We start from the raw sequence: 121896 nt of genomic DNA on the forward strand, positions 1-121896 counted from the left end.
TTTCATCTCTTCCTCATCTTCATGCCTTGGAAAAAATTCCTGATTTCTCATTGCCAAATCACTTTCTGTTCCAGGCCTCTTGTCAACCAGTTGTTGCATTCTACCACCAAGTTAAACATGAGCAGGGAGAGCAGAGAAGATGACACATGAGTGGTTTGCATTAGAATGCTAAAAGCTAAAATTCAGACCGACACATCTTCTTTTGCTAGATAGCAATAACTGCACCTAATTCAGCATTTACAGTTGAACAATCACCAAATGCTGCTACCAGAAATTCAAAGTCCTTACTTAATGTTTGTCTTATTGATATTGTCAGATCTTTTGGTTAGCCATGAACTTGAGTTTAGGATTGCTGACCAGAAGTAGCTTGCCTGTAATGTTTATAAATATGTAAAGGGCAAGTGTCATGAGGATGGAGCCAGGCTCTTCTCAGTGACATCCCTTGACAGGACAAGGGGCAATGGGTGCAAGCTGGAACACAGGAGGTTCCACATAAATATGAGGAAAAACCTTTACGGTGAGGGTGACCGAACACTGGAACAGGCTGCCCAGAGAGGTTGTGGAGTCTCCTTCTCTGGAGACATTCAAAACCCGCCTGGACGCGTTCCTGTGTGATATGGTCTAGGCAGTCCTGCTCCGGCAGGGGGATTGGACTAGATGATCTTTCGAGGTCCCTTCCAATCCCTAACATTCTGTGATTCTGTGATTCTGTACTGGGCAGCAGCTCCTGTGTGAACTCACAGGAGCTAGGGATTACTGCTGTATGTTGGGGCAAACTGCTGCTGCTACTGCCTAGCTTTTTAGAGTATCTTACCTCTGTGCAAACCCCTGGCTCTCCATTCCAGCTAGATTCTTGCTGGTGGAGGAATCGCTGTCTCATACAGTATTGATATTTTGCCTCCGAGTATGTCAGTGACATATTTCTTGGGTCACTGCAGGTGCTGTGCAGCAGGTTCCCCCAAAGTCTGGAACTTCCTTGGAGGTACCGGCTTGCACAGAGACTACGTACTAACCTGTCCCTGCAGGAGGCAGCTCTCCATAGCATCTCTGGACTGGGTCGCTTTACACCTCGCTTGATATTCCCCTGTGCTCATCAAGTGAAGATTGCTGCTTCTAGGACTTGAAAGCTAGTATGAAACAATCTTCTCTCTCTTATTCTTCTCACAACTCTCCTAAGTTGGATATAGCTCTGTTACAGCCTGATCAATTTATAAGCTTTTGAAATTCTCTGCAAGCATTTAGCTAAGACTTGCTAAAATAAGAGCTAAAATCCCTGCAAACATTCCTACTGAGCATACTCAAACATCACCAGGTGGTTCCCCCGCAGGGATACTGGGCATGTACAACTAGCATGTTGCTACAACAGCATTGCCCATCATGCATCATCCCTACAGAATGATTGCTTGTGCTTGAACTCAGAGCAACCACAAAACCCACAGACATACCAGGTCTGAACAAAGAATGCATTTTTAAGCCTTACAGGAAACAAGCTGAGAGCTGCTGAGAAAAAGGTGAAAAGCTGGAAATGGGTTGTCTGTGAAAAGACCTCTGAGATGAGACGAAAAGGAGTGGGAAAATTAGTTCCTAGTCCAAGTGAAGGGAAAGAGGAAAAAAGATGTGGGGCAGAGGTAGAATTGAGATTGGCTGGCAAAGAAACAGATCAGTGTGTGGAAGAGCATTGTACTAGATCTCAATTATTGTTGTAGTTTCACATTACAAATTGTGTAATCAGGTCTAAAGTGCCTTAAACTGAAGCACTTACAGGTCAATGCTTTTGCCAGCAAGCTCTTTGCTCCCCGTGAAATGGAATAATAGGATCTCATCACATCTTGCTGATATAATAAATGAATAATTTCAAAAAGCACCACAGAAATGGTGAAAAATATAGAAAATTCAATAAAGTTAATAATTCAGTACTTTCATTAGATAAAACTTTAATAGTGTGCATCAGATAAAGCGATGGCCCACATCTCTTGAAGTGGGTAAATGATTTTACTGCAGTCCTTTATCCAGTGATTTGTGTTGTGCACTGAACTAAGTAGAGACTCTTTCAGAAAAGTGGCAGGTTGTTATTGTATCATAGCACCTATACAGACCTGGCTCAAATTGATATCAGGGAACCAAACTTAATTCCTTTATTTCAGATAAGCAAGGAAGTATTTTTTTTTTTTTAAATTCTCTTTAAGTCAAAGTCGATACACATTTTGGTAGAAAGCTATTCTGCGCGTATTTCAGCTGTTGATGTGTCAGAATAGAGAAACAAAAAGAAAGTAGATTTCTGTGTAGTCGAGTGAAAAACCTTGTTTTACTTAGTGGCTAATGCCACCAGGTGGCTAGTTGGTGTAATTGACTGAAAGCCGTAAAATGCATTTTGCTTTTACCTCTAGGTAAACAAATGTTTTTGTATAAATATGTTTCCAAATGTGAATTTTTATGTGACATAAAAAAATTAAAAATAGTGAAATTATAAAGGACTGATTAGTAGAGAAGAATAAAGACCAAAGAGAAGCATACATAAAAAGGATGTTTCTGGAGGTCAGTGGAATACATTTATCTAGTTTGTAGGTTAACAGTTAAGTCAGTTGTTAAACAGATAAGTACGAAACAGTGCCAAAGCTCAAGAGAAAAGCATAAATTAATTATGGAGAAAAATATGTCATGCTACATTGTGACTTTTATCATAATTTATTTCCTTTTAGATGGTCAGGATTGTTTCAATGACTCAACATTCCCCTCACTTGGGGGGAAAAAAGGCATATGCAAATTGCTTTGGTAGGAAAAATTCTTCCTAGCTAAGATAATATTATTGTTATTATTTCGCTAATACATATTTAGCTAAGACGATAATGCTAAAAAGCTTGAAAAATGCTGGTCTAGTCTTTTAAGTGTAAGATACACAAGAGGGAGGTGAATAAATAGAGGTGTCAGGACTATTATCTTCATAGTAAGACCAGTCTCCTGCATGTATTTGGCCAAATCTAAATGCACTTTTTCAAACATATGTCAATATATCAAAATAGAAAACAGTAGTTACAAAAACTTCGTACATCCAAGTTACCCATCATCAAAACAATCTAATAGGGATGCAGCCTTTTTGCACATCACTTGATATGAACTCAAGTGATGTTTTATCGTGATGATCTTGCCAGTAATGGAAAGAAAACATTTGCCTAGTGCACACATATATGAAACTTGAGCAAGGGTTAACCTTATAAAATACCACAGTTTTGCTGTATAATTAGCTAAATACCTAAGAGGAAGATTGATTACAAGGAACCACATAGTAACACAGGTTCTCTTCAGACCCAGCTTCAATGGCTTATTGTTTTCCATGTTACTTTGGGCTTAAAAACCAGCATAGCTATCAGTATATGCCTTGGACTGCACAATATTTAATTTCCAAAATTATATATATTTTACTTGTTTCCTCAGTTCTTAAGCAACAGCAATTCCCCTTTATATACTCAGCATGCAGTCTCCTTTATGAATTGCTGTTGCTTTCAAAATTATAAGCTTTCACTTACTTCCTTGAGGTCCTGTAACAAAAAAAATTCATCAGCTTCGTTTCATGTTAGATGTTGTGTTGTTCATTTGCCATTTAACATTGTCATCCTCTGACATAGTTGAATAGTAGATTACAACTTTATCTCTCTTCAGGCTTGCAGTAAGATTAAAAACCAACCCCCAGCCCTCTATGTCTCTAACTGATCATTTGATTAAGCTAGAAACTTCTGCTTTGCAATAAACACAGAATCATTATGAACACACTACAAGAACTGTAACTGCAGTACACTGCAGTACAAAAAAGTACTACTGCAGTACAAAAAAGATGCATCTGCAGGCTTTTTATCCTTCATATATCCTAATGCATTTTATTTCCTTGATACAACTTGGATATTGAAACTTAACGAATTAGCATGTAGTACTCTTTCATAGAAATATTTTCATTAAGGCTGTAGAACTGTCGGTTATTAATTTGTTTCTAAGGAGACTATGTTTGAAAAGAGTCCTTCCAGACAGATTGACGATTGCCTGTGCAGAAGGAGTACGGATACTTGTACTCAGTAGTTAGAGAGTAATTGTATTTTCCTGGTTTTGTTTTTTTCCTGTTTTTTTTTTTTTCCTGGTTTTCCTGCTTTATAGCTCTTTGGCAATAGCTAACACTTTCTGAAGTAAGCGAAGCTATAAAATGAGAGGCAAAACAGTATTCCCTCCCTTACCCACTTTACCTTTCACAGATAAGTGAATTTTTTTCTTAAACTCTGATTACAGTTTCCAACAGGATTGTAGCTTGTATTTTCATCCCTCCTTGTGGGTCTTAATGAGGAAATTACTTGTATATATTCTTATAACAATGTTTCAGAAGTATAGACTTCATTCTGTCAATGAGCCAAGACCCTAAAATAAGATGTTAAAAATATTTGGATATTAATTCCACTATAATCTCTGTAAGTTATGAACCTAAATATTGTCAAGAATATTGGTCACTGTGGTCAGAGTTTTCAGACTGTAAATGTATTTATGTTAGTATTTGTCATACTAATAATGTATCTGCAAGGAAGACTGTTTTTAATCAGCATAAAATTAATTAGAAACACACAAGCACTCAATAAGGCATGTATGTACTTGGGCTTACAATTTTATCAAACTTTTGTATTTTGGGGACTTTATTAATGGCTGTTGTAAACTGAAATTTCTTTTCCCCCCAGCTAGGGGAAAACATCCATTTTTAAGCTATTGATTATGCGTTATGTTTCTTCAGTTGCTGTATACTTAGTGAGATCTCAGCTTCACAGGGACTTCCATGAGCAAGATAATACAAGTGTAACAGTCAAATCATTTGTCTGATGAGGCAAAGTAGTTCATTATTGTTTTTCACATTAAATATATAATATGCTATTACAGAGTACCTCTAAGGTTAATGCTGTTTTTATAGAAACTGAGAAAACAGAACAGTAACAGAGCATTTGCAAGTCTGCTGTATTTTAGTAGATAGTACTTTTTAAGAAAATATGACTAAATCAGTAGTATTGAGATCACTAGAACTGCTCAGATGTGCTGATAAGCAACTGAATTACCAAAGCCCTCCAGTCAAGGTGTTTGTTGACACAAACACAATATTTCTATTCTGTAGGAGGGTAAAATTCCCTTTGGATTTGTATTAAATAATTGTCTTTTTGTGTTGCTTGGATTTGTAAGCAATTGAAGACTTGGAATAAACCAAAGAAAAACAGAACTGGGAGAAGCCTGTGTAAGTAACCGCAGTTTCTGCCAGCTAAACCAGAGTTACAGCCAGTGCTTATTTGCTTTCTTGATAAGAAAAGCCTGATTTTGCAAGCCTGTATATGCGAACGCCTTTAGGCAGCCGAATAGCACCGCAAATGAGCTCTGCAAGCTTTTACAAAGACAATCTCTCAGTAAAACCCATAAGGGAAGACTCTAGTTGCAAAACCGGGACGTTCACCAACACCTCCAACGTTTGGAGACTGCCAAGAAACTACGTGCCCCTCACACACCTCACAGGAACCCAGCTCTCCTGGCGATTCGCACTGGGCAGCCACTTACGCGAGAGCACGGAGGCTTCTAACGTGCCGTTTCACGTCTCTGCAGGCGCGGCCGCCGGCAGGGCAGGGCAGGGCCGGGCCCGGGCCCGGCAGCGGGCGAGCCCCGCTCCCGGCGGCGGCCTCTTGCCGGCCAGCTCCGCTCGCCGCCTGCCCCGCCCTTCTCCTGCGCCTCCTCCGCCGCCCGGCCGGAGGCGCTGCCGAGGCCGGCCCCGCGGCAGCAGTCGCTTTCTGGCCGCGGGGAGAGGCTGAAGCAGAGACAGGGGGCGGGCCAGCCCGGCTGCCGCCTTCCCGGTGCTGGAGAGGAGAGCGCGGGGCGGCCCGGGGCGAGGGCGGTGCGCGGCGGGCACCGGCGGGCTTACAGAGGCTGCTGTAGCTGCAGGGCGCTTTGGTTGAACTGACCCCAGTGAGTACTCAAAGGGTGGATCCTGCAGGCTTTTTGAAAACTGTGTTTGCTTAATAGAATATCTGCAGCAGCTGTGAAGCAAATTAAAATCTGGTGAAGCTTTTAAAGCGCCTTGTAGCTGCTTTCACGCAAGCACTTCTGAATTGCTTTAGAGAAAACTCTTAAGCCTGCTTGCCTTTATGAGTAAAGGTATGCTATGTCTTATTTTATCTGGAAGCCACACTAACCATGTTCCTGTTGCATCTTGTTTGCTTCTTAATGTTATGTGAATATAACTTTCTTATTTTGTTTTTTCATTAATGTGCACAGGAGATGGCTGTATGGTACCTGTTACAATAAATGTGCTGATCCTGTAGTTGGATTCGCTTGTTGGGCTAACAGACTATGTAATTTTTAGGTTATTCTGCAACTTTGGGTTCTTCATATAGATAAAAGTTTGCAAGGCTGGGGCCTTAAAATTATATGCAGAGTAGCTGCCCAACAGAAAGTTAAATAATCAGAGTAAATAATGGAACAGGGCAAAATCCTTGCCTCTTGTTCATTCTTGGTGGGATATATGGAAAAAAGACAAACTTATCCTATTCCTTTGTGAGATTGCTTATCCTTCTTCTAAAAGAAAGTGTCTCTTTGATAGGGAGTAAATGCATAACAAGCTTTAAAATCATACTGCGAATTTGTACCAACTTGTGCTTTGAGGAAGAAGGTATCAAAAGCTGTGGTTGGTTTGCTTGGATTTTTTTTCCCCTTAACTGCACCAGAAGATAATTAAAATAATTGCTTAATATGAAACACCCTGAGGTCTGTGTCTGATAAAGCAAAAGAAGCTGCATGGCCAGTGCTTCATTACAACTTCATGCATTTCAGCTGAAGTGTAGGGTCTTATGGGCTTAGTTTGGGGAGGAGTATAAAATGTGTGCCTAAAGTAAAGAACACTCTTAGAAATGTTTCCTTTTTTGTATGTACTATTTCTTCTTTCAGACAAGCTTCCTCTGATCCTGGGCATGATAAAGGTTGATACTGTTAGATGCAAGTCAAATAGAAGAGATTACAATGTAATATAAGTTGTCTTACTATAAGTAGAAAGCCAATGGCAGTTTTACTCAGACTTAGTCACTGTAACAGAAGGACTGTCTGTAAGGTAAGGACCTACACTTAAACTGTTATAAAAATTCATTTTGAAACACACAAGCCTTGAAGTGCTCTTTTAATGTTTCCTGAGTAGAAAGAGGCTGAAATGTGTATGTTTTGCCATCTTGTGGGCATGGGGGAGTGTGTGTGTTTGTATTTTAAAAGTAACGAGTGATTGTGAATGTGAACACTACTTGTTTTCTGCCTTTGCTTAATGCAGCTATTGTGATATGACCACATTTAAATGAGCAGGAGAAGTTAACCCAAACTCTTTTTCTGAACTCGGAGGGAAGGTGGTTCTTGGACAGCAAGGCTGTGTCCGCTTTTACTTTGTAAGAGTATGTTTCTGAAGAGATGTGGCACAAATACCTTCTGTTAATATAGCTGCTTCTCCTTTTTATGTTTTTTTTTCCTTTTCTGCTTTCCCTCTTGTCTGATGGTACTCAGGAGAAAAGTTCTGGTTGTGATAGTTTTCGTACCCCTGAATTGTCAATGTTTGCCTTGCCCCTTCTCTCATCTCCTTTTCCTTTCTGAAACTAGTTTTAGATTTCATACTCTGTAGATAGTGAAGTTCTGTTAGCTGAAAGAAGATAACTTCTGTGAAGAGAACCTGAGTTTGTGTGTGAACATTGTGCTCTTGAGGAATTAGGCTACTAGGGCTTCCTCAGCTGTTGATACCTGCAGGGACTGTTGGAGTTTTTTTAACACAGGAGGAAGTAACTTACTGTTCTTCATTTATCCAAATCCAGTTCCTGTAAGATCATGAGATATAATCAGGAGAATAAATTCCCATGTATACTAAACATAATGAAAAGATTCCCTCTAAATTTTGGTATGGTTGGTTCAGGCTTTTAAAGATTCTGTTCCTGAAATTATAGCGCTCATTTTTTCCCAACTATTTCTTATTCTTTCCTCTTCCCTCCTTAGGATGGAACTCCTGAATGAATGGAATGATAAATTCTAAATTCTAAATGTTCAGCCAAGTGTAGTTGTATTGCATTGAAACTTTGTGGAAGCTGGTAGCTATTATTATAAGCAAACCCATATTTCTCTTTGCAATCTGCCTTGCCAGCCAGAATCTCTTGAGGTTAAGCCACAGATAATTACTTTGGCCTTTAACCATTAATGTTTGAATTATCACAGAGGTGTTCTTGTCTTGTCATGGTTAATCATAAGTATGAAAAATGCTAGCTACTTCATTTCCATTCATACTAATGGAAATGGTTGTTTCTAGTTCACTTTTTCAGGAATATCTGTTGTAGGTTCTCGGTGAGCTTTTATTGGATGCCTCTTATTTAAAATAACCTTTCTGCATCCCACTACTGTTGGAATAACTGGCCACACATGGAGTGCCTTTGGGACCCCTGTTCTGATTTTTCTACGTGACTTTCCTCCGAATTTGTGGTGCGTTGTATGCAATGTAAGTTTCCAAAAAAGGGTGCTCTAACAAAAAGCTCTGTTTCTGTCTTGAGTTCTGATCCGCCCAGCAAACACATAAAATAACTTGGTGGTATTGCTCAAGAAATGCTTGACTGAAACTTCAGATTATATATATTAATAAATATTAAAATAAATATTAATTGGCATTCCAATTACTCAGCTTCCTTGGAAGAACTTAACTTCTTTCTAAAGCATTTTGCTCTAGTTAGGCAAGGGTGATGAGATGATGACTGTCACTCTGTATTTTTTGGCTTTCTATTAATTAGAGGGCTGTATTATAAATGGCTTAAAGTACACAATTCCCTCCCTCCCTCCACCCCAACAGTGACATAATATTTGAAATGCTGTTAGAATAACAAGTAATGATGAAGTTTCTTCGAACAAACTTGTTCTGAAGCTTTCTTTCCTGCCGGGGGTGCGAGTTAGTATCATACTGAAGATTTAAGTAGGGAGGATGAGGGAGGGAGTAACAAATTTGCAGTCATGCTTCAAACTAATGAGTGTTGAAGTATTTTTCCATTCTAAATAGAAGTATGAAACATAGTGGTTTGAGTAACTGTCTTATACTGTAATGGTGTGGTATGTGCTAGTATCTGTAGAAAAAGGACTCCTGGATCTTATGCTATCTTTGGTCATATATAACATATTGAAAAATCTGTGTATAGTACAAATTACAAGTAAAATCAATGATCAATGCTATGTGATTGTGTTTTGACTATGGAACTACTATGTTCTGTAGCACATCCTTGTAACCTTGACTGGGGCATTTACTATGTGTGCTACCACATGGTGTGCAGCTGGCATGCAGGCAGGGTAGAGGAAGGAGATTATCTATACTCTCAGGGCCTTGCTTAACACAAGCATTTCAGTGTAATGCATTTATCTTGGAAAAACAAGACACTGGATAGTGCAGAAACCTTTAAACTCCCTGTTGTTCTTCCAGGCGTTTCAAATGATAGTAAGTTAACAAAAACACTGGAGAATTGCCAGTTGAAAAGTGCTGCAGGAATTAGCTTTTATGTTTTTTAACATCATTATGCTTCAGTCCTGAAGCCAATTATTCCTGTTCCTTTTTAGTATAGGGAACTTGACTGTCTGCTAATTCATAGGCTGTCACCAATGAGTTCTTGTATTTCAAAGGGTTATAAATAAGCCACTATGGCCAAAGCTTCTTAATACACTTGCAAGCAAGATCTGTCAAGAAGGACAATTCTACAATTTATGAAAAGCTATACGGGAAACTGAGAGTATTTTCAAATGCTATAGGTAATAGCAGGCTATTCCACAGCTTGCACACCTCAAAAGTTGAGTTAACATAGATTCTCATTTTGAATCTAGCTTTAGGGGTAATACTTAGTGATTTAAGGTTTTGATGCAGTTTGTTACGTTTTTCTTATCTAGAAAAAATGATCTTGGAGAGATCTGCTGATTCATCTTTATTAGAACGCAACTTAACACTTTTTTTTTTAATTCAACCATGTTTCTGGGAGGATTAGAATAATAGAGTGAGTAACAGTTCTGTAAGATGTGGTAGCTTTGATTAGTCTCTCGAGTCCTTTTTAAAAGAGGTGGAAAACTCGTGTGTGGTGGTTTGTTTTTTTTTTTTTACTTTATTCTTTAAGGTACATTTATTCTTTTGTGCTGAGGTTAAGCATGATTCACATGTCGCACTTCAGCTTTCCTGAACCTAACCTCTCTGTAACAAATCCTTTCCATGCCATTAATCCTAACACTTTTTGTTTGGGGTTGTATTTATGTATGTAGTTGTGAGATTTAGTTGTCTTCCTCTGTTTTTCCTGCAAAGGAGACTATCAGAAAAAAGTAGCATATTCTACAGTCTATTGTAAGTTCACTTATTACAAACCTTGATTCCTTTACCTCTGCATGTGATTAGTTAAAATTTTAAAGCTAGTTGCTCCTCTAATTCTAAATAATTGTTATGCATTGTGGTGTATATATAACATGCTAAATGTCTAAAAATGCAGTCATTTCTGACAACATCAGCTGGAGGGAAATAATGCTATCGTGGCTGTAGAACTCTAATCAGAGAAAAGAGGAAACCATGTAATCTTACAGAAGAAGAGGTGACTGTTTTACATAGGAGTGACTTGTTGCTTGCCAGTGGCTTTTTTGTTTGGTTGTTTGTTTTTTGTTTTTTTTTTTGTTTAGCAAAGAAGATAATCTATTGTACAAACACTTGGCTGAGGATGAATGTAATTGCTTATTGATGTTCAGCCTGAGTATAAAGATACCTTTTCTTGTCCCTTCTCAGAATTGCTTATTGCCAGTTCATTAGTTTAACTAGGTATCTTCCTTAGGTGTCTTTTTTAATATTGTTCACTTTTGAGCTACTAATGGTATGTGCTCAGCTTTCCAGACTAACTCACTTTTTCCTTCTCTTGGCCAGACTATCATATTCACAAGGGCATGACACTGTTTTGTGCTCTTGTAACACATACTTTTTTAGAGCTAAAGGAGACATCTTAACCTGCTTAAAGGAGGAAGTTCAGGGCATCTCTTGGATTTCCCCTCTTCCTTCCTGTATATTCAGATTTTGTGTACTTGTCTTTCTTGCCCATTATGATTGGTATGAGGCTTGTTTTGAACAGGTCTTGGCTGAAGGTGGAGGGTGTGTGTACGTGTTGCAAAAGGGGGTAGGGAGGCACAGTGAGATCCTAGCTGAATTAGGGACAGCAGATAAGTGATTGTTAACTTCTATTTTTGACTATTCCAAACTACAATTTGAAATTTAAAGGTCTACACTGTTATAAAAAGGTTTTTACTATGGTATTTGAGTTAAAGTCCAGAGTTCTTTAATCTGAAATTAAGGAATAATTTCTTAAAGTTTGACTTCTCTAGAATGTTAACCTATTGTACTGTTTCTTCTACAATAACACTTTAGGAGATATTTTCCTAAAAATACAGAAGTTAATCTTTAATCACAGAATGACTGGTGTTAAGTGTGCTTCCCATTTTCCCCGTGTCTCTTTTGCTATGTAAGTGAAGAACATAGAGTACCACAACGTATTTCCAGATTAAAGGAGGAAAGGGACTTCTCAAGGCAACTGAATAAGTGTTTGAGGAAGGCTAAATTTTAATATGGAAATTACTATTCTTTATAGGATCTAGCCCTCATCATTGAATGTGCATAGAGAAGATTGCTCTTCTACAGTTAACTGTGTTTAAAAAATAAAAAAAAATGTTTTAAAAAATTGCACTTCAATACAGTACTTTCAGATTTTGGCCTTTTTCATTCTTTTCATCTCTGCTTCTTCCTCTTTCTCTTCTGCTGGCTTTTGAGTCAGTTGAGTCTGACAAGGAATATTTCTTGTTTCGTTTTAAATCCCTACCACATCCTCTGCCACTTAAACTAGAATACTAACCTACTCTTTTTCTTGTCTCTGCGGTATGCAGCCTTATCTCTTCTGGTAGCAACTTGTTTTGAAGATTTCACTGGTACATATAAAACCTGCTTTAATGCCACCATTGTACTGAAGCTTATTTTTTAGCTTCCTATAGGCTTCCTTAATTTATGAATAAAATCCTGTTGATGTAGACTTGTGACAGTTTGGAGAAGTATTAGAACTTGAAGGAAAGGCTTACTTTAGCTAGAAGTTAAAGATATTATCATAATGTTATCTTGAATATTTGGGAGGAGGAGTTGAGTGTTGTCTTTTTTTTTTTTTCTAGTTCCTGAAATGTAACTGTTCAACGCCCTCTCCCCGCTGATTTTCTTCTGTTTAGTGGTGTAAAGTTGCTGAGGAGCTCTTATGATGAACAACAAATGTAGCATTGCCCTGGATATTGTTGATTTTTTGCACTGAATGTATGAGAACTTTGGAAAAGTTAATATGGATGACTCTTAGAGAGCGTGTAAGACTAATGACATGTCTTGTCTTCATTTGGCTGCTTTTTAGGTATCAGAGTTCAGTCTGAAACAGTTCTGTGCCTGCCTTATCTTCGTGTCCATGCGTGCTGTCAGGGAACTTCGCAACCTGATACTTCTTATCACTTGGTGCAAAATGGGCATGGCTCTTCCAGAAGGCAGACCTACTTGCCTAGTATATGTTCCGCTAGAGCTGATAACCTGCTTCTTGTGCCTAAGGACTGAAAGGAAGTTTATCTCTGTTCTCCTGGCCTTTTAGACATGCTAATGCGTTCTGTAAAAATCGATACAACTGTAAACCATGCATGCTGCTAAGTAACAAAACAATTACCACAGTTTTTTTGAAAACAGTATTGTGGCTGAGCAAAATATTGTGATGAATGCTGAGATTAGGGGTTCATATAACTTTTTTAGGCTCTTTGGTCCTATTACCCCATGTTTTTCATGCATACTGTTCTCTTAACGAGAGTGTGACAAGCGATGATATTGTTTGACTAATTGTCTGGAGGTCTGATATCCAAAAGGAAGAGTTCAAAGGAAAAGTCTTGTGCTTGTATGCAGTGAACATGTGTTTCTTTGTCTAAATCTTTATACCAAATTCCCACTTTTTTGCATGTATAAAATCTATTTCTGACATTGGGCAACTTTAGTTTCCTTGCAGAAAGAAGAACTTGTTACCTGGGAATTATTTGTCATATGTGAAGAAATGGACATGAGTTGTGGAAACAAAAGGCAGTCTGTAATGATGCACAGTTTGGAGCTATGATTAATAGAAGAGCGGGTTTGATACTAGCTGTGTAGTTCCTCAGTACTGTGGACCTTTATACGTCAATGAAACGTGTTTTAAGATCCATCTATACTGTGCAGATGTTTAAGGGACTTGGATTTTTTTTTTTTTTTGAGAGAGAGAATGGGAAGAGGCATAAGCAAAAGAAATTTAGAAAGTGATGTCAAAATGCACTGAGAGAAATAATCCACCTGGTGGATGGAGGCATCCACCTACTATCTGTACTCTTGATGGCCTGGAACATGATATCTGTGAACATTATTGCAAAATCTGGCAGTTATCAGAAGCACATGTTACTTTTTAGCTTCTGCAGCTGAGAGTGGTGTCTTCTCATGCATGCTTTTGTTTTAAACATGTTTTTGAGTTTTAGTATTCAACTGACTCTTCTAAAGATGAGCAGTGACCTGTAATGTAAATTATTGTTGCACTTAATTGCCTGTAACTCTTACTTTATATAGATGGAGCTGCCTGACGTTGCTTTTGCTGTTTGGATGTTTATTTGCTTCTGTGCATCTGTGGATGGCTATCCAAGTGGAAAAATAAGAGAAGCCTGCACTAGCATGGTACCCTGTCATGGCAGCTCACCACAACTCTCACCTGAGCACACCATTACAGTGAGTGGGACTGAATTTAAACCAGGCGACAACATAGAAGGTATTGTGTCAGTTATAGCTGAAGAGTTTAATTTACTGTTTCTTTGTGTTGTAGCATGTGTTTACTCAGTTAGCTATACTAGATCTATCTAAGCAGTTGAATCTTGTCCAGGTGATCCACTTAGCAGTCGTTCAGTACTTGTAAAATGAGCTTCTAGTGGTCATTGTTGAAATATTTCTTTCTTCTCTGGAGAATATTTCAACTTCCTTTTATTTTTCTTCTTGCTTCAGTTCATCTCTCTGGACCAGATTTTGAAGGATTTTTCATACAAGCCAGGGATGCAGAACACCTGGATAGTCCTGCAGTTGGTTCTTTTGTGTTAGTTGACCGGAGACTTTCTCAGCTGCTGACATGTGGCCGTACCAAGGTATATTCTAGTGTCTTAAAATGGGACGTCACACACTGAGGTGTTTGTACTAGACCATGTCTGTAATAGGACAGAGCTAAGCTATGTAATCTTCAAGCTCTGTAAGTCTCTTGGGAAATTGGTCCAACTTGCAGTATAGAGGCATGGCTCACTGCAACTCTGTCAGACTATTCTTAGGAGCTGTTTAAACTGTCCTGGTGATAGAAGGCCGTTGACTGCTGCAGGAAGATGCAGCATTCATAACATAATTTTTATTTGTGCACAATTAATGTAGTGTGTTTCTGGTTATTGTACTTAACATTAAAAAGAGGAGGGCATGCTCTATTTGCTTTGAAGAGGTGAGTTATCGATCATTTTCCATGCTTGTTAAGGACAGAGAAAATGTCTTACAGCAAGGAAAGTTTAGGGCAGTTATTGTGGTAAACAAACACTAGAATAAGCTATTATCTTTAGTGTTGCTCTGTCAGTTACAGTTAATGGAGCCTTCTTAGTAACAGGTTAGAGTAGTCTTCAATATCTGTTTTAGATAAATTGGTTCTGCCTCATGTTCAAGATATGTGAACTCTGACTAGTGTTTCAGCAACCCGCTTGAACTTTATGAACATGTACAGTGTCATTTGAGCTGGTGTGGACGAAGTTCTCAATGTGCCTAGACCTACTTTTTTTTTTTCTCTCCACTTCTACCACCTGCCCTCCGGTGCCATCCAATTAATGCATTAATTAGTACTGTGTTTGGGTTGTGCCCTCTGTACTCTGAGGACTTACTTCAGTGCTGTGCCTGATCTGTTTATCTTGTGCAAATAACTGTCTGACCCCAAGACTATTTTTGGTTTTTGTCCTCTGGAACACTAGTTCTGTTCTCTCTGTACAGTCATCGCACTGTCCCTTCATGCTCTTACTATCAAAAAACGGAGTGTTGTCTTACTATCAAAAAAATGGAGCATTATCACACCATTTCTGCATTAATGCTGCAGGGACCTGCCTCATCACTGGAGTGTTGTCGATTAAAAGACCTCTAGTTGTTCCTTTTAGACTTAAAGTTTGTTAGTATGTATAAGTTTCAGCATAGACTCCATCTGTGTTGCTCATAATGGATTGGGGAAAAGTCAGTTGCACTGGGTCTGAGCAGTGTAAAGGTGCTGTGTCTGTTTAGGATTTAGCCGCAGCCTGTGATGACTGTGTTAGCTGAAATATCCTTAGTGCATATCCACTGTGTAACTCTTGATATGTGTGTGTTTTCAGAATTCAGCTGTCAGTCACACAAGTAAATCAAAAAAGAAATACATAAAAGTTTATTGGATTGCTCCTGGAAATGCACCAAAACGTGTACAGTTTCTGTAAGTAAATCTAGTATTAGTTCTAGTTTATTAAAATGCAAATAAGGTAAACTTGTACCGCTGTCTGTGTCAAATATTGGCCAGCAACTGAAAAGTATCCTTGGACTAATGGCCTGAAAAGTTAACACCTCTTGCTCACTATAGAGTCTACATTAATGCAGATGCTTATTCTTTAGAGAGAGCTTGGAGATGATTATTTTGATTTTTGCAGGGAGAGTAGAAGGGGACTCAGACTGGTTTCCTTAGTGTTTCTAGTTAACTGCTCACTTCTCATGCCTGTAATATACAGTGTTAAGAATCTTTCTGTGCTTGTACCTAACAAAATGGTACATGTACCCTCCTGTTATACTACTAGCTTTTGGGGAACTAATGGATAAGAACTATGCAACTCTTCTCTGAGGTTGTAATATGTGCCACAGGCATCAATGTTTCTTATATCCAGTCGAGCATGCAGTAGTATGTTTTAAAATTATTTTTCCACTGAGATTCCAGATATTTTCCTGCTTTAATCTCTAAAATGGTAGAGGTCTGCATAAAGATGGGAGTTTTACAAATAAGTTGTACAAACTATTGAAGCTTTGCCTTTTTCCTTTTTTTTTTTTTTAAGGTACTAATCAGTTGTTGATGTATACAGTAATGACTCTGTATGTATTCTGTGTTTTAAGAGCCACAGTTGTGAAGAAATACAAGACTTTCTGGGTGAAGATTCCTGGTCCCATTGTTTCTCAGCCTAATGCACCATTCCCAACAACACCATTGCATGCAACATCAGAGGCTATATCAACTTCACACCAAGTTTCCTACTTATCAAAACCAGTAAGTAACTATGAACCTAAATAATGCTATCTTTTAATGCTTGTGATTAATGGAATTTAATGAAATCCCATTGATACTGCCTACTAACAGAAAGGAAGAGATGATGAATGAGTAACTCATATCAGAGACTAAGAACATAGACAGCTATGCTCTTGTGTTATCTTGGTTGCCTGAACTTGTGTAGGTTAAATGTTGTCACACCACACACGGGTCAGAAGGTTGATAGAACATTTAGAACTTAATGGTCAGAAAATATTATGCATACTTGGGAAGAGAGATGGGAAAAGACTTGCTCTAGTCTTGACTAATAACTTCCTGTTTAGTAACTGCAGACTCAGAAACTTCCTTCTGTGAGTTCATCTGTGTTACTGACTTCCATTACTGATTTTTGTATGGATTGAGCAAGCATCACTAGTTGATCCGGAATAAGCATGACTTTTAATCCATGTATTTTCTCATTGTGCATCAGTGGAGTTCCTAGTTCCTACTTTAAAAAAGAAATGAAAAGCTCTTATTTTCTCCCTCATCCTACAGCTGATATTACCTCTCTAAAAATTAAACCAAAGGAAGTTTCTCAGAAGTTTTTACTTTCTTTTCAAAGTTATTCTATTATAATGTCTTTAAAGTGAAAATTCGACTTGAGTAAAAGTACAGCTTGGAACTCATGATTATTTCAACTACTAGTCCTGGGGTGTAATTGTAGGGATGGATGAAGAGATTGGTATGTAGACATAGATGGCATTTCTTTGCTGTTCCTTATATGTTTTCTCCTAGAACGGCATAGAAAGGGAGGAAGAGGGAAACTCTCATTGCTTATGACTTGTTTGTTTGCTTAATTGTCTAGTTTAATGCATCAAGTTGTGGAAGTATGAAGTTCTGCATTAGGAACCCTTCAAGTTGTGATCCTGAAAGTGCTTCCTGTTTTTTTCTATCCTTCCAACAAGAGAAGAGTTCAGTATTTATTGAGATGAGTGGTCCAAGTGAAGGATATTTAGCATTTGCATTGTCCCATGACCAGTGGATGGTGAGTGTCCTATTCTACTACTTTAGTTGCTTTTGTTATCTTAGTAAAGTTTGAATGGTACTCTAGCAAAACATGCATATGGAAAACTGAAATGCTGCTAGATGTCACACAAAGAAACTTCTCTCCCATAGTGCTGAAGACCAGGTTGCCTTTTATACGTGGATATTCAGTTTTAGCTCAGGACTGACTGCAGTAGAATTTCCCTGTGGATATCTGTCTTAGCAGAATCCAACCTGTCTGATTGCAGAGTAGCTGACTAGAATTCCTGGTTAGATCAATCTTTTTGTTACCTAGCCAAAACCCCTCACCAGTCAGGAGCTGGGTTGCTATGCTTTCTGAAAACCATTTGCATTTCATCATTACTTGTACAGGAGTGACTCCATTCAATCTTTAATAAGTGTTTAGAGATCCCTTTTTCTAATTGGTGTTAAAGTGAAGGGACGATGCTGTTGACGAATGCATAATCCATAAACTAATTGTTGCACAAAGGAGATGCTGTTTATATTCATGTCCATAGTGCAAGAACACTTGGTTCTTAACAATGCTTTGCCTTTACAGCTATGAGGAAAACCAACTTTTAACTAAAGAGGGTTTTTAAATAACATCGACACCCACCTCTGTCTTGTCTGGTTAATTTACTAAATTCTAAATAACTAAAGAAACTTGTGATAATATGGTTGTTGCCATAGGAGAGGGGGAGTGTAAATCATAATGTGCCTTACTGTGTGCCATCTATTTGACTTAATGTGGTCCCTCTGTAATACTGAAGTGTTTGAAAGCTGGGAGATAATAGCTTGACAGCTAGAGAAATCTGTCTCAGGTCTTGTTGCAAATATTAAATCAAAGAGCTTTTGGAGACTGCCAGCAGTGGTTTTTATTGGGCTATAAATACCTTTTTCTTTTAAACTCTCCAGGGTGGTGATGATACATATCTGTGTGTTAATGAGGACCACCGTGTTCATGTAAGCAGTGCCTATCTGAAGGGACGAAGTCCTCCTGTTTTGGATTCAGAGGTACATATGAAAACAGCTAAGACACTTCCACAAATGTAGGTTTGAAGTAATGAATGGTATGCTGCTGCTTTGTGCTTTTATCTTGCACAGCAGCTGTAAATAGTAAGGTGGATCCATAATTCTTTAAGGTGAGATTGGTTGGGCTCTTCATAGTAAATGTTACCTTTGGAAGTCTAAATTTATTTTTTAAAAATAAGTCATGTGGTGGGAGCTTACTCTATTGTTGAACTTCGTGCCCATTATTACTCTGTCCCTTTGCTAGGGATGCAATTGCTATTTCTTGGGTTAAAGGTTGGAAGGGGAGATTGTTGTTATGAGCTGGAAAAACTGGTGGTAATAAGTTGAACCCTTATGTTGCTGTGTTGACTTACTGACATACCTTTTATGTTGGCATGCAAGAGATTTTTATCCTCCCCTGCCCCTGATCATTGCCATTCTTTCTTTGTGCACCAGTGACCCTCTTGTCTTTTGTAGGTTTACTTTTAAGCCACTTACTTTGCCAGTCTGAAAAGACTGGGTGTTAAAATGTCTCCTGTTTCACAGAATGCCCTTGAAGATGTGTCATGGAGGCTTGTGGATGGTGTCCTTCAATGTTCTTTCAGACGGAGTATTCGTCTTCCTGCTTCTAAAGAGAGATTTAATCTGGATGCTAGTTACTACATCTTTCTGGCAGATGGGGAAGCTAGTGAAGGTAAACTTGACTTACATATGGATGCTTTTCTTTGAACAGCTCTAAATGAGTTAGTAACCCTTATGTAGGATATGGCTTAGCTGAGATTTAGTATCTGAACTAAGGTTTCCAAGTTTGAGGCACTTAGTCCAGTCATCCGTACTGCCTCTCTGGATCATGGGTTTGCTTTTGGATGTTATAGTAAACTTACTCATATATGTGTGTTGTATGCCCACTTGATGCTAGGAATTGTTAGCTTCTTGAGAGCTGGCCACACCTTTTTCAAATGGAGACTAACATCAGAGGGAATTATTCTTCACGTCTCATGCATGTAGTGGAGAAAGCTATTTTCGGTAGAGGCGTGAGTTGGCTCTTGTACATTAAGTATGCAAGACAGCTTAGATGACAGGTTTTTACTGTATTGTGTGTCAGAAATTTGGTGTGTATGATTATGCTCAGTGGTCACAACAGGGCTTGCGTTCATAGATAAGGAGTGGGCATGCTTACAAATGCAGTGGTTTTCATCAGCCATAAATGAACCATTTTGTCATTGCTTAGGTGGACTAATACACAAACATAGTCGTCAGCCTCTGATCACCAATGGAATATACAATGTCACAGGCCTTCCTCAGGATATTGGAGGTTCCCGGTCCCCACGACTTATCAAGGCTCATGGTAAGCTGCAACTTCTAGTTTTGTCTTCCAGCTCTAAACACTCTGAGACTGGAGAGTTTTCCTCATTATTGCAGAGTAGGTATTTCCTCTTGTCTTTCTGGTACTCATGTTATGTATACTGTCGGCTAGCAAGATCTGAGACTGTGAAGACAGAGTAAAGTTTATTAATAATTTTTTTATATCAAGAACAGTATTATAAGATTATTTTTTCCCAGGAAAATGAACCTACATTTGCCTTTTGTCTTAAATTTATAATTAGGACTTGTTTCTGTTTACCTCTTTCTCTCTAGTTTAATTCTATTTGAAATGAGAAACCCCTCAACTGACAGTCCAGAGCCATTGAAGTTAATGAGAATTTTTTCTCTTACAGTACTCGATTTAAAAGCAGGCCCCTGAGAGAACTATTGCTCATTCTTTGTCAAACTGTAAGAAATGTCACCTTTCATCCTCTGATGTCTAAGTTGGTGACAGAACAGCATCTCTCACCAGTATGTACTGACTGTACTGGCGCATATGAAATATGCAGGAGCCAGAGCTGCTCTGTCGTGCTGTGTGGGCATAGTATGATTAGCTTTTATATGGATGTTTCTGCCCTCTAGCAAGATAAATGCTATAAAGTTGTAGTCTGAACCAGGTGATTAAAAACTTAGCACTATAAATTCTGATCATATGCATATGGACTGAAGTATTACACAATCTTTGAAGCTGTGTTCATATGCAGCTAAATTACTCAAGTTTACCTTGTATTGTTTTCAATTTTCAGGAGCACTAATGTTTGTTGCTTGGATTACCACAGTTAGTATTGGCGTTATTGTTGCACGATTCTTCAAACCTCTCTGGTCTCATTCATTCCTGTTTGGAAAGGAGATGTGGTTTCAGGTGGGCAAGATCTCCCCATTTCTCCAGCTGTATTTTCTAGCTTTATTATAAACAAAGTTATTAAGCTACTACATCCAAGAAATAGGAAATTAAACTTGGTGTTATTTTTGTCTTTCTTTGACCTTATAAAATGGAACAATTGCAAGTCAGAAGTTCACCTGCTTTGCTAGTAAAAGCAAACTCTAAAGGACACTAAGAACATCTTTAACTGTACATCTGTTAAATGTATTTTAATGGCATATTAAGAAAGCTGTAGAGTTTCTAAAAGCAAACTTAACTTTTCTAGGTGCACCGTATGCTTATGTTGACCACAGTTATGCTTACAAGCATTTCTTTTGTGTTGCCTTTTATATACCGAGGAGGTTGGAGCCAAGTAAGTGTGTGCTTTTTTGTTTAACTCAAATGTAAAGGTTGGACCAAATGAATGAGAAGGAGGTCTGCTGATGACTAACATGTTACCACTATTGCCAAGGAAATTGCTGTGAAAGCTGTCCTTAAGTAGGCTGATTTCAAATCCTAGCAACACAGAAGGGGAATGTTGCTGCCTTTAACTACAATTGAAAAACTTCACTACTTTCCTTCCTTCTTCTTTCTCCCAAATAAAGTCCTTGCTTACATTTTGTTTATGTACTAAATTGGTCGTCTTCCAATTTCCCTAGAGAACTTGAATTTGGGAGGGGAGTGAGGATGAGACGGCTGACTTATTAACATGGTAAACCTGCTGGAAATAAGTGTTGTTATGAACTTGGACTTGACTAACTGTATCCAGTGATTAAGCTCAGTCTGGAACATTAGATAGATTGTATACCTGTTGCTGTCACCTGTATAATATTTGGTGCAAGGTGATAGCAGAAACTGCAAAGTCTAGAGAGTATCTGAATTAAAGGTGGGAGAATGTGGTCACAGGTATGAGGTAGGAGCTAGGGAAATTGCATAAAATGTTTTAGGGTTAAGATTAGAACAGATAGGGTGAGAGGGGAGACCATTGCTGGGACGAGTTGTGAAATAGGTCTCTCCTGAAGAGAGGATGAGGATGAAGAGCTTGGAGCATAGCTTCTACAGTCATATTGCTCTCTGCTCTTCAGCTGGTAGAATTTCTCAATACAGCAAAAAGGTAGGACAAACCCTGGGCAGACTTACCAGTGTCTCATGCTGCCAAGGAGAACCATCTCCACCCAGCTGCAGGGCAGCCTTCATTGTCCTGTCACCTCTGCCAATCTAAACACTGTGCTGCTCCACCATTGTAACTTACTAACACAAGCATAAAGAAAATTATAAACTTTTTTGGTATTTTTTCTATATCTTTATATAGATTTGATATTAAAGAAATATGTCTTGTGTTTAGCAAGCAGGTTTTCATCCCTATCTCGGCTGTACCGTGATGGCTCTGACAATCTTTCAACCACTTATGGCAGGTTTCAGACCATCTCGTCATGCACCAAGGTACTCACAATTAACTCATTAAGTTACAGCTACAGGAATTAAATATGCCTGTTTCTTTAAAAATTCTTTTTGCATTGAAAAGATATCTTTAAAGTAGGTAACAATGTTCTTTGATATTTTTTCCACCAAGCTACGTAATCAATAAACTGCTTTTCATTGTTTTGTAGGAGGCAATTGTTTAACTGGTTTCACTGGAGTACTGGTACAACAGCTAGAATATTAGCTGGTAAGTAGGAGTAATAGTTGTAACTTCCTTTTAAGTGATGTAAAGGAACTTTGTTCATTGTCTGAGCTATTGCTTGTCTAAAACATCTATCGACATCCAGTCCAGGCATCTCTGAAGATTCTTTTTCTTGCTGGCCATTTTCTATGTGAGTTTTAAGTGACCATCAGGTATAGCTTTAGGGAGAAAAAGTGACTGTGTAAACCAAAGAGATTACAGACAAACCTCAAAGATCTCTGTAATGAGGACCTGTTCTTATATTGAGTAATTTCTTTTTGCCTGGGAAAATTTGAGGATAGTGTTCTTTTAGTAACATAGTTCAGTGTTATTTAATGGGAGAGGAGAAACTTACAGAACCAGAAGCTGGGCTTAATTCTATTAATAGTGACAAGTTGCCACAGGCAGCTTAAGCACAAATGTTGCAGTGACTGGTCTTGTTGGTAGAGTCACAAATGCTAGTGTTTGTGTGACTGGGATGTGATAGGGCACTGAGCAGGATGAAAACTATCTTAGCCTTCTCCTTTTCTCCCTGCCTTCCCCCTCACACTGCCAAAAATCCCCCAGGCTTTTAACTGCATGGACTCCTTTAATCTCATTCCCCAAGCAGTTGTAGGCAGTTCATGGGAAATGTATTGCCAAAGGTGTTGAGAGCATTTTTTTTTAATTACACTGACTCAGCACTTTCAGTGTCTTTTTATCTTGTTTTTACTGACTAGTGGTGACTATGTTCTTGGGAATGGATCTACCAGCACTTGACCTACCAGACCCATGGGACACCTATACAATGATTGGTTTTGTAGCTTGGCATGTTGGTATTGATGTTCTTCTGGAAATACACAGCTACTGTCTCGTACGTAAAGGTACAAACCCAGCAAAATTCCTGTTATCTTGCTCACTGAGGATTGTGCAAAAAATGTACCAGGGGATTGAATTTCAGGAGGTGTTCTTTGGCCTCTAACTTGGAAGCTGAAAGGGAATAACTCTTCAGTAATAGTGTCATGCCTTCTGTACAAACTAATATGGGAGTAAACCAGTTTTCAAGACCAAAGTGTTTCAGAAAAATTGTTTTTACCATTTTAAATAGTACCCTCTTATTTCTCAAACCACTGTTCATAGGGGCAGACTGAAATGCCTAAGTATTTTCCAAGAATCTGTCACTGTTTGCCATGATTTTCATTCCAAGTGGGTAGGTAAAGTCCAGGTTAATTCATGCAGATGTAGTCTGCATTTTATTGTGACTAATTGCTGCTATGAATGGCTGTTGGTGCATGAACAAAATGATCAGAAGCTTAAGCACAAAGGTTGCAATTTTGAGTGAATTGAATGAAGGTGAAATCCTCATTCCAATATGTCTGGTGAAGAGACTGGTAGTAACTTCATTGGAAATTCTTAGCTTCACTGGCTGGTGTCACTGAGAGGAAATGACTGTGCACATGTAAATGACCTGTATCTAAGGCAGAGATGAAACATCTGCAGAATTGAAGAAGCATGATTAGTTAAGAGACTGTGATGTGGTGTGTGGAGAAGGACTGATTATAAAAGATGTGAATTTAAATTTAACTGCAGTAATTACTTCCTAGAAATAGAGAAATGAACCTGAAATATTTGAACAATGAATGTTCTCATGCTGGGTAATGGAAAATACTTTTTAATGAAATCTAGTTATCTTAAAATGAAAAGGAAAAGGTTTTAGATCAAACAAATTTTTTTTTCAGCTGAAAACTCAGTGTTTTGATGATTTACCCTAGCAAAAGAGACAAAATGTTTTGCCACTTCAATGTCCAGAAGTCACTTTTCATAGGTCAGCTCCACAATATTTTTTCACTTGTGCTGTGAGCATGATAGTACAGGTCATGAGATGTCAAATGAGACTTCCAAGTGCTTTTAAAATTTGATTCTATATAAGACTCAAGTTACTTAGTCACAGGATCAAGGCTTCTGCAATATAAAAATGAAAAAGCCTCTTCCTATTAAAAGCAGACTTAACTTAATTTTCTTCCCACTAACAGTTGAAGTGATAGAAGATGACAGAGTACAGATACTGCAGTCACTCACATCTGCAGAAGCAGAGGTAAGTCACAATTTTGTAAATAACTACTCTGAGATGGGATGATTCTTTGCTTAAACCAATAAAAAGACTGACACTTCTGTGTGTTTTCTTCCCCTTCTCTTATAGGGTCGTCTGTTTAAACAGATTGTGTTAACCATCTATGTCTGTGGAAATATAGTATTCCTCATTGCCTTCCTGGCAGCAATCAACCAAATATGAAATAAGTCATTGAGAATTTTGAGATAAAATATTGTGCAGTTGAAAAACCTGCAAGGAATGCTTTCTATTACAACTTTCCCCCTCAACACCTCCCTGGAGATGTAATTGAAGAATAATAGCACATGTGTGTCATGTTCAGTATTAAGGAATGTGTGTCATGTTCAGTATTAAGGAGAACTTGAATTCAAATCTATAGAAGGATGCTGCAAAAGCTGTCTTCTGATGGGACTTTTAATGGGAGTCTTTGCCTGAGTAAGGAGTGAAGTCCTTTTTTTTTTTTTTTTTTTAAATGCAAGTTGATTGAATCTTAGAGGTTAAGAAGACTGAGATGTGCTGAAAATGCTGTTTTTATAGTTCCCTAAACTTTTTGTGAATATTATCAGGAAAACTGGAAAGATCAATCTGGTATCTATCATATCTCTTCACTTTACTGTGTTCTAATGGCATGTGACGTGACAACTTCCTGCTCATGACAGTTCTGTACATTAAAAAAAAACCTGAGTGAAAAACTGTCACAAAAGCAGGTTGATGCATGAGCTAGATGCTGTTGTTTACCTTTGCAGTTAAATGCAAAAAATATTCTCTCTGCTCTAAGAGCAATACACTTACACAAGCATATGAGTTTGGGAACTTCAGTCCTTTAGTAAAACCACCATTTGCCTCACTCAAAATACTGTTCTGTCCCACCCCCCTCAGTGCTTCTAAACTATAAAGAGAAAATGTATTTGCAATATAAGTGCATTAAAACCAGTTGTACTTACCCAAAACTCAAGCAAGAGGAACCTATCTGTGTGTATGGATTTCTGTGCTTTGCTGTCTTTGGTTGCTTGTGGCTTCTGAAATACTTTTCTGTGTGAATAAGATGGATTTATGCCACTTGATGCTTAAATGGAAGTGAAAATATTTGCTCAGGAATGTTGCAGTTGTATTTGCACTATTGAGCAAAATGTAGATTAGGAGTTGGTTTGACTTGAGGAAAAGCAGCTTTTATTAATGTTAAGTGAGAGTGCTTTGAGCTGACATATCTAGGAGACAGAATTGTCTTTCTAAGAGTATGAGAGGGCATTTTTTTAGTCAACAGAAGATTTATCTAAATATATGAACTAGGTACAGGGAATGGAAAGAGGTTATATTGTTTAACTTTTTTGGTTCACGGTTTGCCTAAGTATGGAAGGACACTCTTGAAATAGCATCTCAGAAATGAACCCTTAATATGCCATGCAGTATAGTGCTTTGCATTCGTTTTTTGCAGCTCTGAACAGTTTGCTTCCATGCTGCTTCTTTTTTTCATATGGGAAAGTATCGATTTTTAGTTGTAACGCTTCAAAATACATCTTCAGCCTAGGGCTACTAAGCTGGCTGGGAATGAAGGTGTTGAAGTGTTGGATAGAATAGAAATAGTGAGGCCTGGCTTGGTATAGACTATTACAGCAACATCTCTCTATTACCTGATGGCCACCTCTAAAATACTCGTACAGGCGGGTCAGGTAGTGATTCTCTCCATTGACTAAAACTATCTGTTTCTGCCTCTTCCTCCATCTCCCCAAATCCACAGTGAAGCCCATTGCAGGGACAAGTCCTATTCGGAAAGCTACAAGCTTATGTTTGTAGTCAGTGATCTTGTTTTTGGCTGCTCAAGTAACTGGTTTAGCCATAAGGGCATTTCTAGAGCTGGGATTAATCCCTTTGTGAGCAGGAGCACCAGACTGCAAGCAAGCGTAAGTTGAATCGTCCCCCTTCCTCCTGGAAGCTAGAAAAGTCCTGTGCAGATTGGGAAAGGGAGACTATGAAGAAATACGGGGAAAACCCAGGCTGAAGGGCAAGAAGTATATGGCTAACTGTGCGGCTTTGTGGGTTTTTAAGAGAACTCTGATCTCAAAAGCCTGGGAGTCACAGGCCCATGTAGTGCTAAAGTTTTGGGGGACTGTTTCGTATACCAAGAGTTTATAGAAGAAAATCTCTCAACCTAGGCACAATGGACAGCTTTTTAAATTAAAGTCAGTGCCAGATTCTTTCTGTAATACAATAGCTGCACTGTGTTGTTTCATTTGAATGTGACAATGAGCACAGGGTTTTTAAAACATGAATGTAAATATCTTATAAAAGTTTTTGTCCCTTTTAGTAAGGTGCAGACACTATAAAATAGAAACTACAAAAGAACAGTTTTGCCTAGCAACAAAATGGATTGTCTGTTTTCTTTGTAGATGTTGTTTTATAAATTAAAGCTATCTAAATGCTTCCTGGAGAAACTCTTATTGAAATTGAATGTTAAAATACTTTCTCTGTAATGCAGAGTTTCTTTTCCTCAATAAGAAAAAAAAACCAACCCTTGTTCCACATCTAATACAGCTTTAAAGTTGACAAAATTGTCAGTTGCTCTTTGGATAACTTGTTCCTTCCCAGTGCTAGCAATATTGTGTAGTTTCTTATGTGTGGCCTTATGTGCAGTGTTGCGACTTATTTGATGGAAAGACGTGTTAATTTTGTGCAATGTTTGTTCACACCACCACCCCTGCCCCCTTCCTGCATAACTAGTAAGAGGAAGCAATGTGTCATTGTATACTAGTGACTTCCAAAATTTCTGGTACACTCTTAGAAAAAAGGAAGAAAAAAGTCTATGGAAGTGTTTGATATCAGCAGGGAAATAGGTGACAGGCAGTTTGGTTGTAGAGATGATGATGGCTGCTGTATTTTTTTTCTTGAATGATAAAATATTGTATAGAAGAAAATTCCCATTGCTGTGCTTCGTAGAGGAATCCCAGTGAAGTCAAGAAAACTTCTTCACAAGAAGAGATTAGGAAGGTTTCAATGTTCTTTTCTCTCAGGTTAAACTTGTGATGACAAATTAACATTAGCATATTTCCTTTTGGGTCCTTCTAGACAAGCAAACACTCCCAGTCAAGTAGAAACTTGTGAGCAGTCTCACAACAAGTAGTTTACTGTTTTGAGTTGTTAGGTGCAGCCTCCAAATACTGGTCATCTGCTCTTGACTTAACTACAAATCATGTTTCTTGCATATGTTTTGAATGAAAACTAACTGATGGAAATAGCTCAAACGCAGTGGAATTCACTGCTATTTTGCTTTACTTGAAATAAATTTTTTGCTAGCTGATGTGCAGGCTGCAGAATGAACTAAGAAGAGGTGTGCTTTTGTTTCTCTTCCTTACACTGAACGCTACGCTGTTTTCTGTTTTGTCAAAAATCACAAAATGAGGAGACTTCATGTTCAGTGTAATAACGCCCATGGTTTTCCTTTACGCAGGTTTGGGGAGGCTAGAGAGATTGTCTGCCTTTTGTTTTCCATCACGGTTTGTAACACTACGTGGCGCTCTTGTTCAAATAACAGCATTTTTATTTTGCTTTCTTTAATCTGTCAGTGAGAGGTAGAGACATGTAAAGGTTGTCCAAAACAGGAAGTGTTCCTAGATGAACTAATGAGAAAAATTCTCAAGCTTTATTAAGAAACTCGATCTTTAAATTCAAGCCAGTTCATACAGAGGGACGGCATGAAATGGGTGTTTACTTGATGTCTATGCTTAAGCTTTTGTTTGAACGTTTATGGCCTGTTTTCTTTTGTCTTGTGTGTAAGCTCTGCTCTGGGTGGGTACATCCCTTTCCAAACAACTGAAGATGAGTGGCAATGATCGAGGAAAAACTGCAGTCTTCTGCAGAAGTTAATATCTCGGTGATTTTAGACCTTCAGTGCAGGTTGAAGTAAGAGAGGCTTCAAGTGAATAGAAGGATGGTTAAGAGGGTCGATCTGCTAGTAATTCTGAGAAATTCTTTGCTCACATCAGTCTGATCCCAGCTTCCCTAAGGGCTATGTGTGAAAGGGGAGATGTTGCATTCATTCCCGGAGGGAGTGGTACAGCAGAATCAGCAGAGGAGAAGTGCTTCAGAACACGCTTGGTACCATCTGGTTTAGCTCATACATGAGCTAATTCACCACTGTATAGCTTCCGCTGGTCTTCCTTGTGCTGTGCAAAAGTGACTTTACATATTGCAAACCACAAAAGCTGAACATTGGTGTAACGCTGAACCAGGTATCTATGATAGTAGTCCTGGACAAATGATACTACACTGAGAGACTCTAGCTTTGGTTTTGCTTCAGAGAGATTTCTGTCTTGCTGGACCTTAGAAATCATTCGGCTGTAGTGATGAATTGGAATTTTGCATCGCACCTGTACTGACATGTGAAAAAAGAAAATTTGCGGCCTTGTAATTCTGTTCTTGTTGATATGGGGTGTGGGAAAGCTCTGGGGCTGCAGCACTCAGATGGTGAACATCTGTACTTCCCAGAACCACGCAGCTCTTGAATGCTCCATTTTATGTCTCTGTTCCTCCAAATTAATGATCTCCTATCCGTGCTGCTACATAGCTAGTGTATTAGTGTGGGACAGTTTAGATTCATCTGGTACAAACTGAATAGTTTTAATATATGCAACATCAGAATTGCCACATGGCAAAGCAGAGATCTACTGAGCCCAGTATTGTCTCCAGAAGTGGTAGTAATGAGTGCTTAAAGCAAGAGATGTAACAAGACTGCAGTAATATTTTTCTCATCCCAGCAAGATCTCCTGGCAAGTAGCAAGGAGGAATCTGTGCAAGGATGTAAGCTAGAAACTGCAGCTGGACTGTGAACTTTTGTAGTGATTGGATTTTACCTATAAAGTGTGCAATGAATTATTTAAAAAAAAAAAAAATCTATTAGTGCTTTGCCCTCCCATTTAATTAGTCACTGTGAGAAAGTGCTGCTTGTTTGTTTTAAGCCTGCTTCTTGATGTCATTGTTTAATGAGCTGTATTTTGTTTTTACCTTCCTGCCTTTATGACAGTTCTCTAGGCCTCTAATGTCTGTGCCTGACTATCTTTTTCCCTGGATGACTGCTGCTGTATTTAGCCATTTTGCACTTCTGATAATCTTTACCTTTCTCTATTTGTCTCTTCAGAGGTGGGCTGACCAAACTCTACTCAAGTTGTAAATATGAAGTGCTATGGCACAGTTGTGTTTTGATTTGTTTTCTTTGCCTTCCCTAATGAGTCCTAAAGATCTCTTTGTTTTCATGGCTTCTGAGCATGGAGTTGATATTTTCAGAGGACTATCTAAAATAATGCCAAGGTGTTCTGCTTCCTAGCCAAGAGGTTCATAACACCAACTTAACAGCTACTTTTCATGCTGTGTAGGGTTAGGGTTATTTCTATTTTTTTTCTATATTATTTTTCATGTATTGGCACTGAATTCACCTGTAGCTTTACTGTGCATTCGTTATTGTGAAGTATCTCTTCAGTCTCCTTTCTTTTAAACTACTTAGAGCAATATTATGTTGGCAGCAGCATTTTTGCCCCCCTTTTCCAGATCATTTAAGTTTAATAGCACAGATTATTGGGGAAGGCAGGGGATGAGTGTCTATAGAAATCTGCTGCTGTTACAAAAACTGCTCGTGACTGCTTTGTATCACTCTCCTACTCTCACTTTTTGGTGTATCCTGTTACGAACCTTTGAGAAGATGTAAAAAAATAAGAGTTGAGGGTAACTCCCTCTGCTCTCAGAACCAACAAATAACAGAAGAAACATAAGGGGGGGGAAACCCACCACTGTTAAAAAAAAAAAAAAAAAAAAATTCAGGATAGACATAGAGAAACTGTAATATAGTTAAATTTATTTGTTTTTATCTACTATTCCACTCTCCAGGTAACCATCTCCAAGAAGTCCTAAAATTTGAGATTATTACCCACTTCAGACTGGGAGCCACCAAGTGTTTAGAGGCTACAAGTCAGCTGATTACTACCATCGTGCCTCAGTATGAGGTAGTAGCTTCAGTTTCTTGCTTTGAAACGAGGAAGACCAGCAAAAAAGTTATTGTTGTTTTTTGCTGGTGCATAATTTGAGTCAGCTATAGTAGAATAACACAACCTGAGCTTTGTCTGTTTAATGATTCCAACCAGGCTAAGAGCTAGCAAAATAAAGCTATCCTACTGATTTGAATATAAGGATGTAGTGTTATGAGGCACTTTTTCCTCCCCAAGAACTATGTACTGGAAAAATCTGACTTCCATGTGATTTTTATAAGTGTCATTGTACCTTATGGCTGCTTTAAGGGCCCTTAGCTCCTCCCTTATGTGGAAAGAATTAACCTGTTCCTTGGTGGGAGCCTTGGACCTTGCTGAAGAGCTGTGCCCAGCAATGGCCACAGACCTCCTGTTGCACCTGCAGGACCAGCCGTTGGCAACTCGGTATTTCTGATGGGAGGCTTGCACTAATTTTAGCTTCCCTGGCCAACTGAAATCTGTATACTAAATAAGTGTGGTTTGGTTTTTTTTTTAATGGACAGGTGCAGCCTGTCTGGCAACCAATTTCATGGAAAAGCACGGCTTTCTGTGGCTAGGAGGCGAAACCATACTTGGGAGGTCAGGCTGTTCATAGAGTTATGCACAGGATTGATCTGTGAGGTTATGGGTGGGCCACATGCATGTGGCATGGGGAAGGGAGCAGGGGCTGAGGATGGCTATAGTGTCATATGTAAAATAGAAGGATGGGTGGACTGCAGAGCTCTACAAGGTGGCTAAATACTTAAATGCTGACAACTTTTTGGTTTGTGTTGCTGTCACTTGAAAAGGAATGCTTTATATTTTGGCCAAGGTGGTATGCTTGGAAACCAGCTTCTACATTTACGTTTCTTCCTGCTCCTATCTCTCATGTTTAGTTTTTTACTAACCAATGCTTTTACCCAAAAAATGCTGGGACGGTGTTTTCAATCAAAATCGGGTAGATTGTCACGCTTTGAAGTGAAACAATGTCCTGTGAAGTTCTGTGGAGATGGGTGTTTCTCTGCTCTGTGTATATAGCAACAATTCCTGATTGTGGGAACAGGTATGCACATGTCTTCATACTTGGATATACACTGCGTTTATGGTCTTAGGTAATTTTCCACTGCTTTCAGCAAAATACAGGATGTGATTTGTGTATATGTGGCAGTTGGTAAAATCTAAAAGTCTCTTGAAGTCCATTGGATTATGCAGAGGGCAAAATAACCCAGATGCATAAAACAGAGGAGCAAAACAAGCATTATGATCCAAAAAGGTGTGTTGAAACTCTTCTTAGCTTTATTCTGCTTTGAGTAGCAGATATTACTTCCATGTTATTACAGCTGTTAAATCACCTTTTTCCCCAGCTTTGCCATTCTCATCCTCAGAGCTGAAAGAAAGAAAACAAAGCCATTGCATTTTAAGACTAATTTTATATTTCTGATGCTAAATCTCCTTATTTAGAAAAATGAAAAATACACGTACCTCCGGTGGTTAATCCAGCAGAATAAGCATTGTTTTAGTGTTATAGAAAGAAATCGATAGAAGACATTAGTTCTGGTAATTTTGCCGTAAAGCAAGTATATTAAGAAATTGCTCCATTATCACTATTTGAAAATTAGCGCAGCTCTTTTCTAAATGTTTTGTTTCTGTTACCTTTACTGAGGTGTTGCAGACAGATGGTATTGTCCTTGACTAGATGCTGACAGGTTAAAAGCATGGATGAATAATTAAACTCTTTGTTTAAACTCAGCTCCTCAGTGGGAGCTATAACTGTTTGGAAGACTTTTTCTTTTGTGTCGATGTTCACAGAAAACTTTCCTCTCTTCCTGGTGTGGTGAGTCAGAGTGGGAGTTAGTCATATTCCTGATTTAAGTCTGACGGAGTAACTTAGTATCTGCATAAACATTAGTATAGCTATTGTCTGTAACTGAGTATAATGTGGGTTAGTGTCCAAGTGACAGTGCAGGGCAGATGATTAAATGTTAAGGTTATTTTTAGAACAGCAATATAGTGCTGCTGTTTGATATGTAAGAGCCTCCAGCTCTCTGACCTGTTAGTTTGAAGAGTCACCTAAAATAGCATGTCTCGTTCCTTCATCCTGCATGTCTCTGTACTGAGAGACAGGGGGTCAAAGCAGCTGTTTACTTGATTTATGCGTGTCAGCAAATGTCCACCTCAAGTTATGTTTTGAATGCTGAAGTTGTTGCAAATCAGAAGCATATGAGTGTAACTTTATATTGCAGGGCTGCTGATGTTAAGCTTTGCTCTTACAAAGACACTGTGTACAGACCAAGGAATTCTGAAGGATTTGAGTCCTGGTTGTGGTTTGAGAGCAGAATCAGTCTGATGCTTCACTTATAGCCAATAGTCTGTTTTTGTCTTGCTCTATGCATTACAGAAACAGATGGCGTGCATGAATCTTTCTCTATTAAAAAGTTTGGTTGTATGTTACTTTCTTCACCGCAAATGGAGCTAAGTCTCCAATGTGTTTTTTGAAGGTTGCACAGCTTCCAGTGCTAAGGAGAAATATTAGCTCATCTAAACTAGCTATCTGCCAAAAGCCGTGGACCTTCATGTCCTGTGAGAGCCTGTTCCATACTGTCAGTAGGTTTTACTGCCTATTCAGCTTCAGTTTTTCTTTTCCTTACTCATTCCACTACGTCCAGCCTTTCTTTCCCCCCAAAGACTTTTGATTTTCCTAATGAGTATTGAATCTTCAAACCATTTGCACACTAATTCATTTGACTGAAATTTAAAGAAGAAAATAAGCTCTAATAATGCAAAACACTGGTGTCCTAATTATAGCATTGTCATCCTTTTCTCTGTATGGTTTTTCTGGGGTCATATACTTTGAAATATTGGTCCCCCACCAAACTCACAGGGAAAGGACAATTGTTCCCATATGGAAAGAGGTATGTTCTACATCTCTATTTTGTTTTGGGGGCATACTGAAAGCTCCTTATTTATTCTGATATTTCTCTATATAGATTGGCACATGGAACAATGCCTCCTGGTTGTCCTTGGCCATCACTAACTTCTTCAGTAACTTGCTCCGAAGGTTCATTTCTTTCCCAAAGCAAGATTGTTACATAAGGGACCATCTCCCTGGTCTGTCCTGTGCTTCATTGCTTTCCATTCTCTTTCAGAGAGTCCTCAGTGACTGTTTAATGTTCAAATGCTGCAATTGCCTCTCAAAGCTTTCATTTCAGAGAGGATTGTTTTTTCTGTTGTACGGTTTGTTGTTTTCGTAGTGAATGATGAGGTACCAAAAATAATTTTGACTCCCTTCTTTTTGCTGTTAGTGTTTAGCGAGAACATGCTAGGCTGGGCATCAGTGGCTGCTTTGAAAATAGTTTATTTCCCTAAGAAACAGCTCTGCATAATACATTGTTCTAGATTTAATAGGCTTTCCTGGTTTTGTTTCCTTTTAAGAAGTCGCAGTAGGATTACAGGACTGCTTAGGAAAAATTGAGTCACTTCCTGGATTTTTCCACTGATCAAAATGTCCCAGGGAGTGGCAATAAATAGGTGGAGGAGTAAAGAGGAGTATGGCTTAGTTCCAGATTCTGTTGGGCACTTAAGACACTCACTTGGAGGCAGTGCTGGCTGTTGGGGTGTATTTTTAGGGCAGTTGCCAAACTCGTTTTAATTGGGACCAGTTTTTTCCTAACTGGCTATTTTCTCCTTCGTAGAATACTTGTAAGTAAATAGGTAAGACCAAATACGGATTAACAGAACAGATTCTCAAATGTCTTTGCTAGATTTACACTTATCCCTCTTCCCTGAAAGTTGGTGTTTTCCACTAACCTTGAAAGAGAGAGAACCCAGATTGTTCAGGGAGTGTCTGTGAGTGGAAGGGAAAAATGAAGTTTCAGATGCTTCTTACAGGAGACAAAAATAAACAAAGATTTTTACAGATAGAGGTGCTCAGCTAAAATATCATGCCCTGTGTATGGCCCACCCGAATGGTACTGCCAGCTCATAGTTTCTTCTTAGAAACCTCTCTTCCAGGACCTGTTCAGTGGCACCCACACAGTGGGCCATAGGATGAATGCATTATTTCAGTAGCAACCAGCTGGTGGGTGGGTGAGTGTCACTTCTCCTTTGTATGCCTATACATATGTGATGGGGGAATTAAGGGACTATCCCCAAAATATAGTGGGCTGGAGTGGTTTATCTTGCCTGTACCAGCTACTTCTGCTTTCAGTTGCTGGCAGCAGCCTTTGGTCCTGGAGGACCCAAGGAAGTGCACAGATGGCAGGACTGGTGCTGAAGAGAAGCAAAGGTCCTCGCAAGTGACAGAAAAGTACAGTGGCCTCATTGATCAGAAAGGCTGAGCAGCACTGCTGCATTATTTCGGGCTGTTGTGTGCATGACTGCATGAGGTTGATACTGCTATAAACTGGGAGCATTGCTTACTGAACAGCTCTCCTCAGTAAGCGCATACTGATGCAAAAATACTTGAAACTCCTTATGTGATCCAATGACCACCTTCTCTCCTGGCTTTACCTGTATGGTAAAGAAATGCTGGGCTGCCAATGCAGCTTTAGGCTGGGCCCAAACTTACACTTTTGTTGCCAAATTGCAAAATTATTCAAAATATAGTCTGGAAGAGGAGCAGGGAGAGAATGTAGGATCAGGACCCTTGATCTTCCTATAATTCAAGCACAGTGTTCTTTCCTTGAAGTGGAATGTGACTACTGTCTGAAATCTGCGGCTCTGTAAATATCCTTAAATGCAGTTTAATTGTATGTGTTGAAGTGCAACATAATCATAAAGAGCAGCTTTCTGTGTTTCTGGAAGATCTTGCTATTGTTCTTTCAACCTTTTATAATAAGACTTTATAGTAAGAAATAGACACCTTGAGTATTAGTAGAATATAAAAGGTGTTAAAAACACTATGGACTGTATGGACTAACCACATATAGTGATGAAAACTGTTTCATTGCCTTTCAGAGGCTATGAAAATATCTGACTCGGGTTAACAAAAAAATATTAAAACTTGCATAAACATTGTCAAGGCAAGGTTGGCAACACTGATTCCAGAAAAATGCAAAGTAAAGCTGTTTGTTAAACAGCCTTTCTGATTTAAGGAGCAATTTGGATTATCTGTGAAGTAGTTAGAATGCAGATAGGCACAAAAACATTCCAGTGAGGAGAGAGTATTAAGAAGCAATGCTGTTAGTTACCTGGTAGAAATGAAAACTAATTCTGCTAATTGAGGTAGCATTAATGGAACTTTTAATTGTTACTTGAAGGAGAGCCACTTTTAATCTTTGAATGTTACGGAAATGGCTTTTCTGAGATAGTTTATTTTCCAAATTTTGATATGGTAACTAATGCATTGCTAAAGATGAAATAATTCAACAGTACCAAAATGCAGATTGGCATTTGTTAACAAACAAGGGCAAAGAAATTATTAGTAATTGCATATTTAGTCCATGAAACGATCCAAATAGTAAAGTGAAACAGTTGTTAGCAGATAAGAGTAGTATCATTTTGCTACATGAGCAAACAGCAGTGACGTTTTCCTTTTCTGTTACCTGTTAGTGAGGGATCTTCAGTACCGTCTCCTGATACCTGGCCGGGAAGATGAGCACGGTGTGTTGGTGAGCTTAGGCGTTCCTCTTGTTCTCGCAGGGAGATGGAATTTTTGTGGGGCACCTGGTTCAGGCTCGTGCCCAGACTGCTCACAGGGTTTGTCTGTGGGACTTCTGTGATTTTCCTGCTCAGTGGCTGATAAACCTGACTATAGTGGCCTATGGGATGATATGCTGGTTTCTCAGATTTGCTGTCATCTTCATCATCATCAATAATAACTAATTCTGCACGGATAACCCCATCATATCGTGACAACTTTTGGTCTGCTTCTGCATCATCATCATCAATGCGCTGATAACCCATGAAAATCATTGTTACTGGTTCAGAATCATCCACGTAACATGGTACAGCTTGGACAATGCTGTACTGAACATCTTCATCTTGAGGGGCAGGGGATGTTTCATTAAGATGGCAAGGACTTAAAAACCTTGTCTCATTATGTCTTTCTCTTGTATTCTGGTAAGGTTTTAATTCCTCATGTGCAGATTTTCTTTCTTCATTATGTATCATCCTGTTCTCAGGATTAGTATGCACTTTCTTCTCTGAATGGGAAAGTACTGGAGAGGGAGACTTTGGCTGTATTACCTTTGGAAGATCAAGCCCATTCTCTTTATGTTGCTGCATCAAGGGCTCTGTTTTGGAGGAGAATTCTGTCTGATGATTGCTAAATCCATTCATATCTCTTCTGTGAGTATCTTCCAGTTTTGGTCCAGGGACTAATTTGTCTTTCTGAGGAGTAACTGGCCTGCAAAATTTGTTTGCAAACACAGGCTCGTGATACTCTGTGGGAGACTGGGAATTTTTTTCAGTTGCCTGCCGTAGCAGGTCCTCCACCTCAACAGGAGCAAGTTCATCCATCCCATTTTGTGTTGTGCTGCCATTTGAGGACACTGCATAGACTGACTTCCTGCCATCGTCATAGACTTTAATTCCTGTCTCTTTAAACTCCTTTGATGGAAGAGGTATTGTTGATAACACTGTGTTTTCTCCTGTCTTCATGTCTTTTTCAACTTTAATTTCCATGGCAAACAATGCTGTTAAAAGAAACAAGTGCTTAAACTGATAATGCAGCAGCTGCAAGTATTATAGAAGAGTTCTGACAGTGATAGAGAATGACTGTCAGAATGAATTATCAAATACATGAAATTATCACATACATAACCAATATATTGATTCTCATTTTGAATGCCCCCTTCCATCCTTTCAAAACTTGAAGTGGAAAAAAATATTTTTGTTTGGATCTAATTCTGTGAGGAAAAATAAGCTATTGAGGAACCAGTTTTCATTATGTGATTGAGAAAGACTGATTTAGCCTTAGCCCCTGGTGTTGTGCTGGGCAATAGCAGTTGAAAGAGCTTGAAAGACTGAAGAGTCTTGGGTGCTCAGAAGGGTTAGGAGGCTTTGCAGTATCTGGGAAATAGCCAGACTACTGCCAGCTGCCCAGTAGGTGTAAGTGCAGACAGAAAATGTGAAATGTGTGATATGAAGGGAGGAACTACTTAAAGTTATGCCAAGTGGAGGAATGAAGTGCTGGAAAGAATTGTCAATGTTGAAAACACTTGATCCTTATTCTCAATGGCACATGTGTTACACCAGTGTCCCGCCTCTCAGTTTTGATGACCTCACTGATAACATAACACAGCTTAAAAGAGAACAACATTGCCCCATATCTGTAATGTTCACACTTCCCTTGAAGTGTATTAGATTCAATTTATAGGAAGTCTTGGCACAGATTGACACCCTTTGGAGTTACTAATAAGCAGTACCTTTTCTCTTTTCATCATCGGTGGCAGCATGTGGTGTACTTTTCAGTGCAGAAGGCCTGAAATACTTGGGAAGGTCAGGTATGCTGGTGTATATGTAGTCTGCTGCCTCTGAATAAAGAAGATACACAAAGCATCTAGTATGTTTTCACTGACTTCTACAAGAACCTTTTTAAAAATATTTTTTTGACTAAACGTACCTTTTTGAACTCCTGCTTTTTCAGTCTTCACAGACTAGGAAAGAGAACCGTTAATAAATGTGATTAATCAGTTTTAAGATGTTAACTATGCAGTGCTTTTGCTTTACCTGATAGTTTTAACTTTTTGTGTGCACGGCTTCATACTGAGAAGGGGCTAAAAGTGGAACCTGCTCAGTTGGAGCATGGCAAGGGAGAAAGTGAAATTTTTCTGTTCTTTTTTGCCAATGTGATTCTAAGTCACACAGTGAAGGAAAGGACATTACAAAGTGTTAAAGAATGACACAGCCTCACGCTGCGGCCCAAGCAGGCTGGCTTGAAAGATTTTTCAAAAGCTCTACTTTGTCTTTCCAGTTGTGCTTATCTCCCCGTGTATCTTGAGAGAGAGGGTGTGTATCTAAGAACAACCGGAGGACTGAAGTTTAGTTTTATCACTATATTTTTGAGACTGTTTAAGATGATTTTCAAATATCAAAATGACCTTTTGCCAAAGACTAATGACTGATAATATTAAGTCATGTTTTACTATAACCTCTTTGAGGGACTTGGGGGAAAGCATGATGGAGTTTAGCTGGGCACATCACCTGAAGGAGTGTGACTACTTCAGCCTCCCTACCTGCTCTGTACCTGTTATGTCTGTCTCTGGCTGAGATGCAAAATTGCTGGTTGGTGTCAGTGGCAGTGCTATTTTTGTGAGATGTACTATGGATGAGTAATGATAGGAATTGCTCCCCCACCCCCATAAACAAGCAGAGGGAGACATTTGGTCACTTGAACAGTATAACATCTTGACCCCTCTTGTATTTGAACTATCGTCACTTTAGACAAAAGCTTATGACTTCTCACAGCATCCAGCTAGTTCCCCTTTCCCTGCTTATGATGATGAACAAATAACGAATTCTACTTCTGGAGTAATTTGGCACTAACCTTTATTATGTCTTCTGTTGTTTTCTCAACAGACTTAAGTTTCTTTAAAATTGCTTCTTCCTTAGCTGAGACTTCCATTTCTTCTTTTTCCAGAGCCTCAATTTCCTTCTCTAGTCTGCAATCACAATTCCCTTTGATTTAATACCAGGCAGAGAACATTGCAGATTCAATACATTGTGAATATGGACATTAGTGGGGCTGGTTCTACTTACCCTGACAAATTTTGCTCTAATATGAGATCAGCTTATAATTTCACATGCATCAGGAAATACTGTGAAATAGTATTCTCATTAAAAAAAAAAAAGTACCTGCCATAGATGCCTTCTGAGCCTACTTTGAAAACAGTGGCTGAAATTAACTTATTTTTTAGGAGAGAAAATATATAGGCCCCCACAGTATTTCCTCATCTCTAAGGAAATTTTCTTTCCTACATTGTCTCAAGAAATGTGATTACTCCCTTGTAATTAAGATGTGGGAATCTAGTATACAGACACCAGAGTTATGGCTTTGTTTTTAATTTTGTATGTGTACTTGAACACGTGATGAAAAGAAGCAAATTCTTTTGTTGTAAGAAAGTCAGAAGAATGTTCTTGAAACTGGTAGTACTTAAAGGGCTAGAGTACATCACCTCATATACTGTATTTTAATATATGTAGCCAAACTGTATTCAGGAGAATCCTCTGTGGAAGAAAGTTCTACTCAATCTATAACTAGAAGCTACAGTTCCGGAAAACCCTTCTCTATCAATGGAAATAAAATTGCATTTGTGTTTCTGAGGGGTAGAACAGGTATAATTTTTTTGATAAAATAATAATGGCATTGTCAAGTACTTTTTATAGATAAAACAGCTGTTAACTAATTTTCTAATATGAAAATTAATGCTCTGTCTGATTTTAGCTGTGCAAACCAGAAGTATCTTGCCAGTTAAGACTTGGCTGATGGGCTAAATATTTTCTTAAAAACTTTTTTTGTTATGTTAAAGGGAGATTGAAGCTTAGGAGTCAAAATTTCTTTTGGGCTATTGACTTCTGCTGTAGGTTTGTACATTGTTTAAAAGGGGTCACAGCTCCTTTTCCTTCCCCTTTTTGTTATATGTTAAATCCGTTATGTGGGTTTTCACATGTTAAAACCGAGTACAATGTTTAAGGCATCTTTTTCCTAATTAGAGTTTTTATTTTCTTAGCACTGAGACGTTTGACGAAAAACTTCTAGACAGAAAGGTCCAGGATAAAATATATAATCTCTATGTATGTGAGAGAGGGAGAAAGCTGTGTCCAGTTAAAGCACACCTCTAAGGTAAAGTACCTCCAGTCAAATTCTTGTCTCTGGTGACTAAGGCAGTGACTTAAGCAGGTGTCCCGTATCCTGTTTTTTTCCCCTCTTTCTAGTCAAGACTGTTCCTTTCCGCATAAGTGCGTATTTGTTGGGTTTTAAATAGAAACTTGCCTTATCAGCCTAGTAGTTGGGAAGCTACTTTTCTGTGAAGGTCTAGAATCAAGTCCAGATTTAACTCTAAACGGGGGTTTGAACTGGATCTCATGCTGTGGGTGAGTGTCATATAGCTTCAGCCTCCTGGTTCATCTAACTTTTCTTTTTGGGGTCGTTTGAGTGAAATCTGTGTTCCATTGGTTTTGAGTCTATGTCAGAAATTGATGACCGTAGGCTTAAGGCAACTGATATCACTAGTTGCTGAGATTAGTCAGAATAGAGTTACAACTAGATGATCTGAGCCAAAGTTACAAACAGAGTAATGATGGCTTATAACCCTGATAGAAAAAGTTGGTTTATGTTTTGCCTTATTCTTTAGTATGTGCTAGGATCCACGCTATTACACCAAAGTTGACATTAACAATAGAAACCTGTCCACCCTTTAAAATAAGCAGACCAGAAAAATTGAATGCAGTCTGGCAGAGAAGCATTATTTATCTCCTTCCGTGTGACTGCTTGAGGAGTGTGAATAATACTGTGGCCCTTGCCCTATTTAAACTCGTAGAGCTACAATAATAGGATACTATGTGGACTTTTATCTATTAGTGAGAATATCCTCTTTCTTGCAACACAAAGGTATCACAGACCTCAGAACTGAGATGTGAAGCAAAATGCATTCAGGATGAAAGTAAAAGCTAAAAAAAAAAAATTAAAAGCAGTTAACACTTTGGACCTGAGCTCTGCAAGATGCCCTTAGGACCTTGCTCAAAGGTACTGATTAGAGTGCTAAAACTAAAGAATTTTATAATGAGGGAGATAAATATTCCTGGAGGGGCTATAAAAGAAACTAATGCAATGACCGTGTGCCATATTTCTGCACTTCTTACAGAATAGTATTTGTTTAATATTGTATTTTTACATGAGACTTGATTGCAATATTATCATAATGCAAAAATGAATCATTAAATGCTCACAGAAACATAATGAACTGAAGAATCATTAACCTTTACTATGGGTTTATTTCAGTCTGGACTCTAAACATTCTGAGACACAGAGGTGGAAGAAGAGGAGGAAAAATCCTGGAAAGGTACTAAAAAAAAGGGAGATAAGGAGAGAGAAGGAGAAAACACAACCCCAAATAAATCAAAGATCATAAACCCCATATAGTTATCTGTGAGGTCAAGAAAAGTATTACTTAAGTTTATATATGCTCTCACACCCATACCAACACTCACCTCATATGGTAATTAAGAGGACTGATTCAGTGCTCAGTGAGGTTAGGGAAAAATTCCCATACCCTTCTAATGGGAATTGCATCCAGACCTTTAAGTATCTCTTTTCACTCATATTTGCATATAGACATAGATTTTATGGTTCATATTCAGAGGATGTTGTAAGTGTGCACAGTGGAATTTGTTGAAAGGAAACTTTTAAAAGATACAATCTGCATCGTTCAAAGAAATCAAAGACCTTTTGACTTTGTGCCATTGAAAAGTTAGGCCAGAATCTTTCTGGTATATTTAAATCTTTAGAAACTTCTAAATCAATGACATTTTTATAAAGTTACGTCACAGTTTGTATTTGTCTTGAAAGGGTCTAGCAGCTACACTAGCAATTATAAGAAACTATGTTTTGACAGTGCTGCTATGTTTTATAAAGAAGTGGAAGTATACTGTATTAAATAAGTCCTTTGGATATTTGCCCTTCTCTCCTTGAGTAGTGTCCATGGTTTGAGAGGGGAAAATAAGTAGTATGGAGGTATGAATGAAAGAAGGAACCTTAGAAGCCAAGATAGTAAATTGGAGGTTTCTCTGCCAAACCAATAGCTGAATTAAGAAATTCTACAGAGTATACCTGACTGCTGCTGGCCACCAGCTAATCTGCTGGGGTTGGCACCACTGCCACCCCAGAAGAAAAATAAATGGTTTAAGAATGAAAAGCAGATAGGAGGATACCACCCTGGAGAATAACAGACTGAGAAGAATAGGCAGTTTAGCAAGTCCTCACATGTTTTGAGGTGAGTCAAATGCTTTAGCAGCTCTGGAGTTCATCTAGCTTTAGCCTGCCTTCATGTGTCATGTTACAAACCATTGAACAGACCTCAGTTAACTGTGGTGCTGTTTGTGCATTTTTGAGTATGTTGTTTAGCAACTAATTCCATCAAGAATGAGTGCTTTTTGCTGAAAATTAAATGAGAAAATGGGACTCCTAATTCTTCATTCAGCTTGTACCCTGACCAAGGACATAGTCACTTGGCTCACTGTAACCTCTAATGTGTAAAGAGGGTGAATAGGACAGATAATGTAAATGCTGGTTTTGCCTGTAACCAGTGTTCAGCTATTTGTCTGCAAGGTGGTTCAGGCCACTCACTATTCACTGTTTTGTTGTTGATACCAAGAATAGAACTCTCCCTTTTATAAAAAAATGCTGAAATCCAAACTGATTAGCAGACATACACTAGCTGTATTCAACACAGAGTAAAGAATTTTAAAGCAGGGGTCCCATTTAGGAGGGTGATGGAAAGGCCCATACCACTACTGTAAATAATCTGCCTACAGTTGCAAATGTCCTCTCGGCAGAAAGAAACAAAGACTGGTCTAATGGTATTCAAAAAAACTTTAAAGTGATTTGGCTTTTTAACTGAAGATAAAACCCACACAGAATAATCATCAGAGTGGACGGAATCTATCTGAATCAAGTGAAGTTTAATAATCAGATGCCCAGAAGAAAGAATTCTGCTGAGCTCCTTAATGATATATCTTACTGCCACTGCATGACACGTGTTTACGTGATCAATTTAGCAATCTTTGATTTACAGTGCTATCTATGGCACAGCAAAAGTACTGTGCAAGTACTGTATGGTGCATATTTTGTGCTTTTTAGTGAACTTTGCTCAGATTGAACTCTGTATTACTAGGTTTCTCTGTCGCTGCTGGCTTGTTTGAAACTGGGCTGGTAGAGGCCTTTGCTAGAGAGCTATTAAGGAGTGGTAGGAGGTATAACTTATAGCAAAAGATGCTTGATGTAAATAAACCTGCTTAAATTCCTAGTTCAGAGGGAAGTTCCCATGCGACTCTGGGTATGTTCTGCCCCCATTCTCCATCTGTAAAATCGAATGTCCTTGTCTGAGTCCTCTGCATATTGTGAAGATAAAAGCTGCCAAAGACACTAAGGTGTGTAGATTGGTTATGAGAGTAAAGTATATCAGTAATGAAAATATTTATTTTGATATCAAGGCCTTACAAGCCTCTAAACTGTCTTTAGAACTTCAGCAATGGTGGATTAAGTCGTCTTAATTAAGGGTGGCTCAGGAATGTAATTAGGAGCATTTCTGTACTGATTTTCATTTCTAGGATGCGTTGTACCTGTGAAGTTGTTATCATAAGAGTGAAGACAGTGTGTCATTTTGTGTTATACTTTCTTTGTCAGTTAATCTTTTCATTTTATGCTGAGGTAATTTGTCTGATTCATTTCACTACAAATAAATCTGAAGTATTTCAGATGTATGTCAAGAAGTAGGAGGAAGCGATTTGATGGAGCTTCCTAGGAGAAGGTCACAGGCAGAAGTTAATTGGTCACACTGGTATTAACAACAAATGGCTGTGGAAATACTTAATTTGCCATGAAAAAAATCAATTGCCATGAAAGAGCAGCATATATAAAAATAAAAGAGGAATCATTCACAGGTTTTGTTAAGCAAGTATAGTAAAAGAAATAGCCTTATATTCTTGGAAAAAGAATAATATTTTTAATAAGAGGAGAAATGCCACAACTACAATCAAACATTTATTGGATTTTTTTTCCACTGTAGTGCTTACAGTTGCAAGTTAAACTTATTTTATTTCATTTTCATCAGCATTTAAATTTCTGATTTATGGTGAGAATATCAGCCGTCTAGATATAAAAACATTACTTGTGCTTGTAATTAACTGAATCTGGAACTATATAGGAAAAAATTCATACCTAATACATTTCTCCTAAATGCAGGCATATAAATAGAAACTATTAAAAAAAAAAACCCAAACAAAAAAACCCAAAAAAACCTAAAAAAACCCCAAAAGCAACACCAACAAAACCAAACAAAAAAACCCAAAACAAACCCCAAACCAAAGCCAGCGCAACAAAACAAACCTGTTATCCCTGCATCCTACCTACATGGGAAAGGAATTCTAAAATGGATTTTTTTTTTTCTTTTTGTGTATGCTGAGTGTTAACCAAGTCTCTGGCAAAAGTTCCAGTGGGAAGGTAACAGGCACATTTCTATAGTTGGGCTGTTACAGCCCCAGGCATACATCAAGTGTCCGAGTCTTGTTTGGTATAATACGTGTGCTCTTGGTCATGTGATGCATTACTGAATGTGCAGTCTTCCCATTCACAGTGTATCTGCATCTAGTCCTTGTAAATAGAGATGAGCTGAGATGTTACTCCAGGATCCATGTTGTGATTTAAGAAGGCAATCAGGGACAAATGATGGGTTTGGTACTTTCATTTCTCCTTCCTTAAAGCACAAATGCATTTAGAAATCTTCCTTTACATGCCTATGGGCATCTTTTAAAAGACCTGGAAGCTTCTAATTCAGGTAAACTTTAAAATTTATAACCCGTTGTCAACTTTTGGATCCAATCTAGAATTAAAGCATAGGAAATATTCCTTTGTGATTTATCTACATGAATTGAAGGAGTTTTTCAGGTTTGAAGCTCCAGTTGATTTACTGTTTTACTATTTGTAATAGTGATAAATTCTAGTTGTGCTAAAAAAAAGTTTAGATGGCTATATTCAGAGAAGTAAAGCTCACTGTGTGTGTTCAGTTTTGGTCTTTGAGGAAATAAAAATTAAGGCCACTGGGCTTACGACAAATTTGGGACAATAATGACAAAAACAGTATCAAAAGACTCTGCAACTGTAGTTACAAACCCAGGATTCTGCGAGCCATGGAAATGACATTGTGTATGTGAATAATCAACCCTATTTGCTGAAATCTCTGAACTAGTATTGTAGGAAGGCTTTTAAGTCCTAATCCTGCATTCCAAGTCTTCCTAGGGATAGGACAAGAGGGACCTGCTGCCAGCATTGCTGTGAGATAGCTCAATTACAATGACTCAGGTGCAGAGAACCCTAAAGGTATGTTATGAGGTGACAGACTAGATTTAGATGCTGGAGAATACAGTATACTTCCTGCTAAAATATTTCACTCTTTTTAAGGCAATCACTATGCTAGGAGTTCAGTAGCTTTCCTTTTTAGTGGCACAAACATTTGCAGACCTCCACTATAATAGCATTGTTTGTTCTTTACTTGAGTGTCATCAAATGAATTGGAAACAATGTAGATGTTGGTTATGTCAGGAGAATAAAAGCATCCTTCCCCCAACACAGCCACACACCAAATCCAGTTCTTGGCTTGGTTCTGAGGCTTAAAAAAAAAAAATAAATAGTTTTAAGGATCTCCCATCACCAAATTTCTTGGGACATAAAGGAGACCTCGGCTAAACCTTCAGCTCTTACTCAAAGGCAACAGAACTTTGAAAATCTAGTCTATCCTCCCAGTGCTTGGAGAAGGGCTGAACTTCTAGTGGGCTGGCAGGGAGCTACTTGCTCAGTGCAACTTCTCAGTTGCTTCTGACCTAGTCCTTCCCCACACAGCTCTCTTTCCTGGTGATCACACTGTTGTAGGGACCCCTCTTGCATGTCTTCATAATCACAACCTGCTGGGATGTTTTTAGAGCACACTGTCTGCCTCCTACCACTGCAACAAAGAATTCCACAGAGGTGCGTGAAAAGCTGTTCTGTTGAGAAAAGTGCTTTCAAGTAAGAAGTCAGCATAATTATAGGACAAACTAGTACTAGGCTGCTGCCTGTCAGCCAAGAGAATTATTGTTTGTGTCAGAGATGGAGTAAGGAGGGAAGTGGGTGGGAGATAACTGGAGGAGGTAATCTTGGTGACAACTTTGCCAAAAGATTGTGTGTAGGAGGACAGTGGAGGAAGAGGAGAGTATGGAGGACGATGCTATTGAACTGAAATAGAGGAAGAAACCTCAAAAAAGGATGATGAAATTTTCCAGAATCTAAAGAAACAGGAACACTTCATCTTTTCTGTGAGTGCTAATGGATAGTACCAGTCAGTATGCCCGGACCCAGGGAAGGAGCTGATTGTGTACAGAGCCCCGTGGTATTTGGAAAAGGCTAACTGCAGTTAATAAGCACCTACAATCATCATGTGAGACTCTCTATGCAGTTTAATGTTAGCCCTATGTATTAGGGAGGCACTAGGCAATAAGATTTGTAGGAGTATCTCTAAAAGGTAGAAAAAGGCCTTTGATGTAGCAGGCTTCTGGGAATAAATTGAGGACAAAACAGCATGGAAGATAAGTGAAAATAAGGAAAGTGATACTAATGGGGCTGAGCAGCTTGTACTGTTCTGAAGTGATGTGTTATGGTAGAAGTCGGGTATTAAATTCTGTGCAGGACCTAGTGAAACTGAAGAGCTTTTAAAACTATTTACTGTTATTTTGAAATTCTGATTCAACAATTGCTATCAGAGCAAAACCCATATGCTGTGGCTTACATCTATTGAGTATAGCATGAAAGGGATATCTGGAATTAGAGAAACAAATACTCTGCAAGATATTTATTGTGCAGTTTGATAAAATTCACAGTATGGAAGCCTGCATTGTGTATTCTCTAATTCTAGCTGACCAGAAAATATAACAGATAGCTTTACTCTGTGTATCAAACTGCATATGTTTAGCTCTTGTCGACATTTTAATCTTTTACAAAGTAAGGTAGGACTTTTAAGAAGGGACCATTTTAACCCAGACAGAAGGGCAGGGGTACTACCCTACCTGAAAATGTTTTGTTCCAGCTCATGAGTCCGTTGTTGGTCCTCCCGATTCTGCTTTTGCATTTCTTCTTGCTCTTTCGGAGTGAGAGAACTAAGGCCATCCAAGAGCCATTTTTCTCGCAAGGCCTTTTTCTGATGGGGGAAAAATACAAGTAAGTGAATATTAAAAGTTAAGCTATTCAATTATTTACTGTATGTGTCTTGATACCATAGGTGTGATCCACATTCTTGTGCTGGATCCAGCATAAGGCAACCTGATAGCAGTGAGTGCTGCTGAAAGAGAAATACTAAAACACATTTGTGTTTTAAGATTGGCTTAAAGCCAAACTCATCAAGAACAATATCCCACTTTATTAGTCCAACAAACATATACATAGAGGATGTCATTGCTACCTGTAACAGATTAATATTTGTAAGTGGATCCAGTGGTGTGTTTGTCTTCAATAAAGCAAAACAGTTGTATCAAAGTGTCCATATTACAGACTCGTGCAGAATGCCCCAGTCAGAAACGCTATAGTTTTATTTCAGTAGCCCTGGTTTCTGGGGTCATGGCATTGCATAAATTCTAGGAGGGAGTATAAAAGGTGAAAAGTTTCTGTAAATAAGGTTGTATAAGGGAGAGAGATCTCTAGGGAGTTAGTGATGCAATGCTGTCTCTGGAGTTTACGAGGAACTTGGGTGATTATGGTAGTGAACTCGCATTTCATCTCATGAGGATGTGTGGGAGAAGAGTGGGATTGGAAAGGTGGAGCATGTGTTGCTGATGTCTGGTTAGTGTCTCAGCAGACCTACAGTGTGTTTAGAACTGCTGTTGTAGGGACAATCCAGGGCTTACATATTTAGGTCCTGACCTGTTGAGTGCCTGTGGAGTTCTTTCTGTACAGTAGCAGCTTATAAATGGGTGTATTGCATGTGTACAGGTAGAGTGGATCTCTCAGCTGTGTTTTCAAATTTTGAAAAATATGGCTGTACGCACTGGTTGCTTCCTACAGCTGCTTTACAATGTGAAAAGTGGCATCTGAAAGTCATCAGAGTCTCAAATATTCCTGATGTAAAAAAATTCATGGAGATAAGTTCATATTTATAGTCTAGAGGTTGTATACCATGCAAACTTCTTATGCTCTTTTTACTCCCTTCAGTCTAACTCAGGAATATAAATCCAGTTGCTGCCTTGGGGAAGAAGTGGGAGTCAGGGCTCCTTAGAAAAACTCTCAACAGGGGAAAAACCCCAGGCATATAAGGTTTGTAATTAACCATGAATTTTCCATTTGTAATTTAGATTCCTTGAGCTGTCTGATTTCCATGTTAGATTTTTTTTTGTTTGTTTGTTTTTTCCCCTATATAGTTTTGTTAATTGTAGGATGTGGATGAAGATTGAACTGGATTTTGACTGTTGCTGCTTTGAGGCAGAGCTATGCCCAGCACTGGTGAGAAGGCTGTGTTAACCTCAGTGCTGCTTGCAGCGGCTGTTGGAATCCCTGGCTGCATCCTGTGTGTTGAGTCACTTAAACTGTTGCTTCCTACACTTTTTTGTTTACTGTATACTTTACATGAGGTTATTACTGAGGCCCTGCTGATGGAGGAGGAGGCATGTAGCTAAACGCAATTTTCCACTTGCTTGATGTGTGACATATATGATGTGATATAAACTGTGGCTAAAACAGAATGCTTGGAATTCTGTGGCTCTCCACAGTACTTCACTCCCGCCCCACTGGAACATAGGAGCAATGTTTACAGTTGCCTTAGCCCCGTGGGACAGTATTCTGTCTCTCAACACTGGATCCTAGGAAATCTGTGGGAAACAAAGGCTGTTCAAGACTGATGTCCTGAGCCTTGACTCTGTCTGTAGGATCACTTGGCAGCGCTTGCTGGCAGTTGTGTCTTAGGTTCAAATTGAGATAAATGCAGATTTTAATAGAATGGTTTTACCTGATCTCGTAGATGTATGTAGTCCAGTGTTGACACAACTTTTATTGACCACAAAATACTGTTTTCTCAAGTTGGAGGGAACACAGTTATTAATTCCCTTTCAATCAAGCGTTTAGATTTTAATGATAAGTAGGGCTCCTAGAAAAGTGAGATTTTAATCCTGGCTGGAACTGAATTAGTCTAGCATTGCTGTCTCCAAAAATAAATCTATAATTCCTTGTGAGAATTACAGTGGCGCTGGCACTGTAGACTTCAGAAACCGGTAACACCCATTGAAATCAACAAAAGCTTCATGTGCATATAGGACTAGGCCCAAGAAAACAAACTCCCTAAATACAGGCATAACACAATAGTGTTATTTTTGCATTTTCCTAGAATAGTTTGCTGCTGCTTGCAACTAAATGCCATGTAATCTTTTAAATTTAATTAGCCACTTTTGAAAGAATGACACATTGCCTACTTTGGAAACAGCCTTTGAATAGAGAGTTTCAAGACTGCTCTACTGAGGCATTGTCACAAGCCAGTGCAGGTGCAGCTGCTTGGGTTCTTTCTGCTTGGGGCTGTTGGGTTCTTTCTGCTTTCTAGCATTTCCTTCTGCTGTAAAGTGTCTCTAGCTCAGTATTAGGCTGTGCGTGTGTTATAGCACTTATATGAAAGCACTTTCATTTTGCATTAGGCTCAGTGTGTTAAGGGAAAGGGTTGCTTATACATTGTGATGTGATAAGACCCTGGGAAAGGCCAGAGTGATGGAAAGAAATCACTTAATTTTGTAGTTAGTGGTGACATCAGGAGTACTGTGACAATATTCTGTAATTCTGTGAATATTGTCTTATGCGCGCTCCAGGTGTAGTTCCACTGTAATCCTGAAGAAGATTGGAGTGACAGTGAAAGATTCATCCTTTGCTGGAAGGCACAGGTGTTTTGAGTTTGTGGGTCTTGCTCTCCCGGTGGTATGACAGTTTACCTTATGGCATGTTGGGGGAGGCATAAATAACTTTCACAGAAGATGTAGTTCAACACTGTTAACTCCTGGAATAAGGTGTGTGACCAGCACCTACAAGGTAGCACTAATGGAGTTCAGGCATGTCAGAAGCCAAAAACTTAATAAGCTAAACTAGAAAAGCTTTTGGAAAGTACATGCAAATCAGTGCTGACTATGCTTTTCAAGCTACTCTGTCTGGTCCTTTCCCTTGTTGCCTCGGTGAAAAGGATTCCAGGCAGGAGGAAGAATTAGTTGCTGGTGCATCTAGAATTACTTGAGGATTAAATTTCCCTTGTACTCTCCCTAGCAGCCCCCATTACCCCTTGCAGTTTGGTGAAGCCCTGTCCACATAGGTGTCTCTATTTGCTTGCATGTCCTCCACTTCATGGTAGAGGTGCAGATGTAGGGAATAAATATTCCTTCTCCAGTATAGTTCTACCAGTTAACGAAGATCTGTTATGATACCTTATCTGTCTCTTTCTAGTAAGAAGTTAGCTTGGGGACAGCAAAGAAAGTTATTGGGAAGCTGGAGCAGAGATTCCTATTTACAAAAAGGAAATTAAAACAAAGCAAAACAACCACCTTTTTATAAACCTATTGCTAAGGGTTATAAATAGGAATGAAGGACAAAATAAGGAACAGGGTAGTGATATCCAGTTAACAGGAACATCTATATGACAGTGAGATTTACTAACCTGCAATAGTTTCCTAAGGGACAGGTGTGAGTTATGTTGAATAGGTCATGGAGCTCTAGATTTCACTATGCACAACTGGTAGGAGTACAAATGAATGAAATCAACCTGACTCGCTAGGGAAATGAGCCCTCAATAACATTTACCGAAGTGCCTAGGCATTTTAGAAGTCTAAATCTGTTTTAAAGCAATTTCTGCACTAGATTCTTGTGGTGTTTGACTCCATTGCAATACCTGAATTAGTCTGAAGCACGAATGTTCATTAAAGGACAAGACTTCCAGGGCCTCAAGCAGAGGATGTTCATATAGTAACATTGCATCTGATATTAGGTGCCTGTCTCAGTACTCAGTTGAAAAAAGTAGTCTCCATTTCAGATGCTCCAAATAACTAATGATATGTATGTATTTATACACCATACAGATATATATCTTTAAATGTAGGCTTGATCCCTCTTTGTCAAGTGAATAATTTCCTCTACAGATCCTTGATTCTCATATATACTATGACTGATTTTAATTTTAAAACTTTTCTGTATGATATCTATACGATTTTTCATAGAACAGGCAAACAAATCACATCCTCTGTCTTCTTCCAAAGGAACAGTGTTTTAGCAATATTTTTTCCAGGATTGTTTTAGCTTCTATAAAATTCCATAAAACATCTTCAGAATAAGTGCAAGGTGAGTTTTTGTTTTCTTAACTTTGAAACTCCATTGTACCTATTAATGTTAGCTGAAGGCATGTACTAAATCTGTAAGGAAACTGCCCTAAGAATCTGCCCACAGCAGTAGCGAGGATTAGCTGGTTGTCTAAAACAGATCAGTTTATCCTCCTCAAAAGAAGGGCAAAAGAGTCATTCTGAATTTATGGGCATGGAAACTTGAAACATAAATTGCAGTACTCCATGTAACCATGTACTAAGTTGGAGGAAGACAGTCACATGTTTGCTGCTCATTAGTTACAGGACTTGGAAAGATATTCCCCTCTTTTAGGCAAGACATTACTCAATTGTTCAAGCCTGTCCTTATGGTCACTACTTTCCAATGGAACCTAACCATAGATGACTTTTGCATTGGCTTGCTTGGCCCAGTGAACTAGTTTACCATAACTTCTCATTTTTTTGGCTTGACACAAAAGAAGAGGGTGGATGAAACCCAGGATCAGGTCTATTTTGAAGAGGAGTCTGTTTTAAATATGCTTCTCCCACATTTGCTCAAGAAGACACACCACGCTCCTGATGTTGCATTCAACATATCTTTCTTGAAACTCTTTATCCACTCACGTAATTAAGAGGGTATGTAAAATACCAAGTCTTGCATATTTCTGGAAGTGTAGATTTTGTCTGTCTCCCTAAGTGACATGTACTGCCAAATTATGACAGACATTTAAAGAATGGTGGTGTTGGGTAGAAGTTGCTGCAATTTCAAATGTCTACAGAGGTGGATCATTTAGTTTCTTAGTAATTTGGACTTTGAAATCCTGAGGCCATATTTCAGGACAATATTTGCAGCATTTATGCTTTTTTTTTTTAAAAAAAAAATATACAGAAAAAGGATTATTTTACAAAATAGTAATTAAACAAGCTGACAAAAGGCTGTAGCCAAATAAAAACATGTTGCCTTTTTTCCAGAAAAAAAGTGCAATTAGACCTCTATGATTGTGCTGCACCCTGTACCAAGTGAGATTGCTGTAGTGGAATTAAGGAGCGAACACACCCAGTCTGAAATATGAGGCTTAATTTTCAGCTGTGAGTTATTCCTGGTTATGATCTCACTTTATGCCATGAAAGTGATCAAATAACGTTAGCTCCTGAATGTAATTTTTTTCAAAGAGTGATGCTTATTAAAGTCAAATGGACTCCTGGCAAGACTCCAAAAAGCTGTGAAAATTTGACAGTAAAAGCATGACTTAAATGCATGAAGATTTGCATTCCAAAATCCAAAACCTTTATTCATGCTGAACAACTTGAGACTATCTTTAGTTACATAAATCCAACACTTTACTTACCTTTAAATGTTGGTGTTTCATTTTTTCCTCTTCGACTTTTAGACGTTTCTGTGTAATTTCTTCTTGCAGTTTTCTTTTGTCCTACAAATTAAGATAACAATAAAACTTTGTTTAGAGAAATTACTTGTTGCTAAAAAAAAATTGTTTGTGTTGTTCAGTAGGGTGAAATCAATCCATTCATATAAATGCTTATTTTAAAGCTTATAGGGTGCTCAGGCAGTGCATAATTCTTAGCAGCAACAGCTCATGTGTCCTATGCAGGTATAGTTTCCAATATTCTTTCTCTGAAGTACATTTAAACATGCTAATTACCACAAAGCAGGGATGATCCAAATTAAAAATAATTTACTGTTGGCAAGGGTAGGGGAAGAAAACAGGAAGAAATAATGCTTGAGCACAATTCTACGTGCAAAATGAGGGTAGAAACTTGTCCTGACCAAAATTCTTAAGGCAGCCCACACATCATTTAGGAGAGGAAAGAGTCTGCATGGTCTATGCTATGCAGCTGTGATACATCATTAAATGAAGTGGCCTATTGGTGAATCCAGCACTGAGTTCATGTACCTCATGGCTAATAGCTGAAATAAACAGGAATAAATACAGACATAGAAATCTTTTTCATGAGTCAAATAGTGGTAAAGATGAACACAAAGAAATGTAGTATGCTTCATATATGTAGTTGTTACCTCTCAATTTAAAAAAAAACAAAAAACAAAAAACAAAAAACCCAAGATTTTTGTCTGTGCAAAGGCTGTTTTCATGGCTGCTGAACTTCAGAAGGAAAAAACTCAAGTAGTACTGATCTATCATAGTGCCACCTTCATTCTCTTTGCTACAGATTGTAGAAAAAAGGAAATGGGTGAACAGGCTCTGAACGCTGGCAACACTTGAGCCTCTTGTTTCTTTGGATAACTGCTTGTCATGTGGAGTATCCTTGTGGCTCCTGTATATGAGGCCAAACACTGATTTAGTACTTTGTCTCCTCAGCAGCCAGTGGGAAAGGAATCATGCCAAAGGAAACTAACTTTTACTCTTATAAGCTGTATTAATAGGCTATTCTCTTGGTCAGCCTTAATGCTATAAAATCCTGTTATTGAACATGGCAACTTTTGCACTCATTTCTTGGTATGTTTTAGGGAAGTAAATCAAATCATCTGTTCTGTGCAGAAGTGTTTGCTGACTCGAAGCTAATCACCCTTTCCTTTCAGTTAGAACAGATAACTGATAGTTTTGGTTTTTTTTAACAAGAGTCTGTTTTCAGACAAGTATGGTTTAGGAATGAGTTAAGTTCCTCACAAATATAGAAAGAGACTTGGCTGTTCAGCACACCTGAGGAACCAGCTGTGCCTAAGGAGTGTAGAAAGTCAGTAAGGAAGTGCTGGGCATAAGGCTGGGAGTTGTTCTCCACTGGTTCCCTAGGGTCTGTGATTTGGAAACAGGAAGGGCCGTAGCGTGCTTGGCTGAATCACTTCACTGTTACTGGAAATTGGAAATTAGCAGTGGGAACACAGACTATAGGGACACTTTGTTGAAGGATAGGAAGTAGAAGAAACCACCTAGCCTTCTGGAGATCGAGGGCAGGACTACAGGCTGGCCAAGCACAACTAATAGTATGCTGGGATTTAGTAGCTGAATGAGTGTCAGTGATCTCTTCTCTTGCAGTCTGTAAAGTGCCATAGCCATCATAAACACCATCTCTACTTTACAGTTTTTCCTTGATGGTGTTAGTCTGCCTCTTTAATATACCAAACAGAGCAGGTAGGGATCTTGCCTCAAGATACATGCTACCTTCGTCTCTGTAGTGGTTTTGAGTTTTGCCAATGCTCTTTGATACATTTAACAAAGCTACTGATTTAAGATCACTACAATATGTAACTTTATTGCAATGTCCCTTTTTAGAGACTTTATCCAAGAGCTGCTATGCTCGATTTTACTCAGCCAGTCCTGATTTGGGGGACATAGCATCTGGTCTTTGACCTTCACACCTTTCCTTAATTAGGAAATATTTCTGATCTCATTGTATAAATGGCCTTTAAGCAACCCATCATTAGATGAGCAAAGTGTGACAAGAGCTTGTGTTTACAGATTGTTACAATTCTTAAGGAAACAGATTTTTTTTTTCTCTTTAGTAAAGTTCTGGATAAGATTCTTAGCCAGAGAACAAACTCTGATTTGGTTTATGCTATTAAAAAATATTCTAAGTCAATTTAAATATTCTTTTTGTACCTGTGGAGATGTGTACTAAGAGTTTGAGTAGTCTGAAATGAGAAGTGGTACACAAAAATACTGTGCAGAAAGAAATCGGAGTGTAAAGGTGCAAATAACTGCATTTTAAAATAACTGCATAATAAGGAACCTGTTCAGCAATGAAACTTTTGCCTTTTTGTTTTGTTAGAGCTCTATGTTTCTTTTGCATCTGATATTTTTTTTTCTCTTAAAGTTTTCTACTTCTATTCTTTAATGTTCTAGCATGTTTTAATTTCACTGGTTGATAATAAACATCCATTATACAATTATCCGTATTAAATAGGTTGAAATAGATTGTCTTTTATATATCTAGTCAAAGAAAGCTGAAGGTCTAATGCCAGAAGCAAAATTCAAGGAAGATGTATGAGGAACCTTTTTGAACCTTGTGTTGCCTGAATAATTTTTGAAACCTGTTAGGACACTTCCTACAGTGTATTCTGCTATGCTTTGTCTGCAAATTGTGTCTTGTTGTACAATGCTTTGACTATACATCTAATGGAATAAATGTTTATTCCTAGATAGCTAAGGGATCCATACTTCTACTAAACTTCATACTCTGCCCCTGTAGATAATCAGGTTGCTGGCAGAAGTCCTCTAATCCTCTCTTATTATGCTTTGTTAACGTGGGCAGGATTTGCTTTTTATGAAAGAGCACCTTCATCCCTTCCTCTCTGTTGTGCATCAATGCAAGGTGAGACTTGAGCCTTGGTCCTAATTTTCACTCCTACTGAAACACGTAGGAATCTTTCCTGACTTTCGAGCATTGAAGAGAATTGTGTTCTAAACTGGATCTCTCTGAAAGGAAGGGAAACACATCTATGGAGCAGTGTCTTGATAGGTACCTTGTGTGCCAAGTCCATTAGTTTGTGTCAGTGTTCCACTGTGGTGCCAATGTTGTTCTGCTTGGTCCCATGGCAGATGGCATGTACTGCCAAAGCCAATGGAGCAGCTAATGTTTTAGCTGTTGTATTTTTGTTTTTGTACAGTTTTCCAGAAGTAATGCTTTGTTATTGAGAGGTCTTATCTGGAGCTATGGACACTTTAGTCTGATGGCATGATTCAAATCTTTAATCACAATTCAAATTTTCTGTAATTTTTGTTTTCCTATAGAAAGGAGGATATGATGAGAAAGGATTAAGCCCAAGGTTCCTCTTTGACTTTTTTGTCTCTACGTTTGCCACAGCAAACACTAAAGCTTTTCTATTTTGTGATACAACAGTTTCTCTAACAAAATGGATGCATTTGATTTTTTTACTTGTTATATTCTATATATACCAGCAGTAGGTGGAAGCTGCATAACAGAGAAAAACAGTTCAATTTCAAAGCCATGGGCACACCGAAATCTTAAAGTAATAATCATAATACTACTACTACTACTAGGGTTTTCCTTTTTGCTTTGCTACATAGAGAAGATATGAAAAAATATGAAAACCCCTAGTGCCTCTGTGAGAGCCAGATGCTGTAAAGGAACCAGGCATTTAACAACAGAAACCAGCCAGGTTTTAGTGTGAGTGTAGTTGTTTACTGCTCTGAGAACTCCTTCCTATCCTCTGTTAGATCCTTTACAACAGCAATATTGTAGGTAGCGCTTGAAATTCCCAGGTATGTTGCTTGGGACAAACCTTCCCAGAGCCACTGAGTAACTTGCAATTTTAATGTGTTTTTTTCTTAGACAATGCGTACTGCAGATTTTTAAACCTGATAACTTCACCTTATTTAGGCTCCTTTATTTCTGCAGTTCATTATAACGAATACACTAAATGTTTCAATTAAATGCTCTCACTGATGACAGTAGAGAGCAAATAGTTCCTTTACGCAGCATGTGTAATAAATGAAGTCATGGCCAGAACCCCAAAATGATTTCCTATTTCTTGTAATGCACGACACTGGAAGCTCTCACAGTTTCTTAAAAAAATACTTATGCACTGTTCGTCTGGAGGCAAAGATGCAGCCAGGCTACGCTAACCCTAGTATGTTCATAGGAGTCCTCATCAGGCAAGCATGCTGCCTCATTCCTCCTGCTAGACACCAGGAAGTATGAAACATTGCAAGGCCCGGGCTTCTCTGGAGTGCCAAAACATTTCTTATCTTTTGAGCCCACATGCTAGAGACAAAGTCCAGGTTATGAGTCGGTTTCAAATACCATTACAGTTAAACAAATATACTCTAAAACATTTCAAATTACCTTGTTGAGTCAGGTCTCAAGTAAATATGATAAATGGGCTTGTTGGCTTTTATCAAGTATCATAATTAAAACTCAACCAAATTAAAACCCAACCTATTCAATTCCTGCAGATTTCCACTTACACCTTCTCACATTTATTTTGGTTCCAATAAGGTATTTTTTAACTCTGCCCACAATTTATTCAGCCAGTAGTGTTTGTTCACAACTAATCTATTATGCTGAGAGTGTGAAAAATACCTTTCTTCCCATTATTTGTTTTTAAAGATTGCCTGTGACTGTGATTTGATCCTTCTGCAGTTTTCCTTTCATCCCAAAGGGCCAAATTTTGTTTCAGGTTAATTCTTTTGTAACTGAATAGGTTTCAGTGGAGATCAAATCAGAGGACAACTCGGATTCAGCCATTTTTCTTACATCAGGTTATATTCCTTTAAAAAATAACTCAGTAGTTCCTTTAAAACACAATAAATCTTTTGAATCAGATTTCCCTTTAGAAGAGAAACTGAAAATGTTTTCTAATGTCTTCAGCATAAACTTCACTGAGTCCTTGGTTTTTTTTTTTTCTTGAAAACTGACAGGTAGGAATTTGCTTAATCCAGGCTTGTCCTTTTTTTACTTTTCAGACAGCAATATTTATGATAGATCATCAATAATTGAGAAATTGTATTTAATTTCACAATGCAAACCCAAAAATCTTTCATCTCTGTTTTGTTGTGAAATGGGAAAATTGATTTGTTCTGGAATTCTCTAGCTGCCTTTTGACCTGCTGTCCTTCGGGCAAACATTTAGCTGTGATGATAGTAATATGTATTTTAGACTGTCCAGTAGTCATTTGCACACATGCTTTCACTGCTTTGAATTTAATTTGAAAGTGCAATGCAACCCATAATAAAGTCAATACAGGCAACGTTGCTGTCTTAAAGCAATAGCTTATAAACCAGAATTAAAAAGGAACAATTTCAAGCAGATGTAAGTGTCTCACTTTTTCCATCCTGGGATAAATCATTCTTCAGCAAACACACAGTAGCTCATTAACACAATACTACTTCTAAGCCTTTTTTTTTTTTTTTTTTTTAATAGCAAGTTATAACTATAAGCACTTACTGTTATGGCCTGTAATCTTTCTTTCAGCAGTTCGGCTTCCTCCATTCTAGAAATCAAAAACAGACAAGTAGTGAAGGAAAACAGAATGAGACCATAAGCAGAAAGCCTCCTGGAAGGGCTACAAAAAAAGCTGAGGTGATTTGATCCAATTCCAGAGCAGAGAGAAGGCAGAATTTTTGACTTGTTAGGAGAGTCCCAGAACAGATGAGCAGATCAGTTCAGACAGACACATGTAATGAGAGTGTGTAGAAGAGGCAGACGTGGAAAGTGCTGGCATGAGCTGACTGACAAGTTGGAACAGTGGAGCACAAGCCCTTTTCCTTCAGAAGCTGCCAACTCTTTGTTTTAATGTGCTCAGTTAGCGTGCCATTGCTTCTTTAACTGTTAAATGCCCAAAACCGAATCTTCCAGGACCATGGTAGAAGTAAACTTTTATTATGTTCCTAATCCTTTTTCTTCCGTTTGTGTATGCTTCTGGTCATAAGCAGATATTTTAAACTTATTGAGTATTCCTATTTCTTATGAAACTTATTTTACCTGTGTGTTTTAACCTGTTGTAATATTAGCATTGTAGATGGCATGGGTTTTTTTTGAGATGGCAGTTTTAACTCAGTTTCCTAGTTGAAATTTTTAGAGAAGCTGTATTCATAGCTGGAAGAATGTTTTAGAACTGCTAACCTAAAGTAAAACAAACTCTAATCAATTAGGGCTGTCATTGAATGTAAGTGTTAATCTGTGCAATTACTGGTCAGCTATCTAGGACTCAGGGGAAGCTTTGTCTAAGTAAGGATTTCAGGATCATCATTTCAGTGTTACCAAGATGAGTCTAAAATGCCAGTGGCTCTCACGCTGGATTTCCGTTCAGCTGACTTGAAGGGTTTTTTGCTGTGGACTTCTGCTGAAAACAGCATTATGCTCCTTAAGGGATGGTGTACATTTTGACCTTTCCAATTAGGTGAGCAGGAGTCAGCCTTCCAAAATCAATCTAGGAAACTTGCAAAACATGTGGAACTGCCTCTAGTAAAATCCAGTTTTGGAAAAAATTCTAAGCAAGATAAAACTGAATTCAAACAGCAATAAGATGTAATGTGAATCTGGAATCCCTTTGTAACCCTCAGTATCATGTAACTTGAGTCTTTGTAAGGACACTAACAGGAGAGTCAGTTAGCATGTTTGTTTGTTTGTTTTTTTTTCTGCTAATTCATTGAGATGACCAAACTCAGCAGGATTTGGTGAGAGGTTTTACTTTACATGTCAGTACAGTAACCTGAATCTTGGTGGCAAATCAGGCTCATTACTAGCAAATTCTAAGATGTTACAGTTGTTACAGAATTGAACACTTGATTGTGAAGTTACGTACTTAATAATTCAATATGAGTCGATATTTAATTTTAATTTCCACCTTTCTAGTATGTTATCACTTATCCATATACACAGGCCGACTATCCCCCTCCACACTGGGATTAAGGATGCATGAATGTTTTGTTTATACTGTGATCCACCATGAGGTTTTGTTCAAAGTTGCAAAGATCCCATGTTTTATTCTCCAGAGAGGATTTTTTTTAAATATTAATATATACCTCATTTGCTCAGCACCCAAAATTAAAAAAATTACCACATAAAAGCACATGTGAAGTTCAAAGGCAAGTGTACTGAGGTATATCAAGAGACAGATTACATGGGAATTTAAATGTGTTCAGTTTATGGATTTGAGAATAAATTCAACTACCCCACTGAATTAAACATATTCTTGCTGTAGAAGCCAATAGAGAGACAGTCTTTCTGTTTAATGTTTCATAAATTAGTATAGCCTGCCTTATTATATGTTGAAAAAAACCCCTGAACTTATTTCATCTTTGTCTTTGTGAAGTTCATCTTAAAATTTAAGTGCATATGTGGACTTCAAAATGTTTAAAAATATTTAAAGTGGCAAATGACTACATCCGAAATAAGGAAGTCTGTTTTGGGCCAGAATCTGTACTCTGATATACATGGGATTCCATTTTCAATGTGTGAAGAAATGAGATCAGTATTTCAAGTTTGAATAAGAATCAGTTGGGGTCGCATTACTTTGAATTTTTATTATCTAAAATATTTTCCGAACTTTATGGTCCAAAATTATTTAAATGCTTTTAAAGACCTTACATGTGGATGTTATATATTTACAGACCAGGAAAGTATTTAACATGTTTTTCCCTAATCTAAACCCCAGATTTTGAAGTAACCTGAAGATGGTTTCTAAAATCTTGCTTCCTTTTTTAAGTGACCGTTATTAAGAAAGTATTTAAAGCTCACTTTAAACATTTTAAATTGTTTAAATCATATATATCCCCTTGCTAGGCAGGATTTGTTGTTCAGTCAATAGGGTGTTTTCCAGTTATCTTAATCCTATTCTAAATGGGATTTATGTGCAAGAGAAGAAATGGACCAGCTGTCATTTTGTCTGCCACTTAAGCCTGCTTCACCAGTAGGAGTATAGTGGTGTTATAGGTTAGATCAGTGAATCTGAACAGCTGTATTTTCAGTCCGAAGGATTCTTGGAACAAGGTTTTTCAGAACTTGCCTGTCAGAAATATATCCAGAGGAAACTGTCTACCTATTCTGCAATTTTAAGGGGGGGGGGTGGAAGAGAAAAACAAATATTTTAGAAGAATAATGTGTTAGCCTGTGTTTCTGTAACTGGCAACTGTATATTTTTCTTTTGGTGGAACAGATTTTCTGAGTTATGCAGAAAATGGTTGTTGTATCACCTGGTGAGTCATACAGGTTGGTTTTTTTTGGCTTCACTTCTTCCTTTGTTCATTTCCATTTTGTACTGGGTACCTAATGTAGGAGTAATAATGAGAATCTGAAGCACAAGGTGAAACAGTTGCATTATGAAGTCTTACAGAAAAGTGGGTCAAATTTAGAAGAATGCAATATCCTGAACCAAAATCTAGAAGTAGGACCACAGAAGCACTTTCACAGCTGGAAATGCAAGTTCTGTTGTCCATTTCTGGAGCAAAGTCTGAGTACCGGTATAGAGAAATCCTGCCACTTCAGAACTGTAGCGGCTGTCCCTGGCCATACTCTACAAACAAAACCATCCTCAGGTCTACTCTTACTTGCTACACTGGGATTTCTTTTGAAACAAATCATTAACTACAGTAATGTACAGTGAGTTATAGATTATTTTAGTAGCAAACAATTGCTTCTAAGAAGAAACCTCTCATTAAAGGTAATGAGCAAGAAGCTTTTACTTTTTGAAAAACATGCTTGAAAAAGTGAGTTTGAAGTGAATGGAGTTGATCAGATTGTTATCAGTTGAAAACACAGCCTATGATTTCTGGCAAGAGTGGTTACTGAGTTCATGAATCACCATTTCGTACATCTTAACCATCTTATTTTGCTTCAGCTTGAGCTGCCTTCTGTAGCTGTGTCTGAAACAGGAAAAGGATGTTTCGGACTTGGTATCAAAGTGAATTTTATATTCTTACAGTGAGCAAATGTACTGCCACTATGCATCTGTCTGCATGTAGCCTTGAATCTCTGACAACAGAGGAAATAAATTTTTTTACATTGGTGGCGTTGACATTGAAAATGTCTACTGCAGCGTCCTGTCAATTGGCCCAAAGATCTGGTGTCTGGGATGCCTCAGCTGTTGAGAAATGGTCTTTCCTTCAGCTAGAACCAAGATTTTGCATTTTAAAGGTGAAAAGTAAGCCAACAAGAAATAGAAATTTGAAGATCTAAAAACTTTTCTTTATTCCAGATGAAATGCATGCCAAGAGACAACTAAAGCCTTTGGGCAGTTGCTTCCAAAACTTTTTTTTTTGAGAGACTTTTTCTTTAGCTGCATGTTATTTCTCCAAAGGAAAACAGGTTCATTTGTCTCACTCAAAGGCTGGTTTTCCACCATTAATCTGCAAAGTACTTCCAGCTGTTTCAGTCAACAGTGCATTAATGTTGCATAATATGCAGCAAACAGCTTTTGTCTAGGGTACATCCAGCTGAAGAACTGTTCTGGGGTTCATCATATTGCTATTGTTTTTGGCTAAAGAGCTTAAGACAGTTACAATTCTCAGTGATGGAAAACTTAGCCCTCAGTAAGTAAAAGGCTTGAAATTCAAGGAAGGAATACTAGCTAGAAGCAGCACCTATCGCATTAAACTTGTTTTACTTTAACCTGATTTCTTTCATATTATAAATAACATATTTTCATGTATCCATCAAGTCATAAATTCCAAGCTAAACTGGAAGGTGTTTCGTGAAACGTGTGTGTTAATAACAGGGGGAAAAAAGCTTTAAAGTGAGGATAACCTAGAGAGACAAAGTTAAAAACTATCCCCAGAATATAATTTTATATACAAGAATATGTGTATATATGCAAATATATATTTCATATATTAAAAAAAATATTAGTAGTAGTTAGTAAAGATATTGGGTATCTGTATGGGTACTTGTACATGCTTAAATATTGCATCTAGGCGTACGTATAACTACCAGACTAGTCGTGTGTAGCACATCTATGGGAGATTTTCTCATTGCTTGTTTTCCTTCTGTAGCTTATACAACGATAACTTTCTAGTCTCTCAGTTTCTGTTATCACTAAGTGTTTAATCTAATGACCTGTTTAACATGTGGCATTGCCTGACCCTTATCAGGTCAATAAAATTTAAGAAGCTTTCTTTTATACTTTAGCCAGAGTCCAGATTGTATTAGTCAGTATACTTAGATATGTGATAAATCGGGGCGGGGGGGGGGTGGGGATGGGGAAGGGATGTGGAGAGAGGAAAAACAGCCTCATATCCCTCCATCAAATTATACAATATTAGAAATTATAAAAAAATGTGTACATTTTTAGGATCTTAGAGGAAGTTCATAACAAAACCTCTGCCAGCTCTCAGAAGGGATTAAAATTTTGCCTTGAAAGCCAATTTTGGAGAAGTAATTCCCTACTAGGCAGGTCTTTTAACATAACAAAGTTCCTGGGTCCTCTGAAGCAAGACCATATCAGAGTATCTCAGTCTTGTGAAGCTAAATTCTACCTTCTTTACTTGTTTGAGTAGACACACACCCTGAATCTCCGAAAGGAAAAGCCTTCAACTATTATGTTTCTGTTGATACAACTCCCTTCCTGTTGCTATTCATAACTGTGAATATATTAAATCTTTAAAATCAAACTAAAGAAATAGCTCTTGATCATTGCCTTCAATTGTTTTTAAAACATTATTTTAATAATATTTTATAATAAATCTGCTTGTCAGTTATGTTTCAATATTCAAAACTTCAATATAGAGAAGTTTTAGAATGCAGCATTGGCTCCACCATCTCTTCTGTGGTAGGTGTGTCTATTATATGCACAGTGGAGCCTAGCTACAAATGCTATTGTGCTAAATACGGATCATCTTGCCCCTGTTTTCTAAAAGTACACAGCAAACTCTGTCAAAGACTATTGATTATTTTTTAATCAGTTAAACATGTTTTTTGTAACCTTTTCCATGTTCAGGACACTTGTCAGTTCTTGGCATCATGTATTTTGGAAATGTTTTATGGAACTCTGAATGTGGGAGGCTTTCCAAAGCAGCTTTAACAAGCTCTGTTGTCTCTCATTTAAAAATCACACTTCAGTGAATAGTTTAAGTGTAACTACTGCAGTGATATTAAACGTGAGATTCTTAACAGAATGTGTTCAGATGCCTAGATAAGTGATAAGATTGTCTTTGTTTTTTTTTTTTTTTTAAAAAAATGTAAACTGAAATAAATAAAACCACAAGGAGTCTGAAACACTCATGATCAGAGCCTTAAACATGTTGTGGAATGCATTGCTTGCAACCCAGCATTTTCCAACTGCTGCAGATACACGCTTCTAAGAATAGTGCAGAGTTTTAAATCCTACCCAGCCAACTGTGTGGGGAATTTTTAGCAGGGCTCTGAGAACCAGCTTTAGTAGTTGTATAGTTTGGTTGTGTTTCATTAAGCGAAACCACATACCTGATAACCAGCGCCAAATCCTGGGGAAAGTAACAAAGCCCACACGGGTACTGTGCTGACCATAGTAAGGTAAACTGCGTGACATAGTCTTCCGATTCTTGTTTTCTGATGCTCTTGGAGAACACAAAGAGAACAGTAGTGCTGTTTGGGTCTAACAGGCCTCAGTAGGATTGCAGAGCAAAATTAGGGCCTTGCAGACATATTTTTGTGATCACTTAGTGCCAGGTGTCGTTTCTTTGAGTACAAGTGCTGCTGCTGGAAGCCTTGAAAGTATGGATGATTGGCTCTAGAAGACAGAGCTGAAGTAAGAATTCCTTAGGAGAAAACCTTTCTTCTGCAACTGGAGATGGGGGGTGCAGAAGAGGCAGGGACAAGACTGGAGGTGGTGAAGCCATTTGGCAAGATCCCATAATGACCAACCTCTTGTTTGCAGGCTGAATAATGGAAGCTGTGTAGGTTACATCAGTTGATTCCCATCTCCTGAGGCATGGGCAGGGCACTCACCCTGCTCCCCTGGAAAAGCTGCCTAACCAGCCTGCGCCTGTAGCAAGGTCTGCTCTGAGAACCAGAGCTCAGGTGTTCTGCAAGATGAGATGAACCTTATCTGATAGCTCTCAGCAGAGCAAAGAGGACTTACTGCTTTCTCCACCCACACTTCCAGCCACATTTTCCAGCCACTTTCCTTCCTCTGGCTACTCTGGGAAGTTAATCTGTCAGAAAAGTGATTTTTAAAAAAAAAAACCAACAAAACAAACCTAAACCCCCAAATCCATGAGTGTCTGCTATGCCAGTAAGCTGAATAGGCTCAATGGGAGACAAAAGGAACGGTAGCATTAGGGGGTAAGAAGGAATGGGATTCTGGCTTGGAGATGAGCAAGAAGAGGAGAAAGATGGAGGAAAGTGACTCTTCTGGCAGCAGACAGTTGCTAGCTGAACTCGGCCATCTTGCAGGCCTCAGGCTTACCTTACCACAGTGGTCCAGGGACCATAAGAGACCTTATACTGACGTGTATAAGCATGCATGCATAGCTATTTATCTGAAACTTGAAACTGCTGTGAAAACATGATGACTTCAGACTCTGGCAATCCTTCCTGTGCTTCCAGATATTTGGTATCCTGCAATGTGGGTGGGCAAAAAATATCCCACATACAATTTGTTTTGCGTAAGCCTTTCCAAGTATTAATGGAAAAAAAAATACATTATAAGATTATGCAAAACTTTATTGTTAGCAGAGCTGATAAGATCATTTATGGCAGATAACACTTCTTGCAAATACAGGCCTATTTTTTTCAGTGAAGAAGACCTATTTTTTTTTGCTGAGGAGTTTGTTATTTGGAAGCAGTGGCTGAGAAAAACTCTCAACTCGTCAGTCATTCAAACTGTTGACTTCAGCTGTCCCCTGTTCATTTGCAGTGCCGGGTAGGTCATCTGAATAACACGGGGACTCCGACTGAACGCCTGCTGCGTGGAGCACCAAGAGATGCAGCGAAAGCAGCTGAAGCTGAATAGTTATCTGGATGCCTGTGAGAGTATGTCACCAACTTATGTTTTTCAACAGATTCAAATATTTCACTTCTGCTTCTCATAGCACTGTATATTTACTTAACCCCTTACCTTAAAGTGGTGATTATTAACTAGGAGCAAAAATAACTTAGTCTAATACCGTTTCCTTTATTTTCCTTGTAAGATCTGTTTTGATTCTCAGGATTTCTTACATTTTCTTACCAGAAAGGTAATATTATCTTCTTTTCAGCTGAATCTAAACTGGATCCTCTGAGTGATATTATACTGTTTGCGTGGTATTCACTTAGGGTGAAATTACATGAGAAGTTTGAACAGATATAATGGCTGTGTGGTGCTGAGAAGAGGCATCCTGCTTCTTTCTCTCTCAGTCCTGGACATGTATTCCCACAGTTTACTTGCCTGTCTGCTCACTGAATCCGTTTGCTAAGCTGGCAGGGAACTAACCAGGCAAAAAGGTGGCTGTGGCTAAGCTAGTGAGTCAAATCATTACCCAGAGAGGTCTGATGAGTGCCAAAATGTGGTAAAGGAAGAGGGCAGAGGGTGGAACTGTGGCTACTGGAAAATGCAAAGGAGGGGGGAAGAGTAGGGAGGGGTAGGAAGAAAGGGAAGTGGTGGTAAACTGTTAGATTAACTAAGCTGTTAAATGTAAATTTACCTTTACAGACTGTTTAACACAACGTGGGGAATTTTATTCTTTTTCCTCCCCTCTGAAGGCTGACTAGGCCTTTCAAATACTGTCAGCAGATCAAAGGTCAACATTTTGTTACCATCCATGAATAATGCAAAAAATAATCTGGCTGCAAGTTGCATGAAAGAATATTTTGGGCAATATAAAAGCTCTTTTCTTGTCACATCTTCTCAGCTGTGAACAAGTTCTTTACCCAGTGACATCAGGAAACCCAAACTAATCTGTAGCTCATGGTATTGCTTAACTAGAAGGAATTTCTGAAGAGTGTCTTTGCAAATTTCTCTTCAGCCTAGAAAGCAGGATCTTTGGTTGGGAGATCCGTTATAGTCTTTGTATAGATTTCTCACTGTCCAAATGCACCTGGAGACTGATGGCCTGCACAGGCTGGAGTTGGATACTATTTTAATCTTCTATTTTAGCAAAACATTTTTAAATTTGAAAATATCACTGTTGCATTTAGCCTGTACGTGAAATGACTCTTTGAAAAGGGCTTTGATGCATATTGTTAATCTGGAAAAGGGCTTGTCAGGTAATTTCTCATTTCACAAAGTATTGTAATAGCTTGCTGTAAAGGGGATCTAACTATATTGTCAGACTTGCAGCCAATGGAGTTAGGAGACTTCAAGAAGCCAGTTCTTGCGGTTTGGATTAGAAACTTAATCCACATTTCTTGCTTGTAATCATCACTGGATTGATTTTGGTGTTTGAAGGAAAAATCAGGAACATTCTAGCAGTTCTAGTTAACTGCTATCATCCTTTAATTTAGTTGGTCTGTTCTCTTATTTTGGCTAATGCAGCTGAGTATTGTAATCAAAAATTGTCATTATCTCATGGCTGCTCAGTGCTTTCATGACAGGTTTTATATTCTCACTTCCCAGTGGACCATCAGCAATGGAAGAACCACCAAGGAATGAGTAGCACACACAATAGTCTGTCCTTTCACTGAAGGAACACCACATGTCAGTGTAAGTATCAACACCTTTTCATATAGTCTACACTTCAAACACCAGTGAAAAGTTAATAATTAATTTATTTATACGTGTATATTTTTCTTTACTGAGATTCAAGAATGTTCTTTATGTAAATAACCTTTCTCGAATTGTATGAAGTATATGTTCATGTAGGTTCGTATTAACACTTGATTCTCTTAGGGGGCAGCCACTTATATAAGTACTGCTTGCAATTTATACCATAAATCTCAATAACAGTGGCACTGATTTATTGTTGAGTTGTTTAATGTTATAGCTCAGAAATTGAAGAGCTGAAGTTAGATCAAACAACTTCAATAATATCAGTTTGGATCTCTAGCTAGCAGAGGAAAGCACTTTTGGGGACCTAATGATCTATCTGAAGGAAATGTCAGCTTAAACACAGCTGGGGGACTGTAGCTCTCCTTAGTCCTAAGAAATGTCCTACAGAAAAGTAATATTATTCTGAACTGATTCTTTTTACTAGTATGAGTACCTGGAATTTATTTCATGGTTGACACGGTTTCACTTCATGTGTGTTGCTTGTATCTAGAGAATTTCATGCCTTTTTATCATATAGGCATATTTTTTATATCATCTCCTAGCCCCTCAATAATTTCATAATTCTGTAAATATCTCCATTAAAAATATTGACAGGCCATGGTTTTAGGTTCCTGTTTTGAATACTGGTTGTAGCATGGTAGATTATATAAAATAAAAATGAATTTGCATTTTTTAAGAGTAGTCACCACCACCACAAATTGAACAACTTCTGCAATTAAGAGATGTCTTGAGGGTTACCTGTTCTTAACAGAGGAAGAAAAAGGCCTTTGTAGTAATCATTTGGCTTCAGAGAACTTCAGAAACAAGTTCCCCTTATTGGGAGAGCTGATCACTGGCTTTCTGAAGCTGGGTTAAAACATTTTTTTAAGATATGTGCATGAATTCTCAAGAAGTGCAATATAGATCAGAAAAGGATCAATTTCTACACACTGTGACCACAACTCTTAGCTGTGTTTAGCTTAGTTTGTCTATGTTCAGATTGTTCACCTGTTTTCCAGGACAGGTCCCAATGTCACATGTGTATTGGGATTTTCAGAGCTATGCAAGTGTCCTATGCTTGCATTAATTGGGTTGTCCAGAGCTGAGCTACCACTGCCAGTTGTGTGCTACCATATGCAAATTAGCAGTTAGAATTGATGATGCAGGTACTGGAATGTGTTTGTTCAGTGGCTCCTGCTAGGGGGTTAAAAACAACTCTTCTTCTAAGCCCCCATTCCTTTGACTGAAGCCTTTTATCTTAATTGCCATATCATTATGACAGCTTCAGCAAAACTGACAGCAACACCTGAGCTGCTGGCTGGTACTTTCTCCAAACTGATAGCGTCTGCTTTCCAAAAAACCTCATGTGAGCCTCAGCCTCTTCTGCCTTCTCCTCCCACTTCTCCTAGACATTATCCTAATCCCCAGTCTTTCTCCTATCCTGTATTAATCCTATAAACCCTGAGCAAATCTGTCTACCTCTGTCCGTGTTTGGTGAGGAAGGTCCCGTTCTCCAGGGTGACAGCTCTCAGTGTGCATGGTCTGCACTGACAGGCTGCAGTCAAAACTGACCACAGTTTGAATCCCCCAGTTTAATTGTCCCTAACCTAAGCAATTATGAAACCCTCAGAGCAGCTTTAAGTGCTCATAGGACGTTCTGGAAATATTCCTTACATACTGGTCCCTTAGGTTGTGTTGTGTATAATGTTTGTGGTGTTGGACTGCTTTGAGTGAGTGAAATTAAATGCCAATTTTGAAAACAACATGAATAATACAAGAATAGATATATAGGACAGACTTCTAAAGATCATCCGCATGACTGAAGAAATCAGAATTTTATTCTGATTACACAGAGCTTTCAAAGAGAAATGTGAATCAACAAAACATCTTGACTCTTGATTCTTTTTGTTTCTCTTCTAGAAAATTACTTTAAATTCTCTAATTAACCTTTCATTGGAATTACTGATTCACTTGCAATTTTCTAATTCCCGTAGCTAAAAGCTATCTGTAGTACAGATTGTCAAAAACATTTGGTATGAAAGGCAAATATACTACAGACTGCCACAAACCCTCCTGTTCTAAATTAATGCTTTCAGATCCACTTTCCATTCTGTTCCGCCCCCCAAAATACTTCTTTCTGCATATTGTGAATGAATCCTACAATTATTAGATGCTAAAATCTATTATCCTAGATTAACCTCTTAGTTGTATTATTTATCAAGTTTTGCCTTTAATTTACTTACTTGACCTTTTGAGTGATTAGATTGGTCGTTGGTCTGATTTACAAGAACACTCCTAGCTAGTGAGACAATGACTAATCTCTCTAATTTACAGTTACCTCTACTATCCAGATACCCTCAGTTTCAGACATGAAAGTGGGATAAGAATTATTTTAATTCTTTGGCTTGTATATCTTTGATTATTCAATTATTTTATAATTTAATTATTCTAAATAATTGGATCCTCCTGAGTAATCAAAAGGTTTTTACAACAATTCATGAACAAGGTGCCATTTTTTTCCATGTAGATGTGGGATGATTAATAAACAGTTTGAGATCTGTCATGCATTCTTGTTTATCTGTAGGCTAAATTACTAGTCTGCCTGGGTTAATCTCAGCACTTCAGAAGTTTACAGAGAGTCTTTGATGGCATCTGCCTCCAATCTGCTCAATTACAAAACAGATAGATTTGCCTAATCAGGCTTTTGTTTTTTTCCTTTCAAACTCTGGTTCGCAAGGTGTATATCAATAACAAAACATTATGTAAGAATAGCTGAAGATCTCTGTTTTCCTTTGGACTTCTGCATATCATGAGGATTCTTCATTAGCAGTGCTTCATATTTTTTCTCTGACAATAATGCCTACACGTGGCACACAGACCTTTGCAGTGTCCCTCTGCAGTTCAGAAATGACAAACTGCTCCATATGTGTTCTGTAGTTCTAAGGAAGTCAATCTTATTTTTTTTTTCTTAAGGCTCACATGTATGAGAGACATAATGTAAATGGCAGCACTAGTTTACAATTATAATCCAAAACCAGTGCTGCTTAAAGCTAAAACAACAGTACGGTATTCACAGTGTTTGAGATTATGCCATCGTGCAGTAGGAAGACTATACTTGTTAAATCAAGCTATGTGTGGCCTTTTGTGCTCTTCAGTGTTTTGATCTGTGGCACTTTTTCAAAAAACAAGATTGATTGAAAGCAACTGAATCTAAATCCATCTGATTCAACTGGTAATGGCTTACTGTTAGGTATCTTGATCAGACAATTCTTGCTTGAGGATTTATATATTGGCTGGGAAAATTATGTAATCATTGCAAATTCTTCTTTGTTCCTTTAAATAAGAATAAAAAAATGCTAGCAACTTACAGCTTACCTTCATTATCACATAAAAACTCTTTGCAAGAGAAACTTGTGATATAGAAGTAGAGAATAAATTGACAACATTTTAAAGAAGAGTTGAATGAACACCAACATTAGTTTTTTGTGTTTTTTCCCCTCCTCAACACCAGAATTAGTGTTCATAGGATTGCATTAAATGAAAAATGAGTAATGCTACACAGAAAGAAACAGTTAATACATCTACTCCATCATATTAAAGTTTGACAGAGTTTCTAGTGACTTCTAACAAATGATGTTACTTTCCAATTGAACTGGTGTGATATTTGAAGACAGTAATAGCTGCTTTCACAAAACCTTAAAGCCTTGGCTGTGGTTTCTCCCCTTTGCAGATGCCATTCTTTAGTATAATAAGTAGAAGTGTAACTCTTCCACAGTTTTTCTAGAGCTGTTTTCATGTTGTGAGAACACCTAAGCTTTTCTTACAATTTTGGACAGCACTTTCTAGTTTTAATGAAATATTTCCATGTTTGTCTCTGAAGATAAATTTCCTAGTGGTTGACAGACACAAGTAAGAGTGCAGGTGGGAGTAAGACTTCCCTTAAACTAAATTTATTTAAGATTTTATACCTAAACATTATACTTTTATTCAACTCTTCATCTGCCACTTTTTTGTAACTAGTATTAGGTGAATGAAGACAAGTAAAATTATTCAAGTTATTTAGAAACAAATGTCTTACTGAATAATTGAAAACCAATGATTTTCAAATGTGGACTGGATTTGCTAGTTGTTTGGTGGTCTGAGTAATGAAATGTAAATATACAGACTGTCTCTCCTCACTGTCTTATCATGAGCCTAGATGAAGCGTGAATGAATTTGTGTAAATGAAGAAAATCAGCCCTTCTCCACTGTATATTTCTTGCTTCCTATCTGACAGGTGGGAAGAATGGTACTTCCCTAGCTCTTGGGGGAGGAGTGCTGTTATTGAACATGGAGTACTCCTTGCACAGCCATTTAGATGAGATCTGAATTCAGAATCTAGCTAAAATGATGGTTGGTCATTTGGTAAAAAACATTGGGAAAAAAGCGCTTTAAACAGCCTTTTTGACTTATAGATGTCCACGCAAAATAACAATTGCAACCAACCATAGCAATAATGGAATATTGCCAAAATTGTGCTACCAAAATGCGGGCCATCCCAGCCCAGAGGAGAACTGAAACAGCTGCTTGATTCCTGTTGAAAACCCTGGAAGTCATAAGCAAGTGCTCACCATGAGCTATGAGCTGCCTGTGTTTCAGAGGATGTCTCTGTTCTATTTTATTTCTGTTACAATAAGTGCTGTGCCTTACTAGTCTCCATAACTGTGTCTTTTAACGAATTATTTTGGATAGCTCAGACCCAGCAGCAGGCTAATATTCTATAGTCATTAGCAAATGTGATTTGCCTTTGAACAGTCTCCTATGCTAATCATTTTATGCTATCACCATGCTTTTTCAGGAGTAGCTGCATTTGCTAAAAGCAACCTGCCCCTGTCGATTTGCCAGGGAAGGTCCTGTCATGTGATTTAGTACCTCTCAAAAAATGTCTCTGTGTGGCTTGACTGACTTCTCAATTCTTTGCATGCTGAGATTGTTTGAATATAGCAGGCCAACTATTTTCACAGAGGGCTATAGTTCAGATCTCATCTTAGTGCCCTTTCTAAATCAGCAACCAGACTGATGTTATGCATTAGCAGATGACAGCACTTGATTTGGTGATGAGGAGTGGCATTTTTCACCCTGGGAGACTGGAGGCTGAGCCAGGGGCTGCCATCACATTTTTTCCTCAGTCACAGCTTGTGCGGGAGTCCCTGGCTGTTTTGATATGCAGCAGAAAATGCAACCAGTAAGCAGAGCTTCTGGTAAATCCTGCGTCTCCTTGCATTCAGGGTTTCCTTGTGCGTCAGCCTGATGGCATGAAGATGAACTGCCTGGGAGGAAGAGTACTCCTCCCTCTTGGTAGAAGCACCATCTCTGTTATACTGCAGCAGTGTCACTGCCTCAGTTTAATCTTTGTGACAAGGACGTTTGCTGCAGTAGGCACAACTGCACTTTACAAATGCATTGCTTGTGTGACAGGCTCAGGACACTGGGGCAGGTTTTCAAGAGGGCTCAGTCAGCTCCTGTGATGCTTACAGGCAGTTTTCTGAAGACCCAGGACAGAGAGCTCCGAACAGAGAAAAGCTGTAGAAACTCTATCTCTGTCAGCAGTATGGGAAGTTGTTTCTGTGGGCAGCAAACATCTATTTGTGCAAGGAGCGACCACAAGATCTCTTGTTTTCAGAGGGGCTGTTTTATTGGCTTTTGAAAGGAAAAATGTGACTTGTCAATAACTGAACTTCTAGTCAATATTGAATTCCTTCTGCCTTGATAAGTGGTAGTCAGTGGTGATAGATTATTGTATGGTGTATACATACAGCACAAGCCACAATATTGGGCAGAAGAGATAACACCTCTCTCTGGCTGGCTGTACATATCAGCAAAGTATGTATCTATGAATATAAAATCCACAGATCCAAATATTCCTCTTATGCACGTATCTGTATAAATAACCCTTCCTTCATTCAGAGAACTGACCACTCGCAGAACACAGTCCGTGCACTCTTTTACAAGCAATGAAGCATATTGTGCTTCAGTCATACTAGATGTTTTACAAACACTTGGGCAGGCGATGGTGCCAGTGGTGAGCTTATAAACTAATAAAAGGGGCCTTCATAAAAGGCTTGGCATTGAATCTGTGATGCTTTGTATGTGCTACCTTTTCTGATAATGTTAGAGACCTTATCTATACTGGGCAAAGGGCGCTGTTAGAAAACACGTATTTAATGTACTTTAAATAACATAACATGATTCAGTGCTTACTGTGACCGAAGATAATCTACAACTAGCTGGACTTACTTAGCCTTTCACTCCCTTAACTTTAGCTGTAACTAGATAACTCATTTTTAAACTCAGCTATCTGTATTTATTCTAGACAATAGCCTGTTTTGTGCTGTTTATAGTGGTGGTTTTTTTCTAACAATACCTTCCAGTTTGGTAAAGATACAGACATTTCACTGCCTGAAAGGTTATAAAATTTAATGGAAAAGGTAGGGCATAGCGGGTCATGGTCCTGAACAGACAAAACATGACAGTAAACTGATGTTTCTGTTGAGCAGTCACAGGGGATTGACAGAAAAACACATCTGGTAGTGGGAGATTTCTCTGGGCTCTAGTACTGACAATGAGGGGAAAATTAACCCTAAACAGGGTATTTAAGACAAGAAAAAAAAATTTAGAAAAACATACAGGAAGCCCACTACTTGCCTTGGATTAGTTTGATTTCATTTTACTTTTGGTACTATTTCATATCAATGACTAACTTTTATAGATGTGCCTTAGCACCTCTGGAAACATTCGAATAGATCTTGCTTGAACTTCTGGAAGAGATCTTATTATAAATGTAACCTCAAGAACACAGAAAACAGGGAAGAGATCGTGAGGATCAAAGATCACAATGAACACTGGGAAAAAGTTAACTGATACATGAGAAAGTAAGTTGCTGAAGAAGCAGTATTCATGATCTATAGTTTCGTCTTTTGTTTGGCTATCAGCAGGTATATAATAACAAAGCTTGAAAGCTCTTTGATCAGCAGTTCAGCTCCCACGCTGGGAATGAGGCAGGGCTTGCTCAGCCGATACCTCATTCTGACAAATAAATTGAGTTACAGGATGGACACAGCGCAGGAGTCAGTGTGGCATCAGTAAGAACAGTAATAGCATAAACCTCTACCAATCACTGTTTGTAGGAGAAGTAAGAGCATGGAAAGGTTAACCGACAGCACATCTAGTATTACTTGTTCAGCTGGAGTAAAGGAAGGACTTTCAAAAAAGGAAGCACAGAAACTGGCCTTGCTCCAGGGATGAACCTGCTAGGGCTTGTAGATGTCAGCTGTCTGTAGTGGGTGGGTAGATTCTATATGAGTTTCATCAGATCCTGGCAGGGTCTACGTTGCCTATGAAGAGGGCTGGGTTGTGTTCTGACAGGTAAATATGGGATGACACAGTAGCTTAAGTGTGGAAACAACACAATGACACAGTCATCAGACTGCGGGAAACTTGGTGAGAATAGAAAGACAATGCTTGAGCTGGGATTTTAACGTAAGAAAGATCTCTCCCTCTTCTGAAGTCCTGACATGATAATGGTTCTTTCTGAGGATACCAGCAATTCCCTTTGCATTTTTTTGTACTGGATGAAACTAATGTTGCCAAGGAAGTGACCGTAGGTGCTTGTATACCATGGTTCTGAGAGCCGTGTGAGTACTAGCCCACACTTCATAGTTACTGATTTTGATCCTTCCAGCCTGCAGCATAGGGAAATTAATACTAACAACTCAGTGTGGCTAGGACTTAATTATATGGAACCTGATCCTCGCTTTATGGAGCTTGATCCTCACTTTATAGAGCCTGATCCTCTATGTCCTCTATAGAGCCTGATCTAGCCTAACTCCTCCAAATCTGATGTGTAACCTCAACAGAGTTCCTTCAGGTTTCTGTCAACAATGCACAGAATCAGGCCTGCTATTCATGAGCAGGTCTGGGCACCGTCAACCAACATGAAGTTCCAGAGAGCCTTAGTCCCTGAGTTACAGCACAAAGTTTGCTCCTGGGGTGGAGGGGGGGAAGTAGCTTTAATTATTTGTAGAGATCAAATTTATTAGAGAACATTCTGGCTGTGCAATGTAATTTCTTTATAGCATCCGCTGGGATATTGCAAGCTTGAGCTGAAGGAGGGGCCAGCCAAACAGCATCTCATCTGCACTGAGGGAGCCAGCCAAAAGAACATTACTCTTGTAATGCTCAAAATTGACTGGAAAGCTAGAAGTAATTTTCAGTAGCACGCATAAGGTATGCTTTGGCTCATTCATAGACTCCTGGGGGTGGTTTTCTAAAATAACATTTCTTGTGGGTATCTTTCTAAAGACACACATACAATCTTTATCCCCCTAGCATCGACTCTGTAAGGAAGATTGAGTATCATTGTCTGTTATTTTGATAGATGTTGTAGAGCTATGCTAGGAATAATAAACAACCTGGATCTATCCTCTACCTGGGAGCCCTTGAAAATCTCTGTGTATATGGGAAATATTTCTTAATGCAGTTCAATTCTCACCTCAAAGAAGGTCGTTTCTGTGTACTCTGTGAACCTCTTGGAAAGAATGTGTTTATTTTGAAACAAAATTTCTTGAACTTCAACCAAAAATCCCACTTAAGGGACAGACTGTGTCCATCTTTATGCTCAGTTTCACACGGATCACAGTTCATGTCCCAAAACAGCAGCCGTGTATTATTAGTTTAAGCATCCCTAAAATCTAATTCTTAAGTAAAGTAATATGTTGGTAGAAAGATACAGTTTAGATTTTGTTTCACTATGTAAAAGAATCTCTGGAAATATAAGGATTGATTAGAAAAAAATTCTCATCTCATTATAAGCAATTTCTTTTATAGAATTTGCTGATTTTTTGGACTCTGCTGAGCAATCCCAGGGCACGGTGATCTCTACATAGTAGGGGCTGCGGAGGCAAAGAGCACATAGAAATGAAGTATTTGTAGTTCAAGACATATAATTACAAGCTCTTTCTGGGCAGATTCAAGGTCAAGCTCGTTGCCTTGAGACAGAGAATCTTTATGGGAAATGGCAGCTAAGGATTAAGTCTATAGAGGAATATATTTGCCTCTTGCCCAAGTACAAGACAAACTGCATAAATGTGCTTCAGTACATTGAATTACTCTGCAGTGCTATTAGGAGTATCTGCCAAGATGTTTTTTTGAGAAGATAAATCTTTAATTTCTAGCAGCAGCATGTGGATAAATGACAGTCAAGACACATCATCCTGGCTGTTCTGCAGTCAACTGGGAGCTCTGCACTTGCTACATTAGGAGAAAATGAAATAAGATTACCCTGACGTCTCCTGAGTCTTTTAGCTTTCATTTTTGGCTAGTCAGCCGTTACCAAAATGAACAGGGCCAAATTCATTCTTTGAGTATCTTTGAAGGCAGAGGAGTTATAATTGTACTAAGTCCCAAGCTTCTTAGTATAAAGACTGTGCCGAATCTTGCCGGAGAATCTCCTTTTGAGAGCTTTTCTCTAATGGAATGCAGTGTTTAGCTTGGCTTTTCATTATTCATCATGAGTCACTCTGCTGCCTGTTCAAAAGCTGCATTTGCAAATAAATGTTTTTGCGTTTTCTCAGTTTTCAGTGAAACATGAAAAAAATCTCATGAAGACAATTAAGAATCGTGCTTAGGCCCATCAGTATGCTGTGGGTTAATGAGGAGATGGGTCAACTAGGGTAAAGATAATTTCAGTGAAAATATTCTGTTTACATTTAAAGGTCTCTTGATGCCCAGAAGACTTCATAGAGTTCCTTTTGCTATTACAGTGCTGTCTCTTTACTTCATCCTCTCTGTTGTGTGTAAAAAGTCGTGACAGGCCTGGTGTCTTTGCAGTCTTTGACCTAGGTTACAGTCAGGGTCACTAGCAGGGAAAAATGTCTGTTCTCCTTTCCCTGCACTCCTAAGGTAGGGACTGATTTTATTTACCTCTTAAGCTGATACAAAAAGTAGTAGAAGTTGTTTGCACAAAAGTTTGCATGATCCCACTAGGATGAGCATAACCCATGTTCAGATTTTTTCCACTGGCTGCTTCATATTCCTTGTGATGGTTTTTTCCTCAGAGAACTAAATTGGTTGTTCTGCACCTGATAATCCCCATGGCAGATTTTTCCCAATGCTCTAACTTTAGCATCACGTTATAATGATTTCAACAGGACTGATTCACATTACTTGCAACCTATGGCAAGTTGCAAATAGTTGGCATTCTAGTCTATGTAGCAAATACCTTCAAGTACTTGCTTTTGGAAGGTCATCTCAATGAAACACTAACTGGTGGACAAACCCGGGATTGGAGACAAACGTTTGTTAGTTTTCCCACTTTTTTCTCTTTCACGTAACAGCTGCTGTATTTTCTAGCTTACTGTTTCCTCGGCTACCATTGCCAACATTAGCTGTTTCCAGACTAATGGAAATTTTCTTCTGAATGAAGCAAGTTGTACTACCATCTATTTGAAAATGGGAAACATTCGTAATCTTTACATACAAAGAAATAAGATTTTACCATAAATATAGAAAAAAAGCACTGTTTGCGCCCAGATTTCAAACACATCTTTGAATTAGCTGTGAGCTGGAAAAACGTTTGGGAATGTGAAAGAAGATGACTGCTCTAAACATCTCATTATGAAATGCAAAAGGTTATTCTTTTTTTGCTTCTTGAGCTCTTCATTCCCACAGGAGATGGCCTTTTGAAAAAAGAAATGTGTCAAACAGGAAAAGAAGGCATTTAAGGAAGAAGCATGACTGTAGCCTGAATTGTTGGCTTGGCCTTATCACATTCTAGATAGAAAAATGGAAGATGGATGGATTCACACCCAAATTCCACTGCAGTCATCAGCAGAAACTTTAGAACTGGGCTCAGGGGCCACGTGTTTACCCCATGTGCAGCTGTTAAAGTGCAAGGATCTCTGAGCCTGTGTCCTGATGCACTTTTAGTTGGTTGATCCTCTTTTATAAATGGGAGTGGTCAGGTGTTATGGGTGCGACCACAGTGAAAGAGATGTCTGTAACCTACCTAAGAGAGATCTTGTGTAATTTCTGTGACAAGGATTCATGATTCCACAAATCTGGCCTTTTTTGTTCTATAGTGAGCATTTTCAGGATTCCCAAAAGAACATGACTGCTGTCTTCATTCTTTTTTCTGCAATCTGCAGCCAGAGAGTTGCATGGTATTTTGTTCAGGATATTAAATGCTAATCTCTTGAGTTGTTTCTCAGATTTATCTAGTGTGTTGTATAACTTTATAGTTAAGGCACATTCAGAAATGTCTCAATTAGAAAACAGACAGAATTGCAGAAATGAAGCTACAAGTAAAATGGACATGTAAAAATATTCCAACTTTCTGTAAGAAGCTTTAGACAGACCAGATTTCATAGTTAAATATTAAGATATTGAGATCTCCCTGTCTTAAAACCAGATTAGGAAATGGAAATGGATTATCAGATGAATGAATTGATTGTCATTCTCTTTATACATATATATCACAGAGGGAGCCATGCTTTTCTGTAACTTTCACGTGGAAACTGCCAGAAAAGAACAAGTAAAGAAACCAGCAAAAAGTACTGGTTTATATAACTTTATTTGCATACTTATATAGACTATGTAATTGCTAGAAATGGTTGCTTTGTAGGAATAGTGTGTGACAAGTCATCCATCACTTGATAACTGGTCCCCCAGCAGACATGTTGAGAAGTTAAAGAACTCTGTGGTAGCTTCTGTGTTTGTTTTCATAAGAACATTCACTGACAGGCCTGTCAAGTGCTTGCTGCGTCAATGATCTCTCCAAAGTCTGTCTTATATTTGTTAATTGCCTGCAAATTGTAATGGTACACTCATTTCAGGGATTTTATTACAGGCCAAAGGTATGTACAGTGCTATAAAGTAAACCAGGAAAAAATTCACCTCTTCTCCCATGATTTAATATGTCCAGAGGTCTGTGTTGACTTTTTCATTCAATGCATGGCTTGTCCGAAGTAGAAGATGATATATGAATTTGGGAATTAAACTATCAGCATAGTACCAGTGAGTTTTATTTCATTTATAACACAATGAATACATAATCAAATATTTTGAACCTGTTGCTTGACACTCTTTATATGTTAGGCTAATGTTACCATCTATTAAGCATGAGGCATTCCTATGCTGGGAATATTCCTTATCAGATCTGGGTAATCTTCCTGTTGAAATATCTCTCAGTCAACAGATGAAGTGGGAATCTCCCTAGCTAATGGCTGATAGATAAGTGCTGCTCATTAGAGGTTTTCCTTTCATGCTTACCTCTTGCCACCTAGCCCGAAGGAAACTTGGTTCTTGTAATCTCTTTAGTAATCAGTATGGACAAAAGTACTTCAAGGTGTGGAGGACTTAAATAGAGTAAGAGAACTGTGTTGGCTCTAGCATAAGCAAAGGAAACATTTCCAAAATGATAATAAGTGGAGGTTTGGTGCTCTAGGTAGAGAACTATAGGTAGAAAAAACCCTATAACTATACCTTCATAATGTTTGCTATGAATCACATTGTCCACTGGCATGTGTGGAAATATACAGTAGTGGAGAATCTGAGACTGTATTTCCATAGCAGATTGTGAATTCCCCCTGGAATCCCAAAACTTGAAGTGCCTTTAAACAAATAAAAGCAGCTGTCTTGAGTCTTAAGTCATGAGCACGTTCTGTGAGTACCAGTTTACTCTGATTCAAATGCCTCCGTAAAGTTACTCTGTTTTGTTACAGAAAATACCACCTGGAAACAGCTGGATGGGTGTTGAGTTATGATTACTACCAGAGTCCTGTGATGTAGCACTGTTGGAAATTGTGCACACTGATAGATGGTAGTCAAACAGGCCTGACCTTGCTGTCACTCTGAGGCAGTCCAGACTTTCCCTCACCACCCAGCCTTCTTACCCTCCCCAGAACCCTTCTACCTTCAGACTTTCATGACATGATCTACTATTCCTTTTCTTTGCTCCTTCCAAGTACTTAAATTAGTGAAATCATACAGGCTTTTGTTGCTCTGTGTGCAGATAAACTTTGGTATCAGTTGCATAGCTGGTTGCAACTGATTTATACAAGTCCCAGCCTGAAGGTGATAAGGACAGTGGCAGGCAATCACAGCGCTGGTGCTTGCTGTCTGCCTTTTGCTCTATATAGTCATGTTTTGTGCACTTCTGACACAGTCCCACCAGGAATTTTTTAAAAAACATTTTTCTGACACAAACTGGAAAAGGAATGCTACTAGAGCACTGCTGAAAACCTGGAAAACCTTTATGTTCATATAGGTCTTGGATTTCTGAGAGGAATTTACCATGACACCAGCTAACAGAAGCACGCAAACACTAGGACAATTTTATATGCCCTTTCTTCAGGAAAAAGGGTATAGAAATCAATGGCCACTTGTTGGACTGAAGCTGCTAGAATTTGGTTTCGGCCTTCTCTGTGCCTGAGGTTGAATTTATTTTCATTTTTAAAATGAGTAAAATTTTAAAACCAAAGTCAGTGAAAATCTTCACTATTTATTAACCTGCATCTGCTTAATAGCTCTCACAGGAAGTTAGCAGAGCAGCTGCTTGTTGAGATAGACATCCTGAGATTAAACTAATTTTGCACTAATATTGTTTTAGAAGTTTATGGAAGAGTGTTATTCCACCAATTCCAGGTACAAGTTTTGCTATAGATGTAGAATAGACTCTAGATTCCCTCTGCACTCAGTGAAGATGGGCATCTCCAGAGCGCACTTTGGCCATTCCTAAAATAGAGGAGTTGCTTTCTGGAAGTGTCTGACTCCCTCTGCTGACTACAGAGCCTTTTTCTGCCATCCTAGTTTTCCTGTTGACAAAACAATGTTCTTGATTCTTTGTGTAAAAAAAAAAACAAAAAACAAAAAAACAAAATAAACCAACAAACCAATACAGGTTAGAACAAGTCTAATATGTGGGCAAATGAAAGTCCACAGACTTTGAAAATATATTAAATCAACATTTTAACATGAACAGAAGCATTTATGTTGCATTTTCATGTTGATGTACATTCATTATGCCCCCTAATATGAGCATTCAGGAGTGTTAACTCTATTAACTCTTGACTACTGTCAAATCTAGGAAAACCAAAATGCCATCCTGGAAGGGAACCAAGCTGGATCGATGTCTGTTATCCCTTTGCCAATGCTGCACAGCCCACTACTGATACTTCTGGCAACAACCTACCAGCCTCACAGTAGGCAGATAAGGAATAACCTGCCCTTCCCTCTTCCTTCATGGGCCTTACCTGATCTGTAGCAATTAATGATTGGCTTGAATTCAGAAACATTAAATAATTTTTCTACAAAGCTGATATCCTAATTGTACTTGAAAATTCTGGAAATAACTACTTAATCCCTTTCTTAACATTGAATCATGTTTCAACATCTTCCTGTGGCAACAGGTTCCGCAGCTTGATTACACAGTGAGTGTAAAAGTATTATTTTGATTTTCTATCTTTTACTTCTATGAAATGCCTCCTTGTTTTTGAACGGAGATGCACACAGATTAGGAGTCTTTCACCTTCCTTGCTTTGTCTGCTCCTTTCTACATAGTTTCTAACATAAGTTATTTTAATATTCTCGATTTTTCAGGGAGTAAGGTGTTTTTTTTTTTTATCCTTCCCCAAGTTTGTTCTAATTCTCCAAAATCCTTTCCATAGATGCAGAGATCAGAGTGCATATAACATTCTAGACAAATTTGTGCTTGTGATTTCTATAAACACATTCTAACATTCTGTTATTTAGAGTTTCAGCATTTCTATATCTTTGCATTTTTGGCTACACAGTTACATCTTCACTTAACTAAGATAATGCTGATGTCCATTTCTTGACCAAATATTGCCATGTAAACATACCTACAGCTAATTCAGAGTTCATCAGTGTCCTAGTAATTAACACCATGTTTATCAGCTTTGATTTTTCTTTCTCCTCTTTGTGTCCATTCACCTAGCGTGCTTCGATCCCTTTGTGTAATAATTTCAATTTTCATTGTTATGTGTGGTGTGTTGATTGATAGTGGAACTAAGATTCTACATTCCTAGATAGAAATAATAACCCATTGTAATCTGCATGGGAAAACTTTAATTGAATTTGTAACTGAGCGTAAGGGAAAAAACATGCGTTATGTTATGTGTATTAGTTAAATGAAATAATGAACACTAACAGCTATAGTTAAATGAGTGAGAAAGAAAAAAGCATAGGAGATATCTGATCATTTCTAAACCAGTTCCTGATTCTTCTGCTTATTTCTCTAAAACAGACAAATGTCTCTACCAAAACAGATCTAAAGCTATGGATGTCCTGGGTTGTAATTTACCACAAAGCAGGCAAAAATGACTGTGGTTAATTTTCTTCTCTGAGAGTTCAATCTGAAATGAATATTCTGAGCACCACAATTAAAGCAGGATGTGAGAGAAAGGTAAACAGCCAGAGGAGAATTTTACATGCAAAAGGAAAGCTGCTTGCATTTAAAAGAAGCTCCTTCTGTGCAGACAAGTTCTATAGACAAGGTGGGGGCTAGGGAGGGGAAAAACACAACAGAGAAAATTGGAAGAAGAGAGATTGAAATAAAAGGGCAATCTGAGGATATAATTTAGAGAGACCAGAGAGAGAAGGTTGAAATTATCTGTTTTCAGCAACTTAAAGGGAAGATTAAAGTGCCAGAGTGTTTGAAAGGTGAAATAACCAATTTTGAGTGTGAGAAAAGCTGAGCAGGAGTTGTAATTTATGGAGGTTAGGGACTGAGAAGTTAGGTCAAACATGAGCTTCATGAGAATGCGACTTCTAATAATGGAATTGTCACATAAGACAGCAGAAAACTCAGTGTGGGGGATGTTTAAGGCAATTCATTGCTGGATATAGCACTGATGTCCAAACAAGATGCACAAAGCAAGGCAAAAGTTATCTTTGTTTATACTTGTTTCTCAGTGATGACTCTCCTCACAATGCTTTTTGCTACCTTTTCGGATCATACAGAATGTTAAAACTAGAATTATCTAATTAAGAGTGCTAAGTTAACAGTTGGACTCAATAATTTAAAGGTTCTTTACAGACAAAATGATTCTATAATTTTGTGATTCTGTGATTAAAATAAATAGTTCTAGTTCTGACAGTGAAAAGTTGTGGTTTAAATTAAAGCCAAACCACACAATCTGTGTATCTCCGTAAACTTTGATTGTTGTTATGCATGGCTGCTTTGCTAGTGGCCACATCAGCACAGTGACCACAGTGTTTCTTCTGTATTCAAAATCACTCTCTAATACTGTTTAATGTCACAGAAGCAGGTTTAGAACAGTTGGATTAGATTTAAGTATGTTTCAATATCCCCTTCTCCTTTCTTCTTTACCTGTCTTTCTATCCTCTCTCTCTCTGTTTTCCCCTTGTCTCCCAAGAACAGCTATAGTCACAGTAACACAAATAGATATTTTAAGATTTGTGTAGTTCTAACTTTGAAATAGATACTTATCTATTATGAATGGGCACAAATGCATTGAATGTCTGCTGGATCAGTGCAGATAGTTCTCTGTCCCGTCCTCCCAAATCTGAAAGCACAAGAACTCATAATCCAGATCCACACCGTAATTGTAGATGTATAAACTAGGAACTTTTTTAGTAAGCAAGAAAAGCAGAATGAAGAGCAGAATCCAAATACTATGGAAAGACAGACTTTGATAGTCACATTTCTTAAGAGCAGCAAGCAGCCTAAATAGATTTTAAGAAATTGGTATCTTACCTTTTTTGTCTTTGTTCAGAAACCAAAATGTCAGACTGCATTTTGATGTCACATTTATCACTATCACTTTGCAAATGACAACAGGGTAGAGGACTGAAAGAAGTACAGTCTGAGATGATAAATCCTTTTGATGCTGTGTTATTGTGCTTTATTCATGCAGAGATCCATCCAGGTGAAGTTTGACCTTCTTTTGTGGGGTTAAGAAAAAAAGATGGAAAAAGATATTTTAATATGTCCATGGCACGACTGAGAAATACTTGCTAAAAACTTTTCCTCTGATAAATCAGTAATCATCTAAGGGACGTACTTGTGTTGCTTGCTGGTTGCAATCTAGTAAATATTTAACTTGCTAAATAAGAGACTTGGGGCTGTGCGACTTATAAGTGGGTGTAGCCCTTACTTTGGCATTTATTGTGGCCCTTTGCTCTGGACATAGCCTAACGAAATTAGCAGTTGAGTTAAAGATTGTGGTGGTTTACTGTAATTTCTGGACAGATAAAAATGCTAGGCAGGTGCTAAAGGTTGCTTTTAACAAAAATTATAAACTTTTGTATCATGAACTATTTTAAATGAAATAAGTGTGTTGACAGTCTTCAGGAAAAATCACAGCAAATGCATTCTAAAATGGAACTTCTGTGATCAGGAATGCTAAATTTTCTTAGAGATACAATGAGAGTACTATATTGGATGTAGAATCAATACACAGAATCATAGAATTGTTTTGGTTGGAAAGGACCCTTAAGTTCATCAAGTCCAACCGTTAACCTAGCACTGCCATGTCCACATGTTTTGTTTCATGCCAAATTGCTTTGAAAGCAATAATTCCATGGTACCTGTTCGATTTTCCTGTGTCAAGTTTCATGACACCTTCATTTGTTGATCTAGTGGTGTGTGAAGAATGAAAGGAAATGTGACTCCATATTTGACAGGATGCTATACTTGCTCTCTGAGCCATATCTCAAACTGTGCAGGATTCAACACACATGATGCATCAAATCTGCAAAGAATTTGGCCAAAAGAATATGCAGTCTCAAATATTCAAGTTGTATATTAGACAAATTGAAAAATCTGGAAAAGCTGTTTCTCTAAAGAGATATGTCAAGAACAAAGAGTTAAGGAAGCAGGGAGATTGGGAACAGGTCAGAAATGTGAGGGGCCATTACCACTTGCAGTGGAAGTTTCAGGGGTTGGGAACCTGGCATGTAAATCTCTGAACTATCACAGAAAGACATGGTCTTTTCAGTTCTTTCCATTTTGGTGATGTGGAATCTCTTTGAGACATGGAAATGTTCAAAGGCCAGCTGGGATATTGTTCTGTGTTTTGGGATATAAGTAAAGGTAGGCTGGCACAGGCATTGGTTAGCCAGCTGTGTGGCAGTCTGGGTCCAAGTCCATGATACTTGTGCTGGCAGATACCAGCTTTGTTCTGCAAGAGGTGTACCCCATTTCCCAGAGGTGAATCCTGCTGTGCAAGACTACCAGGTATAAAGAAGGTTGCTGATGGGGAGATCTGCTGACTTACGAGATTCACTAGTCCCAGAGTTTTGGCCTCCTACCAGCAGAGCTGAAGGCTGGTGAACTGTGTCATGGTACCACCTCCTAGCCTTCATCCTTAACTCATTGCCCATCTTTTGGGTAGGTAAATGTAAATGAACTGGAAAATACAGTTTTGTAGGTGTCCTTTCTACACTCGGCTATGTAAAACTCCTAAAAATCCTGTGCTGCTTGTGTATACATTGCCCTAGTTATTTGTCTTCAGGAAAAGATAAGAAAAATATATTAAATTTAAAGGAGATTAAAAAAAAATCTTTAACTATGCTGACTTGAGTATTGGCTCCTTTATGCAAGATTTGCATCTTTAGATTGCATAAGAACACAAATTTTGTAATTTTAAAAATATTTCCTTTAAAAAGAATTCTTTACGTTTAAATCTTTCCAGAACGTGTGCAGTGTATCTGGCTGTAGTGTGGATTAGGTCTTGATAAAATAGCTTCTAAGAGTTCTATTTTAAGTATCTCACTCAGAAGGTCTGGTGCGATAAAGTCTCCCTCGTACGGGATCTCTCTGGCACTGCAGGGCCAGGCACCGACCCTTCGCAGCATTTCGGCGGGGTGTGCGCGAGGGAAGGGGTGCACTGCTGCCGCGGAGGAGGGCTGGGCTGGACTGGACTGGACTGGACTGGGGGCTCTGCTGGGCGCGGTGCTGTGGGGCAGCAGGGCTGTGACACCTTGCCGTCATCCTCGGGTAACTGCAGAAAAGCTTGCGCGAAGTCAGCAAGCAAAGGTGGCGAGCACTGTTTCAATATCAGATAAGAAACAAAACCAGAGGCTATCCCAAATCCCAAATGCTGCTCATTTTCTTGACACCTCAGAAAGGCAGCTACCAGCAGGAACAGAGCACTGAATCTCAAGCTTGATTATTAACTGTTTAATGCCTCAGGACACAATTCTTTTTAGAGCAATATAAGAGTCCTAATTCTTTAAAAAGTTTGTGCTTCTTACTTGGACAGAAACAATATAGCTCATTTTTTAATATTTCTCTTTTGCATTGTTTTTGTTTTATGATCTCTAACAGCATACACATGGGATTATTTTTTGCTATAGGCCTGTCAGCCTTTAAAAAGGGGGTCAGAAGTGTAATTATGGTATTATAATTATATAATTTATATTCATCTCCTATATATATGTGACATGATCTAGGTAATCCTGCTCCGGCAGGGGGATTTGACTAGATGATCTTTCTAGGTCCCTTCCAATCCCTAACATTCTGTGATTCTGTGATATATATTTAATAAAGACTTACTGTGTGCCATGTTCAAGCATTATTCACAAAGATTTCATTCTGGTCTACTGTGAATGTTTTGGTCAAATTTGGGTAAACCAATACCTGAGTAGTAACACTAAAAGCGGGATGGGAACATAATGAACATACATAAACACGCAGAAAACACTGGATAAACCAGAGAGGTACTTGCCAGATTGTGACTGGTAAGAAAATCTCCCTTCCTTTATAACAAAAATTTTCATGTTTATTCATGAAAGCATTGTCTTGGTCTATGTGATGCAAAATACGGGAACATGCAGTTAGTGCTCTACAGGTTTTGTTTTGGACATTCAGAAATATGCATAGATATATGTTAAGGACCATAGATCATGTTGGCTTTATTTTATATTGAGACTTTCATCTTCATATAGTAGTGTCTGTAGCTTGAAATTATCATAATATTATTTGTTGTACTACAGGAACTTTGTCTGAAGAGATAATTTTGTTCCCAGAACTGCTACACAGTATTGTAGATGTGATGATACTTTCTTGATTACATACTTTTGAGTCTTGGTGCTATCGAATTTTAACCTAAAACAGCTTTAAAGCAAAAGAACGCCTTTTCCTCCTCTGTTAAGGTATCTTCTTTACTGACGCTCAGTTTAACCAGAACAGAGAAGCAGTAGCATGGTGGGTTGGCAACTGAACAGCTCAGGGCAGCTGATGGATTTATGCTTCATTATTTTTTGTTCAGCTGGTCAGATATGAGAGGCAGTAGCAAAGTGTGTGAAGTCTCAACTTTTCTACACAGTTCTCATGAAGTGCTACCTAAGTCAGTCAAGAGCTGTACATACTTAGACTTCCTTAAAATTGAGATATTTTATGGAGATGTTGAAATGCAAATTTATAGCTTCACTTGAAGTCTCTACAGGTTTGCAAATATCACCCACGATCATTAAGAACTGATCCACTGCAATGGATAAAAACTGTGTTTCATTTGGCACTGGATCACCTTTCAGATTAGTATTCTTGAAATGAATTTAAGTTATATGTTTAATAATATATTGTTCAATTTTGTATTATATGAAAGTGACCCACCCTCACTGTGTCATTTCCTATGTGTTATTTTCCTATATGAAGTACTGCCAAACTTTCATCTGAAACACTAAAGTGCTACTCTGAATTTGATTCCTGGCATTAGAAATCTGGGCTAACTTAGTTGCCTGCTTTTTAAGTGTGTTGTAAACATTTCCAGACAAAGATATACAATTGTTAATGTCTTTCAGCTTCTCACTGAAGTGCTGAAAATAGATTGCTTTGAAGTTTTTTTACTATATTTAATTTTTATCTGAATAAAAATTATTTTATTTCTATTTAGGCATGTCAAAATACCTTTGGTTAATCTTGTATGACAAAGCCTAGATACAGAAAAGCTAAGAGTGTCAAAGGTCTTAAGCCTGTAAAAAATCCTAATCTTTTTTCCGTCATTTGAATGTCACTGGAGAAAGATCCAAGACACTGGAGGAGACACTCCTCTTGGTGCTTAGCTCTGTGTCTTGTGCTGCACAGCTGCTCTCATTCGCTTAAAATGTAAAAGGAAATTTTACTCTTAGAGGGAATAAAATTACTTTAAATTGCCGCATTCCATTATCTCTAATTTAAAAAATTGCCTGCCCATCTGTTTCTTTCACATAACATCACCTCACTTTGGAAGGTGCATCCTGATTCCACGTTTCGGCAGTGCCTCTCTGGGCATAGCACAGAGTGTATTTTATTCCTCTGTATATTCTGCTGTTAGGATCTCATACAGAAGAATTTACAGTGTCTCTGGATTAGTGGTTTAGTTCGGGTCAGGAATGTGCTTTTGAAGCCAATCTGCTTGTACCTGCTAAATGTGCTTTGATTCACATAATGGAGCAGTCTTGGGGTGCTTTATTGGGCCTCTTTCAGATGAAACTGAAGAGGACGATGTGTTCCAAGAGCACATTCAATGCTCACCAACTGCATGCAGCCCCTAATGGGACCGGATTACTTCTTGTCTGAGGTAAACCCCCATGAAATATGCATAGTGAGGATGTCAGGTCATCAGCACCAACTGTTTCATTTCACAGCTCTGTTTCTAGTGGACCCCAGTCCTTGCGGATGTGAACATGGCCTCTGTCTTGTTAGTACGATTCTTTTTAACAGAGGTGGTATCAGTCTCTTTGGTCTTGGAAGTTCTTGTGGAAATGTCTCTTGACAATTATGTTTCTATGAGACCACACATCCAATTGCAATTTCTCTATTTTAGGAGGGAAGGAGGAAGGAAATCAGTTCTTTGCCAGAGACCAGTCTGAGGTTTTACTGAATATATGGCAGGTTGCTCAGTGCTGGAGTTCTGCTTTGGCTAAACTAGAGAAGCTAGAATCAACCGCATTTGGGTTCAAATGTCCTCAGAATCGGAGTATTCCCCAGGTACTCTGTGGAGCTGAACTTCAGGCTTACCCCTTCTACAAAAGTAGGGGAGTGGAAAGAAACACAAAGGGAGGTTTGCCAGCTGGCAACAGGGAAGTGACAAAATGGAGCGTTCTCTCTTTACGCCGTATAAATAACAATTTCCGGGTCTTCTGGGACATATTTTCATTTCCATTTTTCTTTCTTGCCTTCCCTAAAACCTCCTCCCAAAAAGAAGTGATAGAGGCTGACCTTCAGATGTCATGTTTCTTCATGTGGTATCTTTTTTGAGAAAGCTTGACTCTAGTGAGACTAAAAGATAAATAAATTTCAGTAATGATTAACTAATGCAGTCCTAATGGAATGCTTCTAGACTGACTGGGATTTAATGGCATGGCAGTGTAGCAAATTTCTGGATTTTAATGAGATAAACAAAGTAACTGCCCTTTACATGATACTATTAATAGGCTGAACTTGATTAAATTAGAACAGAAGCAGTTTGCAGACTGAGGCAGATAGATATGCTGTGGAAACACTGAGTTCAACATTAGTGACATAGCAAAGATTTTTTAGATATAAATCACCCTCAAGAACCTAAAAAAATTAAATTTGGAAAGCTGCACACATTAGCTGATTGGATTGTTGACGCCTTTTCAGGATTTTATTTTTTTCAGAGTAGTTTTGAGGTATTTCCTCAAGCCTCCAATAATTAACTGTGCTGACGTATTTTTATGGAGGTACACGTTTGCTTTCTGTATTGCTTCTTTAAGATTGAGACTTCTGTCAACCTGTTTTTATGATTTTTACCATGATTTGGCATTTGTAATTCTATACTATAGTGGAAGCTGGTATTCATTGATATAGCTGAGGTTGATGTGTCTGTAGCACCTAAAAGGAAGTGATCTTGCTTAAGATTTTGGGCAATTATTCTGTGGAATTCAGGTAATCTATGGTAAAAATGGCCTCCAGTTAGATGTTCAGTCCAAGCAAACAGCCTGAGCTGAACTCATAAAACACTTGATGTGCTTTTCAGATATGAAACATGCTAGTAATTTTTGTTCCTCATTGGAACTCAGAGGCAGGAAATAAGCTTCAAAGAGATGTTAGTGTAGGCAGTGTGTTATTAACTCCTCTTTGCAGTTGGATGAAGCCTAGAAGAATTTTGGATAAAACTGAGCTGTCTTAATGAAACAGCATTTAAATTGTACCAAGCTAATAGCTGCTTCAAAATTTTCCTTCATTAACTAGGAAGTGTTAAAAGCTCCAAACCACTGTGAAGGATGTGTTAATCAGAAATATTAATGATGTGCTGACCTCCAGGTGTATGTTCCCATGCACAAAAATAAGGGCTCTGTAACTGAGACCCATTAATATTGTGGCTATACTGGCTGAGTTAGCAGCCTCAGGTGCTGTCTGGCATGCAATATTGCCAATTTTTTGCTCTGTTAGCGATATAAATGGCGGGAAAAGAGAGACCCTTAACAGCAATCCAGTCTTTCCTAATGGGAAGGTGCTTAAGATGCAAATAAAAAGCGCTCTGATCCCCTCTTTCAATATATATAGTAAGTGTATTCAGTGTGTCCTCGCCTTCCTCCTATTAAAAGAAATTTATTATTTGAGGCTGAGCTGTGCAGATTTCTGTGCTGCTCAGTGGTTGTGCCACAATACAAAGATCATAGATCTCATTCCCATGTAAGGACACCTCTTTCTGTAGCAGAAACTCATTAATTTTAATACACACCAGTGAAGCAGATGAGTGGGCTTTGAGGTCTCCTTCATATCAGCATGTTGTGCTGCTTCTGCACCACTGAGTTCATTATTCTTTTATTAAGAAAGCAAGAAGGAATACAGTGTGTACAGTCCTAATGGTACCTTGCTCAGATATCACAGGGCATCAGCACTCTCCAGTAACACAGAGAGCCTGCTTGACCAATAAAGGAAGCATTCTTTGTTTTGTTTAATCCATGAGTGAGGAACACGTGGCACATATTTCTACGTGATTTGCTGCTTCTCTATTTCCTTCTTACTCTAAAGTTACACAGGTCAAGGCTAGGAAAATTGGCTGTGTAAGAAACAAATGCCAGCAATGCTATATAGGGCCAACAAAGGACTTGTCTGCATTTCCTCTGCAAACAACTGTATGTGAGGTATTTTCGCAAGTCTCCAATATTTAACTGTGCTGACGTGAGTATTTTTACAGAGGTACACATTTGCTTGCTGTGTTGCTTCTTTAGGATTGAGACTTCTTTCAGGCCTTGGGGAGTCCAGTTCCGTGTCAGCCAGTTCCTGAATGGGTCTGAAAGTCTTAGCCCAGTTCTGCCAGGATGCATGAGGGAGGCATTCATCTAGTATTCAGGTCAGTGCAGCTTTTTAGGGGAGGCATGCAGTGGTGCTCAAGACCTGCATGTATTGATTCAGGTCCAATTCAGATTTGAATTCAGAATGGAGGTTTGAGTCAGCTGTCACATCCTCCAGCCTTTTTGTCCCACCTCTGCTCTGTCAATACAAAAATAAATAGCAAATGGAGAATCTGTAAATTTCAGCACACTGTCATTTGAAGTTAGTACTCAGGCAGAATACGTGGTCAGTTCTGCATATCCAATATCAGCCATGTTTTTACTTCATTAAAGAAGGTCTCTATTTGATTTCAGTTTTGATTCTGCAGAATTTCTCAGGACTCAGCTGTGGGGAATTAAATCCAAGAAGATCTTCTTAAAGTTTCTAAGACCAAGTCTCCCTTCTTTTCTCTTTTTTAGGTTTGTCTCTCCTTACTGCCCCTGTGTAACTATGCCCTTTTTTTCTGGTTTGCCCCAAGACTTGTTAATTCTAATTTATAGGCCTGGAAGTCTCCTTTGTGTGCAGTAATTCCTCTACTCTGAAAAATGTGCATCCCAAACTCCAGCAGAGCCTTATCCAACATACCTCTCCTGGGCAATCATTCAGGAAAAAGAATGAAGGAAAGCATATTGGAATGTGTTCCAGTAACCCCATGCTGTTGTCCTCCTGTGGTGATCGATTAGTGTCCTGTCAAGAACTGTACACATTAATTGATGTGCTGTGTGATAGAGCGAATCTGCTGGGTTTGCTTGTTTGCAGTTCATGTAAAACAGAGATATTCTATGTAGTGTCTTTCTGTTCTGCACTGGGAACTGGGGTGTGGTTAGACAGGAGAGAGGCAGGCAACCTTGCTTTCATGTCCTTGTTACCTGCGTAACAGGTTGGGTGAATCCTTTGGCAGGAAGACAAAGCAGCTGAGCATGTTTTGCTAAGCAGACTTTTGTCTGGCATGCGCAGAGACTAGAGGGCTCCTGTGAAGAACAGAGAGCAGACAAAAAACCAAGCATGGGAAATGCTAAAAGAAAAAAGACTTTCCTGAGAACCCAGAGTGGTATGCTGCAATCTAAAGACGAAGCAAAATTTGTTTTATGTATTGTTCTCCCCCATGTCTGCATTAGTGTCAGTGCTTTCATGGTTTCCTGAGAGTTTTATCAGCCACCAAAAAGGCAACTTTTAGCCAGATCAATGTTTCTGAATCTTTACATGATATTCTGGTTGCCAGCCAAATGGGAAAGAGGTGAAGGTTGTGATCTCTTGGAAGCAGTGTGGCCTTGGACCAGTGTAAGCTGGTTGGAAAGATTCTCTCACCTTTTATCATTGCCTTGTCAGGCAGAAAATAGCATTTGCCTCAGAGTAAGTAAACAGCCTGTTCGTATTTAAGTTAATCACTGGAAGAGTTGGTAACACCCATTTACTGTAGGCGGAAAGGTGTTTCCATGAGCAGATGTCTGCATTCCCTTGTTAGGAGGACATAGTCAGGACCCTGGTGGCTGGCATGCTAAAAGTAACTGGCTTGCTATCAAGAAATCTCTGGTGGATGATTGAGGAGAGTTGGAATCAGAATAGTAGGTCTGAGAAAGAAAAAACACGTAAATCAACATCTTCCCTCTACCTTGACTGCTCACTTAGGCAAAGGGAGTTGGATACGTGGCCAAAGAGGCTGGATAAATGTGCTGAGAGTGTGATGGCTGGAGAGAGAGTCTTGCTGCTTGGACAAAGGCAAATCCTTACTGTGAAGTATCTTCATGAAAAGCATGGAAACTTCCTACCTAGAGAAAAACTCAGACCTGGAGATAACTGAAATTTAGAAAATGTCAGGTTTTATGAAAAGAGCCAGATGATGGCAGCATAGAATGCAACAGAAGACAGAAAATTCCTGGGTTAAGTAGCAAGAGACCTGCCCTTGAAAACTGAGTCAGAGTTCAACCTTTCAATCTCATCTTCCACTTCAACAGTGGCTTTTGAAATATAGGTTTATGGTTCTGGGAAGAAGAAAAGAAAACAATGATTTTGTTCTGTGTACATGTGTTGATCTTTCATAAGCCATGCAATAAATCAGCTCAGAAATTGTTCTGTGTGGCATCAGAGATGAACAATTCTGCTTCATCCTTTCAGACCCAGAAGTCTTGTATTTTTAACTCAGCTGTATAAATTCTTCTAGCAAGTCCTACCCTCTACAAATAATACCTTCCTGATTCTTGTCATCAAAACCTAATCTGTAACTACTGCAGCCTCCAAGACAGAATTCAGAATATAGCTCTGGATATAATGGAAAATACAAGCCATGTGCATGTTAGTTTTTCAAGAGAAAAGCTTAACAACTGATGTCTGAATCAAAGATGATTGGCTTGGGCACCTAAGAAACTAATGTCTTTTTTTTTTGTTGTGTGATAGAGAAGTGCTGTCTCTGTGGCAAAATATCAGCCTGTGTCTTCCTGGTGCACTTTTTACTGGCATTGGCAAAGGACAAGGTGATCACTGTGAAGGGGCTGTTTTCTCTAGGTCTACTTGTTTGTATTGGTCATGAAAGCAGGGAGTTGGGTTTTGACACAACCCTTCAGAATTGCCTCTGCAGAGGTAGCCATGCAATCCTGGAGAGAGCAAGCATGCGGCAGAGCACTTTGAGGACACGTACCATTATGAGATAGGAAGGGAAGACAGTGAAGCAACAAAAGGTCATAGCACATTCACAGCTGCTGCGAATATGCCTTACCTCTGTGCTGGTACCATTTGGAAGTGGGATTGCCAAACTGCTCCAATGGTTTTATTTTAATGTTTATTGACAATGTTCTCCTCACAAGCTTATAGAAATAGTTTCTGGATAAGCAAAAGATAAATGGCTGTAATGCACTTGAACATCAAATGCTCTTCTGCCAACAGAGACTACTGAATTAATGCTCTTTATATCTGCAAACTCCTCGGTCTCCTTGGGGTTTAATTTGAAATTTCAAGGACATGGGTGCTTTACACTACTGAACACATAGAAAGAGGAGATGCTGCAAAGAGGAACTGGGACTGTAGCAGCTTCCGAGTTCCTGGGTGGGATGGGAGTGCAGTACGTTTTAAGTTCAACTGTTTTCTGGAACAGCAGACTCTCATTGCTGCTGTGACAGGCTCTGGCTCTACAAATCTCAGTTATTGTACAGTTGGCCCTAGTTTGTAGAGCAGAACACACTCTTTTGCCTGCACTTCCCACCACCTGAAAAGGAGGTGGTCTCCTATAAACAGCAGGAACTGTCAAGCTCTGCTTCACTGGGCTACTTTGAAAAAACTAAGGGCAATAACTTTTATCCTTGTATTTGTGTAACCATCCCTGGGGCTGTGCTCATCATGAGTTTCTACCCCAGCACTTGCAGAAGACGAGATTCTGGCTTGTTCTGCTTCTATAGTTGTGATAGTAAATAAGGGCATTTGGGCTAGAAAAAAGGGGATATTTCCTTGTGAAAGCTACCCAGGGCAGTTCAGTGTTATGGCAAGAGAGCAGGCCTCAGAACAAAGATGACTCCTTTCCATTCCAGAGAGATCTTACAAATAATGGATGTCTGATGGGTTTCTCTGGCTGGTAAAAGCAAATTCAAACCTTTCAGTAGCACCAGTAAGGGATGTCTGGAATTCACATGGACAGAAAAGCAAAGGCCCTCATCTAGCATATGTGCAATAAAACAGGAAGGGGAAAATACCTTGGGGAGGGTGTGTGTGTGTGTGTGTGTGTGTGTGTGTGTGTGTGTGTGTGAAATAAGATAGCTGCTGCTACTTACTGTCCAATGCAAACTAAAATCCTTGCCAATAGGGACAAATTGCTTAATACCCATACAGCACTTTGAAGGTCTAAAGTACTGTAAGTGCTGCTATTATTATTTTTACTACAGAAGCTAAGATTGCTCTTCTAAATAAATATATTGGAGTTTTATCTTTGAAACATCATATTAAAAAAGGACTGTGTGAATTTTTTCTGAAAAGGAATGAATGATATTGTACATTTATCAACACAGTAATAAGCATTCACAATTAGGCCCTCCACTGTGTATAGGCTTGGAGGAAAGGAATTTCTGAGTCAGCATGTGGTGCCATCAAACGTATTTAAAGGTAGTTTAATAATAGTCTTTTCACATCCTTTAGTGCACATGACTCTTACTGGAAAAATATAAAAAGAAAATTGCTCCTGGGGGTTGAGTGCAGTGCATTCATGCTGTTCTGCACCTCTGATTTTTTAAGTACTACAATCAGGAGGGTGAAGAAAATGTGAGCATGAAAATGGGCATCATAATTGTGGAGTGATACTGCTAGTGCACATTTTCCAGGAATGCTAATGAGATGCATGTCAGGGGTAAGCAGGCAGAACCTCAGGACATGGCTGTGCTGCTCTCCCATGGAGATCTGTGTTTCTATTCATGAATCTTTGGTGTCTTGCCTAACCTATAATTTTCAAGACAGCCACATATTGGTGTGTCTGCTCTACAGTCCCTGCTGTTATTCCTTTGGAGCGAACAGGAATGTCCTGACACTGTATCTTGTCACAGTCAGTTTTAAGGGTTTGAACAGCTTCAAGAAAACGCTTGGCTCCTGATTAGCATCTAGTTTAATACATAGAAGTTTTGCAGCTGTCACATGGCTATGCTGAAAGTGTTGCGCTTTTGGTTACAAAAGGTTGCAATGCTGGAATAAGGATAAGACCTGCTGATCATTTACTATAGGATCAGTAACAGTGTCTTTACATCTTTATCTTTTCTGGGATAGGAAGGACCACTGTGGCTAGGTTATGAGGATAAACGTGATTCTAAGACTGCTGTGACTTTGTGTGTCCAGGCCTGGATTACCGTGGGTGGACAGCAATTCTTAGAAAATCAAAAGGTAGGAGCTGGCAGCTGAACTTCCTGGGTTCTTTGAAAATCCTCACCTCAAAAATCTCTTCAAATAAAAACTACATTTCCAGGTTCATTTTTAGTGCAGTGAATGATTTTGTAGTAAGTTCTTCTGGGAGCTCTATAAGTATGCAGCATAAATTAAATTATGTTGTCTGTCTACTTAATATTCATTTGATTTGTTGAGCAGGATTTAGAATTGCCTTCTTACAGCACATAAACATAACGTGAATATATCTACAGGTGATAAGACAGATTCTGGGCTGAAACAAAGTGTCAGTCTGGAAGTGGTAGAATGGTAAACAAAGAAGGTAACATTTTTAAGTAACAGACCTCACTGAAGCACTTTTATATTGTTTCGTTTGAAAATTAATTACTGTCTGTTTTCTTTGCTGACTCTGATGTGTATTGCACTCTATCACATGTTTTTTCTCCTACTGTTCATTTTTCCCAAGATGGATAGAAAGAAAATTTTATTGTATTTGAAACAGCTGCTTTTCTAAGTTATGTAGTGATATGCATGACAGTACCAGAAACTGTCCAGAGCCTCCCACACTACCTCCTAATAACAAATATAAAAAATAGTGTAACTTCTTGGCCACATTACCTTTTGGGACATTGAGTGTAAGAGGATGTATACACATTTACTGTACATGTGCACAGTAAGTCTGCAAAACTAGCAAGTTATGCACTTAGTCTTGTGTTCTATTTTCAGTGTCTATATTTGCACATCATTTTAAGAGTTGCATTTATCAAAAGGAAGAAACTAGTTTTAATAAATTATTGTATCACATATAGGGTGAAACTGTGCAGATTGCAACTGATTTGTAACTATAATTTGGCTGCTTATGTTCCTCTCATGATTTCAGTTTGCTATGACTCTATTCTTCACAACTACTTACAAGATGTTTCATAGCATTACTGCGTGCTATTATGTATTTGCCAAGTTTTACCCCAAAGGTATTTGCATTTCAGTTCTGAGTGAAATTTTTCCCATACAGGAGGTGATTTGCAAGGTGCTTTGTGATATTTGGTGATAAAAGGTGCTATGTAAATTATCTTTACTACCATATGGCCTCTTCATATTCCAATTCAAATCCACTGGGAGAAATCTCTCTGCAACATCAGCAGCAGCACATCTGGTCCACACATAGCCTATGACAGAGTATTCTTTTGGTTTGATTAGTCCTTCTATGGAAGTTCAAATGTATTAGGCATAAGAAGAAGACACAAAGCTTCTCGAAGATGAAAACCACTCTACAATGTGTTTGAGAGATGCCAAAAGCTGTTCTCAGTAGAGACAAGCATGACAGATTTTAAATTGGGTTGGTCAGAGAGAAAATCACTTGTAAGAGCACTACTTAGAAACCATGTGGACTTTCAGGTTAGTAGTTTGCTGCAGAAATGCTGCAGACCCTGCATGTTCAAGCACAACATGCTAGATTTTACTCTGTTCTCCTTTTATCCTGTTGCTGACCACCGGTGCGCTGATACGAAAGTAAATGATGACTGTTGGTGCAGCTGTGCTCTGTGTTGCTTTCAGATGAGGGAAACAAGCAGTATTACCCATGGGATATGCTGATTGTCATGCCTGCAATGCAGGCAGTTTCCTTCTACTGCTTACAGAATAGCGTGCCAAATTTTTGCAATCTCTTGCAATCTGAAAACATTTTCAAAATAAAAATGACAATGCCAGTGAGAATGAACTTTGACAGCAGAATAATGAAATGTGTGGGAGGGAGCACTCGATCTGCAGACTTTGAAAGAAAATCTAATTCCACTTCCAGTCCTGCAAGATGTGGTATTGGACCAAGGACTTTCAGTACAGTGTACAGTCTAATTCATGCATGGTGAGAATAATCCCTTCTGGTGCATGCAATATTAATACTCCAGGGTTTTCTCCATCTGTTGTCATGTATGCTTAAACTGTAACCCCTTTGAGGCAGGAAGTCACTTTATTGTTTCATGCATTTACTGTGCCTAGCAGAGTCAGACCCTGTTAGGGGGATACAATCACTGCTGTAGTACAAATAACATTTTTTTTTTTTTTTCTCTTGAAGAAGTCACAGGAATGAAGGAATAGTAATATCACTCCTAGGTGTATAAACTACTACCTAAAAATAGATACATTTTTTTATAACAATGCAGGTATAAAAATTACCTCATTACCTTAACGAAAGTCGAGATTTTCATGTGTAATATAACTCGTGGAAATCTATTGACAAATGTACCAAACAGCAGCAGCAGAAGAGACTTTCTGTACTGGTAGGAAGATAAAAAAAAAAAATGTACCTATGGTGAAGGTAGGAAAAGGAAACTGGGCTCCCTGACAGCTCTCAGCTCTGAGAGAACATGCCGTCAGTGTGACTTCTAAAGCACAATCTCTCAAAACTGTCACCTCCGCCTAGGCAGAAGTGTCCACTTCTTTGTTCCTGAGCACTAAGAAGCCAGACTGCATCTCTACAGCCATGTTAGGAGGAGCATTACTATTTGTAATCCTGCTGCAGTAAAAAAGGTGACTCACATGATTATATCAGTGCCAGTCTATAGTGTTTCAGGTGAAATTTTTGTAAGTCAGATGTATTAATGACTGGAAAGAACAAGGAAAAACGTGATGGACTTTCCATTGCTTCAAGTGAAAAATGGGTGGTTGTTGATTTTGAAGAAATTCTGTGGGCTTCTAAATATAAAATTAGAGGATTTAATGACCCTTTGTGGACCTTATGTGCTAACCATATTAAAAATTTATCAAAGATTAAGAAATAGGTGCACAAAAGGAAGATTCTGTCTCTATCTAGGAACTTCAAAGAAAATTTGATCTGAGGCTGCCTTTTTTTTTTCCTTTTGGTATGCTGAGTATCCTCAACAATTAATTCCAAGCTGTTATTTTTTTAACTTATTAATAGGTGATAGATAAGAAATAGATTAGACTCATGTTTGCATATTTACTTATCCTTTATTGTTCTACTAGCAACCTGCACTTTATGAAGTGAGCAGCGAGCATTTTCCCAGCAGTGCATGCTGGAAAAGCAGAGGAAGGAGACGGCCATCTTGTTTGCTGCTCTGTTGAAGGACGTTTCTGTTTGGCTGATCTGAGGGGGAGAATTACGTTATTCATTGGGACAAGCTAAGATGTACTCTTGCATCTTTTGGGTGATGAACATATCTTTCAGACGTATTTCGTAAAATATTCCTTACTGGAAGAGGTTTTGCAAAGAGAGACTGCTCAAAGGAGTTAGGAAGGCAGTTGGGAAATGGAATTTTCCTCCAGGAAAACATTCAAGTGATTTTTTTTTTTTTCTTTAAAGATTTTTTTTCATCCTGAATTAAGATAAAGAGACAACAGTTCATAGTCTCTCTTGGGGTAAAAAAATATGTTTTAGGAGAACCAAGCTGGAAATTTCAGTTCACCTTTAGCTGCTAACAGGCAATACAGCTGCCTCTTGGGAATGGCTGTATTTCTCAAAATCCGTACAGTTCTCTCACGCAAACGCTTTTTAGCTGATGGTATAGTTTTTTCATTGTAATTGTGACCAGCTCAAATAGTTAGCCAGGCACGGATGTGATTATAGATGTGACTGGAAGATTGCAATGACTCATTTCACTAAGGAGAATTCAATTTCAACTTGCTCAGACCATAAGGGATCACACACATTTCAAACAACTGCTAAAATTAGTCCCTTCTGTGAGTGGGGAAAAGCAGCACTTTTCATCACGGAAAACCAGCAAACTATTGTTGTTCTTAGAGAGGTGCAAGTTTCACTTCATTGGATCCCGGAAAATGTCCTGAATTTTCTCTTTGTTGGGTTTCTCCACGCTGAGTGTCTGTGGGGAGGCGCTGGCAGCGGGGGCTGCAGGGGCGGCCTCTGTGGGGAGGGACTGGGGCTGCCCTGGGCCGGCACAGCCGGTTCCAGCTGGTTCTGCCAGACCCACAGCAGGGCACAGCCAAGCCCCTCAGCCAAGCTGGCAGTGCCTCTGTGAAAGCATGTTTAAGGAAGGGCAAAACGCCACAGTTTTTGGGCACAGAAAAGCCACTGAGGACCATGTGTCTTGAAAACTTGTCTTTTTGTCTCTTGGTTTGATGAAAGAAGTCAGCTCTCCTGGTCAGCAGCCCCAAGATGTGAAGCAGCATGCCTGGGATCTATGATTGAAGCCTTTGCCACCTCTCTTGGTTGGCTCCAACTTTGTTTGGGCTTTGGGGCAAAAACTTTGGAGCATCACAGCAGGTAAAAGGAGAGGTGTTACACAAAGAGGTCTTGAAAGCCCAAGAGCTTGCTAGGTGGGAATTTCTTCTATTCTGCAGAACTTAACACTGAGGCTGGTCCCTGAGGGGTCCTTTCCGCGGCCTAGAGGTGGGGCGGACCTGCACTCTCTCTAGCGTGCTTTGGGAGGATTACTCCGACTCACAGACTGTTTGTGAGTAGGCAGGGTTCAGCTCTGCCTCTTCCCTGAGCCTGTCAAGAAAACTGCTTATGGGCTGGATGGCCCAACCAAACAACTTTAAGCATGTCAGTGTTTTATAATGCAAAGTACCACGAAAAAAAAGATACTTTCTTACCTTGCAAAGCTTCCTGCTTATTTATTTACTTGTTTCCTGTGTGCAGTTACAATATTAAAATCCATGTTGTTACTCACCTGAGTATATCCTGTTTGACACAAACAAGGATTGCAGCATCAGGTCCTCATCTGAATTATTTAGAATATAAATTTGTATAAATCAGTGACTAAATCAAATACAGTCACTGGAGATGAACCAGAATCCTTTGTGTTTCAATGTAAACAGGGTGAGAGCTCTCTTTTTTAATTAGACTTTATAGCACTTGCTTGTACCCTTGGCAATTTAACTGAGCTTAACCAACCTGAGATCTCATCAGGTTTTAATTGTATGGTTAGAGCATTATTAAAATAAGCCATCAAATAGCCCTGAAAACACAATCTTATGTACCCCAGTACCTGGGATTCATAAAGACATATAATCCCTAAATGCCTGAGCATAAATTAGTCTGGGTTGAGGGGATAAGTTGTGAAAAGGTTGTCCTGTGGTAATACAGTCATAAGAAACTGTTCTCTAAACTTTCTGGTTTTAGTCTGCAGCTGGCAGTTCATCTTCATGTGCAACCTACCCTTTCTTGCCAGGCTTTTGATCAGTCCGGGACATTGTGTAATTCTGTGTCATGTAGCCTGGGGCATTTTCACATGCCTCTGCAGGGTAAACCAGTTTGATTGCAACTTGGAAATTCCCAACTTAGGCAAATTGTTATGTAGCTGCAATAAGTTGTCTAACCTCCCTTTGGGCAAAGGACATGGCTGGATTCTCAGTGAGTGCAAAGCAGTTACGTTGAAGGTGGTGGAAATGGTGCTACTCTATACCAGCTGAGAATCTAGGCCACAATGTATACAGAAATCATAAAGCCTCTGCTCTAGTTTCTGATATTTTCTGATATTTTAGTGTGTTGTTCTTACATATGCTTCTACAGTTACTTCTGATTTTTATTGCCTGGGTGAGAACAGGATTGAGATTTTCTATCATCTTGCATATACATATATACACACACGCACACACGTTAAAAAGTAACTCTTGCTCTCTGCAGCAGGGAACCAAGGAAAGGTGTAAGAATCCGTTTTTTTGGATGGATGATGAAGGCAGATGCACCTGAAGAAAGCAAGGTGGACAGAGCTCTGGCTGCTGCTGAGACTGTTCTGGTTTATCAAGAGGCCTGTGGTGGTTTCGGGAGCATGAGGAGGTGAGTGTACTCCAATGTCACACCCTGGTCTTGCCATTATTGTTGTGACAGTGAGCCCTTGCAAACATTGTTGCCTCAAAGGCTCTGGTGCTGGTGTTTTCACTATCAAACCTTCAGTGAACTGAGTGGGACAGAATGATTTTTCCCAGCTCCACTACAGCTCTAGTGTAGACAAGAGCAGGATGTGCTGCCTGCAGCCATTAGAGTCTACAGCACCTGGAGTTCAGGGCAAAAGAAAGCTGAAATGCCAGTGGGTGACCTGGCATGAGGGAATTCATGAGTGTACAGAAGTGTTTTGAGCTGAAATGGGATGAAGGAATTGAGTTTGCAATACAGATGTGTCAAAAATAATCTAAACATGGCTGAATGTGCAGAAGAGGTTAAAATTAGCATTTATCTGTGCTGGTAGTATCTTATTTTGTAACTCTTAGAGGAAATCATTCGGTGAGGGCAGAATTGCAGTAGTTAAATGGATGACAAGTGTTAACGTTTTTAAGGTCTTTGACTCTGCTTTTGTCCTTCCTACCTGTTAGATATAAAGTACCTTTTCAGCTACCAAGCTGTAACCCACAGTAGGTCTGTGCTATCATCTTTGTTGTTCCTTCTAGAAATAAAAAAAAGGAATTTATATAATCTGTAAATAAACAAACTTTCTCTCGTGCTATAGATGATGCTATATCTTGAGCTCTTACTAAAACACCATTGAATAATGAACAATGAATGTTTATATATATTTTTACTATCTATTCTCATTTAATTGTGACTATCAAATATCTATCTAGAACAGAAAGGATGTTTATTGCAACATTGTGAAAATTCTGGAGGTGCTTAGTTAATTTTTAGATAAATCAACACACAACCTTTTATTAAATAATAATAATACTGTGTTTCCCTTAGTATTTCTTTAAATCCTTCCCGTGTTAAGCCATAGACATTCTTTTTCACGAAGAGCTGTGTAAGGCACGCAGTGTAATTTGGGGTTCCATTGTACAAACGTGCCTTTTTGAAACCAACAGGCGCGCGGCCTGTGCTCCCAGCAGGGGGCAGGACGAGACAAAAGTTAAGGAGCATTGAGGGGAAAAAGCCCAACAGCCCCGCTTTTAATTCTGCCCCTGCCCTTCAATTTCTGCAAAAGCAGAATCTCTGCAGCTGTATGACTGTCTGAGTGAAGGCAAGTCTTCTGGTTTTTGGGGGGGGAGTTATGTAAACAATACTTGGCTTCTGCTTCAGTGAATATATACGTATCACTGCTTCCGAGATGCTGTATGTCATCACAAACAGAAGTCCTATGATCATTTACAGAAGCATTTTTTAAAACTATATAAAGCTATATAATAAATCTCTGTTTCCCATCTTGTAAAAACCAGTTGTGTTTTAAATCCCCTGTGCAGCATTTTAGCTATTATTTTTCTTAAACACAGTTTGAAGATAATCCTAGACACTACAATTCAAGACTGTAGCATTATATTATCCTTTGTAAAAACAACGTAGCAGGAGCCTGAGGCTTATGCCATGCCCAATTACAGGAGATCTCTGATGTCTTAAGTGTTTCTTGTGTCTAGGGATAATGCAGAAGGCAGCCTATTTTTTAAGATACTGCAGTGACCCACTTGCACAATGATGGAAGGGGACCACTGGCTGAAGCCTGTTTAGCCCAACCATAAGTCAAATAGCTGTGAGGAGCAAAAACTGTTGCAAAAACTAGGTTTGTTCATAAAAGTGGGTGTGCTTGTAAGGAATGCTGTTCATAATTAATTATAGCTTAATCCCAGATAATTTGAGTACTCATCTCTGAGCAAGAAGATAGTGAAAGACTTTTTAGTAATTATACCACAGAACTTAATATCTGTAAAAGGAGGTGAATCGTCTGAGAATAGAAAAGCATCAACTAGTTCCCAGGCCACTCCAAATCCACAGCTGAGGTGTGAAGCCTGTAGCTATTACCTGTGGGTTGCTCACAGCTGTGATTTTACATGTATGCTACCAGACGTACAAATCACCAGGCGCTAGAAACCATGGTGAGAGTAACTGGGTTTTCATTCATCATAGCTTTGTATAGGAACACTCTGGCAGTGAAAAAGCAACTTGAACTTAACAGTGCACTTAGCTTTGCTGAAGGATTTTCCAGCCTTAAGGTATGTGTTTCAGCAGTTACCAGCAAAGCAAGGCCCCACTTGCTTAAGAGAAAGAGGTTCTCTTTACGACCTATAATTAGACTCTACTAACTCGAGTATCTCTGGAGCTTTTGTTTTTCATTTAAACTTCATGATTCAATATTGCATTTGGTTTGAGAGATAAGTTTTTCAGGTAGGTCAACTATTTCAAACAGGTAGTTAGAACAAATACAAACAGATGTGGAAGGTCTGAATGCTCAGAGGTATAAATAACTGCATGGAGGAGGCCTGGCATATACTGTTTCTTACCCACCACTTTTGAATTGAAACTGTGAATCTCAGCATGGTTCTCACCTTAAACCACTGCTTTTGGTGGTGGTGGGTTGTAGTGAAGAAAGCATTTACAGGAAGTGACCACAGTGCAGGAGTCAAGTAGTAACTGTTGCAATGACATGATTGTGATCATCTATCAGTTCTCTTCCAAAGCAGGCAGAGACTTCGAGTATGTTTCTCCTATATCCTTGGGATTTCTTTCTTGTTTCAAAAAGTCCAGAGTCTGGAATGCTTCAGAATCTCTATGCGTAAGAAACTACACTTTTGGCTTTTACACAGGCATGTCAGACACACAGACTCATGCAGGTTGGATGGGACCCAGGATCCAGTCCAACCCACTTCTCAGAGCGGTGTCTGCACTGAGTTCCAAGTAGGTTTCTCAGGGTTTTAAAAACCTCCAAGTGTGGAGACTTCTTGGGCTGCCTGGGCAACATGTTTCACTGCTGCTGTGTCCTGTCACTGTCAAAAACTATTTTCCCAATGTCAATTCAGAACCTCCCATTTTAGTTCATGACTGTTGTCTCTCAACCTCCTGCCAGGCATCTCTGTAAAAAGCTTTATCTTCCCAATAACCTTGTTGCAGATATTGAAAGGCTCTATTAAGTCACCCTAAACCTTCTGTATTGGTGCTGTGGAGGTGAATGTTTGTGTTCCTATATTCTCACTGTGACATGTAACCATGATACCATCCTTAGTTATTTTCTAGACATTTAGATGGAATCCAAGATACTCTTAAAGGTTATGGATCAGATTATGGTAACTTCCCCTTAAATAGACAAAAATAGATATGATAATTTACTATAAATATACAATGTATCTATAGGTATAATATATAGGCACGTATTACTTTAACAATACATAAAAATTCCATATATTTTAAGCAAGATATAAACATAATTTATGTATCTATAAATCATATATAAAATTTGATTGCTAACATTTGTCAAGTGCTTTAAGCAATTTTTGTGCTCCTAAGCTAAAACTTCTTCAGAAATCTCATGTATTTAAGTGCAGAAAAGTAGTAACTTGTATCAAACAGCTCTGGTCTGGTAGGACTAGAACGGAAATTTTTCTGGTCCTATAAACAGAGTGAAAATTAAATACTTTACTAAATATTTTACTATTACTGGCCTCATTCATTCCAACATCATGAGTCAGCCCCCCCAAAAGAGAATAAAAACATTTATTAAGATTCTTTTTATTTCTCTTCATTTTTGCTTGTAGTTCCATTTGTTTCATGTTTTAAGCTTTCGCCACTGGCTACTGGAGTTAAAAACAATTTTCTGCTGCTGCAGCAGCTTAAAGGGGCCAAAATGAAGGGGTGGGAGGGAATCTCTGAGTACTTTATTTCAAAGGGAATGAGTTAGCAAGGAACAGATGAAGGTCTGTGTAAGGCAAACTGAAAAAAGTACTAAAGGGAAAAATTTCCTCAGGTATATTAGTATGCACTAACTTCCAGAGGTATAAATATCCAGAATCACAGAATCAATCAGGTTGGAAGAGACCTCTGGGATCATCGAGTCCAACCTTTGACCTAACACCACTGTGTCAACTAGACCATGGCACTAAGTGCCATGTCCAGTCTTTTTTTAAACACATCCAGAGATGGTGACTCCACCACCTCCCTGGGCAGCCCATTCCAATGTCTAATAACCCTTTCTGAGAAGAAATTCTTCCTAATGTCCAACCTGAACCTCCCCTGGCAAAGCTTGAGGCTGTGTCCTGTTGTCCTATCACTAGTTGCCTGGGAGAAGAGGCCAACTCCCACTTCACTACAACCTCCCTTCAGGTAGTTGTAGACTGCAATAAGGTCACCTCTGAGCCTCCTCTTCTCCAGGCTAAACAACCCCAGCTCCCTCAGCCATTCCTCGTAGGTCAGACCCTCCAGACCCTTCACCAGCTTGGTTGCCCTCCTCTGGACTCGCTCCAACACCTCAACATCTTTCTTGAAGTGCGGGGCCCAGAACTGGACACAGTACTCAAGATGCGGCCTCACCAGTGCCGAGTACAGAGGGACGATCACTTCCCTAGACCAGCTGGCTACACTATTCCTAATAGAGGCCAGGATGCCATTGGCCTTCTTGGCCACCTGGGCACACTGCTGGCTCATGTTTAGCCGGCTGTCGATCAGCACCCCCAGGTCTCTTTCCGCCGGGCCGCTTTCTAACCACTCTTCCCCCAGCCTGTAGCGCTGCATGGGGTTGTTGTGGCCGAAGTGTAAGAACCGGCACTTGTTCTTGGTGAACCTCCTGCCGTTGGTCTTGGCCCATCTATCTGACCTGTCCAAATCCCTCTGTAGGGCCTTCCTACCCTCCAGCAGATTGACACTCCCACCCAGCAATCCACACAAAGTGGAAGCCAGAAACAATGCTTTTACTAATTTTTTCCCAAGTACAACAATTCAGAAAGTGGCTTTGTATGTGGGAGTTTCACAGCTGGCCGAAACACAAAGTCAGAAAGTTTTCAGCTAAAAACATTTGGCAGAAAACTGGAATTTTTTTAAAGCAGCTGCAGAGACAGTTCTATTTTGCCAGTGGCTTATGTCTCATTTTCCTCCCTTGGGTTGTCTGAGGCTGGACTGCATGATGTTCTTGCAGTGGTAGCATGAGGTTCACAGTGGTGCAGCTCAGGAAGCGGTGTAAGCCCACCGGTACATGGAATTGGTCTGTATTTCCACATCAGGTAATAAGTTAAAACAGGTAGTATATGAACTCATAAGTACTTACATACAGGGAAAATACAGTTCTGTTGTGTGACAGTGAAATATATTAATATGGCTAAAACATGCTTAAATAATAAAAGTAAGTCCAAATTCTGAATTACAAAGCTAAAATCAGTTTCAGGTTAGTGAAATAAATCTATGGGGTCACCCTGGATATAATGGAGGTCAGAACCTGCCTTAGATTCAGTGGTAAATAAAAATCAAGAGAGTACTGAAAGCATGCACACTGTTGTTATAATTGCCTGTATTTCTTGAAGGTGTGTATTTCAGTGACCAAACCTGCATTTTATCCTTCTGGAAACTTTTTTTTAAAGGTAATATCTTGTTTTTAAGTTAATGTCAGAATATTAAGCTATTTAAGCTCATTAGCTAATAATCAGGTATTTAGAAAGTTAAAATGAGACAATCTATTTGTAATAACTCTGTAATCTCTGATGAATCAAATGTAATGATCTTAAATTCTGAATGTGTTTCTGAAAATTATTTATCTTACTGTACTTTATAAGATTTCTTATTAGATAATAGTTACAGACATTAAATGGATGTCTCTCAGGAACACTCAGTTTATAAATTTAAGTAAATGAAAGGCCTGTCTTTCCACTGAAATCTGCCAGAAGGAAACCAGCATACATTTTATATACACAATATAGTGGAGTTGAATTTCTTCTTTTTTTTTTTTTTACTGTTTCTTAATGAGCATATTCTTGATTTTTTTTTTTTAAATGTCTATTTTATTTTATAAAATAATTTGTTACCCTATTGTAGTTAATTCAAAATGATTGACAGGAGAAACTAGGGGCTGAATGTCGAAGTACATAACTCCAGTGGCAGGAAGATCAGGGTAGATTTAATATACGTTGTTGTGAGTTGCTGTTCCCAGTGAACAGATTCTGATGAGGTGCCTGGTTGGTGTCAGGAGTTAAGGAACAATTATGCTGCTATGCATCTTTTTTTGGTCTAACGTGGCTACTTCCAGGAATGAAAGAGGTGAAAGGTGCTGAGTCCATCTCTTTGCACAGGGGTGATTACAAAAACATGATCTGACCTCACCTATGTTGCCTACATACAATTGATTAATATGTGATGGATGCAATTTACATTTTTTCTAAAGCAAGTTATAATATGGAATTTTGAATCAGATAAGATACTTTGCAGCAAATGGCAACTTGTAGGAAAAAACAAAATGGTGAACTGAAGAAAAGAGAATCTGAGAATAACAATATAAAATTTCTCCTTGATTTAATTGTGATTATGACAGTGAATTCAAAATTTCTTCAAAGCCCTTCTTACATGTACTGCTTTTTCATCTGAGAATCTCAGGAGTGCTAGAAACATTAATTAATTAACCTTCTTAATAATTCTGTGAAAGAAGATTGGTAATTATTATGAGATACTCATTTTAGAGTGGTAAGGCAAGGCACAGAGAAGTTAAGTAGTATACATAATGTGTCTGAAGTAGTTACAGTGTGAATTCTGACAGGTAGAGTTGGGATCTCACAACAATCTTAAAAAAAAAATTCAGGATATCTTAGATTGAGAACAAGAAATAATTTTCTTCTCTTGATACTCTTGTTCTTTTAACTACTGGACTTAAAAACTGTCAAACATTAGTTGAACAGCAGTCTGGATTTCAGCAGCTATAGGAACAGATATAAATACAAGTATCTCTCATGATTAATTATCTTCTAGTTCTTATTTTTCTAAACTGCTTTGGATCAAAAAATTCCAAGAAAGTCTCGGCTTCTCAAGTATTTTTCTAACATATGTGGTACAGACAGAAGCCTTAGAAGTACAGCTAGTGGCTTACATACTAGCAGGCAACCTTTTCTTAAAGAACTCTTTGCTTTAGAGCAGTGGCTTGAGAAAGCCTGTCGTTATTTTCAATGCTAACGTTGATACTACTATGAACTGTACGAATTCTTTGTGATGAGAGCGCAATACTTTCGATCATAAAAAAAAGCTTAAAATACAGACAAAAATATAAAAGGTGATGTGGAACCTGATGTGTTTTAGTGAAGAAAGACCTCATGGTCAGCACTCAAAGGATAAACTAGATCCTACAGGAGGAGCATGGAGGGAAAAAGGAGCTCCATAAAATTCCTGTAATGTAGCTAAGAATAATTATTTAAATTTTTATTGTTATGTTCAGTGACAACTATTGTTATACTGAAAAAAAAAACACAAAGCAGTGATTACAGTTATTTCTCTTTAGGTGCTTGTGTTTGAGTTTTGGTCTGATACTTTGACTAGCTTCCTTTGTCCCCTAAGCTACAGGCAGGTTGTACAAGCCAAGCCAAAGGACAGAAAAGGCAATCTGTTTCTCCCCATATCTGTAGACTGATCCTGGAATAAGGAGACTCTTATAACTCGGGAATAGTCATCTGCAGCTTCAGTGGACAATGAAAACGATACCAGATGTACAGTTTGCAGGGAGGGCCTAAAGCCATGGTATTCCTGTGGCCAGGAGGAGAAAGAGAGAGTACTGCACACCTCCAATATACATTAATTGGGGGATCATGAGGGAACAGGGTTTGGTAGATTTCCAAACTATCTTTACTATGTCCACAGGTTGAGCATTATCTTTCCATTGCTGAAAGAGAAGTGGCTGTGAAGTTAGCTGATTCTCACTGTGTGATAAATTGACATCCAGACCTGAAGAGCTGCAGATTTGCACTTGGTGAGGCTGCAGTGCATTCCTCATCAAGGTGTGAATTAGCATACTCTTCATTAAATACCTTCTACAGATGATTAGCTCCAGCCCTGATGACTAAGGGATAATTCTTCCTTGGGTGAAAAAAGTGCAGTGTAGATGTGATGTACTCTTTCCTCAGGGCAAATGGGAATGCAAGATGTGAAGATAATCTATAGGTAGATACATACACATGGTGGAGTAGGAATCTCCTTCAGTTTTTTTTCCCCTGTGTCTTTCATTTCTTTTATAACTTTAGTTGTATGAGTAAAGTATTTTATAAAATAAATGTATTTAATGTTGGTTTAACTGAGAAAATGGAGAGACATAAATCTAACAGAAAGGCTATAGATATCTTCTTGGCTTGCAGATATCTTCTTCAGCACTGTTTCCATGGAAATTATTTATAGTGCCTGGAGGGAGTGAAGTGCAGGTCACAGATCCACAGAGCTACAGTAGGCTCTCAGCACAGAGTAAGCAGAATCTGACAACAACAAATGGGAATGTCTTTGAATGGAGCTCTTCTGCTTTCAGAGGAAAACATAATCTCTTATGAAAATGTGGCTTTGAAAGAAAAATATTAATATCTATGGCAGTTTGGGGTGAAATTGGAACCAAGAGCTGTCGGTTTTCATAATGAAAACAGCTTCAAACTCTCTTCCCTCCATTCCCCCTCCCCTTACTGCTTGAAGTAGTTAAGGGTTTCATCGCATTTATTACAGCAGAATTCTAAGTACCATTTTGGATAATCACTATGTATTCCAGTTTGGCTTATTATTTTACCTCTTGAATGTCTACTTGGGATATGCTGAAACACAGCACAAAAGACAAATCTGGCAAATGCTGTGGATATTGTCAATCATCAAGGAGCATATTCTGCATTTTATTTACATCAAAATATATTTTATATAAAATATCTAAACCTATATGGAATGTTTTTATATATTATATTTATGTATGTATTTATATATATTACATATATGTAAATTTTTTCTTCTCCAAAAGTTACAAAAATGCATTATATAACAATTTTTGTGACAGCCTTTCATGGAAATGAATGCTTCCTGTAAAGAATTTGTAAAGCGGGCTGAACAGATATATGGCCTGCAGTTTGAATTAGAGTATCAATTTTTCATTTTGTCAGAAATTACTTGGCAGTGTTAATGCAATGTTAAGGATTTTCTTACCCCTTTCTGTCAAGAAAAAACCCTTAGGGGCATTTGATTCATACAGTGTATAGCCCAGTCCACACTGAAGACACAGGTACAGATCCCTTCTCGTTGCCCTGGAACAGAACAGGATGGTGACTAGTGTATTGAGGCCTGTGTTGATTTGCAGTCAGAACTGTGTAAAATGGGGTGCAGCTGGGTGTGGCATGTTGGTCATTAGTTCTCAAATACACTGAAGAAAGATGATTTTTAAGCAAGGAAACTGTATGACCAAGGCAGAGGTCCTTCCAAGAGCATTTATGTTTCAGCTGTTTATAGTTGGCTTTCTGTAGGCAAGGTCTAGTGACCGTATTTTCTGTCTGTAGTTACCACAGCATGAATCTGTTATTGGTCTGTTAGCAAAAAAAGTGAAAATGTTTTAAATTTTTCTCTTTAAGAATTTTGAAACCAAAATAAATTTATTATTCTCATAATTAACTATTTTTAAAATTTGTTTATGAGAGAGTCACTTGATTCTTAGTATCTTTCTTCCTAGTTTAGTAGAGATTTATGAATACTCCCTATACTCTCCAAAGATTAGAATATGCCATGGAGTTACCTGTGGCCTATGCAGGGTCTCTGTGAACTAGATACTGTGGAAATAGCTGCAGTATGAGTGTGTGACCAGGCATTGTTTATTCCATTTTGTTGGAGAAATGCAGGGTGTTCAGTATGATGGTAAATCACTTCAAAATTACTTAATTAGTATTCCAGGAAAAGAATAAACACAGGAGGAAGATAATGAAATGGCCTGTCCTAATAATTGTTTTTGTTAGGATGGTAAATATTTACACTAAGAATGTTAATATTTCTCATTTGATTTTGTTCTCATTCATCTTCGAATTCTTGTAGATGCTGTTGTACAGTGCATTCATTACAGTGAATATTAGTAATCACTCTGAAGTGTTTAACCAGCAACTCTGCCCATATAAATCCAATTCAAATTGCTTTAACCACAAACCCTGACTTTAGGTCTTGCTTACAACTATTTTTTGGATTTAGATTAGTGTCTGAAAGGTTCTGCCTCCTGTAAAGTGATACACTTTCCTGTAACTTCTTGACCAAACGAACTGTGAAAATTTGGAGATACACAAGAGGTGTTGAAGATATATCATGTCTTCTGGTTGTATCAAGCAAGTAACTTTTATCATGTCCTAAGTGCAGTGACAAGATTTATTATTGCAGATGGACTTTCTTTTGTTTTGGGTCTTTTTTAATGGAAAGGTAAGTTTTTATCATTCTAAAATTGTCTAGAAATGAATGAAAAAAAATTATGTATCTTACTGATCCTTTTCTTTTTTTTGTTTCACTGACATAGTACAATACGAGCTCATGTAGTCTGTGTGTCCCTCCTTATCATAGCTTCTCAGAGGGGGGAAAAGGTATTGAATTTCCAATTCCATACCAGTGTTGTGACAAGGTGTCTCTACTTCCCCCCTGTACACCATCCCCTACTTTCCAACATCTGTTATTTTTTTTCATTTGGAAGATACTCTTCCAATTAGCACAATGTTTCCAACAGTTCAATTCGGTAGGCCTCTTTACCACTCAGGTGTAAAAATCTTAGAGGTGTCTTCTGGCTGGGGGTTAAATATTAACCACAGCCTAGAAATTCAGCACTCACCTCATTAATCCATTTGAAACCATCTGTCATAAAAAGATGCAATATGGCATATCACTTTTTTCCCCCTTTAGCATCTGCCAATTAATTTTAATCTCTGAGAAATGTGTTGTTAAATTCAGTAATTTTGTGGCCGTGCTTTTGTCAGTTTGGATATCTTGGCTGATATTTATTAAGATTGCTTCCATTAAAGGGCCTCCATTTGAAATCTTTTCTGTATGGCAGTAAACAATTCTTCCCTTGGTCTCATATTTTCTTGTTGGGACGGACTGTTCTGAACAGCAGCATGCACAAAGCTGTTCTCTCTAGGAGATGCTCTTTGGGGGAAAAAAAAAAAAGAGCAAAACAGAACCGCCCCATATGCTCCCTTCTTGTGCAAAATGTGTTCAGATTCCCACAGCGGTATGGAGTGGGTATGGAATGAAATGTCTTAAATATGCTGGCATCTGCCCAGGCATGCTATGCTCCATTCCTATAGGCATGGACTGAATGCAGAGAGCTGTAAGAGTTGTGAGCATTTCCCAAAAGACATGGTGATTGGAAGGTTGAGTACTTAAGTGCTTTCTGTGGTATACATTTCTGTAATCCATATACAGTAAATCTGTATACATTTCTAGGACATCATACTTTTACAGACTTGAGTGCCAGACTGACTCTCTAACTGTGGTAAGAGATTCAACAGATGATACTTTCATCTGTTGTTACCTATGGTGCTGTTATGAAGACGTATACTAGTTAGCTCTCAAAGACTTAGTTTTACATTGGTGGGAATAACAGTTGTAAGAAAAAGCATTGATACACCATTATGACTGCCCGAACAGAGCACACTTAGGTATTTCAATATTCCTTGTTGACATTCAGTAGCATACTTAGATCCATGCTGATACTTTTGCATAGCTACTGAAAAGAAACCTCATTTTTCTTCACAAGCAAGACAGACTACTTTGCTTTTTGAGACATGTTCATTTATTACTTTTTCTCATTGTGCTTTGAAGCTATTTCTTGGTTAGACAAGGCTTACGTCAATGAGCCTTCTGAAAAATAAATTTTTAGCAGAGCATTAATCAGCAATATTGTTTTTGCTGCAGGTCTTTTATACAAGCTTGTCCAGCACTGTAGAAAACCCTTTTTTGCTTTTGCAGATGGAAATAAAGAGATGCTGTTTCTGACTATGCCCTCAAATTCCCATGCATATAATTGCAGTGGTAATTTGCTAAATGCTTGCTTATTTTTTTGATCTACAAAAATCCTGAATATAAGCAGTCAGAACCCAGAATATGTATCCCAAGAGAAGCTCTAAAATATGATTTCATAAGAGTTGGAGCACTATTTTAACCCTATCGGATCCTTCTATTCTGATAGTATCCCTATTCTTTCAACTGTATAGCATCTGGATTTGTGTTTCATTATAATAATACTGTAGTAAAGCTGGGTGGTTTCAACTCCATTGTCATGATAATGTTTGACATAATACAGCTTCCTATTTGTCTTATAAACTGCTAAGAGGTGGTTTCTAATTGAGAATTGGTTAGCAAAATGGTGTTTTAGTTTAGTAGCCATTGTCTGCAGTGAGTAGAGGCTGAAAGGAATCGCCTGCTAGAAATTAGTACACTGGTTAGCTTTATAGTTAGGTGAGAAGAGAAAGGCAAGTATCCCCTGACGAAAACCTTGCAATGGATTGCTTTTTCCTGAGGTGCTAATTGAAGCTTAGCAATGAAAAAAGATCAGATTGGCAGTGATTAGTGTGAACTCTCACAAAGACCTGTACCCACTTCTGAAAATTTTACTAGCCTAAATAGCTTCCTTGGCTTTTGTTTTCCATTGCACCAGATTAATCTCATTATTTTATTTCACCAAAGTGAAATAAGTAACAAAAAATGTAGGGTGAATGTTTTTTGTTTTTTTTTCTTTCAGCTGATGAGTAGCCACGTGTTTATCAGACAAGCAGAGGAGTACTACCCATTAATGTGAATAATACTTCTAGACGCAGTTTTCCGTAGTACAGTCTATTTTCTTTAATTTAGGCAACCAGGCAGAGTGAGTCTTCTGAAACACATTTAACAGAGATTACTATATAAATGAATTTAACACTATTGTCCCAAATTTGTTAAGAACTCTGAGATGGACAGCCCTGATGAAATATTCAGGAGAGATTTGGTTGTTCTGTGCAGTTCTCTACTAGCCATTACTGTGTGGTAGCTCTACAGAGACATAAAATATACAATACCTGAGATTTCCTTATAGCACTTCAGCTTGTCTAGTCTTTCTCTAGAGTTTATTTCACAGCAGCTTGTGCAGAACCGTTATGAATAAACATCTACTCCTGTGTTTGCAGAGTCAATCCATACAAGCATGAATGAGAAGAAATGACAATTCTTCTGCAATTTACTGCACTTGCAAGGGGTACTTGTTTCTATAGTCATTATTTTATCTTTTTGTCTCTCTAGGATTTTAAAGTATCAGTGCAGTAGCTTGTACACGTAAGCAAGATGACATGCAATGCACATCGAAGAATTCTAGGCAAATAAATAATCAGGTGTCTTTGGCAGGAAGGTGTATTTGAGAGGAAAAGCACTTATTGTAAGCTGAAGTGGCTACAGGTAATGTAGTTATATGGATATGCCAGTTGCCTGTTGTCCTGTTGGCACTTAAAGCTTACATTTTCTATTACAATTACAGGATAATTATGCATCTCTCTGACATGAATGGACTTGGTCATTCCCTAAACAGAGTATGTTTGCAGTTGAAATCAAATGCAGTCAATGCTCTTGGATTCTGTTAATTAAGGCTGACACTGAAGGCATGGGAGAGAAATGGTTAGATAAATCAGGTAACCGCCTTCAGCTCAGATCTGTAATAGTAATTACATATGGAAGAGCATGAAGCAGAATGATTAATTTTTCTTATTATGACTCAAGCCTCACTCTGGGCTTGTGCTAAGGACTGTTTTATATGAGCTATCTGCAAATGAGTATCTGGTCATTTGGGCTGGGAAGGCAAAAGTAACCAAATCTGATGCTAAATGAAAGCATTCCTTTGGGTGAGGTTGACTATACAAGCTGGCGTGTCTTAGTTGTACTAGTGATCTAGCTAAGATCAGGAGGATTTTTGGCCTTTTGAATTAGAATAGAATAAAATATTTTAGTTGGAAGGGACTTACAATGATCATCTAGTGCAACTGCTTGACCACTTCAGGGCTGACCAAAGGTTAAAGAATGTTATTGAGGGCATTGTGCAAATGTCTCTTAGACACTGACAGGCTTGGGGCATTGGCTACCTCTCTAGGAAGCCTGTTCCTGTGTTTGACCACTAAACAAGCTAAAGCTGATGATCTCCTTTAACATTGCTTTGTCGGACTGTTAGGTTAAGCAGTGCCATAACACACTAGAGTCTTTGTTTTGAAATCCAGTAGCTAAATTTACTTAACAAATGTAGCCTCACAGAAGTTAATGGAATTAAACCAGAACTCTGACTTGACTCTCACATCTTAGCATTGAAAATAATTTGTCCATTTACTTGTTCTAGCTCACAACTTAGCACTGTTCAGCCTTTGTCCTGGAGAACTCTGAGCTACAGGACAAATAATTTGTGTGAGAAGTTGAGTAGAGATTGTCATGGAGACTTTACACAGAGAATGTTTTTTTTGAGGGTATTTTTACCTTCCTGCCAAAAAAAAAGGAGTAATATGTTACTTAAAATCCCTCCTAAGTTACAGATAAAGATCCCTGTGTTGTCTGTACAATAATGACCAGCACTATCTGACGGTACGCAGTTGCCCAGCAATTTCTATTCGTTGCTTCTTTCTGACCTGCTGCAGTGGCCTTGCAAACAAAATCCTAACTGCTATATTTATTTATTGACTCTCCCCTCTAGTTTTAGCACTATTTGTATTCTTCTTCTTACTGGTCATATTTACATTTATGTGTTTTTGGGGTTCCTTAAACAATATTTTAGACAACAAAACCAGCTGGTTTCCTGTTAGTCTTACAATGTGAACTGAGTACTTTGTTCTCTCATCTTAAAAAGGGAGATTCTCTTGTTACTACTGTCACTAACCATTAGACATTAATTTTCTAATGATTTAACACATTTTGTCTTAACAGAGGTTTTAAAGTTCATCACTATTAGCTGAAATCTTTTCACTTGTTGCAAAAATATTACCTAGAATGAAAAAACTAATGCAATTGCACAAATTGGTTATACAGCAATACATTAACTACACAAAGTTGTGTAACAGTGGGAAAGTAAAATGGTGACATATGAGCCCCACTCCAGTGTATTTTAATGTGGATTTGAGTCTTAGACTTTAAGCTTACTCTGCAACAGAATCTGGCTGATTTGCCGACAGACTTCCCCGAAAAGAATGAAGTGTTTATATCAAGTCTGAGTACCCCAAGTGATACATGCACAGTGACCATGAATGCTTAAGTGCATGCAGTAAATACCATACTCTTTGAACATTTGTGAGTTCAATGGAAAAATTCCAAAGATTCATCACATAAAAAAGATGAACAAATTAGTTTCACACAGGAATTGTGGATCACATTTTCAAGGGCACAGCAGGAGTCTTGCTGTCCCCCGTACTAATTCCAATGTTCATGCATGTCACTGGGCACACATAGCACATGTTGGCCCATCTTTGGTTATTTGCTTTGTACACATGAGTTCAGTCATTGTATATACACATCAAAACACTGGAGCAATGCAAATAGGGAAGACTTGTAACAAACAGCCCCCACCCTCTTAGTCATTGCTGTGGAAGTTAAAATTGGGAGTAGAAGATGCTCTCACTTCTTAGCATCTGGGCTTAGACCTGGATGCTGATTGTTTAGATGTACTTGAATGGAGGTTTTCCTTCCAGTCTTCAGCTGGCTGCAATTATATTTCTATCATCTTTCATTTTAATCTGTGCTGATTTTTTTTTAAATCTTACTAAATATGAAAGCAGAAGCAAGGAAAAACATCTGCTGTAGAAAATATTCTGAATTGCAGTTTAGAGAGCTTATGAATTCTGTAGGCTTATCACTTGTACAAAACTGTGTGGGTGGCACGCTGTCAAGTGCAGACAGCATGGTGGGAGATCCCAGTATAGAAATCTTTTTTTAATGGTAGTGAAAAGGTGAAAAAAAATATTTAGAGGGAAAAGGCTTGATTTGGAGGGTGAGAATGGCGTGTTGGACACAAATTAAATTACTGTATGGATTTAGACAGATATGACATGACTAGAAATCCATGTGCTTAATCCACCAAGTCTTTATAGAGCTCATTCCCATCATGTGGGAAAATTCCAGCTGAGAATTTTGGGCTAATTTACATGGATAAGTATTAACTTATGGATCTCAGGGAACTGGCCTTGTATTTCTAAAATCTAAATTTCTCATGCTATTCTATGAATCAGGAAGGATTTTAAAACTTAGCTGTGCTTTTTCACTAGTAGTACTGTGTTTTCTGATTCTATTGTTGTTGTTTTCAGCTCTTTCGTTAGTGCTTCTACCTGGCTTTAATGTTGCTATGTCTACCAGCTGGATCTCTAGCTAACTCTTATGAAATATTAACAGAAAGTATTTGAGAAATGGATGATTGGGCTGTACAAAATAAATACTGTGGGCTCTGACAGAGTGAAAAAGATTGTACTTGTTACCAGAACACTCTTCTGATTTCCAATATAAATGCCAGCTAATATGTGTGTTCCAAAGACCTGCCTGCCAAATACGTTGGATTTAGAAAAGAAAATTTCCTGCCAATTGCTGTATGCTTGGCCTGCCTGTCATTATCCCCCTCAGCTTTTTTTTTCAATGATTGTGCATTTTACACAAGTGCAAAAGAGAAGCAATTTAAAAAGCTTTTTCTGTAGAAGATACTCTACAGGCAACTCACCTGCTAAAAATGAAACAATTCAGCATTTGTGACAATTTTCTCCCCTGCATGTAACGTTTATTCCACAAAAGGCATGATGGTGGAGATAGAGTTCTTATTTGCTGATGCATTAGTTTAAAGTGAATAAAACCATGATTTTGTATATGGTTTAAACCAAGCTGAGCAATTTTTAATAAAAGCGATTTCTTTACAGCAGGGAAGGAAATTGTTTTCCCACCCTATAAATATTCACTATTTAAATACCGTCTTTATCATAATGAAATTTGTACTCTTGAAAATATTAATGAACTTATATTGTGGAAAAAATGCAGTCAGGAAAATCGAAACATTTAATTCAAATGATTTTGGAATATTTAATGTATTTTTTTATCCTTATTTTATATTATAGATTTATATATTCAGATATAAAAGGAAATTCTAACCAAAAATAATAATTTTTGTGTTTTGAAAAAACAGCATAAGCTGTTGGATATCCATAGAAATTTTTCCATTTCTCTTAAACAAGAAATCTGTTAAAGTGTTTCTTTTCCACAAAATGTTTTAGCTCTGACAATGCCATGTTTTTAATTGAAAATATTTAGTCAAATAATTCTCATCTACCTCCAGTGCAGACTTTACCCTCATATCTGTTTCTGATCCAACCAATACTAGATTTGTTTACTTCAGTTTAATTAAAAAGACAATATAGGACATTCGTCATATTTTAAATGACTTCAGTAAACTAGGCAGACCCACTGTTTTATTGATCTTTGCAGCAGTACAGTCACCAAAGTATTATAATGAAAACTTCTGCAAGACCTTTCACATTGGCACTGTGACGAATTATCTTGGACAGACTATGCCTATCCTGATAGCCCTTACACTGAATACAAAAATGCTAGTGCTTGACATCTACAAAGTCATTTAGGTGTCACAGTGTAATCTTGTCTATAACAGAGAGCAGGGGTCCCCCTGCACTCCATGGTTTTGCTCATGTGAGTAAATGTCCTTACAAATGACCAAATAGTCACTTAAAATTTTAGTGGCAGATGTGTCTCCAGATCAGCAACTTCCATGGCCAATGTGCCTTATCAGACACACCAGCAAACAGTCAGGATTACTGAGCAGCAAGGAGATGCACACCATACTCAGCATTAGCCACCTAATGTAACTGCTGGCTGAGCTGTTGGATCTCCACAGACTCCTGGTACCGTTCATGGAGACAGGTTAGATCTCCCAGGCAGCATGTTTGAGGCAGGACCTCAGGGGCTCAGAATTCCCTACTGTACAAACCTGCATTTTTCCATTGACTGTAGAAAGTTTAGGATGATGTGGTAGAGATAGGAGCTTAAAGGTGAGGGAATAAATATACCTATATGGATTACCAGGCATCCTGCTGCAGAAGACCCTGACAGACTGAGAGCCTTGGGGGCTTTGTCAGTAGGTCACAGGAGCGTAGGGCCATGTGGCAGTCCTGTGCACATGTGATACAATCTGATTGCACTTAGTAGGCAGCTTATGCAGTACAGGAGAAGGTTCTCTGGGCATTCACTGCAGTTATTCTCTAAATAAGCTACTGCTGTACCTCTTATCTGAGACACAGGCTGGGTCCTGGAGGCCTTTGACATGTACTATGAGACAATGATTTTTCTCATGATCCTGTCTGCAGCTTAGCCATGGCTTCATGTTATTCTAGGTAACTACTGGGATTGCTAGTTTAGTTTTCAGATCCTTGCTAGTGGAAACAAGAGAGTCAGAATTATAGTTGTATTCTTTGTGTGTATTGCATAGCTGTATACTGTGGCCTGCAACCCACCTACATACAGAAGGCCACCCACAAACTAGCTCTAAACTCTCTGTTGTTCTACTGCAGCAGATATTTCTGCTAGTTCAATTCATAAAGTCCATCAGCTGTCATAATTGTTTCCTCACTTGTATTTAAATTATGGTACTTCTAAGAAAAGTGAAGCTTCAGGCTCTTGCCTAAGCATTCAGGTAAGGAGCATCACTTAAGCATTTTATAGGGGAGTGGTTGTGTGAAGTAGGACATGAAAGCGTCAAACATACCAAATGTGTTCTGCTTCAGAAATGTATTATGTTTCTGAGGCACAAGTGCTTGGTTTGTGTGGCAGTTCTATCTCCTCTAGATTCACTTCTTATGGCTCCCTTAGGCACTATGTCATGCTAATGCCATGCTGGTTGTGACAAGGGGATGACTTCATCACGGAGTGTTTTAGTGACTTTGTGGAAGAACAGAAGTTATTGTAGGTCAGCACTTTGTCAGGCTCTATGGGCTATAGTTCCAGTACGTTCTCTTCAAAATATACTGGACTGGTATGGACCTTAAATTAAAGATTCCCAGACAGATTGATGTCAAATTTTCTGCCCAAGAATGATATTTAATGAAAATTTTGCTGTTTCACACCATAACATGGTTAGTGTTTTGTAGGTGTGACAAATCCTGATCTTCGAATTGATTGAATTTGTCTCATGGATGCCATGGGTCAGAATTTGTTCCTCTTGTCTTAGAATTAAAATATTAGGGAGAGGATTTCATGCAAATCTTTACTTAAGGGTGTTAAAGATTAAAGTGAGTTCTGATTAGCATAAATCTTTCAGTTTCTGCTCCCTGGCCCCTCACAGCTGCCACTAGGTACTATCTTTTAAGAAACAGCACAGAGAGATTTTATTAGTTCATCAGAGCTGGTTGGGACAGCCCACTGTGAAAAGCAAATCCGTCATGACTTTAGGCTGTATGGTTCCCTGTGTAGGGATTCATAATCATTGTGCATTTGCCAAGTGCCTGGGAAAGTCCTGTAATGACAATATCTTGTAAAAGAATTCTAATCTTTCCTTCTTTGTCTGATCCTTCCCAATTCAGATAATCCCTTCTAGTTTTTCTTGAGTTGAAGTTAATGACTTTCAAAGTTAATGCAAATTCAGATAGGTGAATAAATAACCT

The 121896-nt window shown here is 38.5% G+C and overlaps 2 protein-coding genes across 11 annotated transcripts; one reads left to right on the plus strand and one right to left on the minus strand.

Moving 5' to 3' along the window:
- Nucleotides 1-5837: 5837 nt before the first annotated feature.
- FRRS1 (ferric chelate reductase 1) lies at nucleotides 5838-102328 on the plus strand. Of its 10 annotated transcripts, none has more exons than XM_068405719.1 (19): nucleotides 7030-7105; nucleotides 8358-8515; nucleotides 12226-12408; nucleotides 13667-13862; nucleotides 14093-14229; nucleotides 15472-15566; nucleotides 16232-16382; nucleotides 17227-17406; nucleotides 18321-18419; nucleotides 18963-19110; nucleotides 19648-19764; nucleotides 20528-20643; nucleotides 20930-21016; nucleotides 21989-22086; nucleotides 22254-22312; nucleotides 23026-23169; nucleotides 24319-24380; nucleotides 65670-65785; nucleotides 67347-67433. In XM_068405719.1, the coding sequence occupies exons 3-18, from the start codon at nucleotides 12364-12366 to the stop codon at nucleotides 65763-65765; spliced, it is 1830 nt and encodes a 609-aa protein (XP_068261820.1). In that variant the 5' UTR covers nucleotides 7030-7105; nucleotides 8358-8515; nucleotides 12226-12363; the 3' UTR covers nucleotides 65766-65785; nucleotides 67347-67433. The 10 variants fall into 10 exon arrangements, with proteins under 10 accessions (XP_068261818.1, XP_068261816.1, XP_068261824.1 ...); XM_068405720.1 differs by having other exon boundaries at nucleotides 7068-7105; nucleotides 8330-8515; XM_068405717.1 differs by lacking the exons at nucleotides 8358-8515; nucleotides 12226-12408; nucleotides 67347-67433 and adding exons at nucleotides 5838-5967; nucleotides 102239-102328 and having other exon boundaries at nucleotides 6946-7105.
- Nucleotides 30216-58559, minus strand: PALMD (palmdelphin). Its single transcript, XM_068405726.1, has 8 exons — nucleotides 58283-58559; nucleotides 52750-52830; nucleotides 47141-47271; nucleotides 38874-38988; nucleotides 37950-37983; nucleotides 37753-37860; nucleotides 35929-37020; nucleotides 30216-31772 (listed from the first exon to the last, which is right to left on the minus strand). The coding sequence occupies exons 1-8, from the start codon at nucleotides 58325-58327 to the stop codon at nucleotides 31729-31731; spliced, it is 1650 nt and encodes a 549-aa protein (XP_068261827.1). The 5' UTR covers nucleotides 58328-58559; the 3' UTR covers nucleotides 30216-31728.
- Nucleotides 102329-121896: the final 19568 nt, after the last annotated feature.

Source organism: Nyctibius grandis, chromosome 8, assembly GCF_013368605.1.
Source record: "Nyctibius grandis isolate bNycGra1 chromosome 8, bNycGra1.pri, whole genome shotgun sequence".
NCBI lineage: Eukaryota > Metazoa > Chordata > Aves > Nyctibiiformes > Nyctibiidae > Nyctibius > Nyctibius grandis.

What these genes read in the sequence shown, in the direction of transcription:
- FRRS1 (XM_068405717.1), top strand. Translation starts at nt 7,055, where the DNA reads ATGGCAGTTTTACTCAGACTTAGTCACTGTAACAGAAGGACTGTCTGT. An exon ending in TGACATGTGGCCGTACCAAG is followed by an intron (nt 14,230 to 15,471) that starts GTATATTCTAGT and finishes GTGTGTTTTCAG; the next exon opens with AATTCAGCTGTCAGTCACAC. An exon ending in ACCGAGGAGGTTGGAGCCAA is followed by an intron (nt 21,017 to 21,988) that starts GTAAGTGTGTGC and finishes TCTTGTGTTTAG; the next exon opens with CAAGCAGGTTTTCATCCCTA.
- PALMD (XM_068405726.1), bottom strand. Translation starts at nt 58,327, where the DNA reads ATGGAGGAAGCCGAACTGCTGAAAGAAAGATTACAGGCCATAACA. An exon ending in AAAGATTACAGGCCATAACA is followed by an intron (nt 52,831 to 58,282) that starts GTAAGTGCTTAT and finishes CTTAATTTGTAG; the next exon opens with GACAAAAGAAAACTGCAAGA. An exon ending in CTGGAACAAAACATTTTCAG is followed by an intron (nt 38,989 to 47,140) that starts GTAGGGTAGTAC and finishes TTGTGATTGCAG; the next exon opens with ACTAGAGAAGGAAATTGAGG.